Source organism: Sturnus vulgaris, chromosome 23 (assembly GCF_052056855.1).
Source record: "Sturnus vulgaris isolate bStuVul1 chromosome 23, bStuVul1.hap1, whole genome shotgun sequence".
Classification (NCBI taxonomy): Eukaryota; Metazoa; Chordata; class Aves; order Passeriformes; family Sturnidae; genus Sturnus; species Sturnus vulgaris.
The window spans coordinates 5,630,444-5,772,646 of NC_142265.1; the positions used below are offsets into that span (position 1 = coordinate 5,630,444).

The window sequence follows — 142,203 nt, forward strand, 5'->3', positions numbered from 1 at the left end:
GTCCAAGGTTCTGGATCAGCTGATTCCACCTGCTTGGCTTCCTCTGGGGCTGAGTCAGAGGCCAAAGAGTTTCAGTCCAGTTTCTATTTTAAGTTGCTACACGCTGTTGGTTCCTCCTGAGAGGGGCTGGATCTCGTAGCTGATATCACTGACATCTCCAGGAATAATCTGTGGGGTGTCAGCAGAGTCAAAATCCCCAGCTTGGGCTGCAGCAAATGGGTAAAGGCTGAGCAGTGCCCAGTTCCTGGGGGTCAGTGACTCCATTTCCCCCATTCCCATCTTTTTTTGGGGGTGTTCACATACTGCACTCCTGACATAATTTCTCTTTTTCAATTTCTAGACTGTTTAACGTTTTTCACCTGGAATAGAAATCACAGGCAGGTTCTGTGACCCTACAAATGCTGCTGTGAGTTCAGAGATGCATTTGCAGCCATGGCAAGCCTGAATATGGATTTAACTTTGTGCATTTTCCCTGGATTTTTGCTCCAGCAAAAGCCTGGCTGTGGCACTGGGTGTGCTGTGCAGGAGAGGGAGCTTTCACTTTTGGATGTCACATCCCTGGTTGTGATGGATTCCTTTGGTTTTGTGAGTGTGTGGGGTTTGTTGCATTGCAGAGCTTGTTTAGGGAGATAATCCACTTATCAGGCCAAGAACACCTTCTCTCCCTACCAGACAACAAATTAGTTCTTCCCTTTCAGAGGGAGAGAAAGAGGGATATCCTAACCCAGAGGAACAGGGCCATGGCATGGGGCTGGGAGGATCAGAAACAAAAAGGGGGAGAAGGAAAAAGAAAACACATTTGCTGAAGAATGGCTGCAAAATCTGAGTGATTTACTGCAGCAACTCATTCATCAGGGGAATTTGGCCTTGCCTCACTCTAATCTAAATTGAATCTAATTTAGATTCCAAGCAAGGGATGGGAATCCTTTCCTGAACCAAAACAAGCCTTGCCACCTCCTACCTTTTCATTACTCATTCCTTAATTTGTTTGGGTTTGTTATGTAGGACATTCAGGAAGAATAGCTTAAAGCTGTGAGTGCTGGGCTGGATCTGGTGTTATAATCTCTGCTTTGCTGCACACGGGGTTGATTTTTGATTCGGTTTTGATGCAGGGTTGGTTCCTTGCCTCTGCCTGAGGCCCCCAGGAAGCGAGGTGTGAACATCTTCCCTTTTTTTCCTGAGTGCTGAACTGCCTGGGGGAGAACACTGCAGCCTGGGGCTCAAACAATTTCTGGTTTTTCATTAAAAATCAGCTCTGCTCATGCAGAACCATCAATCAGAACCATCAGCAGAACCCTGCTGGAAGGAGGGACTGGGGGATGGTTCTCTCCACCTTTGGGGTGTCCTGTCCTCTGACCTACTTTGAGTTCTTGCTTTCTAACAGCAAATCCTGGCCTCCCAGCCCGTGCAGGTCTGGGAATGGCATCATCCCTTCCCTGCAGCTTGCCAGGGCTGCCAGCACCTGCACGGGGCTCAGGGCAGTGAACAGTCCTGGTCCAGGACTCCCTTGCTGGTTAAAATGTGTGCCACCATTTTTTCTGAGCCTGTTTCTTGGGGAAAGATGAGATTTGGGCATTTTTTGGGCTTTGATTCCAGCAGAAGCTTCTGTAACCTGGAGAGTGTCAGGGCTGTCTTGGAGCATGGCCCAAACCATGGTGCTGCCTCCTGATTTTTGAATTCCATGCTTGATTCTTTGCTTCTCTGTGCTTTCCCTGCCTCCTTCCTGGAAATCCATCTCAGTTCTGAGGTGTTTGCCTCCCTGGGAATTCTCTGCTGCCTGCAGGGATCTCCTGTGACCCCGTGGGGATTTGCTCCATGGTCTGGTCACTGTCTCAGTGCCATAAATCCTGTCACACCCACAGACATCATTCCCATTAGACTAATTTGTCTCCTCCTGGCTCTGAACAAAACCTTGGGCTGTGCAGGTTGTTAAAGCCCAAGGATAAAGGGGTGGATTGCAAATTCAAGACTTGGGAAAAACCCTGCCTGCAAGCAGTGAGGGAAGAATGGAAAAATGAGAATGGGAAAAACGAGCAGTGGCTTGGATTTGGGGGTATCAGGATACTTCTGGAGAATTTGCTGGAAGAAAAAGCAAATTATCAATTTCCCTGCAGAAATTGATAGAAAGGCTTGGACATCCCCACTGGACCAGAGCATGCAGGTTCTGTTTTGGAGCCCTGACTGGCTGGCAGTGGGGTTTGTGCCATCTCTGCCCTGCTGCTCCTCTCTGTGCCCTATTTCTGAGCTCTTTGCCAGCTGCCTCCTCATGGAAAGAATTCCCAGCCACGTGAGGCAGGTGGGTGATAAAGCCTGGCCAGCCGGTGATGGAGCAGGGATTGTGGGGATGCTGCTTCCTGCAGCTGCACTGAAAACAAGAACCCCCAGCACATGTGAGCATCTCCAGGCAAGGCTGGGGAGCTTTGCTGGGGTTGCAGGAGGAAATTCCGGTGGAATCGAGGCTGGCTTGACCTCATTAGAGGCTCCCAAACAGCTCCTTTAAAACCCAAACATCTCCTTTGCCAGGAAGCTTTTCTTGTTGCCGAGGTGAGTGTTGGGGTCTGCTGTTCCACGCCTCCAGGCACTTCTGAGCAGGAATTCTCTCTTCTCCCACAGCCTGCTTTAGTCACGCCTCTCTCTCCTGCTTTTTTCCCTTCTGAAGTCTCCTCTCAGCAGCTGCTCAGCTCTTGGATGCAGTTTGGCACATCCAATCTGGTGGCACTGTCATTTGGAGCTGAAAGGAATTTGCATTTTGGTGTTCAGAGAGATCTTTTAGGAATTTAGAGCCATCCCATGAAATATGAGTTGGTGGAATTGAAACTGAATTATGTTTTTCAAATTTTTAATAATGACATTGAAGGGATCAGCATAATTTTTTTTTTAAGAAAGTGGTTTTAAATTAGCTCGAAAACTGCTGGAAATGAGGAATGAAATGAAAAAATGAACTGGCCATGTTATCCTGCATCTGGGGAGTTCTCCTGCTCTGATTTCTGCAGGTACTTTCTGTGGTTCAGTCTAAGATCTACTGGGCCAGACAGGACTGGGGTTTGGGTTGGACCTTTCTAAGTGAGCTGAGCTCTGGTTTTTGTTTTTTTTTTATCTGGGGCAGAGTTTCCATGGGATCAGGAAATGCTGCCACTGCCAGAGTGAGCAGATCCCTTTGGTGACAATGTCAATACTTGGAACAAAACCAGGACAAGACAAGGAGGCAGCTCCTCCTCACAGCTTTGTCTGTCCTGTGTGAACCTCCTGAGGCAGCATTTTGGCTTTGAGACTAAAATAACCCACAGGAGGATCTATATTCTGCTGGAAATGCTCCTGGCTGCAGTAGGTCTTCCTGAAAAACCCCCAGCCCGTGTTTGGGATCATGCCATGGATTCCCAGACTTGGGGTCAGCCTTGCTCCATTCCATGCTGAGTGTGAGTCATGGGAGGTGTATCAAGCTGCCTGATGAGCTTTTATTTTTTTTTTTTTTCTTCCTGGAAAATACTAAATTAGCAGGACGTGGAGTCAGCTTCTAGAGAATTGTGGATATTTGCATATTCAATAACTTGCAAATCATGAAATGCAGGTGATTTGATGCCTCAAGAAGGAAAAACACACGGGAAGAGGACAAAAACCACAATGAGCCATAGTGCCAAGAGGAAAGTTGATTTCAGTGCTGGAACCCAGATGGTCGAGGACTCTCTGAAGTTAAAAAGACAAAAGTTTTCAGTTGTCTAAAGCACTAAAGTGCTCCCTGCTGTGTGCTGTCTGCTCCAGGAGTGTGTTACTGGGTGGGGAAGAGCCCGTAAAGCTCTGCCTAGAAAGGGAAATGAGGTGAGGAGGTTTTGCTGAGCAAGAAGAACGAGGGAAGGGGAAGGACTGCCATTGCTGCAGCAGCCCTGGCGTGGTCATGGGGCAGCACTGGAGGAATGGGGTCAGTGTGGGGGTGGAGGTGCCATAAACTGGTCATTAGAGCAGGAAACGGGAAGTGCAGGGCCCCCACCCCAAGCCCAGGTTTAATGTGTGGCCTTGAGCAAATCACCTCGCCTTGATTTACCCCTGCTCCCACTCTTCCTCTGTGGCTTCAGCAGAAAAAGGATTTGATTATTTTATGGATGGATGTGCACCCAGTGCCCACAGAAGGAGGGGCAGCACTGACCCTCCTTGTCTGTGCTGTCCCTATATCTCAAATTCAATATTTATTGACCCTCCTTGTCTGTGCTGTCCCTATATCTCAAATTCAGTGTTTATTGACCCTCCTTGTCTGTGTTGTCCCTCTATCTCAAATTCAATATTTATAGACCCCAGAGTAGCTGGGAAAGGAAAATCATCCTTAATACTCTTAATACTTAATACTCTTTATTCCAGCTGAGGAGCTCTCTAGCACTTCAGATTTCTCTGTAAACTGAGATGAGCTTCCAGCTTTTCTTGAGGATGTGTGAAAAGTTTTTTTGCTGCTTCCTCAAAAATGGCTCCATCCTCATGCCTTCAGAGCGTGCACTAATGTGCTTTATTGTCTCAGCTCTCACAGAAACCTCCAGTGTTGATATTTACTTTCGTGCTGTTGCCCTGAGATGCTGGGAAAGGGTGGTGATGCCTGTGGTACTTGAAAAAAAAAAACAAACACTTTTTATAGAACACTTCACTGCTTGGAAGGTGCCATTCCTTGTCTGATTTGCACCAGGATGGGAGGAGGAGGAAGAGGAGGAAGGGTTTTTGTGCAGGGGCAGGGAGTTCCCTGTGCTGGAGCACCTGGACAAGGGTTCCATGCAGGAGATGAGAACCTGGTCCTTGCCACACAAACAGATCACACTCAGTGCAGCTGCCTGAGCTCTCTGTGAGGGCTCTGCTCTCTGCTCATTGCCTGGCTCTTTTGGGGATGACATTTCTGCCATAAAGCTTAGGTGTTTTAGAGAAAAAACACCCATTTTTTTCCTCTCCTCCCCAAAGGCTTTGTTCACACACATTTGTGACAAGCAGTGGACACCCCCCAAGGTTTTCTCACCATCCCTGAGGGTTCTGAGCTCTGCCTCCCTCAGCCTCCCAGCATTGCTCTGCTGACCCTGTGCAGAAAAGCCCAATAATATAAAATATCTGGGGTTTTCCAGTGAAAACTGTTCTTCCAGAAATCTTTGTAACCTTTGCAAGGAAATCTTTGTAAGGACTGTTTGCACTGCATGAAGAAAGTCAGAATTAGGAGCTGCAGATGTGCTGTGAGCATCCTGAGTGCAGGAATGATCAGAATTCAATAACTGCTGTCCTGCTGGGGCTGGTGCCTGTGTGTAGTGCCATTGGAATGGGAATGGCTGTGCTCAGTGGGTCACACCATGACCCTTCACCTCCTTCGTCCTGGGCACTTGTGACCCTGTGGATGCTCCCAAGATCTCCACTTTTCTAGAAAAGCTTTTATCAGTGTGAATGTATTTCATTGTGCTGTGACATCATCTGGGCCCCCTGTGGAAGCTCAGCTGTTTTCACTGGCTGATTGTACCTGCACAAGGATCCTCTGGTGCTGAATCTACACAAATAGGGAAGGAAAAAGAGATCAGAGCCCAAATGGTTTCCATTTTGATAATTCAAATGCATGCATTAGAATAAAGAAAATGTTATGAAAGTAGCAGAGAAAATTAATTCTTTCAGGAGAGCACAAACAAAAACTTTTTTCCCCCATTAGTAGGAATTTTTGCTCATAATAAATCTTTCTGGGAGTGTGGAGCTGATATTCTGCATTTCTCTGTGTGTGGGGGTGATCAGGACTGACCCTCACACTGTCCCTTTGTCCTGGAGCATCTCCAACACCAGAAGGAAACTTTGTTTTTCCAAAGTACCACCCAAAAAGTCCTTTTGGTGCTGTTAATTTCGGGGCAGGGCAGGCAATCACGGCACCATTAGGGCCAGGAACGCTCCTGGATCCTTCCATTCATCCCCCACACCTCGCTGGCACCAATTGTTAGTCCTGGCCCAAAGAGAGGCTGGAGCTGCCGAGCTGGTTCCGTGTGCCCTTGGATCCTCAGCCTGGTGACCTGCGGGAGCTCCTGGCTGCTGGCTCTGCCCTGGGGATGCTCTGCTGGGGGAATTGAGCTGTTCCCAAAAAAAAAAACATTCCTGTGGGAGGGAGAGGGGGAGCAGGAGCGAGCAGAGGACAACGAGGCAAACTCTCAGGGTGGGGCAGGGTTGGTGTTGGATGCCAGGGTTCAGCGGGAGAGGAATTTCTGCATCCCTCCTGCTTTTATTGTGCCGTGGAAATCTGCTCCTGAAGGTTGCTCAGAGATGATGATGATGCATCACTTAAGTCCTTTATGGCCAGATGCTTTTAAAATGTGTCAGAGCCCTTCTGTTGCAGACATTTCTTGTCTTTGCTAAACCAAGAAGCTCAAATCTTCAGCCTGAAAGGGGACAATTTGCATTTGCTGGCCACATATTAATTACTGCAGCTCATTAGTTGCCATGTGACACTCGAATGTGGATTTGCACCCCCAATTTGGTTTTTTGTTTAAAGAGAATTGATGCATTACAGCAGCTGGGGAAAAGGTGTGATGCAGCTCAGCTGTTTGTAGATAAATTAAAGAGAGTTTTCCTATAGAAATGGTTTCCAGCTCCTGCTTTGCACCAGGATGGGAGGGAGGAGGAGGAGGAGGAAGAGGAGGAAGGGTTTTTGTGCAGGGGCAGGCAGTTCCCTGTGCTGGAGCACCTGGACAAGGGTTCCATGCAGGAGATGAGAACCTGGTCCTTGCCACACAAACAGATCACACTCAGTGCAGCTGCCTGAGCTCTCTGTGAGGGCTCTGCTCTCTGCTCATTGCCTGGCTCTTTTGGGGATGACATTTCTGCCATAAAGCTTAGGTGTTTTAGAGAAAAAACACCCATTTTTTTCCTCTCCTCCCCAAAGGCTTTGTTCACACACATTTGTGACAAGCAGTGGACACCCCCCAAGGTTTCCTCACCATCCCTGAGGGTTCTGAGCTCTGCCTCCCTCAGCCTCCCAGCATTGCTCGGCTACTCTGTGCAGAAAAGCCCAATAATATAAAATATCTGGGGGGGGGTTTCCAGTGAAAACTGTTCTTCCAGAAATGTTTGCCACTGAGATCTCAGTCACTAAATGCTGGGCGAGCATTCATTCCGGGGTTTATAGGGGTTTTTTGTGGGGTGAGTGATGAGCAGCAGTGACCCCAGGAGGGGACAGGGACAGCTCAGGTGTGTCGGGCCAGGCTGGCCCCGGGGGCACAGCGCTATCTGCCGGGAATGGGGGAATGCTGCCGGCCTCTGCCAGCTCCAGAACTCCTTCCCTGGGTCTGGAACACCCGCATGGATGCACAAACACACACGCGTGCTCCTTCCCTTCCACAAGCCCCACGCAGGCATTTCTCCAGCAAATCTCTTCCCGAAGAGTATTTAGGAATGGAAACATTCGATGGCTCTAAATTCCATCTTTTTTAAATATGTTTTTCCCCTGTTTCCTTATTTAAAGTTAGTAAAACAACCACTAAAATAAATAAGCTGTAGCAGATACCCAGCCAGGAGGAGGTGCTAAAGTGCCAGCAAGGAATTCCCTTTGGAAAATTGGTGTTTTGGGGAGAGAAAATGATATTTTACAGATTCAAAGCTCTGGGTAGCTTCTACTCTTTTACACAGCACCTTTAAATATGACCAGGGAGATGTTTCTCACTGGCAGAAAACAAAAGACCTTTCAATTCAGTCATATTTAAGCTGGAAAACTGTTCCTCCTTCCTCCTCCTTCCTTCCTCTTCCTCTTCCTCCTTCCTCCTTCCTCCTCCTCCTTCCTCCTTCTCTTCTGTGGTGTCTAATTTATTACAAATGTGTTTGTCATTTTAGGTGAAAGATGCTGGCCATGTGCTACAAGGAGGACAAAGCTGGGAACCCACAGATGGAGGGTGCAAAACACAGCCAAAACCCCAAAAAGTTTCTGTTTCACAATGGGGGACTTGATTGTGCAAAGCAATAAGGGGCAATCAACCACAAATCTCTATTTTCGAAGTCTCTCGGTCTTTTAAGGGATGTGGGAATGATTTATGGCCACGTTTACTGACAGCTGGGAGTAGATTCAGCTTTATTTCTTTTATTCATGTTTAAGGACAAGCAGCAGCCAAGGTAAGACAGCAGCATTTGCTGAACGAGCTTTCCTCCACAAAAACACAATCCTCACACGGAGCTGAAATCATTGATGCACTTGTGTGTTTTACAAGCAGTGAGAATCCCGAAATTAAATGGGCAGCTGTGAATGAAGACGTGTGGCAACCTGACACGCTAATGGGTTTTATCCAGCACTGAGGTGAAGGAGCTGGGGAGAGGCCTGAAAGCAAATGTGTGGAAGTGCCACCTCATTAGGCTGGGATGGGTAAAGCAGCCCTTCAGTTCCAGCACACAAAGGCTTCCCTCTGTGCACAGACACTGTCTGATTTTTCTTGGCATCCAGTCCCAGGAAACAATGCCCAAAAGCACCTGGAGTGGCACCAGGGCTTAGAATTTCCAGGATGTTTACAGTAACACACCTCTAAATACAACCTGGATTAAAGGTCTAGGGGAGTAAAAAAAATAACTGTTTTTTTTTTTTTTTAATTGCTGACCACAGAGTGTTACCAACGTGCAGGAATGTGCTCCTTGCTTTTCTTGGACATGGAAGGGGGAAATTTCAGCCCAGCCTTCAGCGTGGCTGCTGCTCCAAGGAATCCCTGACCCTGCCATGGTTCTGTGCATGCGCAGGCTCTGCCTGATGTGAGGCTGCTCCTGATGTGAGGAAGCATTTCCCTGGCTCTGGAAGGCAGGGAATGAATGCTCTGGGAATGCTCACACACAGGGCAGGCTGCTCTGGAAGGCAGGGAATGAATGCTCACACACAGGGCAGGCTGCTCACAGCCACTTCTTGCTCACAGAGGGGAGGGCTCGCTGAAATCCAGCCCCTCTGGTTCTCAGTCATGATGGAAAAACAAGGCTCAGAGCCAAGGGTAAATAGAGGAGGATGGACACGCCTGGGTTTTGTCTGGGAGAGGAGAATGGCAAAGGAACTGTGACTTGTGGGCCCTCGGGGGAGGCAGGAAGGGACAGCAGTGAATCAAGAACAAGCTCCATCTCTGTCTAACAGAGAGAGGTCCTGTAGGCTGTGTGTGACAGAAATCACCGAGGCTGCTCAGGATGGAGCAGAGCTTTTGGGGAGTCGTGGGGATATTCACATTTACACTCCATGGGGATGTAGACTGGGGAAAAAAAGGAAGGTGCAACACAAATGCAGGAGAGATTTTTGTATGAGGAGAGCACATTGGGCAGCAGAGGCACTCTGGGGACCTGCATCTTAAGGCTTTAATGAGATTCTACCCTCTGGAATATTGGGTGGGAAGGGGCTGGGAACTGCAGATCCAATCCCCAGCACCAGCTCTGTGCAGCATCTGGAAAGGAAGGTGCAAAGCTGTGTGAAGAGCAAAGCTGGAGTTGCCTCCAGTTTAGAACATTCAGAGTATCCAGGTGCTGGCAGGTACATGGAGAACTCATTTTAAACCTCGAGTGTGAAAAGAGAAAACTGAATGAGCCTTTCTAACCCCCCAGGCACCGCGTGAAAGCAACCAGAGCAGCCCTCCCTTGCCACGGAATTGTCACATGGATGTTGGAGTGAGTGGGAAGGGTGCCTACATCTATTAAATCCAACATCTCTAAATTGGCATTCTCTATCCTGCAGGGCTCCTCTGCAAAGCCCTGCTCGTTCCATCCTGGCTGGAGGCTGCTCGTGGGGAGCAGAGCAGGGTGAGGAGCACAAAGGGGTCTCTCACTTTTGGGGCTGGGGGGTTGCAGGGCTGGCTGTCACAGCCCCGAGGGCTGGGCTGGCGGTCTGGGAGCAGCTGGTGGTGGCAGTGGCTCTGCTCTGGCCCCCGGCAGCCAGGAGGGGCCGGGCTGATGTGATGGGGATGGCAGAGGAAGGTGCCGTGCCAGGGAGCCCAGACACGCAGGGCTCTGTCCCCACTGCCCTGTCCCAGCCCCAGGGACCATGACAGTGAGGGATTAGTGGGGGCAGGGTGCTGAAATTATTTTTATCTCCTCGTCTTGTTGTGCCTATGCACAAGTGCCAGCCTTTTCAGCCTTTTTTTTTTTTTCTCCTTTTTTTTTTTCCTCCTGTGAAGCATTAACTGGGTGGGTTGCCATAGCAACCCCCGCATGATAAGTTGGGCTGCTTCTTGCAGAGATTCCTCCCTCGACAGTCAAGATTTCTCTCTCTCTCTCTCAGCATTGCATCCCCTTCCCCATTTCCCCTGCAGTGCCAGTGCCCTAAAGGCCACCCTGGCCTGCAGCCAGCTCCCTGCAGGGCTGGGTCAGGGCAGGGAGGAGCAGCCTGTGCATCACCCTGGTGTGGGATGGGGATGGGAGAATCCCTGCTCTCCATCCCTTGTGCAGGGCTCAAAATTGGAACAGGTTCCCAGTGTGACATCTCGGTTATTTGCAAATATTCCTGAAGAGGGCAGGGAGGTGTTTGTTGCTTGTCCTGAGCAGGCACGGGGTGACATTGGAGTGGTTCCCAGCTAAGCCCAGATTTGTAGCAAGAGTGAAACGATCTTATCTTTTCATTCAGTCTGAGTGAGCCCAGAGTAGTTTGCTTTGAAAACAAAACTCAACACAGCTTGTGGCAGGTTAAGAAACTGGAATGGACTAGAGGTATTTATTCCCAATCACCTTGGATCATGTCTGTGGTACACGAGGCAGGCTCGAGGTGAAGAATCACAGGTGAAGAATAAATTTACCCAGAGCTGGGGAAGAGGGTGTGCCCTCCCTTACCTGTAAATTTTCGTTTCAAAATCCACTCAGTTTCACCAGAGGTTTCCTTCACCTCAGGGCCCCATTTCCCTTCTTTAAATAGCAGCTACAACCCTGGTCTGGAATGAAGTAATTGAGGTTGGTACATGAGTAATTCTGAGGGAAAACTCATTACTTTTTCAGGATGTTTGTTTGCCACAGTAATTTGAATTGTTGGGCAGGCAGGTTCTGGGGTGCCTGGGGTTAGAGGAGAAAAGGTTTCTGCTTCTGCCTGGGGAGCAGCAGGGGCTGGGGGTCACTCAGTGGCTCAGACTGAGTCAGTGTGGTGGAGCTGCTGCTTCCTCTTAATCCTGTTGGCCCCTGAGTCTCATCCCTGGCAGGATTGTCTGTAATAGATGTAATTAGAGCAGCAGCAGCACAAACAGTGCAGCCCTGCTGATCCCTGCTCCGTGTTCTGGCAGGGCACCTGGCTGCCTGGGAATAGCTCTGATTTCCATGGTGCTTTGTGGAACAGGTGGTTGTCAAAGAGCCAGGGATGTTGTACAGCAGCTCCTTTGGCTATAAAAAACTCACCCCAGCACTCGTCTGCCGTGCATGGGATGGATTGTTCCAGAAGGGTCGGGAGCAAATCCTTGTGGCTTAACCTGCCCTTCCCTTTGTGCTGCTGTGATGATAACAAGGGGCAATGGGACAAAAGAAATGGCTCAGTGTCCTTCATGCAGCTCTGGGTATCATGTTTGCTGTTCTGTCTTCCCAGGGAGAAAATCAGATTTCAAGATTTCTATATCCATGATGGATGACTTCTAAGGGGGGAATTGGAATTGCGGTGCTGGCATCAGCATCCTGCAAGCTGTTGGTCTCCCTGCTCACACCTGGCTCCTGCAGGTACATTAAATAGGTTTATTTTCTTTTGGTGTGTTGCTGGAAGAGTGCACAGGAGCCCTGAGAAGCCTGGGAGCAGAGGGGACAGAGAGGACAACCTGACAGCCAGCACGTGGCTTTGGCCAGTCCCTGCTGGAACACTTCAGGCTGCAAAGGTTTTGGGATTGCCAGTCATCTGTGGGCTGCAGCAGGGCAGAGCAGCCAGCACAGTGAGGCAGGAGGAGGCACCAGGAGGATGCCTTAGCTGGGAATGACTTGGAGCAGTCACTGGAGCAGGGTGATGTGCAGGCAGCTGCTGCGTGTGGCCGCTGGCAGATGATGGATGCAGCCTGCTGACACAAACACAATTAGGTGATGTCTAGGAAAAGTGTTGGCTTTGTTCTGTGCCTGCTTCACTCCAGCAGTGCAGGGACCTGATCTCACGTGTGTGCCCCTGTGCCCACCCCTGGGAGGCCACAGAGCTGTGGCAGTGGCCACCACCAGCCGTGTGTGCCAGCTGAGAGCCCGAGTACTGCTGAAGCTGATTTTTCTGCTGGCTGCAAACATCTCTGGGTGGGTCTGGCCACCTGCACGCTGAGTTTTGGCACTGCCAGTCACTCCTGTGTGATTCTCTGGTGGGGCTGGTCAGGTTTAACCCAATAGGTTGTGCTGTGTGTGGAGCTGCAGGTGCTTTAAAAGGAGCACCTGTAACAAACGCTTCATTTCCCCCTCTCTGTCCACTGTGACCTTCAAAGCTGGAGGAGCCCTCCAGGGCATGGTGGCCCCTGTCCAAGGAGAGAAAGCCCAGCCTGCTGCTGGCATTAAATTCCCTGGAATCAGGCAGGAACATGAGGCAAGAGGATTTCCCAGTATTTCCAACTGTGACCTTCAGAGCCGTGCAAATGTTAGCATTAAACTTATTAGCAGCAGAGGCCTTTCTGTGACCCTGCAGGGATAACTCCCCCCATCTCCCCCCCGCCCCTTGGCTTTTTTTGGAGGCAGGACAGTGATGCTGATCTGTGGTGTTGATCTTTAGAGACAGGACGAGGAGTGAGGGGTACAAATGGAAAGAGGGGGAATTCAAATTTTGGGAAGGAATGCTTTGCTGTGAGGGCGGCGACAGCGCTTCCAGGGAGGCTTTGGCTGTCCTGGATATGCTCAAAGGTTGGATGTGGCTTGGTGGGAGTTGTCCCCGCACATGGCAGGGGGTGGGACTGGCTGAGCTTTAAGGTCCATTCCAACGCCTTAACACTCCCTGCTTATGTGATATCCTCTGTGTGATGTCTCCAGCCAAGCTGGGCGCTGCCCGCGGGACCACCGGAGCCCCAGGCTGCTTGCGCTGAGCCGGGAGGAGCCCGGCGCGCCCGGGGCCGGGGGAGGCGGCCGCGCATGTGCCGGCCGTGCCCCCCGCCCGGGCTCCTCCAGCATCCTCGGCACCCTCCCCGGCATCATCCCCGGCATCATCCCCGCCATCCTCCCCAGCATCCTCCCTGCCGGGCTCTGCGCTCCGCAGCCCGCGCAACAAAAGCGCCGCGGCCGCGCCCCGCGGAGCCGCTCCCGGCGCGGGGCACCTGCTGCTGCTGCTGCTGCTGCTGCTGCTGCTGCTGCTGCTGCTGATCCAGCTGATCCAGCGCTGCTCCCGCTCCGCTCCGCCCGCGCCCTGCGCAGCGCCGGCCGCGCCCGCGGAGCCCCGGAGCCGGCGGAGGCGGCGGAGCTGTCCGGTCTGGGGCTGTGTCCGGTCTGGGGCTGTGTCCGGGCTGGGGCTGTGTCCGGGCTCGGGCTCTGTCCGTGGTGCTGCCGCCCCCGCGGCCGAGCGCAGCCCCCGGACCGCGCCCGCCCCGGCCGCTGCTCGCCCGGCATCCTGTTGCGCCGGGAGCGCGGCGAGAGGGGGAAGAACATCCGAGCATCTCAACATCCGAGCATCCGAGCATCCGAGCATCCCAGCATCCTGCCGAGGATCCCGAGCGCCGGCCCGGCTCGGAACAATGGCTGCGCTGCCGCGGCTGCTCTGCGCGTCCGCGCTCGCCCTGCTGCTCTGGGGTAGGTGCTGCCATCCCCTCTCCCACCCTCCGGGACTTGCCGCTGGCAGGATGCTGCCGGGAATAAGGGAGGATGCTCCATTCGCGCCTGCCCTCCGAAGGGGTTTTTTTTTTGTTGTCGGGAGAAGGGAATTACGCTCATGCGGAGTTGGTGTGAGTGTGAGGGAGTGAATGCGAGCGGAGGAAACACCTCAGTGCTCAGCACAAAGCATGTGCTGGTCCCTTACTGTTTGCTGTTGGTCTGGGGTTTGCAGTGTAATTTAACATCGAGTTGCCTCGGGGAGGGTGTGCAGCCCATTAAGCGGTGTTTTAGTGCCGGTTTTCCGTGCAGTCTGCGTAAACTGGAGTTAATCAATCGATTGCAACTGCAGTTTGATTCCTGCCACGAGAAGAGGTTGGGTGGTTTTGCCACATCTGATGTGCGTGTGCCTTCAGCCCTGTGTGCGGGTGCCTGTCCGTGTGCACAGATCTCAGAGCAAAGCAGGATCCAGCAGCTTTTCCTTATTTCTCCCTGAAAGCTGCTGCTGTCCATGGAGCTGGTAGTACGGGAGAATTGGAGCCAGGCTGCTTCCAGGAACAGTCCCGGCATAAAATGTTGCTTGAGAGAGTGGGTTAATGGTGCCTCAGAGGCTGGGGAGGAGGGAGCAGCCAGCAAAGTCAGCGTCTGGGCTCTGGAGACAGCCTCGCACAGACAGAGCCCGGGATTGTTTAGCCCAGGGGACAAATGTCAGCAGGGATTTGGTCGGAGATGTCGTGCTGAAACGATCCCTTTCTGCTCGAGCATGTGGCTTCACATGCAACCATTTCTGCCCTCTTTGCAAGAGCAGTATTTGAGAGTTGCCAGCCTTAGCACAGCTCTGATTGGAAGCGTTTTGAGCAGGAATTTCTGGGAAATCAATAACTCCTCCTGCTGCCAAATTCATTCCTGTCCAAGCCCCTTGGCTCCCAGCAGTGCCCACAGAGCCCAGAGACAGGAAGGGCGCTGGACCCTCCCAGTTTTGCTGAATTAAAGCATCCAGACCTTCCAACTTAGCACAAAGAGCGAGCTGTTCCTCCACTCTGGGATTCTGGGCTTCCCCTCATCCCAGACTAATTGCTGCTCTAACAGGAGCATACCCAGCACGCATGGAAGGGAATGAACAATGCCTTTAAAGTGGCATTAATTACCAGGAAAAGACGAAAGCTGTGGCAAAGCAGATGCTGGAGAGGTGAATCTGTGTGAAGTGATCACCCTGTTAATTATTATGAATTATTAATATCTCAGGAGAAGGAAGCTTGGTAAAATTCGACATTTGACACTTAATCTGTTATCAGACAGCGCTAGTAATAAATCAAACCATTTTCCATTGGGGACATTAATGCCAAGATAGGTATAACTGATTTTTCTCTAATTCTGTCTTAATGCTTCTTTCTCTGCTGCTCCTCTCCCCCAGCTGGACTTTGTTCCTCCGTGTGTGTGGAAGTCCCATCTGAGACAGAGGCTGTCCAAGGGACCGACATGAAGCTGCTCTGCATCTCCTGCATGAAGAGGGAGGAGGTGACGGCCACCACGGTGGTGGAATGGTTCTACAAGCCCGAGGGGGGAAAGGATGAGCCTGTATGTATGTCTGGGACCTGAGTCCTTTCCATTTCTTCCCTTGCTTATCCCATTTCCACACCTGGGCACAGCACGAACTCCTGGCAGGAAAAGCTGGGATCAGACATTTGGGTTGTAGATGAATCAATGCCAATTTCCAGTCCCATTCCCTCAAGCCCAGTATCTAAGGATGTCAAATACGACTGACACTTGGTGCCCTGGTCTGAATCAGTTCTGAATCCCAAAGCTGTTCTTTCAGAGGTGAAATCGGTCTCCAATAAATCTGCAAGGCAGGATTTACTTCTTTTTGCCTCAGAGAAAGCCATGTTATCCCGACTGTGGGAGGATCTCTGAGAGTTGCTTTGGATCCCTGTTAAGAAAAGGTAAAATTGATTTTCAGAGTGAATCAAAATGGAAATTGGACAGATGAGAGGCAGCTGGAATTCAAGAGAGAATGGTGAAATGGAGAACAAGATAAAGACTGAGTGCACATTTCTTTCTAGCTATTTTATCTGAATCTGAAGCATTAAATCAGTGGCTGTGGTTGAGCAGGGCCAGGCAGGATGACAAATATTCTCCTTCTGTCTGAGAACTAAAGGGACCAGGCTAAGGAATGAGATGGGAATTCACTTCCAGTGCCCTGGGGGATCCATTTGTGGCAACCCAAAGAACACCAACCAAAGTGAGCTGGGGCAGGCAGGGTCGTGATGGGGGCTCAGCCAGAATGTCACACTGCCAGATTTGTCCTGCAGCACTTCCATCTCAGCTGAATATCCCAGGGCTTCCCGAAAAGGGCTGTTTGTCTCCACTGTGGATATTCTGTGGTTCATTCCTCAGGTGATCTCACACGCACTGACTGACAGGAGCATTGCCAGGCATGAAGAATCCCAGTTTTCTGTTCCATTGCTGATTTTTTTGTGTCCACGAGCATCTGTGTTTTGCTGTGCCTTAGTTTTTCTCCGCCTCTGATGGAGATATTGGATTCCTGATCACTCATTTTCCTGTCTTTTGTAAAGTCACCTGATACTTTGAGGCAAAGGATGATAGAATATGAATAGCTGTTGTTACCAAGGGAGCTCAGAACATCCCTGAGTGTAGCTGGAGGGGGATGCTGTCCTGGCTCGTGTCGTGGTGCTGTCCGAGGCAGAGACTGACCAGCACATCCCTTTACGTTTCCTCACAGATCTACGAGCACAGGAAATCAATCCACGAGTTTCCAAGCCGCTTCAGTGGGCGGATCCAGTGGAATGGGAGCAAAGACATGCAGGACGTGTCCATCACCGTGCTGAACGTGACCCTGAACGACTCGGGCGTCTACACCTGCAACATCACCCGCGAGTTCGAGTTCGAGATCCACCGACCCCTCTTCCAGAGCACCAGGAAGATCCACCTCACCGTGGTGGAGGAGGGTAGGAGGGGCTGCCAGAGGCTCTTTTGTGCTGTCACTGCCCGTGGGTGTTGGAGTTTGTCACGGAAAGAGTGATAAAGCACTGGAATGGTCTGCCCGGGGAGGTGGTGGAGTCACCATCCCTGGATGTGCTTAAAAAAAGACTGGAGGTGACACTCAGTGCCATGGTTTAGTTGAGGTGTTGGGGCATGGGTTGGACTCGATGATCCTGGAAGTCTCTTCCAACCTTGTGATTCTGCAATTCTGTGAATTCTGTGAATTCTGTGAGTTTGTCACTGCACCGCAGGAGAGGGCTCTGAGTTTGTCAGTGACAAACACGGCTCAGGAGGAAAAGCCTGTGCCTCGTTTGATGGCTGGAGGCTCTTTTTAGGCACAGTCAGGTTGTGTGTGAGTGTGGGAAGGCAGGATGAGCCGGGCACAGCTGGGCACATCTGGGCACAGCTGGGCAGGTGTGGGAAGGCAGGATGAGCCGGGCACAGCCAGGCACATCTGGGCAGGTGTGGGAAGGCAGGATGAGCCGGGCAGAGCCGGGCACATCTGGGCACAGCTGGGCAGGTGTGGGAAGGCAGGATGAGCCGGGCACAGCTGGGCAGAGCCAGCAGAGGCTTCCAGCTCCTCCCGTGGTGGCGCTGGGATGTGACAGCGATGGAGCCGCAGCCTTTCCTTGCTGCCGCCCCCTCCCTCCTGGAACAACGACTCGTTCTCCATTTTGACACCACTCTCCTGCTTCTCCTCCTCCCCTCTGTGCTGCTCCTGAGTCTTTCTGTTCCTCTTGGCGTTGCTGGGTTCAGTGCTGGAATCGCGGCATTACAGAGCAGGGGGGATTCTGTTGCTCTCTCCGGAGAGGGCCGGGAGCTCTCAGCCCTTTTGTCTGCCCCTTCCCCTCCCTCTCTCCCACACAAACATCTCCGTGTTCTGATCCTTTACAAATCACTGGCGGCACAACAGAGCCGAGTAACACCAGCGAGTGGGACACGGGGAGGAATCAGAGCGTGAAGATGAGGATGTGGGGGTGGCACAGACGGGGCTGTGCGTGTTGGATCCCACTGAGATCCCTGCCTGTTGCAGGTCCTTCTCTTTTCCCCCTGGAGATTCTGGCAAGGCGGGTTAGGAAGGATGACACAAGGGTGGAAAATGTCCATGGAGCTGAATGGAAATGATCGGAGGTTATTTCATTTTATTCACAGCTGGGGAAGACTTCACCTCTGTCATCTCAGAAATTATGATGTATATTCTGCTGGTCTTCCTCACGCTCTGGCTGCTGATTGAAATGGTCTATTGCTACAGGAAGGTCTCCAAGGCAGAGGAGGCAGCCCAGGAAAACGCGTAAGTGTGGAACCCCTGGAGATGAGATCTGTTCTGCAAGAGCTCTTCACGTGTCCCAGAGCAGGCTGCAGGAGTGTGAACTTTGCTGTGGCATGGGCTGGTTGGTGTTTGCTGTGCCCAAAGTGTTTGCAGTGTTTAGGAGCACCAAGATTCACCACACAGCACGCAGGGAGTGAGCAGCTTTCCAGGGTGGTCGCTTTGGACCGTGTGGAGATGCTCTCCTGGAAGGTCTGGTTTCATCCTGGCCCATTCCCATCTTTCCACACACTTGGCTTGGGTTAGAGCACTCTTTGAACACAGGAAGGCTGGGTGTGTAGGATTTTAGAGCAGGGAAGACTCCGTGTTTGCTCCAAGGAGTTTCCTACTCATCATCTACAGGTGTTTGTTACCTCAGAGATGTTTCCAGGCATTCAGCAGAGGCGAGTTTACTCAAACTGGGCTTTACACTGTGTGCTTTCCTCCCTCCCTCCAACTCCAGGACAGACTATCTTGCGATTCCGTCGGAAAACAAGGAGAACTGTGCTGTGCCTGTGGAGGAGTAGCAGAGGGGAGGCAGCAGAGGCACCAAGGTGGGTGATGAAGAAGTGGTCACTCCTTGTGTCTGGCCACCCCTCAGCTTCCTTGTGCTGGGGCTGGAGACTCCTGGAGTGTGGCTGTGCTCCTCTGGAGCTTCCCCAGTGACCTTAGAAGCCATACAGGTGTTTTTGGGTCTGGGGTGTGCTTGTATGGCTTGAACCCCCAAACCATGCTGTATTTATGCCTCCTTTACATGATGCTGTGGAGTTGGGAATCTTCACTTTCCCCTGCACAAGGGCAGCTGTGCCATGAGGACTGTAAGGGCTCCATCTCCAAAGGAAGCACGTTCTAGGAAGGAGTCTGTGTGCTAAAGATTAAAATCTGGATCTTTTACTCTCTCATCAGTTCCTGTGCTAACTCTGTTGCCACCCTCACTCCGGTGAGGTCCCAGAGGAATTGTCTCCCTTGCAGGGGCTCTGAATTCAGAAGGACCATGCCACACCAGCCAGGTTTGAGGGGGAGCTCTGCGCCGTCGGGAGGAACACGGAGAAGTGTAAATCCTCTTCCATTTGCCTTGGACTCTGTACAGCCTTGACTTTGGTCCTGTGACCCCATCTGAGCTGCCAGCCCAGTGCTGAAGGACTCTTCTGTGGAAGCATGCTGAGCAAAAGGCACAGGGGCGTGGGCAGCACGGCTCCTTCTCGAGTTTCAGTTCCATCATCACCTCAATGGCTTTGTAAATGTTACCTGTCACGTCTTAGCTGCTCTCACCACCACCTTTATTTGCTAAATATGCTACTTGTCCATTGCAGAGGTAAGAGGTATGTATGGCACACTGCTCTGAGCTGCAGGACTGTGAACAAAGTTCTCTTAGGGGGTTATTCCACCACATGCTGTGGCCAAAGCAGTTTTCTTGGTGTTAAAACAGGAAGAATTAATTAGTTAATGAAGTCACTCGGAATTTTAGGCTGTCCATGCACAAGCTGAGTAGGGTGAGGACTGTAATGCACTAAAATTGGAAATGTATAGTAAGAAGGACAGGTCCCTGTGCCATGTTCACACTTTCTTCTGGAGGGAATTGAGAATGAAGTATTCCTGCTTTGGGAAGCAGGATGATATAAGAATCCCCTGTGTCCCTCTCATTTATCAAGTGTCAAAACCCTCATCCCCTTCCACCTGCCTGGCACAGCAGGTTTGCTCCTGGAGTACACAGTGGGAGGAGGAACCTGCAGAGACACGTCCTGCAACAGCTGGCAAGGCAGCAGGACAAGGCACGGGATCCACCTTTTCCTGGGAAACCCCAAAAATGGAGGCAGCCTCATGCTGGTAGGCAGGAGAAATAAATAGGATGGAAAGCCCTCTCAGGATGGCAGCTCAGTAAAATGGTTGGAGTTTTATAACTGGGATGGTTCTCTGGTGCTGTAGCAGCACCATCTAGAGGGATAGACAGAAAACACCCACTTTTCCCAGTTAATCCTAATTCTCTCTTGAGGTAATTAATCACCAGTATAAATAGTCTGAATTCACCCTAAATGATCCTCTGTTGCCCAGGAATCACCTTGGAAATTTCACCTTTCTTATGCAAACTTACCTTTTCTGAGGGTTAAGCTGAGTAAAAATTGTTTTCTGTCCTTCGGTGCAGATCAACAGCTCAACAAGCTGGGATTGGAAGGGGGAGGAAAGGCAGAAACATTGGCCAGGGTGGAATTGTGCTGTGGTGGGGAAGGTTTGGGTTTGTTGTATGGCAGAGTTGTGACATCCCTGCTGCAATGGAGCCTGTGCTGCTTTGCCAGAGCTGACAAATTCTGCTCCACTGACCTCTTTGTAAGTAGTTCCCAAGTGCTCGTGACTCCAGGCATGCTCCCACCCACGGAATCCCCTCTGCTTTGTTCTGCTGCTTTTTATGTGCTCGCTAAAATCACGGAAATTAGCCCATTTGTAAGTCAGGCCCAGGCCACATTTCCAACTGGCACTTGTTCAAAACCCTTTTTTTTTAGAGTGGGTGTCAACTTTAGGAAACTACTCCAGTGCAGGCTTGGTAGTAGGATTGCTCCCAAATCCAGAGCCAAGCCTGGCAAGGGGAGCACATTTTCCAGATGAAGCACACTCATAGTCTGGGCACCAGCTCCCAAAATCCTGATATCCAAAAGGGATATCCAAAAGAATATCCAAGCAGTTCCTTTTGAATTCAGCTGGATGTCATCTTTTTCCCTATCCCACTTTGCCTGGCAGAATCCTGAACTCAACACAGGAGGGACTGGGTTGTAACTCTGGAGTTTCCAGCACTGCCCACGGCATTGAGCCCATGGTGAATTTTAGGACACCTCTCTCCCACTCCAGCTCTGCTCCTCAGTCCCTGTGAACCACGGATAACCCTCTGGTGTCATACTGTTAAATCCAAAAAGGACTGAACCCTTGAAGAACTTCTTGAGAGCTACCTCAGGTGGTAATGAAGGGCCATCCCCTTGTCCTGCACCTCTCTGTGTCCCACAGGCATCTTCTGCAGATGTTCCTTTTTTTGGACAAATCTTTTACTTTTCCAGTTCCTGCAGACAGAGGTGACCATTGCCACGTGGTGTTCCAAGCAGGAGGAAATGGGGTGAAAAGTTCTGCTCAAGAATCTCACAGGGAAAAAAAAAAGAGTAATAATTTAAAAATTGGTGATTTTTCAAGACCTGGAAGAAATGGTCCTGGCAAAGACTCTGTGTGTGTTTGGAATGAGAGAGGAGACTCTGGAATAGGCAGGATAATAAAAAGAACAAAGAGCCAGGCTGGTTGTTGGATAGATTTTTTAATTGATACCGTACTTCCATGGTACTAACTACTTACACGGAGTTTGGCTGCAGAGCCTGTACAATTCCTACATTCCAGCACGTTCCAGTATCGTTTTTTAACCGCAGGTTGGTTTGTTTTTTTTGTGTGTGGTTTTTTTGTTTGTTTTGTTTTGTTTTTTTTTTTGCGCACAGCGCAAAGTTTCTGACAGTCGGGACAACTCCTAAAACAAACCCACAATCCTTCCCCCACCCACCCCAGAGTCACCTCAGCCATCAGTCCCCTGCCTCCCGGGCTCTGGAGGGGATTCCAGGTGCTTGTAGGAGCTGCTGCTGTGCCGTGCTGAGGAGAGCAGAGCCTCGTTCACCATCAGCTGCGCACAGGAATTGCAGGGTGCAGGTGGGGAGAACACACCCCAGGGGTTTAGCAGCTTTCTCCAGCCCTGCAGCACGTGGTGGGAGATGAAATCCCACTGGAATGGTGATGTCCCAGAGGTGCCAGGGCCATGCCAGGCTGCTCATGGGAGGTTGTGACGCTGCCACTGCTCTGCTGCTCTTCCCTCCCTCCGTGTCCAGCCCAAGCCAGGTGGGTGCTCCCATCCCTGCACTCCAAGGGCCAATTCCCAGGAGGTGGGCATGTGGAGATGGGGGTGACAGGCTCCACCTCCCTGCTGGATGGAGCTGTAAGAGCTGCTCTCCCAAATCCTAATGGATCAGTGGCTCCAGAACCTGAGCTGCACGTCGGGGTTTGTTCCCTCCCTACTCTCGGGGTTTGGGTCAGGGAAGGTGGCCTTTAACATTAGCAATGGAATTGGCCTAAATGAGTGAGGTAACAGAAACGGCCAGAGGAGGAACCTCCCCGAGCCATGTGCAAATATAATTCCTTCAGCAGAAGGAAGTCCTTTTCCCTACTGAAAAAAAAAATTAAAATAAAATAAAATAAAACACATTCACTTGAAGAGCATACAGACTGCAGGAGGGGAAGGCAGGCAGGGACAGCACCAGGTCAGACCATCTATGACACAGGTAATGATTGTCCAGCAGCAGAGGTGGGAGGGGACAGGGAAAAGCCATAGCCAGCACTGCAAAACATGTGGGAGAGGAGGAGGGCATGGCATGCCATGGATCCATGCTAAGAGAAGCCCATGCTGTCTGCCTAGATCAGGGAATGGCCTTGATCAGCAGTCACCCAAGACACGAGATTATTTGGCCAATGTGCACATCTAGAAGAAGAGAGGTTTTATGGCACAGAGAGACTCGTGCTGGAGAGACTGCAAAGCACAGAGATCAGAGCGTGTCTGGTGGGGAACAGGCTGGAAAATCAGCACAGAACCACCCTGGCACAGGTAACCTGTGAGCCACAGAGATCAGAGCTCATCCAGTGAGGAACAGGCTGGAAAATCAGCACAGAACCACCCTGGCACAGGTAACCTGTGAGCCACAGAGATCAGAGCTCATCCAGTGAGGAACAGGCTGGAAAATCAGCACAGAACCACCCTGGCACAGGTAACCTGTGAGCCACAGAGATCAGAGCTCATCCAGTGAGGAACAGGCTGGAAAATCAGCACAGAACCACCCTGGCACAGCTGTTCTGTGAGCCACTTCCCTCAGGGACTTTGGTTCCAGAGTCTCTGTTCTGAGCTGTGTTTTAGGTGAGCCCCTGACAGGTATTTTAAGTGGTGCTGAGACTGAAAAGACAAAGCAGGGTCCAGGTGGCTGTGCCATGGACCGTGTCAGTGGCAGCCTGGCAGAGACCCATGGGAGAGCCCCTTGGAGCAGAGCAGGCAGTGCAGAAAGCCCTGATCTGTCAGAGCTGGGGGTGCAGCAGCTGCCTGGGCAGACAGCACAGAGCTGCCTCCCCTGAGCCAGGAGCTGTTGCTTTAAACAGTGATTTTAAGAATGATTTTCTGTGTCATGTGGAACCAGACAGTTCCAGCTGTAAATCAGGAGTTTGTTTCTGTGCTCCTGGGGAGGAGCAGGTGTTGCCTGACTGCTCCTGGCGAGAACAGCTGCTGCAGCACTCCAGAGCAAATCCAAGAGGTCTCAAGTACCCAGACCAAAAGTGTCTCCAGCCACTCTCTGGAAAAGAAATTCTACCTTCTTGCACAAAGGTAAGAAAAGGGTCCTATGTGGGTATCAGGGTGGTGCTGAGAAGCCAAGGAGGGTGAAAAGTCTGTCCTTATCTACACCCAGGTGAGCTGCTGAAACTGTCTGATAAGGACATGGATCAGCATTCCAGGATTAGCATTCCTAAAGGGGATCTCCCAACACATGCCCTGTTATTTCAGAGGCACTTTTGTGCCTTCAGGGCTCCAAATCCAGCTAAACCTTGTGCTTTGAAACCTTTCCTCTTCCAATCCAGGGTCACACTACACTAAAGTCATTTCCTATCCCGAAGGTTTCTGTTCTTAAGATCAGAAGCATCCAAGCAGGGTCAGGTGTCACCCAGCAGGCAGGGACAGCAGCCAGAGCTGTAAATGCAGCACATGTCACAGCAGATCAGTCATGTGCCCTTCTTCTCTTCTCCCAAAGGACTTGAGGGAGCCAGGAAGGATTTAGGCAGAAGTTGGTATCAGTCAGCATGATTTAATAGCAGTTTTCTGACTGAAGAGTGCCTGAAGTGCAGAGCACCCAAAAAAGATCATCCTGTTAACCCACAGCAAGTGCCTTTCTAGCTTTTATTTCCCCAAATTTATTATCTGGAACGTGCATGCCCAGCAGTGGGCAGCTCATCACCTGCAATAATCTGGTTTTTGGTCCTTCCTAGACTTCACAGGCAGCTGCTGCTGCAGAAACCTCTGGTATCTACCCTGGGAATGCCTGGTTGCACAGCAGTTATCCAGGACTCAAACCCACTCAGCCCAGCTGCCAGAACTCTCCGAGATAAGCACTGGAAGGTGTGTATTTATCAGAGGTGAGGTTGTGCCAAGATCAGATCAGTGAGGATGTCACAAACTGGTGGATCAGAGCCTCCTGCTCCCCTTTCTCCTTCCTCCCAATAGGAAGCATTTTCCTTGGCAGGAATTAGGCTACAAGATGTTGGCATTACTTTTGCATGCTTGGCTGGAGAAATGCCTTTTAAAAAATTAAAAAAAAAACAAACAAAACACTATTTCGTGGTTGTTCAGATCCTGCAAATCAAACCCCAGCAGATGTGCAGGTGGAAGGGTCAGCCTGGGAGGGGAAATGCACCTGCTGAGAAAAGAATCCAGGGGGATTTCTGGCACAGGTGAGCAAGGGGAGAAGCAAAGCCCTGATGGTGGAAGCCAGGCTTGGCTGAGAGTGCTGAGGGAAGCATCACCCTCTGTAACCTTATTCAGGCCACTCACTCCTAGAAAGTGCTACTGATCCCTCCAGGAAATGTAATCCAAAATTGTCTCTGGCTCCAGAAGGAATTAACCTGTCAGCTGGGACGGGTCAGGGGCAGCTGATTCCTATCCCAGCCCTCCAGAGGAAGTGAAAACACTCCAAGCTTTTGTTTAAACCCTCACTGTTAGTGCCTTAAGACCTTGCTTTTTTCCTTTTTATTACTATTGTGAGAGATTAAGAGGCAAAAAAGAAGATTGTGGATCCCATCCAACTCCCAGCTAGATTGGCTGCCAAGTGGGAAAAAGAAATAACTCAAAAAACCTCAAAAGCTCCCTCAGTGTGAAGGACACTGCAGCACCAGGTTCTGCTTGGTCCCCACCACCCTTGTGCTCTTCCTGAAGGATTTCACATTGCTGAGTGCCAGGATAGGTGTCAAACAGGTTCAAAACCCACTTTAATGTGCAGGTAGGACAAATATTAGAGATTGAGATTACTACAGCAGCCTGGCCTGATTGATTTAACAGAGCTTGTGCAGTTCTGTCACAGGGACCCAGCCTGAGGCTGCAGCTGGAAATCTGCACAGGAGAAAGGATGCAGGAGGAGAAAAAGGGTTCCTTGCCTCCCTAACAGAGGGAATGTGATATTGGTGAGCAACAAATACTGATCAGCAGCATTTATCTGTGACCCTCTCTGATTTCTCTGTCTCCAGGTGGAGACATTCCACATCCCAGGTTCCTCTTTCACACTGTGTTCTTTCTCTCTCCTGGCATGGGTGGGGTGAATCCCAGAGCTTCCTCTGTGTCGCCCTGTTTGGTGCTTGAAATTAAATTCTAGAAGAGGGAAATTCCAGCAGCAGAGGAAATCTGTGTGCTTAGTAATAGTGGGAGTGATTATGAGGGGAAAGGGGACTCTGGTTCAGTCTGCCAAGTCACAGTGGGGGAAAATGAGCCCCAGAAAGCCCTTCCCAGGCCCTAGCACCTCAATTTCATGGTACAGCAGCCATTTCAGCAGCCTCCCTGGGAAAAAATCAGGGAGCAGTACAGTAGTCAGCAGCATTAAATTAAATAAATAGTCATAAATACACATTACTCTCTGGTTTCCCCCAACTGGACCTTGCTTTCACAGTCTAAAATGTCCTTTTGATAGCCTGGCTTCATCCATGCTCCTGCACATGTGAGTTGTGTGGGGATTGCAGGCAGGCTGGGAGAAATCAGCAGGTTATTCCTGCATCCATTGCCTTTGGAATGGATGCCTTTGGAATTGGAAAGTGAGAGCTTGAGAGGGTTTTCCTCAGACTGCACTGGGGATATTCTGTGCTACAGAATGGTGAGAGACCAATTATTCATCCTGGAGGCAATGGAACAGCTACAACTGCACCATTTCCAAACTGGGAATGTGCAGCTGCCTCCCTCCTGCCGCTCAGAAGGTGGAAAAATCCCAGTGTTGGACAAAGTGGGACTCACATTCCCCTAATCTACCTGGCTGGGGAAGAGGCCAAAGCATTTATTAAACACTTGAAGAAGCAGCCTGCATCCCCACGAGTCCCTGTGGAGTTTGTGCATTGCACAGCACAGCCAAGCTGCCCCTCTTCCTCATCTGGCTGCTAATGGAGTCTGGAATTATCCCCCAGAACAACTGAAAGTGCACACTGGCTGTTTGTAGTGCAGCTCTACACCTGGCTGAGTCCCAGGGCTGCACCCCCCAGCTGATGGGGACACCCCTGAGGTGCCTCACACCCAGCTCTGTCCTGCCACCCTCTGATGGGCCCTTCTTCCTTTCCTCCCTTGGTCCCTTCCTGACCTCTCCTGGATTTTTGGAAGCCTTGCTGCTCTCCAGATGCAGTCACATAAATATCCACAGTGATGGCTGTTGCTGCATAGATACAATTATGTCAATTTTTGCCAGGCAAGGAAAGGAAGCTGCTGTTTTTCCCCTCCCTGTTTTCCCACACCTTTTACAAGACAAGAGCTGGGTGAACAAACAGCAGAGAGATTTGCTGAGCTGGGTAGTGGGAGTGGTTGCAAATCAATCCTAATTTTGGTTTTCTGCTTAAATGTGGGTCCTCCCAGCGTGGTGATTCCAGCACCAATGCAGACCTGCAGCACAGGGACGGCTCAGTGGCAGGGGCCCAAGCACAGAGAAAGCAGAGAACACCTAAAGGGGACACTGGCACTGGAGTGGCTCTGCCCTCCCACACCCCTTGGAGGCAGACACTGCCCTGGCTCTCACTGCAGCATCCACACAGGAGGCAGCAAATCCAAACTGGGGCTCGTGGGAGGGACTGCAGCTCAGTCACGCTCTGTGCTTTGCTCTCTGAGCCAGCCTGGCCACCCTGACAGCAAATCTGTGCTCCCAGGAGGGGCCTGCCAGGGGGATCTGCCCTCCACACACCCACAGCAACTCGCTCTCCTCTCCAGAGCAGTTTAGCAAGGGATTGACTGCGATTGCCAAAACCTCTGTGCCCTGAAGCCAGCAAGGTCAGGGAGGTGACAGTGTCCCCAAAACCTCTGTGCCCTGAAGCCAGCAAGGTCAGGGAGGTGACAGTGTCCCCTTTAGAGATAAATAGAGTGAAGCAGGGACCTCCATGCGCAGGGAGGGGATGGGGAAGGGCAGGGGGGCCACTCACACTGATGCTTCCCTTTGAGACAACAAAACCAGAACAGACAGACAGACAGACAGACAGGAATATTACAGAGGAGCAGTGCACAGGCCCAGGGAGCAGAGCTGGGCACGGCCCTAAGCACACCCCAGTGCTGGGAGAGCACAGCCCTCCCATACACACACACACCCCCCACGCTCCCAGGGACACTCCAGTTCAGCCAGTGTTGGAGGTCACTCCTTCCCCTCTTTAGGCTTTTTTTTTTTTTTTTTTTTTTGCTTTTTTTTCTCTTTTTTTTTTCTCTTAAAATCTGTATATAATATATATATTTATATCTGTATATATATATATATTTATATATATATTTATATATCCTATTTACACATATTGCACACCGTCCTCTGGCCTCCTGCATTCCTGCCTGTCAATGGAAACGTTTCCGTTTCTCCTCTGGATCTGACCCGAAGTCCCGGGACCCGATGCCATTCTGGAGATTTATTAGAGAATCCTTCATCTGCAAGACAAGAGATTTCTCCATTGTGGTGTTACACCAGAGGAGAGAACTTGGGGGTTTCCTTTTCCCCTGTAAAGTGTTGATGGCAGAATTGTGGTTTTGGGAGCAGGGATGTACAAATGGGGACTGGGAATGTGGGGCAGCATTCTGCAAGAGAAGGGCTGAGCAGAGCACAGGGAGTTCTCTCTCCTTAGGGGAAAGCAGCTCACATTTAGGGACTTATGAGGAAGCAGCTCTCATTTCTGGGCTGTGCTCTCAGCAGCCCTGTGTGCTTTTTAGGGAGCACCCCCTGAAATTCCTGACTTTGTGCTGTGAGAGCGTGTCCCCTTCCTCCCTGAAAGCTCTATGTAAATCCAGGGTTCAGCTACAGCCAGTTTGCTCTCCAAGCTGGGATGACAGACATTAGATCCCAAATACGACAGACATTAGATCCCAAATGTGCCAATAGGAGATTTTTGGCCCTGTAGGGTTCTGTCCTTGATGTGCACGGATCCCTCTGATGGGAGAGAGGCACCCTGTGACAGCCCTTGTGGCACCCACCAGCAGCAGGAGATGGATCTAAAGGAGCTGGCACACCTGAGGGGCTGTGCTGGAAGCAGGAGATGCTGAAGGATGGGGAACAGGACTGGGAGGACACAGTGACCCCCTGGTCACCCCCCCTGCCTGGAGCTGTGCAGCCTCACCTGGTCCAGAAGCATCACGGAGGATTTGATGATCTCACGCCATTTCTGCAGCTCTGAGTCGTGGTACTTCTGCTGGGACTCCAGCAGCTGGGCCCATTCTGTCTGAGACTGGGGTAACCTGCCACAAAACACAGGCAAGAGTCATAAAAACCACATTGTTTGTACACAGATTTCTCTTTATTGTGAGGAATAGCTGCACTGGCTCTTTTCCCCAAGCCTTTCTCTTCAGGCCCATTTAAACCCCAAAGCAGAACTGAGGGGAGTGGAGTGAGGACAGATGGAAGCACTCCAGGTGCTTGGATGGATTCAGATGCTTCCACAGCAATCGTGGCTGCAACATAAAAATTACTCATGTGGAGCCACCCACATAATTCCAGTACTTGCACATCACACTGTGCAACCAGGATGCAAGTTCTGTACTTAAATACTATTACATTAGTCTAAAAAAACCACCAAGAGCACTAATGAAATATAAAGTCACTTAAAATATCTATAATAATTCAAAGTTTCTATCTGTGGAGAAGCAGCAGGGCTGGTATGGGGAAGGTAATAATTCCCTTTCCTAATGAGGGGAAATGACACAAATAGGGCAAAAAATTCCAACACAGTGGTAGCACATAGCTATGAATGCTCGGAGTTAAACCCAGTGTAGCAAGGGAGCAACTGGGACTCCAAAAAAAGGACACTAGGGGACAAAAACACCTCAGAAAAGTGGATGCAGGATGTTCTCAGCCTCTAAAAATAGAGCAGAGACCATTCAGGCAGGACACATTGCTGAAATCCAGATCCACACCTTCCAAAGCACAAACCTAACAGACCCAGTGCTGTGTGTCCCAGGCCCAAATTCTCCTCTGAGTACAAAGGGATCATTCTAAGATGCTGCTCTCCACACAGAGGGGAGTTTGGCCATCAAAGGAGGGGAAGTGACCACCTCAGCCCAAAACTGCTGAACATTTATTCACAGAGCATCCTCTGCAGGGGGAACGCACACAGCCCTTCCACCCTGTTCTACACACAAGTGAGAGCCCAGAGCCGTGGTGTGACAGGAAAAGCCTCTGGCATCCACAAGGAGCAAGCAGAGAGGCAGCAGTGGGGCTGTGTGTACCTCTCCTGCAGCCTCAGGCCCTGCCACGCCGTCAGTGTCTGTGTGGTGTACTCCAACATCCAGAGCTTGTAGAACAGCATCATGTTGAGAATGACCAGCAGCACCAGACTGCAGAGAAAGCAAGAGAACAGCCAGGTTAGGAGCATTTCACAGCTCACTGCTCGCCAGCAGCACCTGGGACAACACCCAGGCCTTTAGGAAGGTGTCTGTGGCCAGTCCATGCTGTGAGTGGGGATTTAATCTGAGTGAGAAACCAAAACTTCACCTCGTGGAAGAAATGTGTGAGCCAGGAGGACAGACAGACAGACAGGGGTGACAGCTCAGACAGAACAGGCTGGGTGAGTGGATGTGCTGAATGCAGAGAAAGGGAGGGAAATGGAAAGAGTAAAGAGGTAAAAAAAGAGAGAGACAGTACCTGAAACAGATCCTAATGGGAGCAGGGAAGAGAAAAGACGGAGTAGCTGCAGGTTAGAAACGGACTGACACAAGCTGGGCTGAGAGGAGGAGGCTCAGACAGTGCAGGAGGTGCAGGGGCAGGAAGAAAGGAGCAGAGGGAAGAGAGGCAGGAAGGACAGACAGGGATCCGTGTGCCTGCACTGGTGGTGAGCTCCTGGGGACAGCAGGTGGCCGTGTCTGACACACACATCCTGCCTTCCCCACGGCCACCCTGGCACTGGGAACAACCCCAGCCATGCCCTGCCCAGCTCCTCTCACCCCCCACCACACAGGGGCATTCCTGCTCCTCCCCAGGAAGAGATTCCAAAATGCCAGGCTGGTGCCTGGCTCTGAATAGTGCAGTTATTTTGCTGGAAGAATGGCCCACTATGACCAGTTCAGTCAGGCAGATGGCAACTGGCCAGAGGAATATTCTGGAAACATCACAGAGGGCTCAGTGACCCAAGTGGAGCTGTCAGGAGACGCTGGCACAAAGCTTTGGTACCTTTGTGCTGTGTTCTCATCATGACAGCACCTTTCACCACCTCATTTATCACTGGCTGGGTGCTGCTGCAAATCTCTGCATCCGTGTCCCCTCTGGGACCAGGAAACACAGAAAAGAGCTCAACCTGAGCTGTCATTTCAGTCCTGAAATCCCAGCTTCTCCACACCTCTCTAAAAGCTGGGTGGAGCTTAAGGAAAAGCTGAGCCCAAGTCAGAAGAGCCTGGATCACTGCTTTGGACTGTTCAGCTCCACAGCACCTGCCCAGCAAGCACTGCTGAGCCTGCTGCCAGAGGAACAGTAAAAACACTGAGTTTGGGTATTAAACTGAGCCACAGGGATGTGAGGGGCCCATTCCCAGCTCACTTGGAGAGCTGGGACCACCAATCCTGAAAGGTGTGGCAGGAAAGACACCCAAACCCAAGAGTTGCTGCTGCTGAGCTGATGAAATCACTCCAGTCTCTGGTGCTTCAGGTGTTTCTTTACTCATTGTGCAGAAATAATCTCTAAAGAGTTCAGCTCCTTTCTGGCTGCACCTCTCATGAAAATCACTGCCCAGGACCAGACATTAAAAGGTTTTGCCAGACCAGAGGGAAGATGTGACAGAATCCTCACAGACACTGAGCCCTGTTGTGGCAGCTCAGTGACTCCCAGAGAACTTTGCAGTTATGATCCATGATAGCAGCTTGTGTGTCAGTAATTAAATCACTGTTTTAAATTACAGACACACACAGTTTCTATGAGTCATTAAAAAACTGTAAACTGCGTCCCTGAAGTAAAAACAAAATTAAAAATAAAATGCTTATACTTGTTGGATTTCTTCTCTTGTAGGTATTGGCTCCTCTCCTCTTGCACAGCTGCCTCTGTCACTGTCCCAGACAGGTCCCAGACCTGCCTGTAGGACTCCCAGAACAGATCTGCAAAGCCCATGTTTGGCTAAACAAGGGGAAAGGAGAGAAGGGAGCACAGAACTCCAGGAACACAACTAAACCAAAGGTGTTTAACACTGACTGGGAAGGAAAGCAGAAAAAAATCCTCACTTACACAAAGCTGATGACAAGGAGCAGCTTGGAGACACTCTGCAGGTGGAAGCCACTGGGGCTCTCCTCAGGGATGTGCCGTGTCTGAGTGGAACCTGAGGAGAGGGGATGCATTTGGGATGGGAAACAGGGAAGGATCCTCTACCCACCCCTGCACCTCACCCAAACAACCCCAACACATCCTTGTGGATGTGGTAAATGTCACTGGGACTGACAGTGCTGTAGATTTAATCAGCATATGCAGCTTGATAACCAGGAGGCCTTGGCAAGAGCAAACAGAGCTCTGGGGATTGCAAGGAGATTGGATCAAGCCTGGGTGATGGGAAATAAGATTTTACTAAGTAGAAATGTAAAGTTTGTCTGTGTGATGTTTAAATGACTGTAGTAAAATATTACCAGTGTTCTTACAACAGTATATAAACACATGGAGCTCTCAGTAAAAACTGAATTCTGATCCCCATTCAGTAGTCCCTGTCATGGACACATCCTCCCCACCCTGCTGTGACAAAACCCCTGTTAGTGCCCATCCCCAAGGCTGTGGGGTGTGCAGCTGCTCACCTGCCACGTGCTTGATCCGATGGGCAACGTCCTCATCCGTGGGGGTGGTGACAGGGCTGAGCACCTCCTCCAGGTGTGGCACCCGCAGGTGGGCGTGGGTGCGTTTCCTCCGCCGCACCGTGGATTGCTTGCTCACCTTCTCTTTGGGGGATTGTCTGTGCACCTCAGCCAGGTATGTGCTCTCTGTTTTGGTCAGCTCGCTCTCTGCAGCAACAAGGGGGAGCATTAATTTGTAGGGAGAGAGAGGTTAAACCCCTCTGCTTAGGATTTTAGCTTTTATATTTTTCATCCGTTTGTAACCCTGCAGTTCTTTAGTGTAGAACTCTAAACTCCATATCCAGTGTGAGCTGCTGCTCTCCCTTTTTGGGCAGACACAACAAAACAGCTTTTTTAATGAGTCCTGGGAGTTGCAGTGCTGTCACACAGAGTTCACTGGGGGTGCTGGCAGGGACTCTGATGGCTTGGAGATCCACCTGCACGGAGCCTTTCATCTGAGCTGTGCTTCCAGCACGGAATCCCTGCCAGCTTTGCAGCCACAGTGATGTCATGCTGGCACCTGGCTCCATTCACCTAAAAGCCAGCTGTGAACCTGTGCCAACAGTCCAAACAACCCAGTTCCAGATGCTTCCAAAGCACAAACAGGGACAGCTTTAGCAGCAGAACCAGAGAGAGCAGCTACCAGGAGCAGCTTCCCTCCTGCAGGTGCAGGTCCTGCACTGACCTTGATGCCTTAGGATTTTTATTTTTTTTATATATTTTTCATCCATTTGTAACCCTGCAATTCTTTAGTGCAGAACTCTAAACTCCATATCCAGTGTGAGCTGCTGCTCTCCCATTTGGGGCACACACAACAATTCCTCTCCAGGCCTGGCAATCAAGGACACCTCACTGCCTCAGGCCTGAGAGATGGAAACAAAAGGGAGTTGGGGGCAGCAAACTTGGGGTAAATGACTTCATTACCTGGAGCTGGAATTGGAAGATGAACCCCCAAAATGCAAATGGCCCAAACTTATCAAAGTGTGCAAACCCGTGACCCATTGTCCATTTTGGTTTGTCTGCCCTAAATGCACCTGAATAATTCAATAAATAGAACTGCTTTTTATTCTCTTAATTTTGTCTGACCTCTGTTTTTAGGTAAGCCCCAAAAAAGGCAACAGCTGGGCCAAAGAATCTGGCAGAGTTTGAGAGATTTGTGCTCCACATTCCTCACACCTTTTACCAAAATTTGACCCCAAACTGCCTGACAGGGAGCAGGATTTGATGCTCTGATTAATTCCAGCAGGAAATTTATTCCAGCTGTGGCCATATAAGCCACCTCCAAGGCTGGATCGTGCTGCCCACTCCCACTCAGGAGTGCCACTGTCATTGCCACTCTTACCCAAATGACGGAAATAATCTTCCAGGCCACTCCAAAAATTCTTCTCAATGAAGGATTTCACCAGCCCCCAGGGCTGTTTCCTGTAGCGCAGTTCTGTGGAAACCCTGTGAGGAGAAGAAGGTCAGTCATTCCCTGCTTCTGCTTCCTGGGGGTGATGTCAGTTCACAATCTTTGTCAGTGAAAATCCAGGAAATTATCATGTACACTGTTATTTCTGGAATGGTCTCAGCCCTTCAGGTTTCCAGAGAAGAAGCACTGCTGGAAAAGTCCTTGCAAAGGCAGGAAGAGCTTCTCCCAGGAGTGCTCCACGGCCATTTGACAGACATTTAGATTATCATTACTGAAGTCACACAGATACAGCTTTGCCCAGTACCCAATTCCTCTGCTTCTCCTCCCAAAAACAGCCCCAGGACGTTCATCCCGTTGCTCATCACAGTCTGCAGTGATAACAGGCTCTGCAAACCCCTGCCTCCAGGAGAGAGGCAAGAAAAATCTGTAAATCCTCTCCTTGATGCACTGATATCAACCCAGCACCTACCCTTCGTGACAGGAATGTCCCAGCAAAGAAATAACCCCCTCAACCCCTCCTAACACACCCAAACAGCAAAACTCCCTCCCAAAGGTGCCTTTTGTTCATCATTCCCCGTCCAGGAGAGGTACCTGAGTCGGCTTTTGTTCCTGGCGACACGAGTCAACGTGTAGCGGTTAATGGTGTAGAAATAATCGTGGTAGGGGACGTCGTGAGTTAGCACCTCTGCATCTATGACATAGCACTCGCTCTCCTGGCTGGCTTTGTACATTGTCTGCAGGAAAAAAACAGCGTGCAAGGCAACTCTGAGTGTGGCTGGGGCACGGCTGGCACCTTCAGCAGCACAGGAGACACCCCCAGAGCCCTGCCCTGCCCCTGCAGCTCTGCTGTGAGCAGCTCAGCCTGAAGGGAAGGCAGAGGAGAACAAGGGTTTCACCCAGATGCTGCCCGTGGGCACATTTTACAAAGGAATTTGGTTGCAGCCTCCAGGATTTTGTAACAGAGGTGATGCACACAGTGCCATGTGAGACCTTTCCCTTGTGTCTGGCTTGTCAGGGACCCACCTGAGCTAAAACCAGAGGTTTCAGCATAAATTCTAGCTACTGAGTTTTCTAGCATAAATTATTCTGTGATTCTAAACACCATAAAAACACACCACTGCCTTCTTTTAAGCTGTTCTGGTGTGATTTTCCCTTTGCTCCAGAGCAAGCCTCACCCAGAGGACACACAGACACAGTTCAGCACAGACCCCTGCACAAAGCATGGCTTTTCCTGCAGGTTATTCCCACTCAGGACACTCATTCCCACTGAGGACACACAGGGGGTGCCTTGGTGGTTGAGCCAAATTCAGAATTAAATAAGCCATGGCTTGTTTATCTGAGAGTGTGCTGTTCCTTTTGCTCATCCCTTTGCTCTCCCTTTTCTTTTTCTTCTTTCCTTCTCCCCAGCATTTTCCTCACACCCTCACAAGTCTCACCTTGCTGCTGGCATCCTCCTCTCTGAAATGTGGTGCTCAGATCCCTTTTCCTGGCTCCCTCTTAACAATCCCTGAAGCTCACTCTCAGTATTTACCCTTGGCCACTTGAACACATCTCTGGACATGGAAAGAGGCTTTTCCTCCCTTTCCATGGCAGGCCCTGCTAGATCCAGCCAGCCTAGCTCCTCCCAGTGCAGATTTTCCCCTTTTTACCTTTTAAAGCAGATCATCTCACTGTCCTCACCACAATAAAAAATCCACAACACCCTTTAGAGCTGTGAGAAGGACTGGTCAGGCAGTATCTGATTTCTTTGAGTAATGTCTGCTGGGCTGAGCACAGCTCAAAAAACACCAGTTTGGGTGAGAAAAATAATTATTAAGATGTGCTGTCTTGTTCACAAACTCATCTGCTTTTGCTGGGGAATTTGTGGTGCTTTCATTGCAAGCCAGTGGAGGATTAACTATTCATGGCTGCAGAGACACTGGGCAGCAAGTTAAAGCAGGGAAATGTGAAGAGGAAAATGGGCAGGGACAACGAAAACACGCTCAGGACAAGAAAATAATTCTCAGAAAAGTTTCTAGCAAACATCCCAGCCCTGCTCCACTGTCCCTTACCTGAGTCTCAGTGACTGTGGCAGTTTTGGGGGCCAGAGGGTTGGTGAGGGTGATGGTGTACAGGATCACTCTGGTCTGATTGCCATTTTCCTCCTTCTTCCAGGGGTGAAAGATTATATCTGAGAGGACAAAACAACATTCCAGTCATTATTCGGGGAGGGATCTCTGGTCAGTCCCCTGGGGAAAGGCATAACCATATAACCAAGCTGGGATGGGATTTCCTTCCCCTCAGGGAGCCTGGCTGCTCTAGAGCTCAGCTGAGTGTGAAACAAAGGGCTCCTGTGCTAAATGTGAATATTTTCCCCTCTTTCAAGTGCAGGGAAAGGGGGAGAGGCTGGGGATTGACCCCCTTCAGCAAGCCTACAGGGAAAGGAGGAGTGTGACATGCCAAGGGATTCTCTCTGCAGCTCTGTCCATGTCAGCTGTGGAGCTGGAAGAGCTTTTCCCTCTCACTCTTAAGACTTGAACAGAGGATCAGGCCTTAGGTGATGATAAAAATATAAGAAAATCTGCTTTTCCCATTAGAAAACTGTTAGAAAATGAAACCAGATGAGCACACAGGTCCTGCCTGTGCTTTTGCTTACTGCCAGCACGGGCTATGCTGTCCCAAAATCTGCTGAGATAAAAGCAGATAAAAGCGTAGCCCCAGGGCACAGCCCTTGCCCTGCAGCAGCAGCAGCAGCTCCTCACCAGAGAAGCGGCGCTGCTCCATGAAATCCCTCTGGAACTGGGAGTCAGTGAAGAGCAGGTCGTAGAGTTTGTCCACGCTGAAGTTGAACACCTCGTTCACGTACTGGCGCCCGTTCAGGTCCTCGTAAAACGCCTGCACCTCCCCTGTGGGGATGAAACACTCGTCTTAGGAAAATTAGGATTTTAGTCCCAAGTTAGTTATTTACTAGAATTCATTAAAAAGCAAATGGATAGATAGGCCTTGTTGAAAATAATTAAAAGTAAACCAGGCTTGAGATGGTTACCTGAAACTTAAATAATGGATTGCCTGTCATTTTAGGTTTGCTCAGCTGTGCTTGCAATGGGAAAAGATGGAACAAGTAAGTGGATCCAAAGAAACACAAACAATGCAAGCAGAAACTTATTCTTCCAAAAACTGGGCTTTCCCAGAAGCCATTTGAATTGTCATCGATAAAAAACGTCAAGAGTTCAGGGTGAGGAAGACTCGCCTTACTTCCTCTTTTTAAGACCTCTCCCCACAAAAACGACCCCAGATTTAATTCAAAAAGCCAACCACGCATGCTTAATAGCCATTCAAGCTAATTACCACAGGAAGAGGAGAATGGGAGGTGCTATTATTATGAATATGTATTTGTTTGAAGCTTTTGTCAATAAATAGACTCTGTGATCACTTGGAATTTTGCAGTGCAATTGGAGGGTTACCAGCTTCCCAGCACTGAATAAACACACACTTTCTAACTTTAAATTGTTACAGAGTCTTTTGTCCATCACAGTTGAGTATCAGTATTAGACCAATACTCATATTTTGGTAAATCAGGGAAAGAGACCCTCAAAGTCCAGCCATGACCCTCCAGCATGATGAAAAAGGTGTTTCCACAGCATCAGGAGCTCAATATTCCAGAAGGAACCTAAAGGAGGGACTTCAGCCCTTTTCCTGCACTGATCCCAGGGCAAGAGCTGGGACATGAGAATGGCTAATTAATTACATAGCTTATTTTAGGGACATCCTAAAATTGAAACACATTCACTTTCTGCAGCCCACAATGGGAATTCTTTGCATCTTCAGGGTGCAGAAAAGGATTTCAGTAGTCACCACTCCATCCCCTCCTGGGAAAGGATGGGCTAAGGCTGGAAAAACCTCCGATGACCTTTCCCCAGGTAAATACCTTCATCATGGGTGTCTGAGGAGTCACTGAGCTCAGTGGGAATGTCTTCATTGTCATTGAAATCCAGGGAGGGGGAGCTCACAGGGCCAATGATGTCGATCTTCTCTCCCATGATGTTGGCAATGCCAAGATCTTTCTCCACTGGGCTCTCTGCCACTGCCTCCTCCTCTTCTGGGAGCACTCCATCGAACTGCAGCAAGGACAGGCCACAACAAGGGCAAGATCAGCACCTCGAAATGGGCTTTATATCAAAAAACCCCACATCTGTGAGACAATTTCTGAATATTTGGCCTTGATATAACCAGAAATTAAATAGAGAGAGGAGGATTGCCAATACAGCATTTATAAATACAATTGCCATACAGTGTTTGTAAAACCTCCTCTCAAAAAATCAGTGTTCAAGCTTTGGACACCACCAGTTCGTTTTGGTTTTTGTTTTTTTTTTAGACAAGCACAATATTGTCCAATCCTGGTTTTGCTCCAGAACAAGCTAAAAGAACCCGAGGTGATATCTAAACAAGGTCTGCTCTGCCATAATACCAGGAGGGTACAGGCTGTTTTCCAGGGAATAACTGAAGGCAGGGAAGAAATTACAACATTTCTATATCCAAGACTTTTCCTCCAGAAGCACAGAAAGGAAAATGCTCTTGCTGCTGAGAGTCCCAGTGACAAAATCACTGAATCCAAGAATCACTGAGCCCAAGGACTGAAATCAGCAGCAGTAGGAGAGGAGCTGGAGGATGAACAAACCTCCTCAGATCCATGGGGTGCTGGATTTCAGGAAAAAACAAAATTCCTGCTGCCAGGGGAGGAGAAAACTCACCGAGGCTGGGGCTTCACTGCTGCCTGTGGAGGTCAGGGTGCTGGCAGTGACAGATTTCTTTGGCAGCTGAGGGCTGGCTTCTGGCTTGGCCTCCATGCTGCTCTTGGAGGAGCTGTCGTTGACTTCATTCTCCTCCACGGGGATTTCTTCACAGTAGCTGGGACGCCACAGAGAACACAGGTTTTTATGGTTACCCCTCTCACAACAGCTACAGCTGCACACACAGAGCAAGTGAGAATGTTTCTGTGAAGTTTCCACACTGTCCAGAAGCAGGAATGGGCTCAGTGCAGGGGAGAGCAAGCCCCAGTTTTTTGGGTATTTATACAGGGACTGACAAGCATCAGCGTTTTCTGGCCATGCAGCCCTGCCTGGCCTTGTGACTGGGAAGCTTTGGCATTTCTAGAATTGCTCAGCTGGCTCAGCAGCCATTCCAGCCCCTCCCAGCTTCCAAGAGGAAATGCTACACTTCCAGCTTTGTAGGCACCACACACTCAGCAGCAACCAGAGCCCAGAATGTGTCAGGACTGTCACTGTCAGGTTGGATGTCACACACACACACACACACACTTGAACAGAATAACAGCAGCATCCCCTTTATTCTGAGTGTTCTGCAGTTCATATATTCTTAAAAAAGCATGATCTTAAGTTATTGACTGCAATAAGTTATTATATTCATTGGTGCAAAGCAAATAGCATGAATATATTTGGCAAAAGCTTTGCAGAAAGTCAATAAAGCACATACACACGTTAACTACAAAAATCCTTCATGGATCTTTTTTAATCAGGCTCCACACTAACAGCCTTGTCTTCTTCCTGGCTATGGATACATTGGGAATTCATTAATTGCTGTTTTTTCTGCTAGCTCAGTTTGGTTTACAGGCCAGCTGTCAAGCCCCTCCTGGCTGGACAAGCAGAATTTGGAGGAATGCAGCACATGCTGCTCTGCTGGGCCAGCTCTGCTCCCTGGCACACAGAGCTGAGCCCTCCCCACTCACCCCATGGTGTTGAAGTCATCATCAGGAGGCACATAGTCTTCATCATCACTGGTGAGCCCCAGCTCGTTCCCATAACACTGGTGGACAAAGTGCCAGAGCTCCTTTGGACACAGAGGCTGAGACAGGGGATACACAACATCACTTATTTGCAGCCAAAAATGCCAAAATACACTCAAAGTTTGGAATTACCATTGCCAGGAGCACATTCCTTGCCCTGAAAGGAGAAGTAAGAGATTCTGACACTTGAGGTGAGAGCCTTTCTGTGGGCCCAGCTCTGTGAAATTCCATTTTATGGAGTTTATTATTATTTATTTCTATATTACATATTTATATTTTTCAATCATATTTTATTTATACTAATTATCTTTTATTTATCTATATTTATATGCATACATATATATTTATATGTACATATACATATGTATATTTATATTAATATATCATGTTCTATATATAATACAGAGTTCTATATATAATATAAAATATGTATATATGTATGTATATGAACATACACATATATGTATGAATATGTGTATCTAATATAGAATTTTATCTAAAATATAGAATATGTAATATAAAATATTTTATAGATGATCATATATAGGAATGTATAATATATGTAATTATATGCAATGTTTTATATTATTATTTTTATTTTATTTTATTTTATTTTATTTAATCTCTGGCATAGATGTTGCCCCCACTGAGCACAAGCAGGCCCTGTCACCAATATTCCTCCACCATCAGCCCAGGTTCTGCCCCAAAATCTGACACTGGGATTTTACCATGCCACAACCTCCTGTTAGTTAAAAATATCAGAAAGTTCCACCCAGAGCAGCACATGGGTGAGATTTTCACTCAAGAGTGCAGGAATGAACTAATGGAAGCACCAAACCTGCATTTCCCTCCACAGATGCTTTTCCCACCTTTTCTGCTGTGCCTCCCTTTAATGTTTGCTGCTCCTCCAAATCCCAAGACCTTATGAGTTTTTTTTTTTCCCCCCCCTTTCAACTTTGTTTGAATTAAAGCTGCCTGAAGAATCCCAGCTGCAGGGACAATGATCTAAAACAGCAACAGAGAAAAACATTTCCTGCTGCAGCTTGGAATCAAAAGGAGTTTGTGTCACCAGACACCCCTGTGAAAAGTTAAAAATGTAACAAAGAGAAAATTAATTATCCAGCCCATTGAAAAAAGCCCAGATTTTAGGGATGCAGGTCAGTGATCACCACATGACTGTGACATGAGATTCTGAAAAATGGGGCAGGAAAACTTGTGATTTCAAGATGTGGCACAGGGATGAAAGGCGATTTTTACCCATAAGAAACTTATGACCAACAACAAAGAATTCTTGGTAATGAGGAGAAACGAATCCAGTGAACTTTTTCTGAGTTGTTGGCTTGAATTTCTTCCCATAGTAACTGCATGGGATAAGGCAGGAATTTTTTAATCTAGCTCCCCACAGCAGCAACCAAAAGCATGGGAAAAAAAAAAATCCTCTAATGAGGAACTTTCATCCAGAAAAATGGGACTGTTCCACCTCCTTCCCACACACATTAACTCACATCCATGTCTTATCAGGAAAATTGGACTCAGCTCTTTCTCCTCTCTTCCTGCCAGCCACGGATCCCACATTTGGAAAAAAAAAAAAAAAAAGCTCTGGAATTGCTTCCTGTGTTTATCACTCTGTGTCTCAGTTCCCATTAGGCTCGACCTTGAGCCCAAGGGCACTGAATTTCCTTGGGAGCTTCCAAAGGCTGCTCAGGTTACAGCCCCTGGGGCAGCACAGACAAGGTGATCCTCTCTGCTCCTAAATCCTACCCCCGAATTTTGGGACAGGGTATTCCTGCTGCCTCATTCCCCCAGCGTGGGGTGAATTCCAGCCAGGACACCCCGAGATGCTGGGAGCACTGGAACATCAGCTTAGCTTATTTCTGGGAGGCCAGAAATACCCTCCCCACAGCGGAACACATCAAATACAGGATTTACAGGCACAGCAGGAGCAGGTTTATTTTAAAATCCAGCCCACTCAACTTCACCCAGTGCACCCTGCACCCACAACTGCTCTCACTTGCATTTGGCATGTCCTGAACACTCATTTTCTGGATTTCCACACTTCTGGAGCACTGAGAGCTCTGCCTGCACAGTGAGTTATTCCTGCTGCTTTTTCAGCTGCTTTCTTGAGGGCTGCTCCACAGTGGAATTGCAGACTTCCAAAAAAAAACCAAAAAAAAACTTCCCTCCTGAGACCCTGATTCCTCAGCAGAGGCAGAGTGGCACCTACTGTGTGTGATTTACCCCAGAAAATGGGTGATTTACTCCAGAAAATGGGTGATTAACCTCAGCAAATAGGTGATTTATCCCAGAAAATGGGTGATTAAAAAAAATTCCAGCAAAAAATTCCCTGCAAAAAGAGGGAATTGCATATGAAATCATGAGCCTGCTCTGCCTAAACACTTGTATTTAATGTCCCTACTGCCTGAACACTCGTGTTTGCTGCCCATGGGTGTTTTTTTCAGTCAGAAGTGATGCTCCTGCCCTTGCCCATCACCACCACCACCCTTCCATCCCACCCCAGCTCCCAGGTTTCTCTCTGTACCTTGTCAAGCAGAGCATTCTGCCAGAGTCTGAACATCATCATGTACGTCCTGTCTCGAGCCCCAAAGGAGGTAAAAAAGTGCTGGATGGGGAGAGATGGAGAGAAAAATCAGTTCAGAAAAAGCCAAAAAACCAGGGGAAGAACACAACAACTTCCCAGCTGGAGTGAGCCATCCATCCAGACAGAGTGAAGCTCATGGAGAGGCCGGTGGCTCTCACCAGGGAGTGAGCACTGAAACAGCTCAGTTAGAGACGTGCTGCTGTAAAACCCGAATATTTTACTGGTCCCACACCCCACATGTGAGCTCCAGCCTCAGCACAGACCCCAGCCCTTTTCCCAGTTTGGAAAAAAAACCCCACACACACCCTCAGAGCCCTGGCAGGCACACAGGGTGGCCCCAGCAGTGTGGGATGTACCTTTTCAGTGTCAGTGCAAACTTGGATGGCATTGGGAATGAGCCGTGCTGTCTTCTCCTTGGTCATGGAGCAGATGTCCTTCAAGCGAACTGTCAGCTGCACCAGGCAGGGAAAAAACACCACAGGAGGGAGAAACTGGTGAGAAGAGCCCTGCCAAAGGACAGGTGAGCACAACCCCAGGGCTGGGAGCAGGGGCACAGCCTCACCAGGGTCTCCCAGCGGAAGATGTTGCTGTAGAAGCAGATCCAGTTCTCGGAGAGGTAGAGGCGGCCCTGCAGGAGAATGTCTCGCTGGAGAGCACATGAGTAATCTGGGGGAGGACAGCACATGGTCAGCGAGGGGCACAAAAGCCACAAGATGTGGCTGATGCCTTTGTGTTTTAGCCTTTGGATTTTTCAAATCCTGCGCTGCATTAATGCATAACTCTATATAAAGTGTCATCTGCCGACTTCACACCTTGGTCAGACAAAACAATTCCTCTGGGCCTGAAACTCAAGGATACCCTACAGCCTCAGGCTCTGGAAACTATAAACAGAAGTGAACTGGGGAGCAGAGAAAACTGGGAGAATATGGCTTCATTACTGATGCTGTAATTGGAGGATTAACCCCTGGTATGCAAACGGACCAAACTTATAATTGTGTGAAAAACTCGTGACCATCATCCATTCTGGGTGTAACCCCTTGAGGAGCCTTCATCTGCCCTTATAATGTACCTGAAGGCCCCTCATTAAATATATCCAATTAACAAATAGATGCTTTTAACTTCTGTTTCTAAGTAAGCAAAGGCATCAGGGCAGCCTAAAGGTGAGGATGAGCAGCAGCACCAAGAGAAGCCACTGAGCACAGCAAGGCAAAGGCAGGGCCAGCAGGAGCTCAGTCACCCCACCAGGCTGTTTCCTCCCAGGACTTGTCACAGACAATCTCTGTCTCCCTGACTGATGATCCTCTGCAGCATCCCATTAAATCTATTTCCAGATTTAATCTCTCTTTTCCTTTCTGTTTCCCGGTGTCATTGTGCCTTTCCCCCCCAGTTTAAGCATCCCTAATGATTTCCATCCCTCTGCCAGCACAGGCAGCTCTCACCAGTGTGGGGCACAGGAGGGGATCACCAGTTATGTGAGATACAGGATTTGGGAAGGGCAGTTGTGTGTGAGCAGGGATGTTGGGGAAAAGGGAGGGAAAAGGGAGGAAAAAAGGGAGGAAAAAATGACATCATCCCCCATCAAATGAGGAAAATCCATCAGAAAATGCAAAACCCATTGGAAATGGGGCTCTGCCTGTGCTCCAGGCAGACAAAACAAGCTTGTTGTCAGTGGCAATGTCTGGAGAATGAAAGGAATGAGGGATTTGTCTTTACAAACTGACTGTGGGTCTGCTGGTAGATAAAACCAGCACTGAGAGATGAAAGAAACAATGGGAAGGATCCCAATGATTGATGAAAGGAATGAGAGATTTGTCTTTGCAAACAAACTGAGTCTGCTGATAAATAAAATTGGATACTGAGAGATGAAAGAAACAATGGGAAGAACAATAAATTTCGGAGGAATTTACTGAGTGACACAAGAAAAAAGGGGGGTACACATAGTAGGTGTGGTTTTGGGAAGTCTGGACCTCTCAAGTACCTCAGCCAGTGGGATAGAGGGAGGGAAATATGGCAGGGAGATTGGGATAAAAAAGGAGGCTGCATCCTCTAAAAATGTGAGACATTTTTAGAGGAAATATACCATGGCCTCTCCCATTATTCAAATAAAGCTACAGGACTCCTCTATCTCCTTTTGGACACAAACCTGTGCTGTTTGTGGATTAATTTTCCTGCCAAGGACTAAAATCTGGATGGATATGTGGAAAGCACAGCTCTGGGGCTTCCTTACCCACGATGAGGCGCTCGGTGTCCGGGAGCTGCTTGAAGAGTTTCCTGAAATCCTCATTTCTCTGCTTGTACGTGGGACTCAACACCTGCAAAGAAAAAGGGTCTGGTGAAGAGAGGGACAGCCAGGGGACAGGGGAATGGAGTGGGAAAAAACACCTCGGGTGCAGGAGGAGAAAGGGACAGAGGCACTTGGAGAGGGTGAGGCCAGGATCCCATCACAGCCCAGCCATGGGAGGGTTTGGGTTTTGGTGCAGGGAGTGAGAGGAAGAGGAGAACCTGACTGGGAAGAGCAAATCCAGGCTGCAAAGGCTGCAGCCCTGCCTGCAGAGGAATTCTCCCTGCCTGCAGTCAAACACTGTCCGAGGTACAGAGTGTGCTCTGCTTGCATCAGTCCCCAGGAATGGCACAGCTACCCCAGGAAATGGGGATTCACCAAGAAAAGGGGGATTTATCCCAGAAAATGGGGAATTCAGCACACAAAATGGGGGATTTACCCCAGAAAATGGGGATTCATCCAGAAAAGGTGGGATTCACCCAGAAAAGGTGGGATTCAGCACAGAAAATGGGGATTCACCAAGAAAAAGGGGGATTCACCCAAGAAAATGAGGATTCACCAAGAAAAGGGGGGGATCTACCCCAGAAAATGGGTGATTCGGAACAAAAAACTGGAGAGTTACCCCACAAAATGGGTGATTCAGCACAGAAAATGGGGGATTCACCCCTGAAAAGGGGGGATTTGGCCCTTCTAGAGGACCTTGAGCAGGCTGGAGAGCTCAGGATTCCCCATGCCCACCCCTCTCCCCCACCAAACAAACCCAGCTAGGTGCTGGGATGGTGAGAACACATCAGAGGGGCTCCAAAAGGGCTCTCCCAGGGACTGAGCCGTGTCCTGCACTTGATTTGTGTCCTGGCCCCAGAGAAGGGCTCGGGGAACTCGGGGCAGCTGCTGGAGGGACACCAGGCTCCTCCCTGGGGTTTATGGTGAGTGCCCACACCTCCTGCACCCTGTGCCAGCTGCTCCCCACAGCCACCACACCTTCTGAAGGCTTCAGAACAGGGGCAGGTGCAAATTCACAGCTCCCAGGGAATCTGCAATGTTCCTTCTCCCACTAATGTAGGGAAGAAGCCACCTGGGGTACAACCTTTTCCCTCTTGATCCAAAAATCCCCCTCCAGAGGCACTGATCTCTCAGAGAAGAAATGTGAGAGTCTTCCAGCAAGAGCCCCAAAAATCTGAGATTAGAGAAGGCAGTTTCTGCTTAAGAATGGTGGTGGAGTCACAGGGGTGGGAGGAATAGAGAGTTTATTTAGAATTAGCCTCACAGTGCTGCCAAATGCTGTCAGATCACAGCAGATTTGATGTTGGTTGTCAAATCACAGACAAACCCTCACCCCCAAAAGCATTCCCTGCTCCTCACAGTGACTCACTGGACTAGAAAAAGAATATTCCAACACTTGCTCCAGCCCTGTGGGCCCAGAGGAAGGGATCTCACTCTGAGTAAACCCTGCCAACCAGCAGATGACAGAAACATGAATTTTACTTACCAAACTCCCAGCCTGAACATCTGGAAAAGATCTTGGTCTGAGATGGGCTCCAGCAAGAGCCCAAGCCCAAGATTTCTAGGAACAAGCAGACGGGAGTGGGGAAAAGGGATCATAATCCCTGCAGGGCTGAGCTTTGGGCTCAGTGCAGCCCAACTCAGCAGGAACTAAAACCTGTCCTAGCAGAGGCTCTGCTCAGCCCCAGCAGCCCTGCCAGGGTGCAAACAGCTCCGTTCAGAGACACTCACAGCTGGGATTTCATCAGATCCAGGGCTGGCATTTCCTTGAGAGAAGTCCACAAGTCCCTCCAGGTCCCACTGCAGCCACGGCAGCTCTTGATCCAGGAAAAGATCCCAGAGGGAGCCACACTCCAGCAGGGAATCCATCTCCTTCCCTCAGCACAGCTCCCCGTGTCCAAACTCTGCTTTTCCTGCTCCCACTGCTCCTTGTTTATGTCCAAAGTCGAGAGAGCTGCAGCAGCTTGGCAGGGCTTTAGGTGCCTTCCCCTGCTCTCCTGCCCACATCCAGCCCGTGTGAGGCAGCCCCTGAGGATCTGAGCGAGGATTTGCCCTCCAGAGGACTTTTCCCAGAGAGGCTCATCGGGGTGACCGTGCTGGCAGGCACCCTGTGTGCTCTGCTGCTGCCGTGGGCATCCCCTGGCACTGCCCTGCCCCCGGGCACAGGTAATGGCCAGCAGCGCCAGATCCAGCCCCAAACAGCTCCAGCTGAGACTCACGCAGCTTCCAGGACCCGGCAGGAAGGCAAAGAGCTGGAGCTCAGCTTTTCCCCCCTTCTCTGGAAGCAGAAAAGCAGCGGTTCTGAGTCCTCAGAGCCTGCCTCGGGCTCTCCCTGCAGTCCCTCTCTGCTCTCAAAGGCAGCCTCAGTCTCTCTGGGTGTTTCTCATGGAAGGGGCGGGTGGGGAAGATCCCAAAATGACTCGCACATGCTTGGAGTGACTGGAGCTGGGGAATTCTGCCGGCCAATGCCCTGCAGTAACCCAGCCCTGCCTCCCAGCAGATGTTTCCTGTAATGGAAAGTTGCTGGACAGAGTGTGCTGGGGGAGGCAGGCGTGAGGAGACACTGGGATCTGGGCCCCTGTCCCACTCCCTGCAACCCTCAGGGCAGGCTTTGCTCTGCCAAACACAGGTGGGCTCCTCTGATCTGCCCAGACTCACTGGGACAGCAAGTATTTCTAGTATTCTAATACTATTTCTAGTATTCTAATATTTAGGAACACCTGAAAGAGGCAGTGGTGTCTTTTCACTGCTCAGGTCAGTTAAAGGAACAAGAAAAATATTCAAGCGTGTGATAGATAAAAATAAAGGATGTGGCTGGGAGGAACCAGCCATGGGAGACACACACAGGCAGAAATCTGAGGGGCTGCACCACCCCTGGGTGCCTCTCTGAGCCCACTCTTCTCCTCCCCACCAAAAATGGGGCTTTCCAGGCTGCATTCATTAGTCAGGTCACTTTGGAAATGAAGGGAATGAACTCCCTGCAGGGCCAGGACACTGCTGGGGGTGCTGGCACTCCCTGTGTCCCTCTGCCCCGAGTCCCAGCCTCCCCCTGTCCCTGCTCAGGTGTAGAAGTGCCCAGGTAAATTTGCCCACAGCAGGACACCAGATCTGCTTAGCTGTGAGCAAACACTGAGGCAAACTCCTTGTTCTTCCAGAACTGGGCACACAGATCTCAAAAAAGCACCAAGCAACCAAGCCAGCCCCTGCAGAGGCACAGCTCCAGGCCAGGGGTGCAGTTTCCTCACTGACAAGCTCTGCCTGCATCCATCTGCACCCCAAGGTGAAGGAATGATTCAAAAAAAGGCATTCTGTAGCCTTGAAGGACAAAGAATTGGCATTACAGCCACTGCACTGCTTTACTGAATGGCCCTCTTGGCTGGAAATTCCAAATGGGGTTGAATTAAAATAAAAAACCATCCCCAGCCACCTGCCTTTGCAGAGGGGAGTGCCAGCAGTGATGGGAAGAGCTGACCTGGAGCTGGAGGCAGCAAACATTAACTCCACTGCAAACAGAGGGACAGCACAGGATGGCACTGCCAAGGTGAGGGAAATGGGGACACAAGGGTCACTCCCCGTGGTGGCATCTCCCTGTTACACACAAAAAAATTCCCCCAAATACTCAAATACCTCAGAGCAAATACTGCTGGGGGATGGGACAGGACAGGGAAATGTGAGAACACAAAACCTGAGGAATGCTGAGCCTTGGACAGCACAGAAGACAGGGAGCAGAGATGGCAGGAGGGGGACAGGGGGAAGGAAAACCTCATCCAATCTTCATGGCTGAGGGACTTCTGTGATTTACACAGAAAACTACTGCAATAAACAGAACACGTTCCCTGCTTGTGGGGGAGAGTTTAGACCCCACTGAGAGCCTGGCTGATATAAAAAGCCAGCAAAGAAAGTGGCCACCTGTCCCACAGCATCTCCTCTAAAGCCATTCTGGCTGCTCTGATTTTCCATCCTTTTCCCTTTTCTCCCTTTAAAAGTGAATTAAAAGCAGAGGAAGATGCTTCAAAGTAACCACTGGCCATCTGGGCTGGAAAATGGGTCTGAGTTCATCATCACATGAGTTTGCACCAAAAGTTCACTCCTAATTTAGCTCCTCTACAACCCAGGAATTCAGCCAGGCTGGTAATCCACATGCTGAAATCAAGGAAAATCTGACAGGATGAAAAGTACCTGAAAGGCAGGGAGTTGACCCAGAAATAATTTGATGAAATGGTTACTGGGAGTTAAAAGATGATTGTGCTGATTTACAGAGCAAAGGGCTCTTCAGCACCTTGCTCACCCCTCAGGCCAGGATTTTTGAATTCAACTCCATTCCCCTGATTGCTGCTGCTGAGGGAGGCTCAGCCTGCCAGCCCTGGGAAAGGTGTTCCTGATGTTCTCCCTAAAATGAAGCACAATTCCCCTTTGCCTTTATAGGGAACATTTTATTTCCAGCAGCTGAGTTTCCCCTCCACTGTGGTATCCACAAGAAAAAAACCAGCACTCTGAGACCAGCCAGGGCTGATTTCTTATCAGCCTTGTGATGTCTGGTTATTCTTCAGAAGCTCAAGAGCAGCTCAGAGTTCCCCACAAAGGCCTTTGCAGCATCACAATCCACGACAGATCCTCAGCCAGCTCCTCCTGCAGGAGTTTTCCCTGCACTTTTCCCAAAGGAAAACTCTGGGCTCTCCCCTTGACCTACCTCCCCACTGGCATTTTGGGTTTATTTTTGAGACTCTGAGCCCCTGCCAGGCTGAGGGTTGCCCTGTGTGCACAGATTTGTTTGCAGAGCTGTAGGAGCTGGGTTCCTGTCCCACTCCCTGCAATCCTCAGCTCAGACTTTGCTCTCCCAAACACAGATGGGAAGGGCTGGGCTCCTATTGATCTGCCCAGCAAATATTTCTAATATTCTAATATTTAGGAACACCTGAAAGAGACAATTGGTGTCTTTTCACTGCTCAGGTCAGTTACAGGAAGAAGAAAAATATTCAGGCGTGTGATGGATAAAAATAAAGGAATACAGAGCAAGGCAGACCTTGGGATGTAAATGCTAAAGTGAAAACCTCATCGATTTAAATCTCACCTCTTCCTTGTGTCAGCTGTGTTTTCTCTAACTATTCAAGATCATCTAATTCATTCTCTTTTCCAGAGCACCCTCTGGATTCTCCTGATGCCTGGTGCTGAATTTAAGAGACAAGCCTTGCTATAGAGCAGCAGAAATGCTGCAGGATATTGAGACACACACCCTAATTTAGGAACAGGGAGGTAGAAGGATCCACAGCCCAAGTGGGACAGAATGAGGCAGGAAAACCATGGCAGATTTGCCTCAGTGGTGACACAGAAATGGGAGCTTTCCCTGCTCAGAAATGGGGCCCTTTGCCCAAAACCCAGAGGAAGGAAAGAAGGAGAGAAAAGGAGAGATTTTATCCCTGGCAGCAAAGTATCTCCAGTTTGTCTCTCACTTTGATGACATCTGCTGGGTGATAAATGCCTTCTCCCACGTGTGGAGTTCCTGACACCCCACAGACAGAGCAGCTCTTCCTTGGTGTCCTCAGGGAAACAAAACACAAATTTCCACCTCTCTGAGCACCTCAGGGGTACAGAGTAAGGCACATCAGCAAACAAAACTACAAAGGAAGTTTAGCTTTAAGGTCTGAGGTCTACTTTTATAAATTATTTTAAAATAATTAATTAACAATAATTCACCATGCAGACACACAACCCAAAGCAAACACAATTGATGGTTAAACCACAAATGACCAAGAGATTTTTTTCCCTTAAAAACCACAGTATTTCCAAACCCAAGTCTCCATGTACACAATTCCTCACTAAAGGCATGAGAAGCACCTCAGGAACTTTTCCTTTCCACTTTCTGCTCTTCCACCACGAGGACAAGGACACAAAGCAAACCCCCAAAAGTCTTGAGTGCATTTATTCCCAAACTGGGGTTCTCTCCTCAGTCTCACAGTGCACCTGCACCAGTTTGCATTTGTCCTCTGCAGAGCCAAGCAGAGAAAGCACAACCAGAGAGAGGGGCAGATGTGCCAAACCAATCCATGACCTCACTTCACCCCTTTCCTCCCTCTGCTCCACGGGACAGGGATGGCAATCCCAAAAAAGCACTGGTGGGATCCAAAGGAGAACACACAAGGCAGGAGAAGTTGGTGGCATCTTAAGGAAGGAAAAAAAAAAAAAAAAAGGGAATCCAGGAGAGGGGAAAGGGAGGGTTCCAACTGGCAAAGAGGAATGCAGTGCTCCAGAGACAAAAAACCAGTTAAAAGCAGCAGAAAAATGAAGAAAACTGGTGATGCTCTGTGGATCTTTGAGGCCCATTCTGCTCTTTGAGGCAAGGCTCATTGTTTGGGTTGGGTTTGCACAGTGCCTGGCACTGCCAGGGCTGCTGAGCTGGCACACAGAACCATGTGGAGGGTGTTTGGGCACGGTGGGGTCTGTGTAAAATGAGACTGGGGGAAAGTGAGCAAAGGAAATTGTGAGGTTTCATGAAGAGGCAGATTCCACAGATCCATTTCTAGAGCTGCTCTCAGAGGGGAGAGGAATGGAGGAATCACAATGGACCAAATGGCAGAAAAATCCTGCCTGGAAGGAGCTGGCAAAGAAGGGAAGCTATCGAGGAGATGCATTAGCAAATTTTTAATGGAAATTACACTGCCAAATAGGACTGACTGACTTCCTGGAGTCTGTGGCTCATCCGTATTTTCACACTGCTGCTTTTATCTGGCCAGAATGTCTCTGCTAACTAGAAAATGGGTTTGTTTTGTTTTGTTTTGTTTTGTTTACAAAGGAAAATAATGGGGTGGGGTGGGGAAAACCACAAAAAAATGCAGCCAGTGCTTACTCTCCGGATGTACTGTCTCTCATGCTGAAAATATATGGAGGAAAAACAAGAGAACAGAAAGATAAGATAGAGAGGACATGAAAACACAAGAGACCCACAGAAGCAGAGCACAGCAAAGCATCATGCAGCAGGGAATGGAGCTCAGCAGCTACAGGCAGAAGCAGTAAAGAGCCAAAGGCACCTCTAGGCTGGTGACAGAGCCAGGGTTTGGCAGCAGCCAGGTCAGGCTGGGGCATCTGCTCACAGCCCTTATCTGCCACAGCTGGGCCCACCTTGGTTTGTATTTTATTCTTAAAGCCACTGCCTCTGTCCCAAGATCTGTTCCTGCCCGTGCTACACCCGATGCTGCTCACACCCAGCACGTTCCTGCCTCTGCCTCTCCCCTCTGTCAAACCTCACCTCGCTGTTCCAGCCACAGTCACACATTCTGCTGGCCCCCATTCTGATATTAATGGCTGCAGCAGGGCAGGAATGGTGACAGGAATGGTGGCAGGAATGGTGGCAGGAATGCTGTCTGCCTGTGGCTGGCTGCTGCATTTGCCTACGGCTACCTCAGAGCCACCGTGCAAAGGTGACATCAATTTGTGCCTGGAGCAGGGCCACTGGTGCTGGCACAACAAAAAAAAAAAAAAAAAAAAAACACCAAGGCAGAAGCAAAGGGTGGTTGGTGTTTCTCTGGGGTTGGCAGGAAACGATTCCTGAGAATGAGAGATGCAAAGGGCTTGCAGGGTGGCAGCTCTGTTTGTCACCGGTGTCACCACATCCCAGCCCCCCTGCGAGAAACCAGAGGTGCAGGATGTGGGGAGCATCACGACAGTGACCAAAAGGACAAAGCTTCTGCTCTCTGTCTCTGGCATCCCTCTGCTCAGGATGTCAGCCCTCCTTTGCCAGTGCTGAGCCATTTCCACCACCTCCTCCTCCTGGAAATGGTCAGAGTGCCCCAGTGCCACTGCAAAGCCCCTTGGCACCTTCCCCCCACCCAGCCCACAGCCACCCAGGGACAAGAGAAACAGGAGTACTTACATTATACCAACTCTGGCTTTTCTGTAAGGACAAAATAAAAGAGAAGCATTAGTTAGCACAGAGATCTTAGGATCAAAAAGAAAGAGGGACAGAGAAAAGCAGGTCCAATCTGGTTTGGATCATTAGTGAAGTGAAAGTGGGATTAAACAGAAGATTTCAATGGATTTCACCGTGTGGTCTAACACAGTTATCCCCAGTTCCAGGAGCAAGGGACAAATCCAGCAGCAGGAGTCTGGAACAGGAAACAGTTCAGGCCACGGTGTGCATGTCCACATGCACACACACACAGACATGCTGCCACCTTCTGCAGACCAGCAGTGCCACCAACAACAGAGGAGCTCATCATCATCATCACCACCATCATCACCATCATCATCAACAGCCACCTCTTTAGGGGCTTCATTCTTCCAACTCACATTGCCCTGAACAGCCCTTAAAGCACAGCTAAGGGCAGGGACACAGCTTTGCTCACAAAAGGCAAATGTTCCAAGGGTATTTTGAATTTTAAAAGGGAGACACACACACAGAGTCAGGAGAAGTGTAGAAAAATCGCTAGAGAAGCTAAGCAAGGAAAAAAAAAAAAAAAGGCTGGGATTTTTTTTTTCAGCATTTCAGTGCACAGTGTTTTGCATCATCTGCACATGTGATGGTTTTTTTTTTTTTTTTTTGTCCTTATCATGGCATTTCAGATGGTTGGAGAGGACAGGCCACACGTCACACTGGAGCACACAAAAGAGCTGGCTCAGCTTGGGAAGTCACGCTTGGCAATTTTCAGCTGGAGGTGAGATTTGTCTGCACGGGGAGAGGAAGAAATGAGCTCCCAGTGCACCAGGCTGGCTTTCACACACAGGACACTGGGCAGAGCTGCCAGGAGACACAAGAATCCCCTTTTTTGGGGGGATTTGCCTCAGGGCAGTGAAGCCTGGGGCCACTGGAGCTCCAGCTGTGCTGCCCCCCTCTCCCAAACCCATCCATTCGTGGGAGCTGAGGATAACACACAAGGACAGCAGCAATACTTCACTGCCTTCCCTCCTTTGAAGCCATCTTGCACCTGACCTTGGAGAATTTTCCAGGCTTTGCAGCCAATTTGGAACAGGAAGGGAAACATTGTGTGCTGTGGGAGTTTCACTGGGAATTCCCTGGAATATTCACAGGGCCACAGAAACTGCCTGCCCACCAAGGACACACAGGCTGCTCTGCCACGGCAAAGGAGAAATGTTCACGAGGTCACATTGGACCAGAGATTGCTGTGAAGATGCAGGGGATGCTCTGTTCCCACCCCTGGATCTTCCTGCTTGAAGTCCCCTGTGTGTCACTCCAGCCACAAAACCTCCCTGGATCCCATTTTTGGAGCCAGCATTTCTGCAGGATCCATTGCAGAGCTCCCAGTCTCTAATGAAAAGCCCCACAGTACTACAGTGCACAGGCTAAAACACAAAAATTTGACATTAAAAAGAGAAACATTCCTTTTTCCCCCCAAACCCTGGGGAAAGGAGATGAGCTGAGGGACTGAACACAGAGTATGGCTCATAGCTCACACTCATTCCTCCAACCAAAGGAATTTCCTCTTTCTTCCCACTCTTTTCCATACTTGGCCATACCTGATCCATTCATAAAGGATCTGGTTGAAGTCATCCCTCTCTGCAAGTAGGACATGGAAAAAAGCCTTATGCAACCCAGTCTACACTAAAAAAAGCAGCAGGGTAATTAATCTGAACTGTGCACACAGCACCTTGTCCTCAGGAGCACAGGGCCTGAGATGAAGTGATTTTCCTGCAGATTTGTTTTGCCATCTGTCTGCCTTAATGAGCAAAAGGCGTAACTCAGAAATTCCTGGGGGGGAAAAAAAAAACCCCCTCATAATCAAACTATAATTGGCACACACACAACAGAGGCACTGCTGTCACTGTGCCTGCTAAATCAGGGTGCCCAGGCTGTGGTGTCAGCACAGCCCAACAGGATTTCAGTCCCCTCTGCTGCATTCATTGCAGGAATTTTTTTTTTTTTTTCTCTCCTCACATTTGAATTTCCCCAAATCAAGGGTCCTCTATGAAGGAGTTCTACAGGTTCTTCTTTAAGGTCTTCCATACAAAAAAATTATACTGACATCCATAATTACACTGATAGATGTAATTTTACCAATATCCTTAATTATACCAACACTCAAACCTCATCTTTTCCACCAAGTTCAACAGACTTGTCCAAAATCCAAACAACTCAGCTTTTAAATCTCTCTTCTATTTTATCTTTTATTTTTAACTCACTGAGATGTGAACTGTGAAAATCAAGAGACAGTAAAATGGAGAGGGGAGAGGAAAAGAAAGAAAAAGGAAAAACATATTCTTACTTTGAGCAGGTTAAGTCTGTCATACTGGAAAAAGAAACCAAAAGCATTAGAACTGAAAAGAGAAAATAAATAGGTAACAGAAGGAGAGGGTTGCACACAGACAGGGAGAAGATGGGACTGGTTTGCAGAGATGATGCTACAGGAGCACAGAGCAGAGCTCGTGGTTACAAGGGGGCTGTGACCAGGAAGAGCTTTGGAGGAACACGAGAAATGGAATATTTTCTCTAAGCTTTTAATTGTTGCCTCTAAACAGTCATGATTTAGAGAGCTCCCATCTGTGTGCATCGCTAGGGAAGGTTACAGCTCTGCAGGGCTCTCAGGTCACACAAAACTTCATCCTCATAACTCCACCCAAAGTGAGTTTCTACCTCTCAGCATCACTGGCAGCAGCATCACAACTCACCCCTTGCTGCTCCCAGGGGAACAGAAACCTTTTTCCAGGTGAATGGCATCCACAGAGCTCTAGGAGCACCCCTAAATCCCTTTCACACCTGGGGCAGCAGAGGCACAAGAAGCAGAGCTCAGAACAGATTCCAGAGCTCTCTCTCCTGATCTGTGCACTCACAAAAGCTGCACTGCTTCTAAATGGCCATAACTCAAGGGAATTGATGGAATTTATTCCCCAAACCCTCACCCCCAGCCCCAAATCATCAGAATTTCATTACCTACTACCTAAAGGGGGTTTCTCCCACCCAGTGGGAGGGGTGAATGAGAAGACACAGCCAAACTCTTCCCATCGTGGCACACTGGAAGGACAAGGTGCAACAGCCATGAGCTGCAGTAGGGGAAATTCTATTTGGGGAGGGGGAAAAAGCCTCTTCACAAGAGTGGTTAAGCACTGGAGCAGGGGCCTGGCCAGGCTGTGGGATTGCAGCCTCGCAGGGCTGCAAAATGTGGCTGGACAAGGGTTTAGATCAAGCTGATTTAACCCTGCTTTGAGCAAGGGCTTGGGTGAGACCTCCTGAGACCCCTCCCGACCTAAACTGCTCCACAACCCCCAGGACCTGCACCAAAATTCGTATTTTCCCCTTAACTTATTATTCATCCTCAGCATTCACCATTAGCTACAGGCATTGGGAAGAATCTCAAGGAAACAACTTTTATCATTGGGCAAGGGCAAAATAGTTAAAAAAATAGATATTTCATCATTGGCTACTAGCAAAGAGATGGGGTTTTGCTGAGTTTGGAAAGCTGCCCCAGAAAAGCCTAAGGCTGACTCAGACCTTGGCACAGCGGTGGGGTCAGGGTGGCAAAGAGAGCTCCGGACAAGATTCCCTCGGGATGCAATTCCAGTGCTTAAAAACTCCTGGTGGAGCACTCCCTCTGACGGCAGAGCTGCAGCACGACAGAACACCACAGACAAAAGAGGGCAGGGAACTCAAGCAGATCTGTCAGCAATTGTACCAACACAGCAGCAAACTCATGGGCTCAAGCTGTTCCACCTCATTAGCCAGACAGGTTGGGAAACCAAATCATTCTTCCTGCAGGAGATGGGTGGGGAGAGGAGAAGAGGCTGAGAAAGGAGAGTTTAAAATCTTTGCCCTCGAGTTTTTTTTTTGTTCCTAACCTCTCCCTGTATGAGCAGACAACAGAATCGTCTGCGTGGGGAGAAGCAGGGGGGGTTCAATGCCTGAAAATTCTTCATTTGTGTCAGAGGAAGCAGCTTGTGGAGCACAGAACAGAGCTCCAGGCTGCACACTCGATGATCCTCGTGGATCCAGCTCAGAACATTCTGTGAGCAGGGCAGGAGGCCCTGACAGGCGGTCCTGCCTGGGATCCCCTTCCCTCTGAACTCATTTGGGTCCACTTCCCTCCAGTTTCCTCAGCTGCCTCACAGTGGTTGGGTTTTTCCCTCTCAGAGAAGGAAAAAGTGGTGCAGGACCTCCCAGCACCACTGCACACACATTTTACACACACATGCCTCTGTTCCAGGCTTCTTCCCACCAATCCCTCTCCTCAAACCCTCTGACATCCAGCCTGTCCTGGCCCACACACCACTCACCAGCAATCCTGTCAGGACTCTGCTACTCCAGACCTTCCACAGCACTTCTTTCACACCTCACCTTGAGACTTTAGTCCCACAGTGCTCCTCTGCAGTTATCCCAGCTACAGATACCAAGCACAAGACAATCTGTCTAAAAAAAAGACGTCAAGAAGCTTCCAGCAGACACCAGCAAACCATGCAAGGTCAGGCTGGTCACAGGGACCATGACCAAGGGAGGACAGTGAGCCAGCACTGCTCTCTGAGAACTTGCCTACAAGGAAACCTGAGGCATCCACTGGGGAAAGGCCAAGACAAGGATTTTGTGGATTTTTGTGAAGCCATCCAAGCCATTCTGCTTTCATAAAGTGGAAATGCCAACAGCCTGGCACTTTCTCCAACAACATCCCACCTGTGTTTCTGATTTTTCCACTCTTCTGAGGGTAGCACAGAGATGTGAGATCAAATCCCAAACGATCTTATCTCCAATTCAAGCACCCAGAGCGGGATCTTCCACTTATCACCTCTCAGAGCGAGCCCATGAATTCTCACAATTCATTTGGGACAGGTCTGTTCTACCACGTTCAAGCTGGGTCCATTTGAAATCACTGATCTTTAATATTTGCATCACACAGGAGAGGGTGCAAGGGCAGTAAGCTGAGATCACTGGCCACAAAAATGCTATTCATCATGAAAAGCAGGGAAGAAGTCATGGAGAACAACTCTTGTTTCTGAAATCATGGAGGAAGAAGACAAGAAAGAGAAGGGATCATGGTTCTGCTCAACTCCAGAGGATTTCTCCCTGGCAAAGACAGCAGCTCACTTCAAGGGAGAGGGGAAAGCAGAACTTAAAGGCTGAAATGATTTGGGAGCAGCTGAAGGGGTTTGATGAACAGGCCAGCTCTCAGTCTGTGTGAGCAAATATCAGTGAGATCCCAGTGATGTCAGTGAAGCCAGCTTCCAGCTACAGGCACGGGGCTGAGCTCTTGCTGACATTCTCACAGCCACAGCAGGAGAATGCCTGACTGGGGTCAGCACTCAGCACCACGGGGAGGGTTCCTGAGTGATGAGGCAGCTCTACAGTGGGGGACAGGAGAGAAAAAAGAAGGCTTACTTTGGAGAGGCGCTTGTGTGACTTAAATCGGAGAGAAAGCATGCAGGAATGAAAAGAGAGAAATTAGGGAAAGAAGAAAAATTACCTCATAGATCAAGAGAAGGAAAACCCACACACCCAACAGAGAGCATTGGACCCCCTCTTCCTTGTGGAAAGCACCAGGAATTAAAGTTAAGCTTTAGTAGTCACTGTGTTGGTAAAAATCTCACTCCCATGACCTTAATTCACAGCGTTTTGAGGGCCAGGGAGATGCAGCTCCTTCCTCTCTGTGGTTCCTCCTTCCCAAGGAGCCCATTACCCTGAGAGCATCCCCAGCGTGGCTCCGAGCACAGCGTGCCCTGCATCCTGCCTGCCTCCCATCCCACTGCTCCCTTTTGGGAACACAGTGCTGGCAACCCCGTGCTGAGGGTGTCACCCAGCCCTGGGACGGGGTTTGTAGGTCACTGTGTGCACAGGAAGCCAGGCTGACCTCAAGGGCAACTCAGAACGCCAATGATTCAGCTTGAAAAACCCTTTCCCCCCCTCTTTTGAGCTCAAAGACTCCCCCTGTAGTGGTGAGAGATCAGAATGTGGGCCACCGAGTCCTGCTCCCTCTGCTGAGTGGCCACAAAGGGGAGGGGGTGAAGATTTCTTGTCTGTGACACAATCCAGCAATAAAGATCTAACATTCATTTTATACAAGTCATCAGAGTTCAGCCTGTGAAATTACTCAGGCTGAAACATCTCACTTTTAAACTCTGGGCAAACACAAGTGCTCCTGACAGCTAACACATCACTGATACCAGGGCTGTCACCAAAGGTTTGTTTGGTACCTAGGGCTCTACGTGTGCGTTTTACCAGGTCCCACTGCTCACATAAAATCCTAGACCCAAACCTGAAACCCTCTTCCCCTGCACAGCAAAGACAAGTCTCTAGTATGATCCATGATCCAAAGACACCAAACCTTCCTGGGGAAAATATCAGCTACCCTGGGCAAACCATGGAAAGAATGGGCAGAGGGTTGGAAAACTGATTCTGTGCAACTTGAACTGATCTCAGAGGGCTTGGATAGGACTGGGGAAATGCATAGGGAAGGGGAAACTTTATTTATTTGATGCCCCTTCATGATCCAGATGATAAAAAGTAATTGCAGCTGATTTTCAAGGTCTTTCACAAAACCACAGAGCCTCCCAAGGAACAGAACCTCGACTACAGAAAGTTGTAGACTCAGAACTGTGCTCAAGTCTCACCCAGGCAAAGGACTCTGAGTTCAGAGAACCTTGAGGATCACAATGGGTGAAGAGGGAGGGAGAGGAGCCAGAGAAGAGGAAGGCAGAGGACAAAGGCAGTGCAGCGAGCCCAGCACCGCACACGCCGTGCCCAGAGCCCTCTGCTCGCCCTCACCTTGGAGTTCTTGGCCCCGCTGCGGCCGGACTGGGAGGAGCAGCTCCTCTGGACTCCCTGCTCCGGCGTGGACGGGGACTTGTCCGAGGAGTGGTCGGAGCCCTTCTCCACCATGGCGTCCCCGGGCGCGTCCTGCGGCGTGGGCGAGCGCGAGCGTTTGCGCAGGATGGGCGAGCAGGCGGGCGTGCTGCGGTTGGAGTTACTGGCGGTACTGCAGGGAGAACACAGCACGGTCAGGACACCCCAGAATGGCACAGCTGCACCCCCAGAGCTCCCACAGCACCCCCAGGGCTCCCCACAGCACCCCCAGGGCTCCCCACAATGACAGAGGTATTGGCAGTACTGCAGGGAGAACACAGAAGAGTCAGAGGGTCCCAGAGTGGTACAGCTGTACCCCAAGCTGGGCAGCACCCCAGAGTACCCCACAGCACCCCCAGAGCTCCCCACAGCATCCCCAGAGCTCCCCACAGCACCCCACAATGACAGAGGTACTGGCAGTACTGCAGGGAGAACACAGAAGAGTCAGAGGGTCCCAGAGTGGCACAGCTGCACCCCCAGAGCCCCCACAGTGACAGAGGTACTGGCAATACTGCAGGGAGAACACAGAGGGTCAGAGGGTCCCAGAGTGGCATAGCTGCACCCCCAGGGCTCCTCACAGCACCCCCAGAGCCCCCACAGCACCCCCAGAGCTCCTCACAGCAGGCAGGGCTGCTTCCTGAACTAACGAAGCCCAGGGCATGCAGGCAGTTCTCATTTCCCAGAGGCAGAGGAACTGCTGGCAGTGCCTTTCTCCACCCACCCTTCCATCCCTCACACCACAGAGCAATGCCCGACAACGAGCTCCTCGACTCCTGTGGCTGCCTGGAGTTTAAATGATGGCCTGAGAAAAATCCAACGTGCACTCAAGGGCCAGAGAGGTGTCAGTGTGTTCTCAACACGCTCTGTCCCTCCTTTATCACTGCAGCTCCTCCCCACAGGATGCACGAAAATGGGGTCACACCTTTCAGAAAACACCCCATCAAAGAGATCAGAAACGCTGGGGCTCTGGGAAGGGAGTCATGATGACATTCAATGCAGCATTTCCTGTACAGAACCATCGTTTCCCACACCAGTTAGACCTGGGCATGAACATGGTTTGCTGTAACCTAAAAGCCTTTGTGATTAAAAAAAAAAAAATGTTCCTCTTTCACAATGGGAAAAGCAAGGCCCATCAGTTTTACAGAAATTATGAGGGGAATGGAACTTCTCATCCTCTTTCCTCAGCAAATGCCTCAGCACCCAGATCAGCAAGCCAATAACATACATAATAATACAGAACAGGAAAACTCAGATTTCCTCACTGCTCCTTCTCTTTTGATGCCTCTCCTTCCTGCTAGACTCTTCAAAATACCACACACTACACCCATTTTTCCTTCCATCACTCATTTCCTTCGGGAGTCAAATCTATTTCTGACAGTCCACACATCCTCAAGGCTTTTCCACCTGGTCCTGCTCAAGTCAGCAGGTTACAGAGCAGGCTGATCCAAGGATTGGATCTGTGCTAACTTCTTCAGGACCCTGCTATCTCCTGAGCAGCACCAAACAGGCCACAAGTGACAGCAGAGGCAGCAGGAGAAGGATGGAGGAGCTACAACTGCAAGGGACTGAAATAAAGAAGTTATCACAATCAGACTCTTAAGGGCTGTGATTTAAGGCAGGTTGCATACAGCAATCACAATGATGCACAGCGAGGTGCTCCAAATGGATCATTTCCTCCTGAAAATCTAGGAGCTGAACACGTGCCTGAGGTTCCATTAATTCCCAGATAAAAACCATATCCATCTCCTCTTACCTCTGAAGATGCCAAAACCATTTTACAAGCATTAGTTAGATATGAGCAGCCAGTGTCACACACTCCTCCAGCAGTCACCAGGTTTGGGTTGGTTTGGTTTTGGATGAACTGGTCTTGTAAATTATCCTTTATTTGCTGACTGCTTGTGTCAACACACAAGTGATGAAACTTTGCCTGCACAGCCTGCAGGAAGCACACAGCCAAGCTGCTTATGCAAACAGGGCCAGAATCAGATTTCCTAGGAGCTGGCACGGGGCAGGAACAGCAGCATGGAGCTTCACAGGAGCCCCTGAAGATGCTTTCACTGCTATAAAGTGTGGAATTTCATGCAGATAATGAACAGGCTTGGGAAAGTGGGTTTGCAAAATGTTCTGTAGGCAGGAAGGTGGATAAAGTCAAACTCTGTTCTGTTACCTATTTCTACTCAGTAGGATGAGAAATATAAACATAGACCAACAAAAACCTGTTCAAATATCACCTAAACCCCAAGGCAGCTCCAGTACAAAGACAGGCAGAGCAATTCCCCCCCCTTGGCTTGGGGTTCTTCACAAGGAGCAATGGCACACCCCCAAGTGAAATATTGTCACATCATCTTGTCCTGTGCCCTCCCTTTCCCTGGACAAGGCACAGGAATACTGAATGCTAAACCAGTGCAGTAATAACTGTAGCAATATTCAAAACTTAATCCCCTCAAGTAACAGTTGAAGCAAAAGACAAATCATAAAATGCTGGACCATTCTCCCAGCAGCACTGCCTGCAGCAGTTTAGGTATAACGTGAAGCAAAATTATCAGGGATTTCTTAGTTTATTGAAGTATTAAAAAGCATCAGGTTCCTTCACAGATTTTCATCTGATCCAGTAAAAATGAGTGTTTCACCTTGTCTGTGCTCCTGCTAAACTCAATTTTAGCAGCCCAGCAGAGCTGTATTAGTGACTCCAAGTTCATCAGCAGTGCTCTCAGAGATGGACACGGTTCTGAATTGCCATTTTTTATGAACTGTAGAAAAAGCAGACTTCTAGTGAAAATCTCTGAATTCTGAGCCTGTCCCCAGCGTGCTTGAGGCAACATAAGCTGGTTTATGTGAGAGGCCCCCAAAAATACAAGGCAAGAATTTGAATGCATTGTCCCTGACTAGCACATCACTGGGTTAAACCTGCCTGAACAGATGTATTAATTTTCCCTCTACAGCTCTATAAAACCTGAGTTTAGCACAACCTCCATCTCATTTTCGGTTCGTGCGAGTTCACAGTTTCACTTTGAGCTTGAGTTTAGAGCAGTTCTGCACAGACCAAGCCTAATTCAGTCCAGGCTCTGTTTGCTTTCAGTTTGCAGTTTTGAGATTTTGCTGCTGCCCAATTAAAGCTCAGAATGAGCAGCTCAAAACCAGGGTACAGCTGCCATCACATGCAGGTGAAACTCGAGATGAAAAATGCTGGAAAGTTTGGTGCTATTTTAGTCTTTTTATGGTCTTACAAAGGTCCTCAAGGTGGGTTTTTCAGTCACAGCCCAGCAAGTCCCAGCTGCACAGGAGTAGCATCAGCACTGACTTGCTTAGAGCTGGCAATTTTATTTTTGCCCAGCTCCCACTGCCATAGCCACAGCTTTTAGTGCCAGCTCTGCCAAGCACAACCTTGGGCAGATTCTGTCTTCTGTTTTAGTTTAAACAATTAATCCATCCACATAAATCATGTTAGGTGTGTGTGGATTCTCACCTTTGCAGAAATACGGGGGAAAAAAAAATAACATCAAGGGCTCCTTCTTTGGCTCTCCCTGAAGTCAGCAGCACGAATATCAAACCCCGGAGGGCTGAATTCCCCTCCTCTCTCTGATGACTCGGAAAAGCTGAATATTTCTCCCATGAAGGACTCCACAGACAGAGAAAATGACGAGTCTGTGAAGTGAGGATGGGCACGGAAAGCACAGGGCTGCCCCTGGCCCGAGCCCCTCCAAAGCCTCCCTGCTCCTGCTCATTCCCTGCACTTTGAATCCAGCCCAAGGCACAGCCATGACGAACGCTTTCTGCAGTTGCCATGGCTACCAAGGCTCGCAATTGAACCAGGAATCAACGCCTGAAATGCCAAAACGGCTTGACCCACTTTGAAAAAAAAATAATTGTAATAAATAACGCTTTAGAGACCTAATTGCCCAGAGTGCATTCAGGACCTCACATCCCCCTGCAGAGTAGCCTTCAGTGGATGAGACACATTAAGTGAGGGACAGAACACAAACAAGCCCACCTAAGCAGCAGCCCCTTTGCTCTGAGGTGAAAACCCCTGCACAGAGCATTTGAAAGCACAGAAGGCTGAGTTTGTCTCCTTGGTTTATGCCCTTGCTGTCCCTAAAGGAAAAACCTCATGGAAAAACCAGCAGCAAGAGTGGTGTGGATGGGAAGGGGCCAAACTCTGCTCAGACGTGGAGGAAAAGCATCAATATCTGCAGCAGTGTACTAAAGATTCTGTAGCCTGCCAGTTTCTTGAAGCTGGAGAGGGTTTTTAGCAGAAATTGTAGGGATAGGACGAGATTCAGAATAGATTCAGACTGAAAGAAGGGGAATTTAGGTTGGATAAATGGGAGAAATTCTTCCCTGTGAGGGTGGGGAGGTACTGGCAGAGAGTGCCCAGAGAAGCTGGGGCTGCTCCACGCCTGGAATTCCAAGGATGGGGCTTGGAACAACCTGGGACAGTGGAAGATGTCCCTGCCCATGGCACAGGGGATGTTTAAGGGCCTTTCCAAACCACTCTGGGATTCTACAAGCTTTCCTTCAGCTGGTGAAAAAGAACATTTGGCAAGGCAGGGATCAGCCCCTGGTCATACCCTGCCCTCAGACAGCAGGGAAAGCTCAGAAAGGCCAAATTTCCTCCTCCAACAGAGCATTTCCTGTAAGGATCTGAACCAGGTGATGGACAGAGCTTCACCAAGCAGCACTCCACAAGTTAAGCTTGGTGTCCTTAAAACAATAAAGGAACTCTTGACAATGATTTCATGGAGAACTCAACAAGAAACGTGATTTTGCTGCAGTCTGTTCAATGAATTCTGCATGAATGACACCCAGGCAGTGCTGAAGTGACACAACAGCCTGTCCATCCCACCAGATCTGAACCACAGACATCCCTGGGATTGACACAAGCACCCTGCAGCAGTTCTTCCCCAAATCCCAGGTGCCCCAAGAGCCAGCAGCCACCTCCAGAAGGGCATTGTCACAGCACCTGTGACACAGATTAACACAGCAAATCCCTTTGGGTCTGCCACTTGCAGGATATGAATTAGGATTGAGCCAGAAGGAGGAAAAAGACCAAAGAATTTTGCAACTGGAGCAGCTCAGCTAAACAAGCAGCAGGTACACAGCACTCACCACCTTCACTGTGACCACCAGCAGCTTCTCAGGGGGCAAAAAAATCAGGGACACCATTCCCTGCAGTGCATTTCCCAACCCCTTGGATTTCCTCAAAGAAGTCCCGATCTGGAAAGCTTAAAGGCCTCCAAATCTTCCCCCAGTTCTCAAAAGAATTTGCTTTCCAAGAGTCATCCTGCAATTACTCACTTCTCCCTGCAGCCCCGACCTGCTAACGAGCTCCTCCAGGCCCAGAATTGGGGTTTGCTCTGCAATTTGAGCTGAATTCTGCAAGTGCTGAGCAATATGTCCCCAAAGCAGCAAAGATGCACATATTGGAGCACAGACTGAACTCCCTCTGTCTGAAATCTCTGGGCTGTGCAAAGTCAAGCCTGTGCCTGAACAAGAGCAGAGGAGATCCTCGAGGACAACACAGAACTGTGCTGATAGTCTGGAAAAGAGCAGAAAGGTCAAGAAGGCACCTCAGGCCTGGCTGCAGCACTGAAAAGAGTTAATTCTCCTCAGAAACAGCTATTAGAGGGGTTCATTAGACGCCTACAAAGATACTTTTCTGCCATCCAGTCTGACATCAGTGGAAAACCAGGAGATTCAGAAGCTCATTATGCAGTCTCCCAAACAGCAAGCAGATGGTAACAACTTTTGATCACCAACCTACACTCTCTTCAAATTGATAATCCAAGAATGAAAACCTGCACAGATCCTGGAGCAATTCCCTGGGCTCACTAGTGCTCTACAAGCAATAACAAAATGTTATATTTCTATTACATCTCCCAGCAAGAGAGACAAAAGAGAAAGCAATAAGTCAAAAAAGCAATGACACCTGCAGGGCTCTGCAGAAACCAAGGAGTGTTTCATGACAAGTGCTTTGGAAAGAACCATAAAAAATCTGCCTTCTGCATGTTTTTTTGGCAGAAAAGCCCAGCCTTATTTAAGATTTGCTCTATTTTGACGTTTCGCAGAATGCTGTCCTCCCATGACATCCAATCACATGTTTACATATTCATGAAATAAAATTAATGCAATTATTATGCCTCAGAGGATTAGCAAATCACTGCAAGCATTAGGAAGGAATTTGCCTTCTGCCCACAGCCAGCAGCGTGAGGATGGGCAGATGCATTATTAACCATGTCATTGTCCCCGTGGATCACCCGATCCTGGTTACCACTGGAGACAGACCCATGGACAAACGGCCTCATCTCTCACACAAACTCCCCCTCAGCTGGCTCTCCCTTCCTGCTTGGAGTGACTGCAAAAATCCTGAGGAAAAGTTGGAAAATGTTTCTGAAATACAACAAGACAGATTTTAATAATAAAGTCCAGTAAGGCACCACTCACAGCTCGGAAAGGGTCATTAATGTGCAGGGAACCACCATGGGTTATAAATCACACCCTCAACCCCTCCCTCAGTCACAAATGATTATCATTCCATTTGCTCCAAAGGAAGGCGAGCCACAGAAAACAAAGTATGATGGATAATACAAAGAAATCTGGGAAGCAGTAAAGGGGAAGCAGCACAAAGTAAGAATTTCACATCCCTCGGAAGGTGACAGACACAGTTAGCTGCAGGTCACCCACTCTACAGCTGCACTTCCCAAGGAAGAACAGATCCAGGCTTTGTTTTCCTCCCCTCCCCACCACAAAGTCAACAGCTCTGGTAATTAACAGCAGGAACTGCAATGTCTGATGCTTCCATCAACATCTCCAAGCCTGGAACTTGGGGCACAACAGAGCTCTCAAGCCTTGTTTAAAAAATAAACAAAACAACAACAGGCACTGCTAAACCATCTTTGATGTGAGGAAAGTTTTGAAAACCTGACAGCTCAAAGGATAAAAATAAAAATTAAAATAAATCCAAGCCTGTCTATTTTAATCCTCATCGTTTCCAAGCTAACATCAGAATCTTCCAGTGTTTTGGGGATGCAATGCTGCTGTCATATGTGCTTTATTTCAAGGAAGAGTGAGATAAAGCAACAAAGCTGGTGATAAATACCCACTTTTGGGTGGGGACGTAGGTGTGATACAACTCCCAGATTCCCTTCAGAAGAGCTCAGGCACTTCTCCCTGCTGCCCATCTCCTGCTGGAACTCCAGCAAGGCCTTATGGCCTTTATCCCTGGCACAGCATTGTCCCCCTGAGCACATCCCAGCCTTGGCAGGGGTTTCACCAACCCCAGCTGAACGTGGCAGGGGTTTCATGAACCCCAGATGAACGTGGCAGGGGTTTCATGAACCCCAGATGAGCATGGCAGGGGTTTCATGAACCCCAGATGAGCATGGCAGGGGTTTCACCCTCCCCAGCTGAACGTGGCACGGTTTTACCAACCTCAGATGAGAATGGCAGGGGTTTCATGAGCCCCAGCTGAACGTGGCAGGGTTTCACCCTCCCCAGCTGAACGTGTGCCTGAGGAAGGCTCTGAGCACGCCTCGCAGCCAGCGTGGGTGGACAGGGATATTGTGCAGCAGGAGACAAAGCTGGAGCTCTGCATCTTCCCACTCACTCCCCCAGCTCGTCAGCAGCAGCCGTCACAAGTTAATGGAAGATGTTGTGATCTTCAAAGCTGGGATCAAAGCGATTTCCCTTTGTTCAGCCCTTGATGTTTCCTCCCTTTACCTTTCTGAAAATAACAACGCAACAATTTCTGATTGATATCCTGTGTGCATTGCCCCTGCTTTCCTCCAGCCATGCAGCAGCACTGGCCAGCTCCAAGTTAAAAACAGACAGGGCCAGACCCCCTCAGTGCAAGAGTCACAAACTGCCCTTTGTCCCTGGCTCAGCCTTGTCCCCACCTTTAACAGATTCTCTCTTGCTTCATCCAGCTCTTTATCAGTTGAGGGCTTCTCCAAGAGAATTCTGGGGATTCCAAGTTATTGCACTGCTGTAAAATACATCCTGAAGATTTGACCTGAAGTTTCCATCCTACTGAGTCAAAATCACAAACTCCAGTCTAAATCTACCAGCTTCTCCTGCACATGCATGTGATTTAATGGAGCAAGGGAACAGGAATATATTCTCTCTTCTGAAGCAGCATTTCCATGATGCACAGGACAATGCCAGCCACCAGTAATCTAAGAAAAAGCAATTTTTTAGGGCGTTCAGCAGATTCTCCCTGTCTATGAACACACACAGTGCAATGAATCCTCACTTCCTACTGCTCTCCCTTGCCAAAAAATATTTAAAAAAAAAAGCCACCTGTATAGACTCTGGAGCACAGCCTGAAAGAGCAGCACAAACCAAATCCTGCCTCTCCCCATCAGTGCAAATACACAAACGCCGGGAGAGAGAGGAAGGCAGAGCGGAACCACGAGCCCTTGTAGAGACAAGGGAGCACATGGGCAAACAAATCCAACCATATTCCTGCAGCAGCTCCGTGACGCATCCAACCTCGACCCCCTCTCCTGCCTCTGGCTTTGCCTGGACCCAGATGTTAGGGCAGGAATAACTGTCCCCGTGGGAATGGGGGATGGAGGACACAGCAGGGCGTGAAGGGGAAACGAGGAGGGGTGAGGGGAATGAAAGCTGAAAAAAAAAAAAAAAAAGGGAAAGAAAGAAAAAAAAAAAAGGACCCAAACAATCAGATTTGCCCATTGTTTTGAACAATCGAAAAGGCTGTTTTAGCAATTCCGCCCTGCAGGAGAGGCAGGGCACGTGCGTGGGGGAGAGAACAAGGAGAGAGAGAGAAAAAAAATATATAAAATAAAACAACAACAAAAAAAGGGATCAGCCCGCGGAAAGGAAGAAAACCGAAGCATCTCTGCACCATGATGTCACACCGCCTGCTTCCCAGCCCCCCGAACGGAGAGGAGCGGCAGCGGCAGCACAACCAACATGGACTCCAGCTTTAATCTGCCTGGAGAGCGATGGAGGAGCCCTGCGAGTGCCACACGTGTGGCAGCGAGCGGGGACAGCGACAGCACTAACCTGGCAGCCATTCGGGAGCGTGGAGCGGCGCGCAGCAGCAGCGGCAGCGGCGGCTAGGAGGAATTCACTGGGGATCGCTCGGCATTCATGGGGGTTCATTCATTCATGCACTCGGGAGCGGCGAGCCGGGAGGGTACTCACCTCCTGCAGCATGGCACGGCCCTTCCCGGGGCTCTCAGGCCGGACACGCTGCCCCGGCCCCGGCCGTGCCCATGCCCGTCCCCCCGCTGATGCTGCCCGGAGCGGCTCGCACGGCTCCGCGCACACGCGTGCGCAGCGCTTTACATAATGCACCCACCCCTGCCCGCCCCGCTGGCGTCTGCCCAGCCAGAGAGACCCCCTAAAGCTTTGCAGGATCCAAACATCCCTAAAAGTGACAATCCGACAGGTTGGAATAGCTGTGTTTGTCTTTGCGTGCGCAGCGCTTTATATAATGCAACCACCCCTGCCCGCCCCGCTCGCATCTCCCCAGCTAGAGAGATCCCCAAAAAGCTTTTCAGGATTTAAACATCCCTAAGAGCTGAAATCCGACAGGTTGGAATAGCTGTGTTTGTCCTCCCTGCGCAGCGCTTTACACCGTGCTCCCGCCCCGCTCGCATGTCCCCAGCCAGAGAGACCCCCAAAGCTTTTCATCATTTAAACAGCACTAGGAATTAAATCCCCACAGGTTGGAAGAGCTGTGTTTGTCCTCCCTGCGCAGCGCTTTACACAGTGCGGGCCCTCCCCGCCCGCCCCGCTCGCATCCCCCCAGCCAGAGAGACCCCCAAAGCTTTTCATGATTTAAACAGCATTAGGAGTTAAATCCCCACAGGTTGGAGGCACTCTGTCCTTGAGTGCGCAGCCTTTACACAATGCGCCCACCCCTGCCCGCCCCGCTCACTTCTCCCCTCCAAACCCCCAAAAGCTTTCCGTGATTTAAACACTAAGAGTTACAATCCGACAGGTTGGAATAGTTGTGTTTGTCCTCCCTGCGCAGCCCTTTACATATTGCAACCACCCTGCTCGCATCTCCCCAGCCAGAGAGACCCCTAAAGCTTTTCATGATTTAAACAGCACTAGGAGCTAAAATCCGACACGTTAGAAACTCTTTGTCCTCCCTGCGTGCGCAACCCTTTAAATAATTCACCCACCCCTGCCCGTCCCGCTCGCATCTCCCCTCCAAAGAGACCTCCAAAAGCTTTTCGTGATTTAAACAACACTATTAATTAAAATCTGACAGGCTGGAATAGTTATGTTTGTCCTCCTTGCGTGTGCAGCCATCCCTGCCCGCTCCGCTCGCATGTCCCCCGAAGAATCCCCAAAAAAAACCCGAAAAAAAAAAAAAAACCCTAAATGCTTTCCAAAGACTTCAACAACGCCCAGGAGTTAAAATCCGACAGGTTGGAAACATTGTGTTTTGTGCTCCCCGCCGTACACGCGCTGCTGGGAGAAAGTTTCAAAGCGTGCAAGCAAGAACAGCCAGGAAAATTAAACTCTAATTAAGCGGCCGCGTGGATTATCTGAGCTGAATTAAACAACGCTCATTCAGAGTTAAGGTGACCTCAAGTCAATTTAGCCAGCTCCGTCTTAGGAAGCTAATTTAGTTTCTTTCTTTTTTTTTTTTTTTTTTTCTTTCTTCTGCCGTGCTTATCCATGTGTAAACAGGCCTGGGATTTTTAAAGAAACATTATCAAGCAAAGTTTACAGATTTTCAGCATTAGGACCTGGTGTTTCTTTTGAGAACACTATATCCCTCCAAACCTGCTTGGGGACATCTTTATTCCAGAATAAGGAGGTGGACTTCAGTCCCTCTCAATACAATAAGGGACAAGAGGTCTCTCTTAGTACAATAAAAATTACGATGAAGGATTATAAGAGAGCAAAACAATCACCCAGCTTGCATTTTGCCTCCCAGTCTATGAAATCAGGCCTGGTGTGTGCAAGGAAACAGTGCAAAACTAAACTGAATCTGTACTAACACCCCTGACTTGAGCAAAGTGCCCATGTGTGGAATTACACTGAATTATTGGGCTCAGGATGCTGTGAGTGACCCCCTCAGGACCACACTGCTCTCCACTGCCAGCACAAGGAGTGTTCCTTGGATGCTGTAAATACTGATCACTCTGCCCTTTGCCTGCTTTTGTTGCATTTTGCCCCTTCCATACCCAGGGTTGAGCATTTTCTCTTCTCTTTACAATCAGTCCCAGCTTTGAGTGCTAATTCCCAGAAGAGCATCTTCCCAAAATGCTGATTATCCATCATGTCACTATAATCAAAATCAGTGGGAGGAGCAGGTGCTCCAGCAGGCTCAGACCAGTGCAATTCAAAGGCTGATTAAAACAGGATTTTAAACTCAAAACACCACCTTTGCCTGGATACAACAGTACCACCACCTTCATGTCACTCAGAGATTACCTAAGTGCTCATGAATTCACAGTTTATGTGCCACTGTTCTAATAAATTCACTGTATCCATCAGCCTGATGTCAATTTTGTTGTTTCAAATGCTTCTCAAAGTTTGCTGGCTGGAGACTTAGAAATTTATTTCAAGGAAATGACATTTTACATTCAAATTTTCCCCACTCCTTGTGCCCAAGGGAGAAGCAAGGATGGTGTGAAACACCGTGCCTAGGGATGTATCCAGGTTCAGTGAGTGGATAATCTGGATAAACCCAGAGAAAAGCAACCAGCTCCAGAGGAAGCAGCACTGAATCCTTTCAACACAGCCTGGAGGCCAAGGAATGGCAAGATTTAAATGCTCACCTGGAATCCAGGTTTGATCCCACTGGGTACCAGCTGGAAGTGCTGAAAGTTGAAGCTGGATGAATCCTGACTAGACAAGAGAAACCTATTTTGGGAAGCAAACAAAACTAACTACTGTAACTAATTCAAGGCTCAATTCCCCATCTGTGGCAAACATTATTATGCAAGGGTTTGTGTTCTCCCAAACACTGCTCTGTACCTCGAACCAGAATCCATTCAAGCCTCACACTTTGCATTCAACAGGACTTGGAATGAGATATCTGAATGGTCCCATTTTGTTTTACAGCCTATGGATCTTTCACTGTTTTGTTTTGTTTTTTTTTCCTCTTGCAGAAAGTGAGAAAATAGTTTAAAACATAATTCTTAGCCTCCACAAATTTTGATACATTCAGTCTGGATGATTATTAAGGTTTGAACAGATGCTATTTTTCAATAGTCACATGAGTTACACTGACCCAAATGCTGTGATAAATTCAACATAATGGCTACTTCAGATCTGGAGCACATCAAGGCTCAAAGAAGGTCATGGAGTGGCAGGATAGAGATGAGGTCAGGAGAGAAGATGAATCAAACAGAAGTCCTGCTTCCAAAAGCAGTGCAAGAGCAGGAGTAGAAATGCAAGATTTACTTAGAGAAAAGCTTCTTAGGCTTATCTGACATGGTGTGCAAGGGGCAAAGTCATGGGGAACTTGGAAAACCACACAGCACCTCGAAAGCTTTACAAACTCTGTTAGATCTGCAAAGTTTCACCCAAAACTCTTGGAAGGACAAACGGTTTTTACATTTCTGCAGCACCACCCGTGGCACTGCAGACAGCTCATTTCATGGTGATAAAAGTTAGAAAATGCTGCTCTGAGAGAGGAGCTTTAGGAGCCTTTAAGGAAGCTCTTCTGGACATAAAGCTGCAAGTTCCTGTCTTGTTCAAGAGCTGCAAGAATGCATTTTGTGTCAGCTGGGTTTGCTTGCACGAGTCTGGTGTTCAAGACTCAAGACAAGGACTTTATTTCACGTGTGCAGGACAATGTGAGTGTCTGCCTGCTGAGCATGACATGGTCACAGCCCTCAGCCTGGACACCACGGCTCTACCAAGCCCTGCAGGAGGACCAGAGTCACATCTGGGCATCCCTCCCTCCCTCCGAGGATGCTCCAATTTCGGGCACTCCTGTGCCAGGCACTGCAGCACCTTCTCCTTCCCCAAACTGCCCCTCCAGTGCCTGCAGGGCTGCAGGGCTGCCTGTAACACAAGCACTCTCATGCATATTGCATCTCGCAGCCCCGAGGAAACGAGGCACTGTCCGAGTAATTAAAGCCCGGGGCTGATGACAGATCCGTGGGACACAGCAGGGCCTGGATGTCCAGGCCTGCAGAGCATCAGGTGGGGCTGGGATCAGCTCTCCAGGCACCCGGAGCAATCCTACCCTCCCTGTAAGCCACACCAGCGGTGCACAACAAAAAGAAGCCTGTAAAAAAGTCTGTCTGCAGAATGTCAGGCAACAATGAGCACCCGGACTGGTAAACATGTAGGGTTTCTCATTTCCCCCCATAATTCTTTGCCCACCTTTAATATGATCTGGTTTGAAAACTTAAAGCCACTGGCAGCTGCTCCCCAACATCTCTGCTTGTCAGCTGAGTTCAGAACAGAACCAGGGGGACACACCTTCATTTTATTTCCAGCCTTGTCTTTGAAAAAGACTCATCAGAAACGTGAAACCGTGTCCTGAGGGAAAACTCAGTGCTACAACCTCGAGATGTGCAAGCAGGATTAGCACTAGTGGGTAACTGGTGGTAATTAGCATTTTGCACATGTTTAATTTGCTTTTTGCTCGTTCCACAGCTGCTCTTCTGCTATAGGAATGAATGGGTGGACTCCTGACAGCACAGCACGGGACAGGGCGAATTCTCTGGCTGGGATATTGGTCCTGTTTGATCACTCCTGCTCAGCCCACGGGTGCTACTCCTCAAACCCCACAGGATTCCCACCCTGTCAAGCAACAAGAAGCACTCTCCCTTTTCCCTCGTGCAAAACGGGCTCCTAGACAGGTGCCAGACCAAGCAGAAATCTTTCTGAGCTGGCAGTGGCATTTTCACAGAGTCCATGGATTCCTCCAGCAGTGGGGGCTGGAGGAGGCAGGGAATCATGTGCTCACAGGCATGGGGAGGAAGAGGGGGAGGAGGAGAACAAGGGGAGAGAGAGAACAAAGTGTCAACATCTTAACTGGGACACACAAAGAGCCAGTTCTTAGTAAGAACTTAATCCAGGATTAACAAGAGGTCAGCTACCTCTGCAAGGAGGCTGCACTTAAAGGAGCTAATTAGCTCTCCTTAATTGCACAAGAGGAACCACATAGAATTAAAGGCATTCACCAGCAGCAGGTCCCACCTCAGCCAGGAAGCACAGCCCTACCTGTTGTCCCCAACACCACGCTCAGACAATCAGCACGAGGAGAGCAGGAGCAGGAGAGGTGCAGGGATGGATGGGAGGGAAAAGGGCCGTGGGGAGGTTCAGCATCAACAAAGGCTGAGAGTGGGACACAGGAGTGAGGGCTGGAGCCTCCACAGGCAGGACAAGCATTTGTAGCATGGCCAGAATCTGTCTAGACAGTTTCCTCATCAGCCAATGCCTGGACTGCCCCAAAATCCCTGAGGAAACCACAGCCATCAGTTCACAAACAGTGATGTCCATGAGGATGTTTAATGCAGCTCTGCCCTTCTTTAAATCAATGTGATCCCTGAAAATGAGGAGGAAGACTACCACAAAGTGAATCAGATTTTCCCTGTAGGTTGAGGCCAAGAGAATCCCATGCCAACGTGGATGGGCACTGCAGGATGCATGGCAGGATAAATGGAGAGCACACAGCATCAAGGACAGGTAGCAAATCCCACCTGGAAGCCACCACTTTGGAATGATGCAGTGGGAAAGGCTGGCTGAGCTGCCCACCCACGAATCCCCTGTCTGGGAATTTCTAACCATGTATTTTAAAGACACTCACACACCTTAAGTTCCCTGTCAGCCTCTGCTTGGTACTAAATCCAACTGTTTGTTTGTTTTTTTTTTTCCTGTGGAGCCATTGCACGTTCTGTTCTCCTGCACTGGGGCATATTTCACCCCAGAAACCCTTGCTCTGCACTGACAGATAATGGATCCAGCAGTCAGTGCGCTTGAAAATGAAGATTAACAGGCACATCAATAACGCCAACAGATGTCTCTGAGATGGAGCACTAATAAAAGGAACTCCTGCATGTATTGGGGTTATAGCACCGTGCTGAGGGCTGGGGAGATCAGGCAGACACAGGCCTGAGTGCATCTCAGCAGGATCAGCTCCCAGTTTCAGGAAGGATGAAGGGAAAAAAGCAAAACAGGTCGACCAGGGAAGGCTGCCCTTACACACAAAGAAAAATAACAGAAACAGCAGCTCACACTAATTACAGGTCCTTGTGAAAACATCACAGCAGTGCCTCCATTATTTATCTTTCTTTTCTTCCCTCAGGACAGAGTTGAATGTTATGCCACTGTACTTCCAGTGACAATGCAGGGCAGCCAGAAGGGACCAAAATTTCGCCTCAAACCCAACACAAACAAACGAGTTCTTGGGATGCCACTGGGAATACGAGACAGCCACCCCCTCTCTGCTCCCAGGAGCTGAGCAGCAACCCTCGGTTGTGCTGCTCCTATGCAGGCTCAGCACAAAGGGAGAGTTCCCTGACATCTGCCTAAAGCTTCAATAGCTGCCATTGGGGAGAGCAGAATGAACACCAACGGAGCTGTGCCAGGGGCTGGGCTGCAGCAGCCTCCTGGTACAGACAGGTCCCATCCACCACCCACCCCTCTGCTCCCTATTCCCTGCTGCACTGAGCTGGAATAGCTCACAGCTCGTTCAGAAAGAGAAGGAAAATTGTCCTAATTGTCCTAAAACACTCCACGGTCCAATCTCTTTCTCCAGCACTGGCTGGTGCAGTGTGTGCTTCTGCACTGTGTTATTCTGTGATGGCTATTCCAGCTTCTCCATTCCTCCCAACTGCTCCAATCCGTTTATCCAAACAGATGCCAGCCTCCCGCAGGCTTCTACAAAGCACTGCCCCAGTCTCTGCCTTCAGATTTGCCCTGTGCCACCTCTGATTTCCAATCTCAATCCAACTGGATTCATCCCTGCTCCCACCGACTTCTTTCATTTTGCTCGGCCTCTTCTTCCAGATTCCTGCAATCTGCGGGAAAACTCACAAAAAAAGACTTCAGAGCTACTCAGCGCAGCCCCTGCTCCCGTGATGACAGAGTATTTTCCCACCTTAACTTCCCCAGCTTTTCCCTCCACATCCCTTCCACCCCGACTGAGATTCCCCCAATCCGGCTGCATCTCCATCCCTGAGGAGCTGCCTGACCTCCCATCACGCACAAAGGAAGGAGTCCCCGCCTGCCTGGGCGCTGGAAAACGAGGATTTCAGGGATCTCACGGGCACCTGTCAGCGCATCGCCCTTCCCGGGAGGCTCCTCCCGGCTCCTCTGCGCGCTCCCCGCATCCCGCAGCGCTTCTGCCGGGGGGGACCCCATGGAACCAGCCCGGAGCCTCGCTGCTGCTGCTGCTGCTGCTGCTGCTGCTGCTCCGAGGCATCGCAGGGCCGCCAAAGAAGTTGACAGAAAGATTCCCCGCTCTGATAACAGCCTGGCATGGCTGGAACAAAGCCGCCTTTGCAAGGCGCTGCCCGGCTCTGGCATCCGAGCTGCCCACTGCGCAGAAAAGCTCCCGTTGTCGCTTTAAGGATGTCCCGCATCACCCGGTTAACCCTGGCTGCTCCCGGCTGCCGTCGCCGAGGAGAAATTCCAGGATTTCTGCTCTTCTCCTGCCCTTACCCATCTGCTGTGCCGCCCTGGTAGAGCCTCCCTGCGCTGCTGCACGGCCCTGGCATCCCAGCAGAGCTCCATTAAATATTCGGTGCTGCTGCACAGCCCTGGCATCCCAGCAGAGCCCCATTAAATATCCCCGTCCTCCCCGCGGTGCAAACCACCAGGGAGCACTTCTGTGACGGCAAAGGAGCAGAGCAGCCAGCGTGGACATAAACATCCCAAATTACCTCGAAATTCCACTTCCTGGCTCCCACAAAGCTCTGGCTTTTCACCCTGAGGGGCTGCACACCCTCCTAAACCTTATCAGGCAGCACAAACCATCGATTTCCCTGCTAGAACAGCAGGCAGCAACAGGAAATATTTAGAATAAACAGAAATATTTGCCTTCGACACTCGGGCATTTCCAAACACAAATTCTGGCAAAGGCCATCTTCTGCATGGAGGTTCTACAGTGCAGAAGGTAACAATGTGACTCATCTTGGAAGTGTATATAAACACACTTAAAAAACCTGTCTGGGCAAAAATAAACAGAGGCTGTGCCTGATTCCCATCTTGGAAAAGCAGGAACACAACCCTGCTGCTGTCCCTGGGTTTGTACCTACTCCAGGCAGGTGCAACAGAGGAAACAAAGCCATGGCCAGCAATTTAAAGAATTTAGAAAGCATGAAAGCAACACAGATGGGCAGGGGAAGAGCAGAAAGCAAATGAAAAATGTTCCTGTGACGTGATATTGGAGCAGGAAGGACTAATGTGGCTCGGAGCTGATCAATCACACCTCATGGAATGATGAAATATTTGCTCTGTATGATCAGTTAATCCCAACCAGGAACACGTTAGAAGGGTGGCAAACAAGCAGAGAGATTTTCTTACAGAGCAATGAGTTCAAAGGAAAGCAACAAAAACATCAGGGCACTCATGAGGCTCGTTTGTGAAAACAAACTTGAAGGGTAAACAAAGTGGAGTGGCCAACAAATATTTGAAGAATGTAAATATTGAAGAGAAAGAGAAGCTGTATTAAAGGGTTTGGGGGTTTTGTTTGTTTGGGTTTGTTTTTTTTTTTCCTTGTTTAGAACAATGAGCAATAGGATTATATGAAATTGTGGGAAAGAAACAAGGCTGAAGTCAAATCCTCACAGCCAGGAGCAGGAGAGAAGTGACATAAACTCGTTCACTTGTCACGTTCATAAACAGCAACAGGTAACTGTTAATAAAGACAAAACAGAACCATCATTTCCATTTTTTTAAAGAGGCAGCAGCAATGCAGGACTCTAAAGGTTTGCAATGATCGGTGTTAGGGCTGGTTGAGTTTTACAATTTCAAGGATTGTTTTGACTCGCTGCATTTTTGTCCCCAAAACTTCCAAGACACGCACAGACATCCATGTGATTTGAAGTTCCATGTGGGAAATCTTGCAAAGTGACATCCAAATCATCCCAAGTTCCTAATCTGGGCTGTGATCCTTGAAAGAACAGATGTCCTCAGGATAATTATAGTATCTCCAAATACAAGCAAGGCACAGGTTGTTTTGGGACAATTATAAGGATTCAGTTTGTGGCTTTGGGCAAGTCCCCTGTGAGAAGTGCAGGGGATAGGGATGGATGTTTGCATTTCTCATCCTGGCTCTTACTTCAGTAGAGTTTGCTCTCTTCAGAGAATTGTTTAAGCTACAACAATTTTTTGCTCTCTTAAGCCAAGCTTCCAGTAGGGAATTAATACACAGCTATTAATAAACACATTAAAAAGAAAAACACTTTTAGTCTCCATGTGCCTCATCTGCAAATCAGGCCTAATTCCACTTCCTTTCTTCTACCCTTTCTCCATCTTGACTATTTAGGATGGAATTTCTTCCTTCAAACTGGAGGTGGGGCATAAAAATCTCCCAGCACAGCAAATCTCAGTTTTCAAGAGCCTCTTTTGCTGTAAAACAACACCATTTTAGAAACAGTTCTATTTCCCAGACCAGTTGTGCTATCAGCTGCCTTAAAAAGAACCCATGGGGAACTTGTTCTTCCTGCTGGAAAAATAATACAGCAGGTATTTGAAGGAATGATGCAGCTTTAGTGCCCTGGAGCAGCCACTGAATATTGTTCAGGTTCTGAGCCCTGGCCCCCAGACACATCCTTCTTTCATGGCCTGCAGCTAAGCACGGGTTTGCCTCCCAAACCTCATTCCCAAAATGAGCATCAGGTTGTGCATCACATTTCTCTGCCAGCTGACAGCTCTGAAAAAAGCCAAATTCCAGCTCTGAGGGCTGCCCAGCCACAAGGCAATCTCCTCACGAGCAAAGGGCACTTCTCTCACATCTCCAGAGCTGCTTTATTTCTGCTCCTACGGGGTCAGAAATACACCAAAATTACAGCTCTGCCTCTCCAGCAGCTCTCTAAAAACTCCTCTGTCTCCAGTGCAAACCTTTTAATTCACAGCATCTCGTGTGTCCTCACTGCACCAGGGCTGAGACCTTGCAAATGATCTCTGCAGTGCTCAGGCCTGGCCACCTCCTTCTCCTGCCATTTATTGCATTAAGGGAATGACTCTAATTAGAGGGAGCTGTTCTAGAACTAAACAAGTTGTGTGTTCCCCCTCCAGCTAATTTGTTCTAATTTTATTTGCATATCTGGACATTCCTTCTGTTACCAAATCTTTGCTACCTCCCTTTTCCCCCCAAAGTCTTTTTTATTCCACTCATTTTCTCTTCCATTTTTCTCCTCCAATTCCAAGGCCTGAAATTAGCTGTGGTCCAAACCACATTCTACCAAACCTGGTATTCTGAGTGGTTTGAAAATTATTCAAAATATATACCCCAAATATATGAATCTCAAAAAAAAAAAAAATCCACAAATTCCTCTTTCTCTGCTCCTCTGCCACATGCATGGAGTGGCTGTGACATTGCCAAAGGAGAGTGGCAGCATTTTGCATCTTTTTTTAGTTGGGAAAAAAGCAGAGCATCTGCCCCCAGATCACTTGGCTGTGACCACAGAGAGCATTCTGTCCTGGAAAAATGGTTACAGGGGAAAAAAAAACACTGGAAAATGTAAAATATAATCATCAGCACAGGCCTAAATCTGGCCAAAAGGAAAACTTTAGGAAAGGAGAAGCTCAGAGAACATTCCAGCATCCTGTATTCAGCACGTGGCTCTGCAAGGGCACCCAGAGGGAAAATGAATTCTGAGCAGCATTTTGGGTTTGGTGTCTCCATTTCCTGAGCTTGGATATTCTATCCTTGGATATATTATTGCTGCTATATTGCAACTTCTATAATTTACTTCAAACAGGCTCAAAATCCTGAAATTAATAGTTACAAGTCATAATAAGCATCAATTAAAATAAAAATGGCATTAAGATGCACTTTCCAACCAAGCCTGAACTCAGAGGCATTCAGGGGAAGGTTCAAGCAAAAACACAGCAGCTGCTCAATCAACCAAAGGAATGCCATGAATTGGTTAAAATAGAGAGAAATTTGAAATTTTAGCTGGAAAAAGCAGAAGAGGCCTTGACCAGGACACAGTGATTCTGTCAAGAAGTGCCACAAGGGTTTTGATGGCAATTTTTGCCTCTTCCAGGCCTTGCCCCTGCCCAATTGCTGAGCAGAAATGAAACAGAAATTCCAGCTATGTGAGTGCTTCTCTTCAGTTCAACACAACTTTCAACACACACGGGGTGAATCAGACACTTAAAAACGTGGGACACTGTCCAACATCTCCTTCACTTGTCCCCTGAAAATCCCTGATCCAGACAGAGGGAGAAGGAAGGGAGAGTGATTTCTGTCCAATATCTCCTTCCAGCACTTGTCCCATGGAAATCTCTGCTCCAGGCAGAGGGAGAAGGAAGGGGAGACTGGTTTGCCTCATTTTGCAGGCAGGGAAAGTGGAGCAGAGGCAACATCAGGATAAAAATGGTCAGTGACAGATCCAGGACCTCTCGTGACTCCCAGCTCCCACAGCCAGCACCTTCCCTCCCTTTGGAAGGGGCAGAGCAGTCAAACAGCCCCCAGCAGCCCCAGCTCCACATTTCATCTTTTTTTTGACTGAATTTCACAGGCTTTCAGGCTTTTTAGTGAGGAAAAGAATCTCTGGAACAGCCCCTCTGCTGCCTCATTCTCCTCAACTCCTGAGTGAGCAGAGGCTGCAGAATTCCAGAGCCATTCCAAGCAGTTTGCCCTTCACTTGACATTTCTGAGGCTGCCCAAGGACTGGAGACAGAGAGCAAGGTGATCTTGCCATCTGATAAGAGGAAAAGGCAATTTCCCAGCAAAACAAACGATTAGGATTCAATTAACTAAAATAATCTGCAGCCCAAGGAGAGATCTGGGGGAGAGATTCTGGGTGCTGGCAGGAAACTCTGCAAAGTGCAGCTTCTTCATGGCCTGAGTCAGAGCTGCTCTGTCTGGATGTCCTCAGAGAGGTTTCAATATGCACATATATATTAGAGAACAAAATTACAGATGTTTATCCAAATTTAAATCAAAACTTGATGCCAAAAGCCAACCACATAAGAAACAAAAATATTAAAGGGATGCTTTTGCCAGTCTATTATCACATAGCAAGCCCAGTCTCAGATCAAGGGCTTCAGATGCCTTGGTTTTATTTCAGCTGATCTCCTTCCACTGTAATTTCATACTTTAACTAAAATAAAAGTTGTGTTTCACAGCCTGTTGCCACTGCAGGTATTAATGCAGCGTGGCACTGTGCAGCCCAGGACAAAAACTGCTCCTATTTCTGCTTCTCTTGGTGCCCACAAGCTTGGCCAAGGAAATTACATGCAAAGCTTTCCCTTGACTTTAGTCCACTCAGATCAGGCTCCTCACTTCTTCCTAGGGCTTCCCACTATGGAGAAGAGAAGAAAAAATAGCACCAAGGGCAGAGAAATCAGACAAAACCTGCTAATAACCCCTTAGTGACTGCATGCCATGGAACCATCTACAGAATAAACCTGCCAGTGCTGCTCCAAGTTGTTCTTCCAGGCACCTGGCACGACATCTTCTTGCTGGAAAAAGATAAAAACTGCACTTTATGGACAGCCAGAACGTTCAGGATGTATGGCCAGGTCAGAATGTTCTGGATGCAGGGGAAGACGAGAGCCCTGTTAATGAGGTTTGCTCTTCCCACCCCGCTGCCAGCCAACGGGAACGTTCTGATTCCTCAATCCATTTGCAGAATTCATAAGGAGCTAAGGGCTCTCCTTTCCCAAATTCCATATTTATATGTATGTGGGTCAGCTCTAGCGGTTTTTAGCCCAGGATTATCAGCACCTATTTCTTCCCCCTGAATAAAAGGCACAAAGGAAAATGTAGCAGCAGAAGAATCAATGAAGACAGGAAAGACTGAAAATGCAACATTTGAACCTGTGACATGAAGGTCAAACAGCACAGCAGCACAATTACGTAACTTTGACAGAACTATTTTACGAAGCTTCTCCAAAAATTGAGGAAGAATTGATTTGGAAATCCAATTTAATTCGGGATCATTTGCAATGCCACAGGATGAAGTTCGCTGTTGCTGCACGCAGCAGTTCTTTAAGGCTCTGCAGCCTCAATAAGAAATTGAAAGTGATTTAAGCAGCTTCATCATTTCCCTGGGTAATTAAAGAGCCACGAATCCCAAGCACCCACGTTTGTCACCCCTGTGTGTCACAGGAGGACTCATGCCTGGAGGTGAGGACAGAACCCTCCTGTCCCCGTCTCACCAACCTGTTATTTTACATCTCAAGGAAGTGGCAATGCTGGAGGAGCAGAGCTGGGTGGGATGAGTGTGACAGCTCAGGAACCCCTCCCTCCCCTCTGGCACAGCCTGACACACGGATTTCCAGAGCCAGGGAAGGGCAGGGGGCAGCCTGGTGGAGGCACAAAGCGCCCCTGCAGCCACAGCCTCCAGAATGCAGAACTGAAACTGCCTCAAGTCAATCTTCACTGCTCCCTGACATCAAACAACTTCTAATTTTAGCTCTGCTGTTCTGTAACCCTACCTAGTTCCCATCCCACCCCCACAACTACATAATAGATCCTTCCCTCAGATAAGTAGGGTGTTGGAACATTGAGAAGTTGTTGGTTTTTCTTTTTTTTTTTCTCCTCACCCACAGGCACTAGCAGAAAAATGAATTACAGATTTATTTTTAGTGGAGCCTTTGGCCCTTATTTTCTCTGTAGGTTCCAGATCACAGATTCTGCAGCTCAGAACTATCCCAACCAACACAGCAGCACAAGCAATGCAGAAGGAACCACAAAAGAAGGAAAATCAGATGTGCAGAGTTTTATTCAGTGTCCCATTTATGGGACATCAAGTTCAGCTACCAGCTTGTTTTTGTCCCTGCAACGCTCTTCTGGCATTAGATTCTCATTTTTCATCAAAGATCTAAATTAGTTTTCATCTCTGCTGGATCATGAACTCCCCAAAACTCCTAAGAAGGAAGAGCAGGGCAAGCAGCACAGCCTGAGATGGAAGGGAGGGAAAAGGCTGCCACGGTTTTTGGCTTTCTGAGATTAAAAGCTCGAGGCCTGGCTGATTGCAGTCCCTGAGGAGCTGTGAGATAACAGTGATGTCAGCCTGGAGGCAAAAGCTCTCTCTCACAATACCAGGTCACAATATAGAGACGCAAACAGCATTAAAACACAAAAAATGACTGATCAACCCATGGCACCAGACTCTGATGAGGCAAATCGCTGCTGTCCTCTGTCCTAGCAGCGTCCTCGGGGGCTGCAGCATCATTCCTGCCACCAGGACAGCAGAGTGACGGCACAGCAGGTCCTTGCATCGTGCCACTGCCACCCTGTGATGTCACCCAGCCCCTCTGGCTGTCCCCTGGTGCGCTGCAGAGCCCCGGGGCTGGGCCAGATGGGGATGAGATCATTTTGGGCAGGATGCTGCAAGAAATGCAGGGCATGGTGTGGAGGGAGCAGCCATGCCCGGGCCAGGACAGGTCCAGCGGTTCCCTGATATCACACACAGAGGGATTTGCTGCGATCACACAGCACAGGATGGATGTGGGGCCTGAAAACCGGGAAAAGCAAACCCTGTTCCTAAGGGTCAGAGCAGCTGCTCCTGCTGACAGCTCTCTGTCCCTCCCTGGTACAGGCAGAAATCATGTGTCTGTCTGAGCACGGCTCCGTGAGGAAATCCGGGTTAACCCCAGCAGTGCCTGCACCAAGGACCAGAGCATTTGTTTCCATCCCATGCACTGAATGGTTTTTTCTTAATATAAATACTAACCCTATAAACTCATTTCGTGTCAAGGCTCTCCAGCCCACATTAAATAATCCAAGCAAGTTCAGAAAACCCTGCGTTCATTCTGTCATTAAATCTGTGCCTCTCCAATCAATCCAGCAGGGACAAAAACGCAGATTTGGGCAAAGCAGGACCTGAAATAACATCCCAAACTCACCCTCCTGTGCGTGGATGTTGCAGCACAACCAAATAAACAAAACTGCCTGTAAATATCCTAGGGGGAGCAGAGTGACAGCTGCAGAGATCCAGAATGCTGTATAATTAAATAAGGGAAGCAATCAGAATGTTTAATTTTGGGATGGGGATGAAGGGGGATGGTGAAGAGGAAGCAGGGTTTGGGTAGCGCTTGTCAAATGATTCCAGGAGAGCCAGGAGAGCCAGGAGAGCCCATCGGGATCTTGATGGAGAACAAAGGGGCCCAGGACTGGCCAGAGCCCCCGGGGCCCTGCCTGGAGCCCGAGGAACGCAGAGGGAAGAGCGTCACCTGCTGAAGAGCAGCCAGCACTTCCTCCAGCTCTGTAATCTGCTTATGTCCCCAGGAATCCTCCAGCTCAGCTCCCAGCCCGCACAATCCCCGGGATGCTCCAACGTGAGCTGTCACACGGGCTGGGATGAACTGGGAACGCCAGGACTGCCCAGTTCCGCAGGGAGCGGGGTTTGTGGGGAGGCAGGGATGGGGATGCAGTGGGGGCCATGGCACTGCAGAGCTGCTCCATCCCAGCGTTCCCAGCATTTCCAGCACATGCTTTGCTCTCCTGGTACTACACTGAGCTATTATGCAACTCCTCAGCCCAACTGCACAGCACAGAAGGCAGCAGATCACTGCAAGAGAGAGGGTTTTTTTCACTAAAAAAAAAAAAAAAAAAAAAAAAAAAAAAAGTGTAATATTTTCAAATGCTAATATCCGTATCATTTGTACAGCCTGTGTGAGACAGAGCCATGTATACACAGGGAAAATTCAAAGGCTCTCAATGTAATTAAATAAAAGACAGAATTAGAGAAATTAGAAAAAGAGATGACCTATTGAGTCATCCCTGGCTCGGGTCTGTCCCCTGGGGCCCAGTACAAGATGCATCCCAGTGCTACACTGTAGTGCTTTTATTTTTTACACAGAAAAAAAACCCGATAAAATTAAAATAGCAGCAATAAGTAAAATAACAAATGCAAAATAACTCTGCTGTTTTCTCACACTTTACAGGCGAGGACCTCAAAGCACCACATTCATCCTGATGCAAACCAGCGCACTTGAGAGGGAGGCTGTTATTTCTAGGATTACTTCCTTTTTCATTCCAGAAAAAAAAGGATTAAGGAAAAGAAACAGGCCTTCCCATTGCCCTTGTCATCCAATTCAACCCAAATTACGAAGTGACATTCCACTGTTAGCTCTGGAACCGTTCCCATCTGATAAAGTTCTGGTTAAATCAATTTCATCATCATAATTCAAAGGCTATTTATTCCAACTAAGTGGTTTTGACTTATTGGAAATTTAAAATAGTTTTGATATACTCGGGACTCTACATAAGCCTTTGGTAGTCAAGTTTATATTATATTCTATGTATAGATATATATAATTGCATCCTCTCTTACATATATATATATATTTACCTTCCCCTGTAAAATACAAACTCGACCAACAAAACATCTACGTGCGAACATCGCAGACACACACACAGAGCTTTGTCAATTGCCTTTCACCCACACAATGTTTTCTTTCACTGCCCACTTAGCCAAACCTGGTGAGTTTCTCCCCAAAACACCCAGGAACGATGAAAGAATTAACGAGCCCTCGGTACCTCGCTGGCAGCTCTCGGTTCCCTGAAACTCTGCTGTGTTCTTACAGCACCACGCCAGCGAGGAGCATCCCCAAAAGCCGCTATTTAAAGGACGAGCCGAGCAGGAGCCATTCCACGCACGCAGCATCCAAAACACTTTTTTATCCCCCCACCTTTCTTCGGCAAAAGCTGCCCGTGCTTCTTTTCCCGTGTGACCAAGCAGCCGCCGAGCCCGGGTGATGCGGATCGTGAACAACCCGGAGCGGAGCAGGGCAGGGAGATGAAGGGCAGGGAGATGAAGGGCAGGGAGATGCAGGGCAGGGAGATGAAGGGAAGGGAGGTGAAGGGCAGGGAGATGCTGGGCAGGGAGATGCAGCCGGAGCGCAGGGAGGGAGGCTCAGGGCATCGCAGCGCGGCCGCGGAGCTGCCCGGGCAGAGCGGCCCAGCCCCGCATCCACCGCCGGAGCCTCTGCCGGTGCCTCCCTCTCCGCCGCATCCCGCACCCACATCCCCTCTCCCGCACCCACATCCCCTCTCCCGCTGCCTCCCTCTCCGCCGCATCCCTCACCCGCATCCCCCCGGCCGTGCCGCAGCGCTGACTTGGCGAGCGCATCCCCTTTTTTCCCCCCCCATTTCGGGGAGGGGGCCGCAGCATCCCTCACCCCCTTCCCCGCACCGCGCTCTTACCAGGCGAGCTTGAACCCTTTCATTAGTACAGCCACGATAATCCGCTGCCCGTGTCCTTGTCTGCCCGCTGACAGCTCCAGAGGTCCCAGCACATAGTGGAGCAGCCCCGGCCGGCGAGCGTCCCGCGGGGAGCGCCGAGCCCCATGCGCCGAGCCCCCCGCGCCGGGGCACGGCCGCCCCCCGCGCCCCCGGAGCCGCGGCGAGGCGCGCAGGGCTCCCCGCAGCAGCAGCAGCAGCGCCGGGGGCTGGGGCTGAGCCGCCCCGCTCTCTGCTGAGCATGTGCAGCAGCGGCGGGACCGCAGCATGCCATGGCACCCGAGCCCACAGCGCCGCTCGCCACGCCAGCGCCCGGCCCCGCTCTGCCAGCCCCGCTCCGCCAGAGCGGCTAAACCGGCCCCGCTCCGCTCCCCCGACCCCGCTCTGCTCCCCTGGTCCCGCTCCGCTCCCCCGGCCCCGCTCTGCCACGGCAGCTAAATCGGCCCCGCTCCTCTCCCCGGCCCCGCTCCGCTCCCCCGACCCCGCTCTGCTCCCCTGGTCCCGCTCCGCTCCCCCGGCCCCGCTCTGCCACGGCAGCTAAATCGGCCCCGCTCCTCTCCCCGGCCCCGCTCCGCTCCCCCGACCCCGCTCTGCTCCCCTGGTCCCGCTCCGCTCCCCCGGCCCCGCTCTGCCACGGCAGCTAAATCGGCCCCGCTCCGCTCCTTCAGTCCCGCTCCGTTCCCCCGGCCCCGCTCCTCCAACCCCGCTCTCCCGGCCCCGCTCCTCTCCTCCAGCCCCGCTCCCCCAGTCCCGCTCCTCTCCCCCAGCCCCGCTCTCCCGGCCCCGCTCCTCTCCTCCAGTCCCGCTCCTCTCCTCCAGCCCAGCTCTCCCGGCCCCCTGCACCTCCCGGCCCCTGCCTGCTCACGGATGGACAGCAAGGGTCGGCTCATCCCAGTCCCCCGCACCAAGGGCAGGGACAGAACCTGCCAGACCGTTCTGTCCAGCCCTGGACACTTCCAGGGATGGGGCATCCACAGCCCCACTCTGGGCCAGGGTCTTGCCTCCCTCACAGTAAAGAATATTTCCTATTACCCAATCTAACCCTCCTCTCTGTCAGCGTGAAGCCATCACCCCTTGCTCTGTCACTCCATGCTCCCATAAAAGCCCCTCTCCATCTCTCCTCAGTCCTGGCCATGCTTCCTCACTTGTGAAATCAGTTTCTGGGGCCAGCAAGAACAGGTGGGAGTTTTGAAGGCCCCTCACACACATGGGTTGTGCTCCCTTGGCCTTTTCCTGCAGGAAGAGATTTCTCTGCTTTTCCCTTCCAGCACAAGGTGCTGTCCATGTAGGGGAGCTGGAGGAAGGGGCAGAGTGAGCCCCAGTCCTTTCCTCCCTCTGTCACAGCTGCAATATTTGGTAGCTGATGCTCGTGGGGGGATTTGCCAAAGCACCTCTCCAATTCCCTGACTGTCCCAGAGCAGGGATGAGCTGATTGTTCAAGCCAAAAAAAGAGAACTCCATCCCTGGTGATGCTCCAGCAGCTGGGACACATAACCTGAATTTCCCCTCTTTCAATTTGCACCCATTTCTCCTTGTCCTATCACCACAGCTCCTGACAAAGATCCCCTCTACAGCTTCCTGAAGGAAAGAGAGTCAGCCCCTCCACGCTCACCTGAGGGCTGTGAAAACTAATGGAAAACAGAATTTCTTGATGGAAAACTGAATTTCCTAATGGAAACCTGAATTTCCTAATGGAAACCAAAATCCTCAGCAAGGCAGGGGCCAAGTGCCTGTTGATCTGTCAGCTCTGGCACTCGGGGAACAGCAGAGCTGTTGTTGCCCCATCCCTTACGAGAGCAGAACCAGAGCTCTGTCCCCACAGCAGCACCAGGGAGCCCCTGCACCCCACAGCCACAGGGCAAGGCCTGGCCTCAAGGGAAAAGTGCCAATGATTGCATTGCCAGCCTCATTTCCTGCAATACACGCTGCTTTTCCCTGGAATTCTTCTATTCACCTCCCAGGACCGAGCACAGGCTGCTGCTCCTGCATGCAGCTTGGTAGGGAGTGGAGCAGGATATTTCAAGTAACTTATAATGTCATTATTTCTTTGTAAAGTGCTTCCAAAAGTGAAGCCTGGGAGTGTCCAGGGACGGACATCCACACTTTTATTCCACACAGAGAGTTCTGAAGGGGTTTGGTCCTGGGATAGGAACAGTCTGGATTATAAATCCTGCAGGAATTGCTCAGTTTTAGGGGTGGTAGAGGAAAGAGAGCAGGCAGCTGTGAGTAAATTAAGATCCTACTTTCTTGAAGGGCTTTAAATGGTATTTTGTTAAATTTTTTTTCACTCCTACCCCCATACCCATAGCTGCAGATAATTATGAGTGGACTGACACAAAAACCTTCATCTGTAAAATCACCACCTTTGTTCAGGGGGTGCTTGGGGCGGTCCACAGCTCTGTCCTGGTTTTCAAAGCTTTCAGAGACATTTTCCTGAGGAAACACTGGGATTCTGATGCCCACTCCCCCTTTGGAAGGTAACAAATGTGGTTCTTTGCTTTCCTACTGTGCCTAATAACAAGAAAGATATTTTTTTCTGATTCTCCCAAACCCTGAAGAGATGAAGAACAGCAAAGTTCCAGTTCTGAATTGAGCAGAAAATCACTTTTGGAGGGCTTGGACCATTCATTCCAGGAAAGGTGAAATGAAACAGCACCTTGGGCTGAGGTTTGAGAAATTGGGGAACTAACGCTGGAATGGGGAGTTCTGCAGGACAGCCCAGGGTAGGTGGGGAAATCCCAAATCCCTGCTTTGGGAATTTGCTCCAACAACAACTTTGCAATGCATTTTCTGTTTAATTCTAGACAAAGAGCAGTCACTTAACCATAAAGTCGGGCACAGACCTTTCCTCACAACAAACAGCGTGGAAAAAACACCTTCAACTCTCACCCCACATAATCCCAGACTCAGCCCTTCTTAGGTCCCACCCACACCAGCTTGGGCCAGGCTTTGGGCTGGGCTTTTCTTTAGGAGAAGCTTTGCAGCTGTGGCCTGCAGGTTGTCAAGGAGGGAGGCAAATCCCAAATGCTGTAAAATGGGTCAGGAGACCTGCAAGCTTGGCAAATCTAGGACAGACTAATGCTGCAGAGTCACATGTTTGGAAATCAAAGCTCAGGCAAGAAAGGTATTAAGAGATAAGCAGTCATGCATTTTTTCTTTTTTTTTTCCTTTTTTTTTTTAAATCTAAATGATGTGAGGAGTGGGGTAATTATGAAAGGAAGCAGATGGCTGGGAAGGTGTTTGTTGAAATGTCTGGCTGGCCACCTCTGGAATGTGCTGTCCAAAATCCTCCCAGCAGGAGCCTTGGAGGGGCTATGGGTCACCCCCACTCAGATATTCCCAATCCCAGATTCCCAACCTCAGATTCTGGCTGATCCAGCTGTGCCAGCTGCATGGACAAGCTTTCATTCCACCCCCCCTCCTCCATCCTCTGCACTTAACTATTCCAGTAGGGAAAAAGGAAAAAAAAAAAAGGTATTAAAATTGAGATTAGGCAACCCAAAAGCAGCTGTAGGTATCAGGAGGGATGGGCTATGCACTGCCACCTCCTCAGAGCTAAGAATACCTGTCAGCCACATGCAAGATGAATTCCAGATTTAATTATCTACCTACTCCATCCCACTAAAGGGAAAAATGGAAAAAAAACCCAAAAAAACCAGAGCTGTGGCTGGAGGGGTCCAAAGCCATTTCTGGCCTCTGCTCTGGAAAGGGAAGCTCTATAAATCCCTGGCTTCTCACTGCTCTGTGCAACTGCAGGTTGTAATTCAGAAAATGGTTGTAAAAAGTATCATTGATATATTGTCCTCATCTGTATAAGTGTCAATTTAAGTGGCAAATATATTTCATTACCATGTTTTGCATTCAAAAAAAGCTTTCCCAAGCCATTGGTATTTTGGTAAAAATTCTTTTTACATACAAAAAATTAAAAATAGGCATAAAAGGGTAAACACTGAGTATCCTTAGAGTTTGTTTTGACGTTTTTTGAAAATAAACGTAATAGCTGAGCTGAACAGCAGCTCTGAAATGTGTGCAGGTGCCCTCACAGAGCCATAAATACACATTTTCTCCACTTTCATCCTTCATACAGGATGTTAGACCAAAGGTTCATTTTCCCCTCCAACCATAAAAGTTGTAAATCCAATGATTTTATTGGAATGCCATTTGGATTGTTTGGGGGACGGAATCTCATTTTTTAATTAGATGCATCATTTGCTCAGCACAAACAATAAATAATAATAAAACGAGTTCATGTGGTTGTGTTATCCTGCCTCATCCCTGTCCTTTCTCCCAGGAAAAAATTCTCATAAACTTCAAAAAGAATTAAGATAATTTGGATCCTGGGCTTGTGCCAGTGACATTTTGAATATTCCTGGTCCAGATCAAGAATTCCATTAATAAAACCTCCCTTGGGGCTCCTGGTTGCTTCCAGCACCAGTCAGGAGGAGGAAGTCAAGCAGCAGCAGCACACACACAAACACTAAAAACAGCAACAAAGCCAAAACCAGGCAGAACTTTCTCAAACTGAAGAAAAACTTGGGAGATCAGGAGCAGCAGACAAAAAAAAAAAAAAAACAAAAAAAAAAAAAAAAAAAAAAAAAAAAAAAAACAAGGGTTGGAAAAAAAAAAAGACCGGATGTTTTTCCTGACCTGTACGTACAAACTGTCAAGGCTCATGAATTTTAAAAGTCAGGTCTGGAATACAAAAAAACTGTTTGTTTTTTTTTTCCTGGCCCCCTACTTGGATGAAAGAAATACTGGGTGGTGCTGTCCAGATAAAACAGGGCTGTGCAGAGGCAGGAACATCTGCACAAAGGGACAGGCAGGCAGGAATTAGGGCTTGGTGCTGCAGGAAAAAAAAAAGGCAATTTTTGAACAGAATTTTACCACCACCCCAGTCAGGGCCTGGGGAAAAGCTGGAGGCACAGAGGCAACCACAGAAAGTAAAAGTCAGGCAATAATGTTTAATATGAGCACTATTTTATCCACACACAGCTGGTTTGTCCTTGTCCCCTCACAGACACTTCTCCAAGCAATCCCAGGCAAGTGCTACCTGCTAAAAGCCAAGGAAATCCTCTCTAAAAATCCCTGAGATGCTGTAAAAAGGCACCTTGGCTGCCTTCACTCATCACCCCCTTCCAGCTCAGCTGAGGAACACATTTCCCTCAGGATGGAACAAGTAAATCAGTTTAAACATCTCTCACGACATCCTAAAATTCTGAGATTTCCATGGGTGTGTTTGCAGGGCAGAGAAGCAGAACCCTGCAGTGTCAGGGGGGGGAAAGGAGCTCACTCATTTTGCAATCTTCATTTCACCCCAGAAATGACCCCTGGCTTTCTCAAGAAGCTCCACATTCCCATCATTTTTCCTCCCTTCTCCAAGAGTTGAATTTGCTTTTCCCCTGGCACTCAGCAAGGAGCAGGGATGGAACAATCTGGGGGTTCCTTTTAGCAGGAGGTGACACAGCCCCATGTCCCTGTCCCAGAGCAGCTCTCCAAGCCCCAGCAGTTCTGAAAAGCTCCAAGATGAGGACGAATGATGGATTAAAACTGCACTTCTTTTTTTTGTTTGTTTTTTTGGGTTTTTTTTGGGGGGTGGAGAACATTCTCTGGCATGGCAGGAAATGCCAGTCCTTGAGACAGCCTGGAAGGAGCCTCAGCAGGAAAAGAAGCAAACAGGGTGACACAATGGAGAGCAACTGTGACAGAGCACCCTGCCATCCCAGCCCTTCTGGAACATTCCACATGAGGAGACAAATCTCTTCAACCCCCTCAGAAAATCTTCCAGACTCATCCCAGCAGAAATTAAGCAAAATTAACAACGTGCCTTTAATGCTCCAAACTCCTTACAGGGGTAGCTGGCTCAAAGTCAGCAAAGCAAACAGAATTTTTGGGGTTTTAAATAAAGAATTGGGGACTAAACAGCAGCACTCGCCAAGGTTAAGTCCAAATAAACCTGTGCACATTCCAGGAATGTCTACATAACTAATTCTCAACTTGTATCTGTTTTAGAAGGTTCCAACTCAACTCAGTTTTCCATTTCTCCGAAAAGATAATTAGATTTGTTTTCAGTACATTCACGCTAAGATGGTGCTTTAACACTGTAGGTCACATTTCCCTTTAATTAAAACAAAAAATAGGTACAGAGAAAAACAATTTTCAAGTGACTCTGTTGTTTCTGTCATGAAAAATGTCTGTTTTTCAACTCAGAGATAAAAGTGAGTTCCCCAAAACGCCACCACAACTCTAACTGAAATGCCACAGACCCTTCAGCATCCTCAGTGGGATTTTTTTTTCAAGCCCTGCAGCTTGGAGAGGGTTTTCAGCAGCTGGGTGAGGGTTTTCAGCAGCTGAGTTTTCAGCAAATATGACAGTGAGGATGAGTTCACCCTTATAAAGCAACATTTATCCAGAAGCACATCATACAATTTATTGATAAACACTTAAAAAACTCCAAACCTGCATCAAGGAGCAACCCCAGTCCCAGGGCAAAACCTTCCCCAGACCTGTGGGAAGTGGAATTGGAAAGGATGGGATCAAAGGATGGAATTACAGCTGGAATCAATGTGACAGGGAAAACTCAGCTGAGACATGAGCCCTTCAACCTTTAACAGCATCACATGGAGAACAGTGCAGGGGTTTGGCCACGGAATTCTATGGCCAGGAGGAGTTTCTCCCTGGAATAACTGCAGGCCACGATGCCTGAGCATCCAGCCAGAGCAGGCTCAAAAGCAGGGATTTATATCTGTTAATGCCTTGCCCCACTCTTTGCAAGCCATGGCTCTCTCCAGGCACTCTGAGCTCCATCACTTTGTGACACAAAGCCACAAACACGTCCTGCAGACACATCCCCTGCACTTCAACCCTGCTCGGACCACAAGGAGAGTCCTTTTGGTGGTCAGGAGAGCAAACCCTGGCTCTGAAGGCACCGTGCCATGGTGTTCAGCCACTCAGTGGTGCCAGCCTGGTGCTTCCCAGGCCTCCCAGCCATTCCCACCTCTGGATCCACCCAGTTCCACTCCCAGATTTCCAGGCTGCCAGCCCACAGGAAACCAGAACGCACAGCCCAGTCAAAGCAAAGCACAGGCAACAGAGAAGCCTCACAGAAAAGGGTGGATGCATCCATAAGCTCGAATTACTTTCTCACTTGACACTCCCCCGAGATCCTTTCCAAAAAAAAAAATAAATATATAAAGTAGAAAAGAGGCTGCCAGAAGAAATTTCTCCTCACACAACCATCCCTGGGAGTGGAAAGCTGCCCCTAAAGCACCATCTAGTGTCACTGCCTCACTCAGCAGCCAGCATCCCTGTTCCCACCTCAGATGCCACGGAGGGACCACAAGCTCCCCAAACTCCCTCCCTCCATCCCAGCCCTGACCTCCACCTCCAGCACTCCAGCATTTCCTGCAGCCTCAGGACTGCAACATCCTCCCAGGTTTAGACCCCATCCTCAGCCCAGCACTGGCTGTCCCAGCAGCAGGGAGGGAGGGCGAGGGGCAGTGAAAAGCTCGGGGACAGAGTAAGAAGGTGCCAAGCGAAACCACTTACGCACAGTGAGGCCGGCAGCATTTCCATCCTACCTTTGCTGTCGCCATATCAGACGTCTCCATGCTTTCTGCTTGGCCTGGCAGTGAACAAGAGCACCAGGGGAGAAGGGAGGGAGGGAGGAAGGGAGGGGAGAGAAAGGGAAAGTCAAAAGAGGATGAAGAACAACAGGGAAACAACGTGACGGGAGGATGAGAACAGTGAGAGTCACTTGGGGTTAGCTCCAAGATTCTGCCGCCCACAGAAGGGCAGGAAAAGCATCTCAAGCAGATGGCCCTGGGTTAGGAACTTGCCTGGAGCCTGCCACAAGACCTGAGTCACTGCCATGCCCCCAACTCCTCCTCCCTGCCACCACCCAAGGGTTGAGCAGGATGCTGAGGGACAGAGAGGACCCTGCTCCTCTTCCTCCTGCTCTTCCTCCTCCTCCTGCTCCCAGCTTCTTTTCCAGGCTGAGCTCCTGCAGGGACCAGGGCAACAACCCAGCTTCCAGTGACAGGAGAACCCAGCTCCCAGTGACAGGAGAACCCAGCTCCCAGGGAGCAGGAGAACAGCCTGGGAGCAGGGGAGCTTCCAGTGAGCAGGGAATAACCCAGCTCCCAGGGAGAGGAATAGCCCAGCTCTCAGTGAGCAGGGAATAACCCAGCTCCCAGGGAGAGGAATAGCCCAGCTTCCAGTGAGCAGGGAATAACCCAGCTCCCAGGGAGAAGAACAGCCCAGCTCTCAGTGAGCAGGGAATAACCCAGCTCCCAGCCAGCTGCTCATCCTCTGCAGGAAGGGACAGTCACACACCCACCCACCCCACCCACCCCTGAGTGGGCATTTCAGGAGCCAGGAGGAAAGGAAGAAAGCAGGTGGGTTCTGGGCAGTGCACAGGTACAGGAGGAGTGCTCAGACACCAGGGGGACTGATGTGGGGAGGAAAGAGAAGAGAAGAGTGAGGGGGGGACAGGCAGGCGGGTGAAGCAGCGATGGTGCAGAACAGCCATACCGGAGAGCACGCACAGGGACACTGAAAGGTGCGGAGCAGAACGCGGGGTGCAGGCTCCTCAGCTGCATCCCCCTGAGCACACTCACCTCACAGAGCACTCACAAACGATTGGGCCTGACCTAGTAACTCTTTGCTGCACGCTCAGCTCGGGCTGGAGGCATCAAACCTCCCCCAAAAGGTGCGCTCGGTGCCAGCATCAAGAGGCATCCGTAGCTGCGTGGCCCTGCCTGCATTGGCGGAGCACGGTGACTTCATTCATCCCCCAGCTTCTCCCTGCCGGTGCTCCTGGCCTACTTTGCTCCAGTAAATCAGCCTGGCGCCTGTGAAACAGCCCAGGCAGCCCCAGGAACGCTGCTCGCAGCTCCCCAGAGCGCCCTGGCAGGGCTGGGCTGCGGGGGAGGCAGGGAAAGCACTGCAGAGCTCAGGCAGAGCAGGAGCCTCAGAGGGCGAGGAGCATCCCTGCCTCAAAGTGCTTATTCATCCCCTGGTGCTCAGAGCACGCAGCAGGAGCAGCAGAGACCTGCAGATGGATTGATGGCAGGGTCTGAGCACACTGAAAGGTTTGAACACACCAAAGGGCAGCTCAGCCTCTGCAAACCAGAGCACTGCTGCTCCCCTGGGCACAGGCAGTGTCACACACTCACCCCCAGGGAGCAAACCCACAGGGATTTAATATTCAATATTTTACAGCCCTGCCAGACCCATGGGGTTTTACTAAATTCAATATTTTACAGCCCTGGTAGACCCATGGGGGTTTAGTGTATTCAATATTTTACAGCCCTGCCAGACCCATGGGGGTTTAGTGTATTCAATATTTTACAGCCGTGCCAGACCCATGGGGCTTCAGAATATTCAATATTTTACAGCCCTGGTAGACATACAGGGGTTTAGTATATTCAATATTTTACAGCCCTGGTAGACATACAGGAGTTTAGTATATTCAATATTTTACAGTCTGTGCTGGAGGGAAGTGGGACAGATGTCACCCTCCTGCAGATGTGCAGAGGGTCCAGCAGGTTTGGAACAGGGAACAATCTTCAGCACCCAGCCCACCCTCTGAAGGGCCATCAGCACAGAACACTGCAGGCCTGGCACACAGGAAATGTGCATTTTGCCATGTGTTTGTGCTGTGATGCATTCATGCATGCACAAACCCAAGCTGGCACACCGAGCCTTTGTGCTCAGAATACACAAATTCTCTGGAAGGGAGGAGGGTTAGATGGGATATTGGGAAGGAATCCTGCCCTGGGAGGGTGGGCAGGGCTGGCACAGGGTGCCCAGAGCAGCTGTGGCTTCCCCTGGATCCCTGGCAGTGCCCAAGGCCAGGCTGGAGCAGCCTGGGACAGTGGGAGGTGTCCCTGGCCATGGCAGGGGTGGCTCTGGACGGGTTTAAGGTCCCTTCCATCCCAAACCACTCCATGATTCCATGAAATACAGCCTTATCAGGGACATAAAGCCCCTCTTCTGAACACTTATTTCTACCTCCTAAAGCATCCAGTGCAGACACAGAGATCCACAAACAGCAAATCCGTACAGAGTGGACAATCTGCTCCCCAATCCCTCTGTCATGAAGCCACTGATGTCCCTTAATCAACATTTCTATTTCCAAGTTCACAGCAGCATGGGAAGGGAGAAAAAAAAATCATAACAGCCTTCATGAAGGACTTTCAGTAAACTCTGAGCTAAAGAATGATCATTTTGCAATTGAGAAAAAGTCAGATTTCCACGTTTCAGCCTCTTTACAGCAGAGGTTCCCCGTGGTTGCAGCAGCTCCTGAACTTAAAAGCAAACAGGAAACATCTCCCGAGGAAGTCCAGTGTTCGGAAGGGAACAGCCCACTGTGAAATGCCTGAGCTCTGGGTAGGAATTCCAGGCTCTATAAATAGCCACAGCCATGGTCGTGTTAGCCCAGGGTTTGAGCTCAAAATTGCCTCCAAAAGGATATCTTAACAATTAGAAAACATGGCTTTTTGTAAGTATTACCCTTCAGATAGTCACAACTCACAGCCAGCAGGGCATCCTCTGTATGGCTTCACATTCCCCAGAGCAGCCTCACCTCTCAAAGACTCCCATGGACTGAAAAATTCCCTTCTTCAAGTGCCCACGCAGTGCAAACAAAGGGCTGAGGAGGCTCAGACAGATTAATTTGCCAGGAAAGGTGCATGACCTGCAGGCAGAGAATTCAGTGCTGCCTGTGAGGCACCACTTCAGCCACACTGTGATTCTCCCATATGGTAAAAAAAAGAAAAGGCTGCAGGAGTTAGGGAAGCACCAAAAAAACCCCTCTGTGGGTCTGTGAAATGCATGCAAAACAAATCCTGTTAGTGACAGAACCAGTGGGAGGGGAAATTAGAAACAAATCAGGAAATGTTACGGGGAGAGAGGAAGAACTGCTACAGAGAATGTCAGAATGTAAGGAGGAGAGAGTTTAATTGGTTGGCACCTTGGTTACAGGTGACAGATCCCCAGGACAATGTGGCAGGTGGGCACAATCCCGAGTCCTTCCCGAAGTCAGCAGTGAGCAGCAGCTCAGATGCCATCACAGCATCTGCCAGCTAGGGCACACCTCCATTTCCCTGGGAAAAAAAACCTCAGCAGGGACTCCCTCTGTGCTGCAGCAGCTGGGAAGTCACATGAGGCTTCATTTCCAGAAAAAAAAAAAAAAAAAAAAAAAAAGCATTTCTCTCTGTGGGCATGATGGGAGCTGTAGTTCCATGGCCAGAGCAGAGAGTGCCTGAGAGCCATTTCTGAGCTGTGGCTGCAGCCTCTGTCCTGAGCTTGGGCTCCTGGGAGGGAGAAAAAAGTGCAACAGCAGCACAGAACCTTCAGCTACTTGGAATTAGAGAGTGGAGAAAAAACGTCCCTCCATCAAAAAGAGAAAAAGAATTCCCCAGAGAGACTTGGGAATAGGAAGGGTATTTGTGTCAGGAGAATGAGAGGCAGCACCAGGAAGATAGAGAAACTGGGATGATTCAGACTCTAACTGCTGCTTTCTTGAGCAATATTAGAATAAAATATCCTGCTCTCACACTGGCTCTTGGCTCTTTCCCTCCCCTCATTGTCCTGCCTGTTTGAACTCAGCCTTCCCTTTGCCTGAGGTGGTGCAATGCCCTCTCCCAGCCCGGAAAGGCTCAGTCACTCTGCAAAGCTGGGTAACAGAGAACTGCAGGACTCATGGCACACCTCAGACAGAAATCCCCTTCTCATGTTCTGGTGAATTCACAGCAAAGCCATTTCCTAATTTTTGCCTTCACTGCCAGGAACTTGCAGGCACGGTGAGAAGGCAGCAGGACGTCACTGCCTTAGGTGGAAATGTTGTGGCCTGATCAGTTTTGCACTTAGAGACAAAGAGGTTCTGAATTATCTCATAGCCTGAAATAATTCCCATCACACCACAGCCCAACACCTGAACAGGACAAGGTTTTCACTCAGTATAATGCTGAACACACAGACTCCCCAAATCAGAGTGTTCTTAAATGCCTGAAGCCTTTAGACCTGTTGGAACTGAAGTCTTTCCAGTCCATCAAGCCAAATCTTGATATGCAGCCCAACAGCCTGGAGCCCCTGGGCTGGCCCTGCCTGAGGGATCATCCATGGAGACACTGGAGAAACCAAACCTTCTGTTCCCATCTGGATCTGTGGGGATCATGCAATATCCTATAAAAAATAACCTCCAGTTTCAGATAAAGTGGTGAAGAAGGCACACTGTGATATTTTTCTGGCTTTAAGAATAAAAGCCACTAGAGGGATGACTGCAGAGAAAGAGAAAGATCCTGAATCCTTCCTTTCTGAAACCTGAGACAGAAGAAAGCAGCTAAAGAACACAACTGGAGGCTGCAGAGAGGAATTTCAGAGCAGCACTGAAAGCCTCCCCCAGCCCCTCCTGCACTTTTAGGGGCTCTCCCAGTGACAGTGGCATCAACAACAGGGCAGAACAAAAGCTGGAAAGAGGAACAGAGTGCAGGGGATGCTCCTTCCCCCTAAAGCCACCCTCCCTTGGGGAGCCCAGCATCAATCCTGGTTTCTCAGGGCACTGATGGGTGGCAGGGGCTGCACAAATCCTGAACTCACGTAAAGAAGTCTAAGGCTGGAGCAAAGATCCTTTTCCAGAGTAAAGAAATAATGAAATTTCACAGTGTTGGAAGCTTTGCCAGACCCCCAAACAAGCTCATATTCCCATGGCCTGGCATTGAAAGAGCAGGAAGGGGTCAGGAGAGCCAGCACTCAGCAGCCAAAGGTTTGGGGCAGCGCTCATCAAGGGAAAGGAAAGCAGGCAGCAGGGAAAGCTTAAGGAAAAGTATTAGGTTAAAGTTGGAGGAGAAGAGGGAAAAAAAGCAGAGGGGCTCAAGGACAGAGCTTGGCTGGTGCCATCCCAGTGCCTGAGCTTGCTCCAGACACACCACCACCTTACCACCAAAATGCACAACAACCACTCTGCACAGGCAGGGAGGGGCGGATGGGGAGGCAGAGAAGCAGAAGAAGAAAGGCAGAGGCCAGCGAGCACTCACACGGTTACAGTCATCGGCAGGAAGGGGGGAGTCTGTCCCAGGCCAGCTCCCAGCAACCTGAGGGAGTCCCTTCAGCAGCAGGGGAGGAAAACACCGCTGGATTCAAGGAGGATAAAATCCCAGCTGGGTTACACACGCACAGTGGGGCAGGGGGAAAAGCAGCACAGAGCCGTGACCTCAGAATCCAGCGTGGAAGGATGCAGTGCTGCCATGGGGGCAGCCCTGGGATGGCTTTTTGGGGTGGCTGTGGGCACTGCAGCCTGGCCCCAGAGGCAGCAGCAGCAGTGACGAGGCTGATGAGAGGGCAGAGCTGTGCACAGAGCTCCAGAGCTGCGCAGGAGGCGCCCGGCTCTGCTCTGCTCTGCTCTCAGATTTCTCCCATCACAGGCAATTCGGTTTTAAAGGAGCAGCTGCCTTGAAGCCTTTTGCACTGCTGCTGTGGGGTAGGATGCAGAAAGCCGAGAGGATGAATTCTCTGGTGAAACGAAGAGGATTGGAGGGGAATGATTGCTGGAATGGAATTCTCTAGGGTAGGATTTACCAACCAGACTGCCCACTACCACTAGCCCAGCTTTTCCCAAACCTCCTGATACACCTGGTGAAAAGTGTGGATGCTCAGCTCAGAAGGAAGCCAGGGGATGCCTTGCAGAGATAAATTCCATTAAAGGATGTTCCAAGCTCCTTTGGAACGGTTGGTACCTCTCCTTTTTGACTGCTGACTATGAAATATGAAGATGCACATATTTCCCAAGGTAATCATTGCAAACTTTTTCACATTCCAAAGATTTACAGCACTGAAAGCACAGACCAGGCCATGATGAAGTGAAGCTGATTCGTTCAGGGACTCACACTGACAGCAATTTCTACAACACAAGAACAGGAGGATCCTTCACCAAACCAGTGCAAAACACCTCGAATTCCCAGTTCAGACCAGCAGAATTTTTCTGTTCCCACAGAGAATTAAGAAGCAATGCCCTGCAGTGAGCAGCTGCATTTCAGAAACAGCTGATGGCTGTAAGATCCAAAGGTCTCTGTAAGGACAGGAGCACATTCCAGCTGAAGGAAGCAATTCCCAGATCCCCTTCCAGAACTCACAACCTGCCCCAGTCCCAGGGGAAGCTGAGGCAGCACCAATGTGGCTCAAGAGCAATTTCTCCTCCAGCTGCTTATGCAGAAGGATCAGCATCCCCCTGTGCCTTCTGCTTCCCTCAGCCAGGGCTGTGACCAGTGAAAATCCAGTTTATTGTGGGCTCAGATTCTCCAAAAGTTAAAGGGGGAGAGCAAAAGGAAATAGGCCATAAAAAAATAAACCTTCTGTACCTGCCCTCCAATTTACTGGCTCCACAAGTGGGTTTTATCTCACCTATCCCTGCATTATTTCTCCTCAGCTGTGCATTTATCCTTTCTCTGCCCACTGCACTCTAAATTCAGAGGTTTTGCCCCATTTCACCCCCAAGATTTAAATCTTTGAGATTTTATTAAAAGCATAAACAGATTAAAGTTGTAGCAATCCAAGGGGCTGCTACCTTGAGACACCCTTCTCACCCCAATGCTTTGAGTTAAAAATCTCTGTAAAAAGGGTGGGGAAAGATGGCATTTACTCCTCACAGACACCAGCAGCAGCAGCTCCATCTGCTAATTCCACTCTCCAGCACATGAAGAGACACTCTGTGGCCCAGCTGGGATGTCTGACATCATATTTTAGAGGGTTTTTTTAGTGGATACATATTTCCACCTCCCAGGAAGTCTTCTGAAACGGGAAACTCCCCTTTTAAACTGGATTTTGGCTGCAAAGAAGCCAAGGGACGTGGTCTATTTGGTGCATTCTCACATATTATTTGTCTTCTCTTTTGGTTAAACCCACAGACAGAGTTCTGGGCATCTAAGATCACTTTTTACTTCCCCTTAAACAGCACACCAGGTCCCAGAACATCCCCCAGGAAATTCTACACGCAAATAGCATTAACAAAATATTTTCGTCACGACAGCAAACCGGATTTACAATGATTCACAAGGAAAAGCTGTTAGGAAAAAAAAAAAAAAAAAAAAAAAAGAGTTCCTGAAGAGCTGCACCCCATCCCACCCCGTTTCACTTGAGCACCACCTTTGTGTCACTGCACTCAGCACTCACCCCACACGGGGTGGAAGCAAGGGACAAATGCACTCCCTGAGATTTTATTTGATTTTTTTTTGTGCAGCAGGCACACTCATGGCATGACTCACATCTTGCTTTCTGATGGCAGCCCAGCTGAAATGTTCCCAGCTGAAGGAAGGTGGGTTTCTGTGACAGGCAGACAAAGAGGTCTTGCCCACACTCTGCTTTTTTTTTCTCAGGGAACTCTGCACTCAATTGCAGCATCCATTATCATGACTAGTACAGCCAAAATTCCCAAATCCTTTGGGTTTGGGCACATGCAGTAAGGTTGGAAGGACAGTTTATTATAAACCCTTGGATGTATCCCACACACCCCAGCTCAAAAAGGCATCCCCGTGGGATGAGGTGGGCAACTCTGACCTCCAGATTTACAGACAAGCCCCAAAGCAGAGACCTGGTCACACAAACAGAATTAACATCAGGCTGCCCAAAAAACCCTTCAGTGCATCTCTGCAAGCCCCAGCTCTGGCTGGGAGAGGCTGGAACCAGTTCAGTTCTCACTGATGGTTAATTTTATGGCAGAACTGAAGTTTCAGTGCTGCAACAGGAGCCCACAATGGCCTTGTCTCTCTTTCCTGGTCTTGCCTTTGATTAGGCCAACAATTGGACCCTTTTCAGACAATCTCAGAGAGCCCCAAACAGGCTGAGTGGCCACACATCCCCTCTCAGAAAGGGCTCCACACATCCCCTCTCAGAAAGGGCTCCACACATCCCCTCTCAGAATGGGCTCCCTCTCTCTGCTCAGTACTGGCCGGATGGAGGAACGAGCAGAACAAATCTGAATTAATCCCCTCCACAAGCAGCCCTGCTCTCCACAGCCAGTTGGCACCTGACAGCAAGGGCTGCCTGGGAAACAAGCCCTGGGACCCATCCTGTGCCATGGGCACTGCAGGGCTCAGGTGTGGGCAAAACCTGGGGACTGACAAGCAGCTGAGCTACACCTGGAGACTCAGAGGGCACAGGGAAACACCTTTGGGTCGCTCACACCAAGCTGCAGACCCCAGAAAGCATCTCAGCCTCTCCTCTGCCACTTCTCCACCATAACATCCTGAGAATCCCAGCGTTCCCAGGACACAGGGTTGATGGGGTGACCATTACTTCCAGCCTGAAGTAACAACAAACTCTGCTCTTGGGAACAGCAAGGGAGGGTGAGGAGCCTGCCCATTGGCTCCGAGGAGGGAAAAGAGGGGCATTAAAGGCCCTGTGTGCACCTCCTCCTCCTCGTGTTGGTGAGCATCACGAGAGAGTGACAGAGCCCAGCCAGGTCTGTCACCTCCCCTGCACTCAGTGACAGGCAAAGCACAGCAGGGCTGATCTCATCTTGGCTAAACCAGTCCAGCAGAGACTGAACTTTTAATAAAAAAACCAAAAATGAACAGTGATGGCATCTGAGGAACAGAGGGCACATGGTGTTTTCACTCACTGACTGCCACTGGCCAGGCTGGCAACCCAAGGGGGACAGAGATGAGCTGCCCTTGTCAGCCAGGGGTGAGAGGGGCAAAAAAAAGGGACACAATCTAAATATTAACCATCTTGCTTACAAAAAAACCCCAATTTGTATCATTCTGCTTAAACTCCTATTTAATATTAAGTCAAACTGACTCAGTTTGGATCTAGATCCAAATCCAAATTCACTTCCAAGTTATTGCAAAAGCATCAGGGTTCTGATCAGGGACCCTGTGAGAGCTCAGCAGCCTCCAAGTCCTGTCCAGAACAGTTTTAAAAACCCCTGAAGATGATCCATCTGTGAGGGATAAAAGTTCCTCAGGGATCTGAGTGGGTCAGGATCTTTCCTACCAAGGATCTGTGCTGGATCTTTGCAGCAAAGGGGGCTCAGAATGTTGGGGGTGACTCCTATGAGCCAAAGAGAAAAGGACACAGGCAGGAACAAGCAGCACAAGCAAGCCTTAAAGACATCAAAAATATGGAATTTATCCTTTTTCAAACTTCGACCTCTTTTCTGCTCTCCCACAACTTCCTGGGAAAATTCGAGCAGCCAACAGAATTTCTTCAACTTGTCTCTGTCTCAAGCTTTTCCCCAATTCCCCTGAAAGCTGCCTTGTGAATTTTGATCCATTATTTCAGAAATCTTTGTTAGATTGCTCAGAGCAACAGCAAGCCCTGGAACTGCAGAATTAGGAGCTGCACAGATTAAGGAACAAAGATGAGATGCAGGATATATCAAAGACAGAGATTTTGAAGTTAACTGTGCTTCCCCATTTCCTCCATTAGATATGATCTCTATGTAAATCATTGGGATTTACAGCAGTGTAAATGTAAATAATTCTGATTTATTTGGTTTTTTGTGTAAATATTTTTTTTTATTATCTCTTGTAAACTGCCACTCATTTCCCTGTCCTCCATTTCCAGCCTTGCTTTCCATGATCTCCTCTCTTCAACAGTTTGTCTCCTCTTTAAGCTGAGCCTAAGGACTGATTTTTCCTCTGGTTCAGTAGCTTAACTTTTAATTAAAACAACTTTGCACCCTTAAACTTGATGGGAGCCTTGGTGACAAAGAACAAGTCCTTGGATCTAGCAGAGCCAGGCTCATTAATTTGGAGTTAATTGGTGGAAATTCAAGTTAATTCATGCATAACTTTGTCTCCTTTCAGTGATTATGGGGTCTCTTATGTGCACATATATCTCAAATCTATGTCATCATCCCAGCCTTACCCACCCCTGGAATTATTTCAAGTCAATTATTTGTGCTCTAGCTCAGCTCTGCCTGAATTTGTACTTAGGCAGAAGTGGTGTTTCAGCATCTGAGCAACTCAGACTTAATTCACCACCTCTGTTTTCCTGTGAGGTAAAAAAGGAATTCTCCCGATTTCATAAATAGCGACATGAAGTGACTCACCCAGGCAATGAGCAAGCAAAGACCCGATCCTAAATTCCCACAAAACCTCTTTCCAGCACATCCCACTCAATTCTTCCCTCCAAAAACACCCAGAAATGACATTGGTACCCCAAGATGAAGCGTGGCTCCCCCTCAGCATAACCCAGGCACGGCAGAGACAGCAGAACTTACATGGATTTGCAGAGGGAAAGTTTTTTCCTCAGGGAGGTGACACAGGGGTGGCAGACCTGCCTGGCCACTGTGCCACAGGGTGCTGTGCCAGGACACGGCTTCTGGACCATGGCAGCACTTCCCAACCCTCCAGCCTTCAGCAGCACTCACAGCTCTGGAGAAAGGAGTGCCAGAGAGCCCCAAAAACATCCAGAGAGGGCAAAATGTTCAACCTCGGAAAAGCTGCAGGAGCTGCAGCACGGCCCTTGCAGAGAAGGGAGCTCCAGCAGCAGTGCCCTGGGTGAAGATCCAGCCTGGGAGGATTCCAGCCATCCTCAGCTGTGTGCTCTTCATTTTTTTTTTTTTTTTTTTTTCATCTCAGGATGAACTGAGCAGCTCAGCAGCCCTTTGTTTTGGGCTGGGGCAGCTTGTTTCAGCACTTTCCCAGCTGTCCTGAGGTGGGTGCAGCTCGTTCCCTGCTCCCTCTGCTCCTGCCCTGCTCTGGGATGCCAGGGCAGTGTGCCAAGGCAAGGGGGCACCTTCCATGGCACAGCTCCCTGCCCTCCTTTCTGCTCACATCCTACAGCTCTGAGGAAATCCTGGGTGGCTGTGGGGTTTTTAGGGGATTTTTGAAGAGCTGATGTGTAATAGTCAATGGATAAGTTACCAGAACTGCCTTGGAGCTCTTCAGAGCTTCAGATCTGTGCTTGGGGGACTCTTTGTTACTGGTCCAAAAAATATCACCTAAAAGCAGCAAAAATAAAACCTCCTCCTTCAGTTTCTGTGGGGTCTAAAAGATTCAAGATGCAAAAGATTCAGAAACACCTTCACCTTTATAATAGCAGACAGCAAGGTCTCAAAGGCTCTGCCAGCCTTCTCACGAATTCCTGTCCAGCTTACATTAAAAGGTGTGTTTGAGTTGTTTTTTGGTGAAGTTTCATGAGCACAAACCACCAATATCCAAAGGAAGGCTGTACCAATGGAAGCTGAGGGAATTACACCAGCAAATGAGACCAAAAAAACTATAGAAAAGGTAATTTACTATCCCTCACATGGGTAATTTTAGGATCCATGAAAAGAGAAGTTAATTCTAATTCAATTTAGGCAGCAGGAATGTTGCTGGTCCTAAATATAAGAGGTCAGTAGCTCAGCAATGCTCTGGCTTTGCATAAATAGTTTTGAGATCTGCCTGTGCTGCTGAAATCTGCCCCTTCCAGCCAGGAAAATATTGTTATCACCAACATAAATGCTCCCTTTCAAATCCATCTGAAACAGGCAGCACTTCCAAATGATCCCCTGCTGCTTCACCCAGAAATTCATTAACAAATCCTAACCCTGTTTTAGCTGTGGAATTCCAGCTGAAATGGAATAACAGCACCTCCCACTGAGGTGATGCCCTCAGAACCCCCCTGCTTTGCTGTCCCACTCTTTATTTCCTGGCTGCAAACAGTCACCTATCACTCAATTAGAGGTGTTTTGTTAATTAGTCCAGGCTCCACAGCCATGGGGAGATGGATAATTGGAGTGAAACATGGAGGAAAAGGTGAGCTGCAATTCCCAAGTGCTGATTCTGAGCCAAAACCCCCATGGGATATTCACTGGCTCCTGATTCACTCTCAAGTGAATCAATTCCTGCTGTTTCAGGGCCTGGATGATTTTCCCACTTTCAAGCTGATGAAAAATGCAGCTTTTTAAACATTGCTAAAACCAACATAAATCCCATTTCTCTCTGAGAAGTGCAAGGAAAATCAATCAGTGATAACTCAGAGCTCACAGTTCATGCCCAGTGCAAGAAAACTCAGCAGGCTCAGGCTCAAAAGTTGAGCCACAAGATGCAGCAAAACTCCTCATCATGTGGCTCTGAGCAAAGCAACATTCATAAATCATGCACCAAAATAAACAACAAAAATCCGTTTTCAACAGCTTTTCTGCCAATGCTGCAATTTGAAACAAGTCATTAATCAACCCAAATTAAAGTTTCTTCTGGAACTTCCCAGCAGTTCTCACCCAGGTGCTGCACAGAAGTTTTAAACTGCCACGAAACATCAAAAGTGAATGAAACAACCTTTGCTGAGGACATGATCCACCCAGGAAATGCCATTTGTGTGTTTTTAAAGATCAGAGGTGCTCATTGCACACTGATGCAGTTTGGGGAAGGAGCCTCAAAAGAAAATTCTGGCTATTTCAGGGGCTGGATGCATTGTCTCGCTTCCAAGGTGATGAAAAATGCAGCTTTTTAGGCACTGATAAAAGCAATTTGCACACATTTTTTTAAACAACTCCGATAAATACAAAGGGAATAAATCAGGAGCTCAGCAGTGTGGTTTCAGGGAGTGGTCCCAGGTACAGACTCACCTGTCCTCACGTGTGAAGGGGCTCAGGAACCGGGCAGAGTCATCGTCGTGGCTGCTCTGCTGGCTGCTCTGCTGGCTGCTGCAACACGAGACAGGCACAGTTAGAGCTGGGGAACCTCCTCTGGAACACTCAGCTTAAATCCAGATCACAGAAAACAGATCTGACCTCCTCTGGAACACTCAGGCTAAATCCAGATCACAGAAAACAGATCTGACCTCCTCTGGCACACCCAGCTTAAATCCAGATCACAAAAAACAGATCTGACCTCCCCTGGAACACTCAGCTTAAATCCAGATCACAGAAAACAGATCTGACCTCCCCTGGAACACTCAGCTTAAATCCAGATTACAAAAAACAGATCTGACCTCCCCTGGAACACTCAGCTTAAATCCAGATCACAGAAAACAGATCTGACCTCCTCTGGAACACTCAGCTTAAATCCAGATCACAGAAAACAGATCTGACCTCCTCTGGAACACCCAGCTTTAAATCCAGATGGAGGAAAACATCTTTGTGACCTCTGGAACGCTCAGATTAAATTAAGATTGAGGAAAAAGAGATAGAGCTGGGGAACCTCCTGTAAAAGACTCATCTTTAAATCCAGATTGAGGAAAACAGATCTGACCTCCTCTGGAACACTCATCTTAAATCCAGACAGAGAAAAACAGATCTTTGTGACCTCTGGAGCACTGATCTTTAAATCTTGGTCAGGGAAAACACAGACAGAGCTGGGCAACCTCCTCTAGAACACTCATCTTGAAATCCAGATTGAGGAAAATAGATTTGTCTCACCTCCTCTGGAACACTCAGTTTAAATCCAGATGGAGAAAAACAGAGATAGAGCTGGGGAGCCACCTCTAAAATATTCATCTTAAATCCAGGTTACAGAAAATAGATCTGACCTCCTCTGGAATACTCAGGTTAAATTCAGATGGAGGAAAACATCTTTGTGACCTCTGGAACACCCAGCTTTAAATCCTGGTCAGGGAAAAAGCTGGGTAATCTCTGGGTAATCATAAATTCACATTGAGAAAAACACAGACAGAGCTTGGGAACCTCCTCTAAAACATCAGCCTTAAATCCAGATTACAGAAAACAGATCTGTCTGACCTCCTCTGCAACAAGGGGAACATGAAGAGAAAACCAGATCTTTGTGACCTCTGGAACACTCAGCTTTAAATCCAGATGTAAAAAAACATATCTTTGTGACCTCTGGAACACTCAGCTTTAAATCTAGGTCAAAGAAAACACAGACAGAGCAGGGAAACCTCTTCTGGAACACTCTTCTTTAAACCCAGATGACAAAAAACATCTTTGTGACCTCTGGAACACTAAGTTTTAAATCCACGTTACAGAAAACAGACTTCTGTGACCTCTGGAACACTCAGCTTTAAATCCAGATTACAGGCAACAGATCTTTGTGACCTCTGGAACACTCAAATTTCAATTCAGATGGAGGAAAACACAGCCAGAGCTGAGAACTCCTCTGGAACACTCAGCTTTCAATCCAGATGGATGAAAACACAAGGTTCACACTGCACATCTGGGGTTGAAAAGAGGAAACAACAGGAGACTTTAAGTTTATATCTGGTTCACAGCTAGCAGGAGGGTTTGGAGTTAATCTCACTTTGTGACACTTTCCTGAGAACTTTCTGAAATACAAAAGTGACCTTGCCCATCACCCGGACAGCATCCCATCATTTCTTACAGCCAGACATTGCAGCACCAAACTGCTGGGTGTTTATACCCACCCCAGTCCCAGGCAGAAAAGAGCAATAAAAACCAACTTTTGAAGTGGCCAGCACTGAATTTCTGGTGAGACTTGCAAGCTGAGCCCACAAGATGTCACTGTGCCCCCTGAAATGGGTGATAATTTTATTTCCTGCACATTCTTCCTGTGGAATTGGCCTCAATCCCCCTCTGGCAGCCCCAGGGGCTGCTCAGGATTTCTGCTCCAGTTTCATTTCCCTGCTGGAGCTCTCCTGCTGAGCAGGGGGAGAGATGATTCTGCCTCCAGGTGAGGCTGGAGGGGCTCCCTGGCCAGGTTTAATCTGCTCTGCTGGGTACCATGGCTCTGAAATCGTGGAAACCAGAGCACAGACTTGTCTGGGAACTCAGACTGGGATAAATTTCTCTGTTGGTAAAATCTAAATCATGAAACCAGACTAGCTGAAGTATGTAACACCTGCTACACTGCACATCACATTGTGCAGAGGCACAGAAATACAAATATGGCATAAAAAAACCCCAAAATTCATCTTTTCATTCTAAAGAGCAGTTTTTATCCAGTAATATCTATTTTGGGGGAAACAGTACAAAACTGCAAATAGCATATTTCCATGAAATGTACTTGGTAATTAAAACTAATACAGGGATGGGTTTTCTCCCTTCTCTAGTAAGTTTTTTTTGCCAAAGAATTTGCAGTTTTCTGCAAAGAAGAAAAAGCCAGTGAATCTTAATTTCATTCAATATTTTCCTCAACCACCTTCATTTTGACCTTTCTGAGAGCACAGCCCCTGGCTCGGGGACACATTTATCATTTTTGAGACATCACCTGGCATTATCCACTATTTGTGCCTCTCCAGAGCACGAGACAGAACATTGTTACTGTCATGAGAGAGAGGAGAGCAGGCTGAAGCTTCCAGAAAATGCAATTAGTGATCAATAGCCATAAAAATCCTTTGAAAAACCAACACAGAAATCAGCCTCTGAGGCTGGGCATAGGAAACCACAAAACTCCTGCAATAAGAAAAGAAGAATTCTGTGCTGCCTCCAAGCTGTAAATCAACACCTGGGTAAGAACAATACATTCCTAAAAGCAAATAAATTTTTTTTCTTGCACTTCTGAGCTTCGTTGTAGCCCAGAGTGCTGGGAAAGAGCAGAGGGAACCACATTTACCCTCCTGTGCCAAAGGAATCCCCCCCTTCTGATCACAGCAAGCACTGCAGGATTATTTCTAGAATTTCTTGTCCTTGCACAGAAAACCCTCCCACTAAAATTTCCCATTTCAGTTCAGATGGAACCAAACTTACCCCAGGAGAATTCCCAGTCTGTCCCAGCCCAGCAATGCTGGGAATACCATGTGAAACCTCCCTTTGGGACAGCTAAAATGAACCTTAGACCTCTTCCTGCTCATCCACCCCATAAAGTTCACATTCCAAATGAAGGTTTAAAATTTAACAGGACTCAGGTATTGCAGCTCATTGAAATACAACACCTCAGCTCGTGATTGTGAGCAATAAAAACTCCGAGAAAAATCACTTTTTACCCACTTGTCCCTTCAGCATGAGCTGTTCACCACAGGAGTGCTTTGTATAAAACTTTGGGAGCTTTTCACTCAACATAAAATTATTTCATGCTTCTGGTTATTAGGCAGGGAAGCTGTTAAATTCACTAAAATGCTCAGAGTGGTTGAAATGCAGAGCCTGTTGTGTTCTGATGTTTTTCAGTCCATTTGAGGATAACCTGCTATTAAATGTTCCTTTGGAATCGTGGAATGAACAATTTAAAATATGGGATAATGAAAGGAGCTAGAGAAAAGTGGGATTTGTACTGAGGAATAACACAGCATGAAGTATTCAGACAGAATTTTGCATCCACAGAGAAGGTCAAAACTGGAAAAAACCTCTCAGGAAATCATCAAAAACAAACTTGTGTCATTCCAAAGCCCAGCAGTGATAAACTTGAATTTGGACAAGGTTTAAATCTTCAGGTGCACAAGCCCAGGGTGTCCCTTTTGTTCCTATAATTTCTAAAACAATAAAAGTATTTTAAGCTTTGTGCCCTGCGGTTTTTCCCTAATTCTCATGCAAACTCATTCGTATTTTTACTTCAGAAAATGAAGAAAAATCTTCAACACAGATTAACCAGGCCATTTAAAAATTAAATCTTTGAGGATTCTGCTTCCAGCACTCCTCCACTAAGCAATTTATTTAGGTAATCCAAGTACAAAAAAAAAACCATTTTTCTACTGACTAAACCCAGGTGTTCTGATCCCACACACTTTGTTTGAAGCAAATCTGAATTTGCTGTTGTTGCCTTAAATATTTCAATACTCCTCTTGCACTTGGGAAGTTATGAGCTATAAACTAGATTTCATACTATTATTATTTATTAAAAAAGGCAGAGAAGTCTGATTTTATTCAGTGATTTCAGTCCCTGAAGGAAAAGGCAGAGCCAGGATCTCTGATTTTATGCATGAACAGGCTTTGAGAGCTGAGCAGGTTTCCCAGCAGAAGATATTTATCACAATTTCACAAAGTTCAGGCACTCAAGTCAATGTTTGCACACCAAGAACCTTCTGGAACTCCTGTGCCCTCCAGGTGTGGGTGATAAACCCACTGTGCTTTCACATCTCCAGGTGGATTTTTCTGTATTATTCTCCAGATAGAATTTTAATCCAAGGATTTTTTAATTTTTTTCCCCACAGTGAAGGATGAATGGGATAAGGGAAGAGCTGTGTCCTGGAAAATGGGATCAGTTAAAGAGTTTGGAACATTATCCCAAAAAATCATAGATATTAGTGAGAATTCCAGGCCTGAACCCAGATGAGTATTTTGTATTCACTTTGTTTAATTAACCCCTTTATTCATAAGGTTTGGGGTTTAGTATTACCAGTTTAAAAAAAATAAATTAATAACTGACAATTGGCAATCAGGGATATAAATTCTTCAGTTGCTTTCAATAACTTTGGCAACAGTTTTAAACTAAAATCTACAAAAACGTGTGAATATTTTCACCACCAGATTTGGGAACTGAAAGATAAGCAGGTTTTAAATCAAACACATCAAGGTTTCACTTAAAACTTATAAATAAAGGCTTCTTTTTATACTCACAGCTGCAAGCACAAAGACTCGACTCTACCTGCCTTAAAATAAATAATAAAATAATTAAGGTGCCTGAAAAAACAGCCAGCAGAAAGAGGATGGCAGTGCCATGCCTGGTGTGAGTTTTGGCTACTTCCAAACCGGCAAAGAAGTTCTCATCATGGTTTTAAAAGGATTTTTACACTGTCAAAATCCATGTCATTTTAAGCCAGAGCTCGCTTTTAATTAAGTCTAAAAGATTTGTAATGACAATGGAATATTTTAGAGGGTCTTCATTTGAAAATTCTCCTGGTCAAATCTTCTGGAGATTTTCTTCTGGGAAATTCTTCTTCTCAGCCATCTTTCCCTGATAACAAAAGCAGGGCAATAAAAGGAGATGGGACCCCAAGGCTCAGGGGTGGCAGAAGCCAAGTGTTTTCCCACAGGGGGCTTTAGGAGCTTCTCAAAGACAATTTTATCTTTCAATCCCCCACTTTTGCTCTGCTCCTCCTTGCCAGAGTGCAGCCCCCACCTCGTATTTCCCATGGAGCAGCAGGAAGAGCCCTCCCATCCCCGCTGCCTCGTTGTCCCTGGAAAATCCAATCCCTGTGCCCCAAAGCCGTGGTGCAGGTGAGCCAGGACAAACGCCAGGGAACTCCTGGTGCAGGAGGAAAACGAGGATGGAGGGACCTGAAGGGGAAATCCCTGAGCCCAGTTCCAGGGTCCCAGTCCAGGAGAGTTTCCTTTGGCAGCCCTAAAGCTTTCAGCCTGAAAATTCAAATCCAAAGCAGCTTCAGAGCTGGATTCCCACAGGTGCTGCAGATTCCCAGCCTTGGAGAACATGAGCAAAGTCCCAGAACTGGCATGGAAGGGACCTTAAAGCTCATCCCGTTCCCACCCCTGCCATGGGGCACCTTGCACTGTCCCAGGCTGATCCAAATTCCATCCAGCCTGGCCTTGGGCACTGCCAGGGATCCCGGGACAGCCACAGCTGCCCTGGGCACCCTGTGCCAGAGCACAGAATTCCTTCCCCAACCCCATCTCTGAACCTGCCCTCCTTCAGTTTAAGGCCATTCCCCCTTGTCCCATCACCCCAGTCCCTGTGAAATCTCCCTCTCCAGCCTTGTAACCTCCTTTAGGTGCTGCAAAGGCTCTGAGGTGTTCAGGAGATTCCTGAGAACCAAACAGGCACTTCCTGCTCCAAACCTTCCCATCCTAACTCAGTTTCATGAGTGGGGAGGGAATAAAGCCACGTTTGCAGTCCAAACCCATTGGAAATGATTTTAAAAAGCTAAGGCACAGCTGAAAATGTCACCTGGACCCCATAAGGAGTGTCACACTCAGGGCTGGAGAGACGGGCTGTGACTAAAACCATCACCTCTCCTTGCTGCAAAGGGTTAAAAGGGGCAGCACGGCCACGTCCTCTCCTCTCACCTCATTCATTTCACAAAGGAAAACATCAACACCAACCTCCCCCCTGTCCAGACAAGCCCTTTCACCAACATCTTATTCACCAGCCAACAGCAGACTGGGACTGGAAGCAGAACCCAAAACCACTGAGATAAGGAACACGGGAATTCATTGTTCAGTTCCATCGGGAATTCGTTGTTCAATTCCATTGGCACGGATCTCAGATGGCCCAATGGCAAATATTTGCTGACCAGATAAGATAAGAGCATTTCAGTCCCAGGCTGTTTGTAAATCACTCCGTTTTAATACTCTTGGGTGACTGGTTGCCCTAAGCCACACAAATACTGGAAGGTAAATATTTTAAAAGAAAACCACAAACTACTGCACAAAGGCGGTGAGGTTCAGCCAAAAAAAAAAAAAAAAAAAAAAAAAAAAAAAAAAAAAAAAAATCAGGACTTGTGGAATTCACAGTCACTTGGCACAGACTACCAGAAACAAATGACAAAAAATCTGCAGTCACTGCAAAGAGCACATCAGTACTCCCAGAAGAAGGCATGCAGCAGCTGAAAAAGAAAAAAATAAATTTTTGGGAGCACTTTAGGCCTCATTTGAACCTGCAGGTTCAAAAGGGAAAAAGTTACATTAATACTGAGTTGCTACCAAGCCATCATTTGTGTGGTTTCGAATTTGAGATTAGAAGAGACACCACATAGAGGGAAGTTTGTGCTCATGGGATTTCCAAAGCCACCAAAAGCAGAGAAGAGAAGCTGCTTCCCTCAGAGACCAACAACTTTCCCTATCTGACACCTGTCTACCCAAAACCCTCAATTAACCAGCTCCAACTGCAAGCAAAAATGGGGGGGGGGAAAAAGCATTTTCTTCTTCCATGATGAAACCCCACGGGAGCCATCAGTTCCTCACACAAATGAGATTTTAACAAGAATTTTAGCAGAAATGAGCAAGCCCAGTACAAACCCACTTCCCAATTCTTGCTCAGAGAGGAGCAGCCCCATTTCCTCCGAGCCACAGCTGGAATGTGGAAGTTCAGCAAAAACTGAAAAACTGAGAACTGCAAAATTTGGAGCAGCTCATTCTCAGAACAGAGAGACCAAAACCTCACCAGGGCTGCCCAGAGCTCCCCAACCACCCCAGGGCTGCAGCAGCAAACACCTCCATGACATTCCTAAAGATTTGCATCCATTTCCCATAATAGAAGAGGCTCTGTAACCTTAATTTTGAAGCTTTTTGGTTTTTTACTTTTCACGATCAGCAGTTTCTTAGGGGGTAAAAAAAAATTAAAAAAAATAAAAATCACACCACTTAGGTTTTCTCATCTAGAAAATACCACGATAATTTTCACACATTGAAGTCAGAAAAAGGGGAATGATCATTAATTTCTTCCCAGAAAGGCTCAGAGTGAATTTCAATTTAATTAAGGAAAGCAAAAGCATTATGGGCTACTTGATATTAAGGGCTCATTTACCTTTCTAAGGTAAAATATCTAAGCCACCAATTTGTAAATAATCATTTTAGCTCAAGTTCCAACAAATCAGCAACTCACTGCTAATTGGTTTCCATCACCAGAGGGATCAAGAGAAAGTTTTTTAAGGAAAAAAAGGAGAATTTTTACCTTAGAATGTGAAGGGAAGCAGCCTCAGAGCCCAGTGCTGAGCAGTGCTGGATTCTCCCTCATTTGTTGCACACTTTGAGATAAGTTATCAGGATTTCATCTGAAAAACCTCCACATTTACATAGCTGGCAGCTCAAGAAACATCCAGCTGCTCAACAGACAATTTTCTGAGCTGGGATGGAATTCTCCTCATAATACACTTTATTTTTAATGTGTTAGAGGCATTTTAGGACTTAGACAAGTCTTTCCTTTTGGATGAATCTACAGTGAGTGTCAAGAGTTTCCAGCAGAAAACCAACCTGAGTAAATTCATCCACAGAAATGTCAAAAGCTGCTGCACAAGCTGCTGCCCACTGATCCAACAAAATCCACAAGTTTTGCATCTTTTGCAGCACCAACATTTCATCCTCAACCAGCCCTGATCTTAGGCCAAAGGGAGAGCTGTCCTTAAATTTAAGCCTGAATTATCTACTCAGCAGTTCTCGCCCCAAAATCACATGCAGGTCCTGAGATTACAAGCAAGGGTGGCTTGAAGAGGTAAATAATAAATTAAAGCTGATCAACTGCCTTATGCCCACATCTATAATGCATGCAGGTTGCATGCACAGCAAAATGCCACCAGATTGCCCCTAAAGAAAGAAACATCATCATGTCCTAATAAAAAATTAAAAAAAAAAAAAATCGCCCACCCGTGTGCAGGGTTCATAGTTTATAAAGGTAAATAACTTCATTACCTGGCTGGCAAATGATGGGTGAGGGGTAGAGGAGCTGTCTGCATCCCTCACAAAAACCATCCTGTTTATCATCTGTACAGCAGCCTTGAGGTTTGGATGGGCACTCTTTGAACAAGGACACGTCCCAGGGACAGTCCCACCCCCAGGGATTTGCCCTCCTGCTCTCTCACCTTGAACAAAGCAGCGTCAGGGGCAGGGAAGGCTCTCACAGCCCTCCCTGGGCTTTAATGGAAGGAAAAGAACAATCTGCCTCCTGCTCTAGCAGCTTTTAGAGAACCAGCAGGTAAACAAACATCACAATTATCCAGGCTGTTAAAAACTAAGCAGCACGCTGGAGTTTCCGGATGAGAAAAGCAGAGCTGGAGCTTTAGGGACAGGTTTGGAGTGCTGAAAGCCTTTGTTTATTCACTTGGATGCTCGCTGTATGCTAATGGTCACAGAGCTCTTGCTCGGGGCCATGAGAGCAGAGCAAGGAGCAGCTCAGCTGGAGCACAGCCTGCTCTCTGCCAGCTTTCCTGCCTAAACCCTGCCACCAAACAGCTACCTGGCCACAGAACACGGATAAAAGTTACCAGGCTCCAAAAAACGAAACTCCAGCAACTCAGAGAAACTCAGTGATGGGGAGCAAACTGAGTTTATTTCTCCGGTGGGAGCCACAGCCTGATGGCTGCTCCTTTAGCCAGGTGAAATTTGGGAATGTGCACACCTCACGGGATACCTGCACTCCCAGCACTTGTTGGGAATCCCCGTGGCACCTGGGCAGGCCAAGCAGTGTCTGAATGCCAGGTGAATGAATGAAATGGAAGCTTGCTGAATGAACTGCTGCTCCAAAGCCTTCAGCACAGCTGTCCCTGCTGCCCTCAAGCAAAGGGATGGCACAGGGGTGACACTGGGAGCATCTGTCAGGAACAGCAGCAGGACACAGCAGGGGCTCTCTCTGACCCTGTGAAAGCAGGGGGAGCCAACAGGCAATTTCTGTTTTATGGGAAAACGGCTTCTTGCCCAGAAAATGTTACATTTCACTCAGTGCACAGCAAAGCTTACCCCACGTCTCTTTCAAATTAATGCCACCAAACCCCTGGGGGTTTATCACCCTTTCCATGGCCAGCTCCTCACAGATCCCGTTTCCTCTGTGCTGTTTGCTTTTCTGCTGAGGTGTGAGAGCCCAGGGATGATCTCTGTGACCACCAAACCCAGCTTTTCCATCGGGGCTAGGGAGGGGAAAATCCCCTTTGAAAACACCGTGTTTGCCATGGCAGGAGGGGTAGAGCTGGAGCCTGCTGCAGTGAGGGAAGGAGGTGCCACCCTGGCTTTGGCATGCTAATGCCACCTGAGCCACTTCACCCTTCTTCCAGTCACTGCTTGGGAAATATCACAAAAAAAAAATCCCTTGGAGATGAATAAGCAGGAAGTTGTCAGCATGGCTGTGTAAATAACATGTACAAGGAAATTTAGTTATTTCTTACATCTTCACACCAAAATAAACATGTATTGGCCTGCCTGAAACTCATTTACCATCAATAAATCCAGATTAAGTCCTTCAGTTGAAAGACTGGATCCTTCATCCTCTGAACTTCAGACCATAACTTCAATATTCTGACACTTCAGCACGTGTCTCATGCATTGTCTTTCCCATTTTTTGAGCCGTGCCTGAATCCCTATTTGCACCACCACTGCTATGGGAAAATCAGAAATATTTCCTAAACCAAGAGATGTTTTTCAATGTTTACTTGCTGAGAGGGATTATCAGATCCTCAATGGCATGCATTCATTGATGAAAGTTCTTTAAAAATTAATAAGCTGACAGGCTGACCTTGCTAAAGGGCCCTGATGCAAGAAAAATTATCACATAATCAGAGTGGGTATTAAAAGCTCTGCCCTGTAAACACTCAAGCAGCACAGCAGGCAGTGAGTCTGTGTGGTTGGGTGGGTGCAGAAATTCTCAAGGTTTCTCTTTTTCTGGAAGTGCAGCACATCCTTTAAACACAACCCCACAGATCAGCTGCAAACAGTGGAACAAAACGTGGCCCACACTAAGCCAGCCTAAGGATTTATAAAGCAGTAACTTCATGGAGAAATCTTTAACGTGAATTTGGGGCCTTCAGGAAAGGCAGATTGTCAAAGGAAGAGTTAATTCCACTGCATGTGGGTGCCCTGCAGAGGGTTACATAAGGTGCAGCTTTATCTCCATGTGGCCACACAATACAATGCCTGGGCATTCATTCCCTGTGTTGACAGGCTCTTGGAGGTCTTTGGGAATGATTTGTGTCCTTTTCAGCCAAAGGACTGTGTGACTTTCAGGTCTGGAAAACAGCCAAGGACTAAGCTCGGATACCTTGACACACAGACCCACTGGGCTGCTTGGTTTCTCTCTCTCTTCTCCTCTGTTTGTCCCAGTACTGAAATATGGATATCAAGGGAAGTCTCAGTGGTAGGAATGAGCATCACCTAAAAACCCTGCCAGAGGTTTGGCATCACCACTCCTGTTACAGGTAACAGCAGCAGAGAGCTCACTCCTCTCTCAGGGTCTCCTCAGGACACCTTAGTGAAGTTAAATCTTCTCACTCGCTGGCTGTGTGTCACCTGCAGGGCCAGCAGCAAGGACACAGCCATTCCCAGAGAATTCCCAGGCCTTTTTCTGTGGCATGTGTCACCTGGAGAACCAGGAACAAGGACAGAGCCATTCCCAGAGAGTTCCCAGGTGTTTTGCTGTGGCATCTGTGTCACCTGCAGGACCAGGAGCAAGGACAGAGCCTTGCCCTGCTGTTCCCAGAGAGTTCCCAAGTGTTTTGCTCTGGACCAGCTCATCCAACCGACACCACGCCACATTCCAGACAAAGTCCGGGGAACAACAGACCCTTCCTGCCTATTTGGGACAGCATCACCTCGGAGCAGGGGAGGGGAGCAGCCAGAGGACCTACCTGCTCTCACTGCACTCCTTCTTCTCTCGGACGCGCAGCCACTTCCGAAGGAGGAAGCGCTTGCGGCGCGGGGAGGCACTGGGAGTGGAGCAGTTGGACCAGGGGGTGTCCTCATCACTGGAGGGGGTGATCTCAATGGATGGCAGCTGCAGGAATTCCTTGCTGGAGGAAGGAGAATCCTGGTACCTGCCGGCCTCCAGGCTCTGCTCCTGCACGTTCTTCATCCTCCTCATCTTGAAGCGCCTCCTGCGCAGGGTCGGGGTGGACGAGCTGGACCAGGCGCAGCCGCCCTCCAGCACCTGCTGCTCGGGGACCCGCAGCGCCGGGAGCTGCAGCGTTTCTGTCATGTTGGCAGCTGGCATCAGACGCCCTTTCTCCTTCTGCTCCCACCCCCAAGCACTTGTGGCTCCGATCTGGGTGTCAAGAACACCGCAAAGCCACAGCTCGCCTTCTTCCTGCCCGTGTGCCCGGCGCTGCCCTGCCTCTCAAGCAGGAAACCTCATGTTCTTCACGTGCTCTCATTTAACAACCAGCGGGGTGGGAGGGCATGGCTGGGACACACACACGCACACACACACACACACACACATGCCACAAGGGAAGCCAGTTTCAAGTTTCTTTTCTCCTCTGCACAAAGTCCCTCCCCTGCCCGGTCTCTCACTGACACAAGGGTTGGCAGCCAGGGCTTGGCCGGGCTCCAGCTCCCCCTCCCCAGCCCCGCTTTGCCTTCTGCTGGCTCAGCAAAGGAAAAGTCTGCCGGGGCTGCTCTAGGAAAACTCGGCTGTGCTTCTTCTCGAGAGACGAGGCAAGCATGGAGCGGAGCGGCGTGGAGCTGTGGGGAGGGCAGAGAGAGAGAGAGAGAAACAGAGGGAGGGGAGGAACAAGGCTCCGTAAAAATCGGGAAGGAGAGCGGCGGGAGCAGCGCGTTGTGTTTGTGCAGAGGGCGAGACACACGCGGGCAGCTGGAGCAAGTGTGACCGCGCTCCTAAATCCCCGGAGACAGGGCTTGTGTTACCGGGAATGCTGCTGCTGCACATCCACCGCATTTCTGCAAAAGGGGCAAGAGCCTCCCGGAGGAGCCGGGCTCTGCCTTTTGTCCCTTTTGTCCCTTTTGTCCCTTTTATCCCACCCTCCTGCTCAGCCAGCCCACCCCGAGAAGGAGGCAGAGAGAGAGAACTTGTACTTCCAGCCTTCTTGCACAATAATTTCTTATTTTTCCTTTTTTGTTTGTTTGTTTGTTTGTTTTATTTTTTTTAGGTCCCCATTGACTGCTCATGGAGAAGCCAAAGGAGGAAGGAGATTGAGTTGAGGAACGGCCAAAAAAGCAGAAAATGCAGCAGCAGCAGCAGAACTGGTCACCCAGTTCTGAGCTTTTAGCTCAGTTTCACGCCAGTGAAAGCTGATTTAAAAGAGTTCTCGTGGGGCGATGCTGCTTCCAAAATGCCTGTAGGGGATGATGGAGGTGTGAGGTGCAGGGACACCACAAAGGACAGCGACAAGTGCAGAACAGGTTTCACACCGGGACAAAGGCAATGCAGGGACAATTCTCAGGCATCCACACGCCAAGGGAGCTCCACCAAGGGTGGGACACACCACAGGACACGGCTGGCAAAAATTCTGGTGATGAAATCAAATCAGGGAAAAATGTTGTGACAGATTCTCCAGAAGTATCCTCTGAATTTCGCTGACTGATCCTGCATGAGGCCCTATTTTCATGTGAAAAAAAAAAGGGATATAAAATTAAAATCCTCCAAAGCAGTGACTACAATTCAGCTGTGTGAATTTTGACTGTGCTCTCTCTCAAAAAAAAAAACCAAAAACACAAAAAACATCTCCAAATCAACCTGACACAGCTTTAGTTTTCATTGTTCAACAGCCTGAACCTTTAAAAATATTAGCTTCAGGTTAGAAAATATTTGTCAACCCAAATGAAAATAGTTATTCTTGCATGGACTGCCTCGGTTTTGTTTGAAAATAAACTTCACAGGAACTCTGAACATCAGAAACTTCCATCTAGGACAGAGATAATGTGTCAGGAAAGGAAGATTTATAGCAGCAGGAACAAGGGGGAAGGAAACATTTCAATCAAGTGACAGAGCAGTTTAAATGCTCAAGTGCTATATTTAATTTCTGCACTGTCCTTTTTGCTCTGCTCATTCTGTAAGTTAATAGCCTGACAGCTCTTCAGATGGATTTCTGGAGAATCTGTCACCTTGGTATCCATGCACCAGGTGCACACACAAACAGAATGCCTTCCACAAGCACCCACTTAAAAAGAGAAACTCAAATAAACGTGCTTTGTTGTTTTCTTTTTAAGTCCAAGAAACAAAAATCTACAGTTCAGACAAATTGCCAATATTTCAAAAGGTGGCTTGGGGAGCTTTGCATCTTCTCTGCCTCGGGGGAAGATCCCTTTTCTCCCACATCTTGCCATGATTTCTACCTTGTCACCACACAGTCAGAAGCATTCCTGGCTACCTCATAATCCCAAAAATTACATTTCACCTTCTTCCCAGAGCAGCTGGGAATCAAACCCCCATAGCATCGCTCCTGAATTTTAACCAAGGCAATGTGAACCTTCACACACTCCACCTCCCTGCTCGGGGAAGGCACGAGCAGCCCTTTGGAGATCACCATGAAGGTTTGTTCCGTGCATTAATGAGTTTGATCTCCCGTGGAATCTTTCATTAGCTGCACAAGAGCCTCATTTAATTGCAGCAACAAGTACAAATGAGGGTCAAAGCTCGTGCTCTGTGCTTTAGCACAGTGGGCATTGCAAACCCTCAGAATGCCCACAGCAATTATCTAATTAATCCACAAGGGACTCATCCACGCTGCTCTGGGCCAGAGATGATTTTTCTCTGATTTTTCACCCTGATCCCCACTAAACTCACTTGGAGAAAAGACATTTTCCCACCTCTTTTATACACAACGATGAAATAATTCTCTGTAATCTGGGAGTGTTCCTCCTCCTCTGGAGTGAGGCAGCAGCACAGTGAGTGCCCCTTTAACTCCGAGCACTCCAGGGATTAGTGACCAACCCCTCACTGGCACTCTGGCATTCCTGGCACATTTTTATCCTGCAGAGGGGATGCTGCAGAGGGCACCTGCCTGATGCTCTGGGAAAAGAGAGAAGCTCTGCCACGAGAGCCAGCTCCAACACCTGACCCAGAGTGAGAGATTCCAGCCTGAGCAGGGACTATTTCTGTCCCAGCCTCGCTTAATGACTATTCCTGTTTAATGATGCAGCTAATGACGGATTTATTCCAGCAACAGCAAATGGTTGTCGATGCTTCAGGTTGATCAACAGCTTTTCTCCTCCTCAAATATTCTGGGTGCTCCAGTGCCCTCAGAAAAGGGTTTGCAAATGAAGCAATTAGGGAAGAAAAGTCCTATAAAAAAATTAAAATCCCTCCCCTGGAGGAAGAATGTGAACTAATGGCAGCCCAGATTCTTTGGCTTTCCCATGGATTTAAGGGGCAGCAAAATGGGAGATGAATACAGAGTAGTAGCTGGCACTGAGAGTACACAGTAAAAAACTAATTTATGAATTAAAAGCAGTTACTTTTAAGCACAGGAAATGCATTATAAATGCATTAGAAGTTGAACCAAGTCACTCAGATGCACATCTGGCTGCAGCAGCTCTGCCAGGCCAGGCAGGGACATTGCAGCACTCACAGCCTGGGAAGAACTCAAGCAGAATTCCCCTTTTCCCCATAGTTCGGCATAATTTTCAATTTCTTTCCCTCCCTGTGCACACTGCTGAGAGTGGCAGCTTCTTCATGAGGAGCCTGCAACTCAGGCATGACCCTGCTAAGTCAAAATTCTGATTTTCCAAAGTTCAAAAACATGCAAGGAGTTTTTGGGTTTTTGTTTATTTGGTTCACTTTTGGTTTTGTTTGTTTGTTTTTCTTTGGTTTTGTTTGTTTTGTTTCGGTTTTTGTTGGTTTTTTTCCTGGTTTTTGTTTGCTTGATTGGGATTTTTTTGTTGTTGTCGGTGCTGGTGATGGTGGTGGTTGGGGGATGTTTTTGTGAAAATTCTGGAGTAATTTTGTGATTTTTAAATGAAAACCCGATACATTTATCCACATTTACATTCATCCTTCTGCAAGAACACTTTTTCTCTTCGGAGCTGGATCTCAGACAAGGACTTCAGCCATATTTTGCCCTTTGCACATCAAATTTTATTCCATTACAATCTAACAGATGAGAACCAGCTGCAAGCAGCACGTGTTGAGTAAATTCTCATTTCAGTGCCCTCCAGCCCCTTTAGAGGGTGCCCTCCCTGCAGTCTCTGTGCCTTGAGCAGGTTTGCTTTGGGCTGGTGACACCTGATCCCTGCACGTGTTGTTTTCTGGAACCCCAGACAACACAAATTTCACAGGCAAGAAATATCAACAACAGGGAGAAGAAATATCAACAGGGACAAAGAGAGGTTCACACATTCCTCTGGCTCATGCTCACATCAATTTTTCCCTCCTCGGTGCAATATTTCAGTTAAAACTCCAGTCAGTGAGAAAATCAGCTTTTGGATAAATTGTATCAATTCTTTCTGGTATAGAACTTGGATTTGTCTGGGTTTTGGACTCTGAATGAAAATCCCTGTAGTCCCAGTGCCCACGAGTGCCAAGTGCATCACTGGAGGTCACCCATCCCAAAAATTTGGGAGCAGCAACTCTCAGCTCCTACTGAGATCACAGCCTGGTAACAATTTGTGTCCAGTCTCTGCTCTGAGAGCCAGAACTTGATGAATATTTGTTCTATCACAAATTTTAATAGTACTTGAAAAGATGGAAAAAAGGGCTTTCTTAGGGGTTAATCTATACAGATATTCTGTGTTTATAGAATTAGAGATGGATATTTATTTGTGCCTTCCCTTTCACAAGGAACAATTCCCGTGTCAGCAGCAGCCATTGAAGACTCCAGCCCATGAATTGTTGCTAACAGAGCACCCCCTCCACCAGGCATTCCAGCTGTGGCCTCACACACAGCAGCAGCCCCCAGATGTTTCAGATGCCCCCCCAGAATCCCAGGAGCTGTCACATGTGATTCCAGCAGCCCAGCACAAGGGGCATTTTCTCACCATTAGGGCAGCACTTTCACAGTTAATTTCTTTAGGCGCTGTTCTCTCTCCAAATTCAAGGGGACAGTGGAGCCAAAGATAGCAAGCAATACAAATTAAATCAATGCCATGGCTTGGCAGTGATAATCCATCAGGAGACAGCAGCAGGGCACAGGTTTCAGAACCTGTTTGACAATCTGAGTTCTCTTTATGTTTTAGAAGTGAAGGGAATTATTTGGCACTGCCTGTTCATGCTGATCAAGGGATTCTGCTTGAGCACCAGCACGGGAAGATCATTTCTTCTCCTAAATCTAATGAGGGGATCAAGGATTAATTAAATTCAGTCTATCACAGGGTGATTCATTAGGGAGGATTTCCATTGGAGCCTGGGATCTGGCTCCAGAGGAATTCCATGGAATTCCTCTCCCTGCCCAGCACTGACCTCATGGATCACAGCTCACACACACCATTAAGCACAGGAGGACAAGCCTGGGGGTACAAAAAGGCTCTGAACAATGCATTTCCCTTCTCCGGGTAAAATCCCTCCTCCAGGGATTTTAAAAAATAAAAAAAATAAAAGCCCGGCCCAGCCAGGCTGGTTTGACACCAGGCAGGAACAGCCAGCTTGGAGTGTTTGCTTCCATTCAGCACCTGGACAAAACAAACACTTCCAAAATTAAACACAAAAGGAGGTTTTGTTACAGAACACGCTCCAGGCCAGTGACTGGGGATCTCACAAGATCAGTCATTTCTCATTCGAGGGAGATGCAGTGAATTATTTGTACAAAGAACAGCCAGTCTGGGGAGGCCTGCCCTGGTCAGCACAGCTGAGAGGGGAATTTCAGTTCCTGCATCCCATAAACAGGGGTGATGTGGATCTGCTCCCTACAGAGCCTTTGTTCCAGCTCAGAACAAAACCCAGCAGGTGCTTCAGCAATGCTGGATTGTCCTTTGGGATGGCCTGACTCCAATTTACATTCTGGGAATGTGTCTGGTGCAGAGCTGGGACTGTGCCTGCCTGTGCCTTCCCTGCTGCTGCCCTGGCTGATCCAGAAAATGCAGATCCAGGAAACTCAGATCCAGGAAATTCAGATCCAGGAAATTCAGATCTAGGAAACACAGGGCTCTACAAATGAGCCTGAAGAGAATAAAACACTGTTACCTCTAGGTCATGGTTTTCTAGCAGCAGCAGGGTTGGATGTGGAGTGTTCTGGAGTATTTCTGCTTTCTGTCTCATGTTTAAAACAAAAACAATCCTGAAATGAGTGCCAGCATCTTCCTTTGTGGAATTTCAAGAGGAAGAACACACCTTTGTCCTACAGAAGTACCAGAGAAGGGAATGTCTGCCAGGAAAAGGTTTAAGTTTTATTCTGCACAAGGCCAAATGGAAACCACCAAAACTGTCTCTGAACTCTCAAGAGCCACTAAAGACAGAGAGGAACAGAAAAGATTCTTTCCTATGATTTGTAAACTCACTTTATACTATAGATTTATAATTTATAGATATAAATTGATAAATACCATTCCAGTCCACCAGCTCAAACCTCCACAACTGCTGCAAAGCTGCTGGAGCCTGTGCCTCCAATTAGGCAATGCCTGACAACTGTCAGTGCTCCTCCAAGATCCATTTAAAAAAAAACTTCATGGCCAACTGAAAACCCTTCTCCTCCAGCTGCCTGTGCCATTCACATCCCTAATCCTGCACTTGTGGTGTGGAAATGAAGCCATTTGAGGGCAGCTCCCCACCCCCAGCATCCATCCAGTGTTCACATGTCATAGAACACTGACAAATCTCTCTCTTGGTGTGTATTGCATGCCCCAAAACGTGTTTGGTGCATGAAATATGCACAGCAAACTCATCCCCATGGGTTTGGTTTGTATGGAAATATAGATATTTTTATAACAGAATGTGTTATAAAACATAAAACAGTATTTGTAAGGCATTCCTCACCTGCAGCATCAATCTGGAGATAATGAACAATCTCCAGCCAGGCTGAGGTAACCCTAAATGAATGTGGAAAGCTGTGTCACAAAGTAAATCCCACATTTATGGTGTGTACAATCAGAATTCACTGAGCTGAATTCCTGGGGCAGGAATTTTAACCTGAGTGTGCACCTGCAGGTGTAAAACACCAGCTAAACGCAGTGAATGCTGAATATCTTAAAAACAACCAGAGCTATTGCCCAAACAAACACCACCCTCCCGGCTGCATCTTCCCAGCAGCGATTTTCCTTTGTTTTCCTTCGTTTTCCTTTGCCAAGGATGCCCTGGGTGGGCTCCCCTGCCGGCACAGGTTGTAAATAATCTCAATAAACACACAAGGCTCCAGTGCCAGAGCCTCCCACTGACCCAGATCCAGCAGCTGCCGAGGATGTTGTTTAATAGAATGGTCATCATTCCATGGAATAGCTTGGAGCTGTCAGGTTGTGTCACCAGAAATCTGCTTTTTTTTTCTCCTCCAAAAATTATCATTTTTATGTTCCAGTGAGGCTCTTGGGGAAAACAAGGTCAAACTCTGCAGAGGACCTCGCTCAAGGTCAGAGTCAGGAGCTCTGGGGAGCTCACACTGAAGTGAAGCCCAGCAGGACTCAGCTCCAAGTATCCCCAGAGCTACAAACTCCATTAAAAACCATCACCCAAAAGAATTTTGTTTTCCCCTTTTCTTCCTTTTAACGTACAAAGAGCAACAGAAGCCAACAGGTGATGCTTCTGCAGCTGCTTGGGGTTTTAAATCACATTAAACAATCGTAATCCCTGTTTTTATACACCAAGATTTGTACACAGAAATGATGTTTTGTTTGAGCAGCACTAAGAGGTTTTACCTGTCAGCACAGAGGGAACATCACACATCTCCTGAGCTGCCCTGTAAATAATCTCAGCAATTCAGGTTTGCAACCAGTGTAACTTCTAAGGAAAAATACCCCCAAAAATAGCTTTATTTTCCTCAAAGCCAGGCAGATGAGGGATGGTTATACTCCTCCTGAAAGCCTGGATATCAGAGTTTCTGCATTTTACTCCTTTGTCCTTCAGAGAAAGCCATTTCACATCTTGTCTCAATTTCCTTGCAGATATGTTATTGAGATTAAGCACTGCCTGATGTTCTGGAACTGTGCAAGTTTAATTTAAGAAAGAACATGAGGCACGTGGTGATCTCCAGAGTGTCTCAGAATGTACAGTCCAGGAGATTTCCAGAGTTCTGGGAGATGAAAATTCCATGTCCTGTCACCAACGAGAGCAACTTCAGTGCAGAACAAGCACCCATTTCAAGGTGGAAAACAGAAAATAAATAATTCCTGATTGCTTCTCCTTCCTGATCAGAGCTAAGGCAGACACTGGGATCCACCTGCTTGTGAGCTAGAAAATCTGTTTATCTGCAAATGAATAATTCATGTGTCTGACAATCTCAGTGCCCTTTTTTCCTTTATTAAATTTGGGCAAGGGGGTTGCCACCAGTGTTAGCTGAGCTTTAATTCTCAGAATTCTCCAGTTCTGTCAGACACATGATGGCAATTTCTCTCCTACCCTGTCTGAGCCATAACTCAATTTGCAGGCAACAGGAAAATACTCTCAAGCTCAACATAAATCTGGCTACTTCAATATTGCACCTCTGCTGCTTTTGTCTCTGCTTTTTTTTTTTTTTTTTACAGCTCCTACCAAACTTCAGGGCCGCTGCTGTGTGTTTACCACGATTTCCAGGCATGGGTAAGTTCCTAAATGCAAGGACACAAATTTATGTTGAAATTCCATTTTAAACTAAGGGCCATGATGAGTGCAAGGTGATGTTATTTTATGCAACACTGTGTGAAGAGAGGAAAAGCAGATAATCTTAAAAATAATCCAAAACAGCCACATGGCCCAGCACCAAAAGACACCTGGTACAGAGGCTGGGCTTTTTCCTTCATCCACCTGAAAAGGGGTTTTTATTTGTCAAATATTTTTTGAAAAGGGGCATCCCTGGGATTGGCCTAATTGGTCAGAGCTGGGTACTGAAAATACCAAAATTGTGCCCTTTAAGAGCTGGACTCAGTAATCCTTGTGGGTCCCTTCCCACCCAGAGTATTCTGTGATTCCATGATCTGGAATTCACATTACAAATCTGTTTGTTTCTCCATCCAGATGGTGATTGGGGTTCCCATGTGGATCATTTATTCACTCAGGGGTGTGTCCTGAACCCTTCAAAGGAGAAGAATTTTTCACCTGCTCCAGGTTCCCATTCCTGCCTCCCCAGCCTGGAGGGGGAGGACAGAACCCAAAGAGCTCCCAGAGCCCCTGGGGCAGCAGGACCAGCTGGCACAGGGCCACAGCTGGCACAGGGCCACAGCTGGCACCAGTTCCCTTCCAAAATGTTCCTCTTAAACACAGGTATGGCTTTTAAACAAGGTGGTTTTTGCTTTTAACATCTCAAAAGGCTGAGCTGGTGCAGCTGCCACAAAACATTGCCAGGTGCTTTCATGCTGGACAATGCTATTTTCTCCCAAAATTCACCAGCATATACAAAAATCATCTGTGAGACCCCAAGAAACCTCTCAGCCAACTGCCTCAGTCACCTTTGGCTGATCATTCATTCACTGGTTCAGAGCTTCCAAAAGCGGCCACATTTCACATTTATTTGGTCCAGTCTGTTGAATTTGGAAATCAAGGGCTCCTTTCTCAGAGCAGAGATGTTTCTGGGTGTTCCAAATATGAAGCACTGCTCCTCCCAGGGTTGTGCATGGAGCAGGAGGCACAGAGGACTCAGGGAAGGTGTGTGGATGCCTGTGAGGAAGAAGAATCCCTTCAAGACACCCCTAATTTGAACTTGTCTTATTTAAGAGTTTATTGAGTTTGGCTGTTTATTTTTTATCTTCTACATGAAGCTATTTTGAAGTTTGAGCTAATAATTCACAAGCAGAACACCTTTTCAAGCTCAAATTCCAGCTGCAATGAGAAGTGTGGGAGAAAAAGCCAATTGCAAACGATGCCACTCCACTTGGAACAGAGTTGGAAGGCAGGCAGGGACAAAATCTTTGAGCCAGGAATTCAGGTTTTGGAAGTTCTGACTTCAAGTTTATTCAGAATTATTCAGCCCAGAGGCAGATTCTGAGTCAATAACCTCTGCAGGGATGAATGCTGAGCTCCTTGCAGGATCTTTTCATCAGTTATAAATACACCTGCCATTCATTTTTGCCTTCGTGCTCTTTCACTCCCACTTCTTGCCAGCCAGCCACTCTCAGATCTGAGCAAACAATGACATTTACAGGATTATTTTCTAAAAAATCTTCTTCCTGGGCCTCTCATCACTTTGCCTCGGGCTGAGCTGCACAATGACACCTTTGCAAGGATGTAATAAAAAAGCAGATATTAAACAGAAAGAAAAGCCCCAGTCAGTGGAAGCTCAGTGAAGCATCAGACAAATGTCTTTTTTAATACAATGGAATCTGGCAATTACCTGGCACATCAGCATGAATAACATCCAGTAATTAAATCGAAGGCACAGAGCTGATCTAAGTGGCTGATTTGGGTCTAAAATAACCAATGGGATTTATAATTAGCCATAGTTACAGTGGTACTGACAGCAGGGTGACTTCCAATTGCTCAAGGCAGTTCTTAAAGATAAAATTTTTTCTTTAAATATTGATTTGTGTACAAAGAAAGCAGCAAATCCGTTCACTTTGGGGGATCTCTTGATTTTCTTTCTCTTCCACTTCCAAGAGAATAATCCTAAATTTCATCCCTAAGAGATTGGACCTGTTGCATCCTTGATCTTCACATAAAGAAATGAAATTGTCTCTGCAATCACCTCTAAGTGTGTTTATGAGTTATCCCTGGGTTTAACCAGGTTGAAAGCAGCTCAGGAGCTTCAAGCATTTGCTTGGACCATAAAAAGAATTATTATCAGAATCCCAGGGAGAGTCTGGAGATGGTGAATTAAGCTTCCCCCTCCAGTACAGCACAGGTAATTAATAATTCATTAAATGGTAAAAGTAATTATTAATTTTACCAGCTTTTACCTAAAACTGGGGCATGGGGTGGAAAGAGATTTGTGTGTTGTCTGCACAGTCAGGGCTCAGATAATCCTTGAATTTCACAGAACTTTCACCAAATTTCAGTGTAATTTCCACTTCCACACCAAGTTTTTGGGATTGTCCTGGTTTTAGGACACAACTTGGTCCCAGTTGGAGCCAAAACACAGATCAGACTAATTGCTAATTGCTAATTGCTAATTGCTAATTGCTCTTCCAAGGTCCTTGTGCTCAGTGGAATCCAGTGCTGTGCAGGAATTGTTATAGGATTTTTCCAAGCTTAGAAATGGGCAGGTAAATTGAATATACAAAGAGCTGTGTGCCTAAGACATGAAAATTCATCCCCAGGCAGCTCAGATCCCAACAACCTGCCCATTTATTCCCAAATTCCCAGCACCTAATGAGGAGGCAGAAGCACAGACAGATGGATGAGCAGGCTGAGCCTCTCCCCCTGCAGAAATGAGGATTCAACAGCATCTGCTCCAGACATCCAGAGGGTTCCTGTCACACAAATAAAAATAATCATCATCTGTCAGCCTCCAATGTCTGCAGCAGGGATTCATGGAGAGCTGAAATTCTCAGCTCCAGGAAATCCAGCCCTGCTCTGGGGAGTGAGCACACAGCCAGCACTGCCCGGGGAATGGGGATCTGCAGCAATCAGGGAATCTCCATCCCAGTTTTCCCACATCAAACTCAAAGGCAACTGCAGGGATTGGATGCTTATTGCAGGAATTGGATGTTTATTGCAAGGACTGGGTGCTTATTGCAGGGTTTGGATGTTTATTTGAAGGAATTGGATATTTATTGCAGGAATTGGATATTTACTGAAGGCAGCCTGGTAAGATCACCATTTCTCAGCAGGTGCTTCCACAGATCATTTTCTCTAATGATTCTACACCAAAAAATTAAGACCAGAAGAATAGAAAACCACAAATTACTTGTCTCAAAGGACCTTTTAAAAAACAAAACAAAACAAAACACTCTTATATAAGGGCATCAGCAGAGGGGGGAAACAAATGGAGAGGTGGAATTAGAGCACAGCACTGCAGTGTTCCCTCTCAGTGGGGCACAAAAGCCCTGCAAAGGCACTGGAGCTGTCTGTGGGGTAACAGGGACTCAGCCTCTTCCCCACCAGCAGAGCTGACCCCAGAGCTGCCAGGACTCCTGGAAGCAGCCCAGGATCCATTCCAGAGGGATGTGACACTGCTGGGCCCCATTCCCAGGGCACAGGTTGGACAGCTCAAATTCAGGTTATTTATTTATTTATTTATTTATTTATTTATTCGGGTTTGTTACTCAGCTGTGACCTGCTCCTAGGGCCCAATAAGAACCACCCAAAGCACAGGGTTTATGCACAGCTCTGTCTCTGAGGTCTCTAAGCAATGCAGAAAATTACATTTATCTCCCAGGTCAATAACTGCAGAAATGCAGAATAAAACTAAGCCTGAGCGAGATATAATAGAAAGGGACAAAGCTCCATAATTTCACCCTAATAGGTCACTAATGAGCTAAAAGATATGAATATCAATTGGAGCAACAGGCTTAGATGAGCTCACATTCAAGAGATCTCTTCACATTTTTCTAAGCAATTCCATCTGTGACAAGAAGCACTCACTACTGAGCTTATTTCTGAGGATAAAAAAGCTTCTGACATCCTTATAATTCCAATAATTCTACTGGAGACTGGTATTTACAATCTGCACAGCCACATCCATCATTTCCTCTGCACATCCCTGTCTAAGAAGCAATGTTTTACAAAAGTGACCTACACAACACAGCAATTCTCTTTCTGTTTAGCACTGACACTCCAATTACAGCAGCAAACTCCTCCACATTTTTTGCAGTTTCCTTCACAAACACTTTAAGAAAACTGCTGTTGTTCCATATAAAAAAAAACCCTCAATCAACAAGCACCGCTGCACATCCTCGACTCACACTTTCCTCCTTTTTGGCTGGGATTTTGGGGTTTTTTTTAACTAAAATTGCCATGTATACACAATAAACACCCAGTAGAGCACACATCTCTAACAGAAATGGTGAAATGCACGTGCTGGTGCAGCACTTATGGGGTTAAACACCCAGCAGAGAACTTGAACAGTCACCTTTGGGGAAAACCTCTGCCAAAAAACAAAAAAGCACTGGGGTCATTTATCCCAGCCCCTCTGGGAGCTGCAGGGGTGCTGGAGGGGAGGCACACCCAGGATGGACAGAAAAGAGGGATGGGAAATGGGAGCAGATCATGGCAAAAGCTGCTGGATAAAGCAGGAGGAGCAGGCAGGAGATTCCAAGATTCCCTTCCCAGCATCACCCCAGGAGCAGTGGCAGAGCCAGAGGCAGCAAACAAGGCTGTGAGTAACAAAATTCACATTTATAACAACATTTATAACAACATCTATAACAACATCCATAACAGACCTGGCCCTGGTCTGCAGGAAACTCAGGGGCTCGAAATTCACATTTATAACAGCCCTGGCCCTGATCTGCAGGGAATTCAGGGCCTTGCCCTGTTGCAGCATGCTCAGAAAGCAGCTGCAGCACAAACTGCTCCTCCTGCAGCTGCCAGGAGGGACAGAAATGTCCTGGTGCCATCCTGATGTGTCCCCCACACGGTGCTTCCCCTAAGGGGCCACTTGTCTGCAGCAGCTGCTTTTGGGACAGAAGGCAAAGAGACTGAGAGGAGCTCATCTGACACGGAGAACATGAAATACACGATTTTTTTTTTTTTTTTTTGGAGTAAACAGTGATTCCACACATCCTCTCACTGCAGGAGGGATCAGCAGCCTGACTTGATGTGTAAAAACTTGAAGGGGTTTTTTTTTTCCCTCACCTCCAAGGAATTATCAGTGGGGCTGCAGCAGGAATTTGGCTTCTACAGGAAAGGAATGAGAGATTTGTCTGTACAAACAAACTGCTGATAAATAAAATTGGATACTGAGAGAAATAATGAGAAGAACCCATAAATTCCATAGGAATTCACTGAGTGACACAAGGAAAATAAAAAGGGGGGTACACATTAGCAGGGGTCTGTATTAGGTGATTTGGGAAGTCTGGAGCTCTCAAGTACCAATGGGATAGAGAGAGGGAAATGTGGCAGGGAAATTGGGATAAAAAGGAGGCTGCATCCCCTAAAAATCTGAGAGACTCCATAGGAAATGCCCCATGGCCTCTCCCTTTAATTGAGTAAAGTTCCAGGACTGCTCTGTCTCCTTTTGGACACAAACCTCTGGTGTTTGTTTGTGGATTGATTTTCCTGACATCCACAAGTTTCTTCACTTGCTGAAAATGAAAATCCCCACAGAAGTGGATGAAGCTCTGATGTGGAGCAGCAATCCCAGCAGCAGCAGAGACACTCGTGAGTGCTGAGCCCATCCCTTCCAGGGCCACACTCCACGTTTGTCACCTCCAGCTCCAGAAAAACGAGTGACAGGGACACAAAAGAGCTGCAGTTTTCCAGCAGGAGACTCAAGGCTCACATTTTCCAAGGCTCACATCATTTCTTTAATGCAGCAGTTGATGATCCACCTCCAGGCACTCCAACGAATTCAGCACTTCAGCCAAAATCACAAAACTTGACAGAATTTCCCCTCTGTTGATGAGTCATTAGCAGAGCATTTCCATTTTCCTCTCACTTAACTCCACTGGAACACGATCCCAAATCACTGGAGTGACACAGGCAGGACTAATTTCCTTGGGAGGGTTTTTACCCCCTTTTCCTTCTCTAGGATTGTTCAAACGATCTTGCAAGATGAAAAGTCACAGGATGTGATTCAGAAATCCCTGCCAGCATGCAAAGCTGCCGTCCCCTGGATCACAACGAGTGAAACATCCCTGGAATTGTGGAGGATGTGGGAACATGAACGTGGCTGTTCTTGACTCTTTGTCTTTGGTGACACAAATAAGAGGTCAGAAGTTTTTGTTAAATATACAAATTCTTCCCCTGTCAGTACAAATTAAAGTTCAAGCAGCTGGCTGTTGTAAGAAAGAATGTGGCCAACCTCTGTTTCAGGGATTTTAAGACTTGCCCTCAAGTTTTCTCCCAAAAATGTGTAATATCCTTTTATAATCGGCTCCAATACAGATTTTCCACCAGATTTTCCAGATCAACCCCACCACTCTCAGAGGCTCAAATCAGACTCTGGCATTTCAGTTCCAGTCATTTCCTGATCTCTGCTCTGCTTCCAGCACAAACTCACTTCCCTTCCTGCTCCTCCTGAAATTACACAATTCTGTTGGTCCTGGCCTTTGCAGAATTTACAGTGAATATTTTACTTTCTTCCTCCTCCCAAAAATATTGGAAGCTTTTCTTTTAAACTCTTTATCTCTAGATATACAATCACTTTACATATTTTAAACAATTTAAGTTTAATATATTTCTTCCAAAGCTTCTAAAATATTAAAACTCAAAGCTTACCTCAAGGAATCACTGTCCTCCTAGAATATTCACTGCCACTGACTGAAGTTTATGACACCATTCCTTTTCCATCTCAAACATCTTTATGGCCACACAGCTAAGCTTAATCTTGAATTTTATTTTTTTTTTAACTATGACTTTCAGAGTTTGAGCTGTATTAAGCCAAGCAGTCCCTTGGGCTTTTTTTTTTTTTTTTCCCCACCATATTAGACAGGACCCAGAATCCCAGAATAAGTAATAGGGCAGGGAACAGTGCCATCATGTGTGTCAGGAGCACACAGCCACACACAGGGGTACCAGGGATCACTCCAGCCTTGCTGAACACATCACAGCTCATCCCTCCCGAGATGTTGCCATAGAAACCTCAAATTATGTCTATAGGGGAACAGAAAAAAAAAAAAAAAAAGGTTTCCTAAAGGTATGGATGAAGCAGCTCCATGGAAACCAGCCCTGGCTGTCAGAGGAAATGAAGGGAGAGGGTTTGTGTGGGGTGATCATCAGCCAAATATGCCAAGTGCCAGCCCTGGCAGCCAGGAGAGATGGCACCGTGTCACTGCCTGGTGCCAGGCACGGAGGGGCTGGCACAGGAGCCCCTGGCACACTGGGGACCAGCTCTGGCCAATGACTGCAGTGCCCACATGGCCAAAACACCCACAAACACCTAAAATGGCCAAAATACCCCACAAACCCCTGACCACATGGCCAAAACACCCCACAAACACCTAAAAATGCTAAAATATCCCCCACACCACCCCTAAACCTGGGAGCAGCCTGGCACAAATCAAAGGTGATCCAAGATAAAAAGGGTTGGGATTGGGACAAGTCTGTCAGTTCACAGCACAGCCCTGGCTGGTTTCAGCCTTACAAACACACCAGCCTGCCCTGGAAGGAAGTTGAGATATTCCTGGTAAATTTTCATCCCACTTGTCTACAATTATCACCACATCAGCCTCTCTGGAAAAACACAGCATTTATTCTTTAAGGGCATGTTAGAAATGCAGGCTCTGGAACAGGAACCTTCTGGAAATTCCCATTTGCTGCATAAAGCAGAAGATGAAAGCACAGCCACGTGTATTATTGTTGGATTGTGCTAAAGCCACTGAGGCCAAGAGTCAGCCACCCTCAACATGTCAGTGTGATGCTCTTACCCCGAGCTCCCTCAATGGCACTCTGAGGTAAACATATGCTGCTCTCTCATGGTGAAATAAGCATTTAAATAGATCAGGAGCCTCCAGCAAATGAGTCAAATCTAATCCTTAATCAGCACTTGCTAGTTCACTAACCCCAGACAAATTATTTAATGCTGTTTATTGAAACTATCAGAGCAGCTGGTTATCTGCAGCTCCCCTCCCCAGCTGGTCCCCACTTCATTCATGAAGCTTTGATGAGGGTAAGGAAAGCATAGGAAACATCCAAACAGATATGGGAGTGCCTGAAAAATCCTTCCAGAAACAACAACAACAAAAAAAAAAGAGAGCTTTTGCAGCATTTGGCTGCTTTATCACTAAGGAACATTTTGTGTGGTTATAAATGGGACTGAGTTACAGACACGTGTTATAATTCCACTCTTTTCTCCCCATTCTATTTCCTTTTTTTCACTCTTTCTCTCAGGTTATATTTCCCTGAAAAGGATTCTGTATCCAAGCACCGATTTGGGGATTGACACGAGTCCTTCCAGCTGGAGGACACAACCCTGAGCTTGGGGAATATTGTGAAACCACAGGCCCTCAGCTCACAGCCAGCCAGGCTCCACAGGAGCTGCTCCTATTTTTTCATGAAGTTGATGTCAGGCAAAACTCCTCTGTAAGAGGAGCAGAATTCCAGGGCACACAAACTTCCTGCCCTGCCCCCAGCTTTCCAACCCCTGCTATTCCATGGTTTTGCAATCTTACACCACACAGCTCTCAAACCTCTTCCTGCCCAGATTGGTTTCACATTCCCACCCCAGTGCTTGCCAAAACCTCACTCACAGAACACTTACTTTATAAAATTCCCCTCTCTCCAAGGCTCAGGAATAGTTTTACTTGTCCCATCAGCAGAACCAGTTTCTGAGCCCATCTCTCCAGCCAGGTTTGTTATTTACAGCTGGAAAATTCTGCATTCTCCACTGCAAAAAGTTAAAGCAAACATATGGAGAAAAGGCATCACAAACCCAAAAGGCAAATTATCATTTCACTGGAACAGAGCCATCAAAATTTCAGGATTTTTTTAATTGGGCAACTCAGAATCGGTTTTCACCATATGCTTGTGAAGGGAATCAAAGCTGAGCTTTAGATTCAGGATCAGCATTTTTACAGCAAGAACCAGACTCAGGATTTCACGTTTTCCAGGCATTAATTCGTGGAGCATTTGATTTCATTGAGACAAACAGTTTTAATCACCAGGAATAAACTCATCAGACAAATCAATTCCAAGCAAACACCCCCCAGATGCAGCCGTGCTGTGAGCAGCTGCAGGAGGTACCTGAGCCCCTCTCACATCTCCAAAGCACAAACAAGCCTCGCTTATCTTGGCCTGCCAATCACAGCCACAGGAGTTTTTGGATAAACAGGCAGGAGGGATATCAGTGTCCTCCAGAGGAAGCTGGAAAACATTCCCAGCTCTTGAGATATTGTGCTTCTCTCTCCTTGAAACAACTACAGGAGTTAAAGAAACATTTTTCCCTGGTGGGATGTTTCAGATTCTCCAACTCGTCTGAACTTTGCTCACCAAACCCTTTTCCCGTTTTTCCCAGAGCTTGTAAAACTCAAAGCCATGAATTGGCTTTAAACAGGGAAGAACTTAAGCCAGTTAAAGCATTGCTTACTCTGCCCCAATGCTCAGCAGGATATTCCTTTCTAAAATATTTATGCCCATCTACTCCTGAAAATTTAAGATATGTTGTCGACATAAATGTAAATCTCCACAAAGGTGAAATTCAGTGTGTAGGACAAACCCCAGGGCTGAGCACTGGAGGGGACCTCACACAAGGTGCTGGTGTCAGAAAACACCTCCCAATATTTCTTTGGAAAGAAATACAGATTCAAAATCCTTTTTTCCCTCCCACTCGCAAAAGCACAGGATTTGTATTCCACAGCTTCATCTCCCAGCCAGAGCTTTGACAGCTGAGACACACCCAATTCTCCTTAGGGGAAATCCCTGTTTTATTCCAAATTTATCAGTTTGCTGCCCATGTTCCTTGGGCTAGCACTGCAATTCCAAGTATTTGATCATTTAATTGCACAGTTACCATTAAATGCCATTCCCACCGCGGAGGTGGCAGCTCAGAGCCACAAGCAGGGGACATTGTGCACAGGTTTGCAGTGACAATCAGAATTCCAGCCCACGAAGAGCAGCCACCCTCCAGGGCTGCATTTCCAACCCTGAATGACCCTGCCAGACTCTGGGAGTGTTTATTTGTTCTGCTCTAAATCCATCTTCTCCAGCCTGCCACTGTTATCTCCTCATTTCTCTCCTTCAATCACTCCATTATTCCCATTTCTCTCTGATGCTGATACATGAACTTGCATCTTTTGTTGCTCAGTTGTAAAAGCTGAGCTCTCTCCTTTTAATGAGAACCTTTGGCTTTTTTTATAATGGGCTCATTCCTTAATCCAAACACTCAGGGAGGTGTAGGAGTTCCTGACTTCATTTCCTCCTCAGATCAGAGTTCCAGCAAAGCAGAATAATCAGCTGAATTAAACCCCCCCGTAAGAACAATAAAATAAAAAAAAGCCATCTCAGGAATTCTGCTTGGGGTCCAAGGGTGCTGAAGAAAGGAACAACACACAATCATGATTAGCAGGTTCTGCAGAGCTCTCCCAGCAAACACAGATGGCACACAGACAGTCAAATGCTACACACACATTTCGTGACATTTTGGAAGCAGCACATTTGGATTTGAGTACCTCAAGCTGCTACTCAGAGCAGCTTTTTTTTTTTGGTTTTTTTTTTTCCCACCAACAAAACTCTGCCTCGTTTATTTTCATATTTCAACACACCCACAGCACAGATCTTTGAGCATGCTTGTAGTAAAACTATTAACATGGATTTGGATGTTGCTGTGATTATTTTGCTTCTCCTTCTTGTGTTTGGAAGGAGCCAGAAGCCACTGGAAAAAGGAAAGCCATGTGTAAACCCATGAGGAGACCTAAAGGATCAGACCCCTTCAAAATTCTTTTTATTCCTGGAAATGGTCATGAAAGTGACTTTGAGATGCCTCTGCCAAGTGGTTAAAGCTCTGTAAGAACAGATCCAGTCCTGTGCTTCCTTTGCCCAGCACAGAGATGTTTTTTGCCATCCCCATTCTTCCCATGCAGCAAATGAAGATTCCCAATTTCCCTTCTAAAATCAGATTCAAACCCTCCCTGGCAGTTCTGCAGCCAGCTACTCCAGCACCATCCTACCCCATGGCACTAATAGATCAGATTGATGAGTCCTGAAATATGCTTATTAAATAAAAGCCATTTCACAGGTTTTATAAATAGTGGGGTTTTTACTGAGGAAGCAGAGCTGGCAGTCCACCAGCTGCCACAGCAGCAAGGGACAGGACACAGAGATGTGAATTTCTGGATTTGATCAAGCAATTTTTTTTTCCAAAAAAGAACCCAGCAGCATCTGCTCTGAGCCCAGAGTTGTGCAGAATCATCCATTCAGTCACCAACACTCATCTTCAGAAAGGAATAATCCAGGAGATGCTGACTCCCAAAATTCTACTGCAAACCCCAGCTGCACTGAGCTCACCTGAACCCTCCTGCAGGGTTTAGGCCAGAAATCAGACTCAGTTATTCAGTTTATATAAAGTTGTATCACATCTCAAAAAAAGGCAAAAGAAAACACTTCCTCGTGGGCAGGGCTTACGCCAGAAATCAGTGACTCAGTTACTGCAATACCCCAAACTGTCCCTTTAGCCACAAGTCACATTTATAGAAAGTTTTATCACATCTCACAGAAGCAAAAGAAAACACTCGCTCGTGGGCAGGGAAATCTCAGCTCCTGCTCACCCTTCAGGAGGAGGAGATGTCTCCAGAGAGAGCAGAGCATTAGTGAGCAGATCATCTCAGCCATAATTACACTCGGCATTCTAATCATAATTTAAGCCCAGAATAATTTCGTTTAGGCCTTCACTGACTAACAGGAGAAATAAAAAGCATCAATAAACATCACAGAAGAATGACAGGCTGACATCAGAGCAGAGCTGAACTCCTTCCATCCCTGCTCTCCATGAAAGTCTCAGAAATGGGACAAGGGGAGCTGCAAAAACCCTGCCTGGAGAGCTCAGCTGCTTTTTAAACACAACCAACCTCAAGCAGCCACTGCAGGATCTCAGAAACAAACGTGAAAACCAAGATAAATTCAGAAATCAGCAGCTCTGGGGTAAGAATGGGTTTCAAGGGCCTGGAATTCGAGCCGTGGTACTTCAGGACACCAGCTTTAGGAAAAGCCTCTCCAATTTTGTGTTTGAAACATCCAGAAGATTTCTGGCATTGTCCTTGTAATGCTGATCTAAACCCTCTTGTGTTTAAACTGAGTGTTTAAATAGATCTTGAGCCATCTCCCCTTTCACATCCAAATTAAAGAAGCTTTGTTTGCTGTTAGTTGCCATTTCAACAAGTCTAAGATATAATCAGCTTAGGAACAGCACCTAGAACTATTTTTGAATTTTTCCTGCCTTCAGCTGCAACGCCTGCAGACAGCAGAGCAGGGCACAGATCCTTTACACACATCTTGTTCTTCACACCCCATAAAGCAGCTCCAGGAGCCCACCTGGCTGCTGGGCTCCCTCTCAGTTTTGGGAATTGCCAGCCAGAGCAGACAAGGAATGGCAGGATGGGGACACATGAAAGCACAGCCTGGCAGTGACAGACAAGCCCGGGGAGCACATTAGAAAGCAAATTACAAATTACAAATTACTGCCAGTGTGTGCTTGCAGAGCAGCTCCAGCAGAGCTGGCCCAGCTGCTGAGGAGCACTGGGGAGCTCAGCTCTGTGTCCCCAACTGCAATCCCGACAATCCAGACTCTGCCACAAGTGTAAAGCACGACAGTCTGCCATAGAAAGGGCTAATGAGATGAAAAAGCTCGTTTTTATCTCAGATGTGCTGCTCCCCTGGAGCAGAAATTCCTGAAATTCCTCGTGTCCATCCTCCCCCCATCACAAATGCAGGGATGTCACCAGGACAGTGCCGTGGCTGTGACAAGGAGCTCCTGTCCAGGGCAGGGGCTCAACTTTCCAAAGTTAACAACTCCTGAGAGCCTGGCCCTTCCTCACAGACACTCCGGAGATAAAAGGATTATCTACACAAATAGTAAACATGCAGCTGGCCTGAGCTGCTTACCCCAGCCATGGCATTGGAAGGGCTTGGAAAGGGAGCACAGAGTGCCCAGAGCTCTCTGAGAGTTTGGAAAATGAGCACAAAGTCACGCCTGAGATCTCTGAGGGTTTGGAGAGGGAGCACAAAGATCCTGAGATCTCTGAGAGTTTGAAAAAGGAACACAAAGATCCTGAGATCTCTGAGAATTTGGAAAATGAGCACAAAAACCCCTGAGCTCTTGAGGGTGTGGAAAAGAAGCACAAAGTCCCTCCTGAACTCTCTGAGGGTTTGGAAAATGAGCACAAAGTCACACCTGAGCTCTCTGAGGGTTTGGAAAAGGAGCACAAAGTCACACCTGAGCTCTCTGAGGCTCCTTAGCTCGGGGGCAGTGCTTGGGGCAGATGGGGATGGAGCATTTCCAGATCTGGGGAGCCACAGAAGGCTCAAAATCAGACAAAACCCACAGTGGAAGGTGATCTGCCAGGGCAGAGGCTGGAACATTCCCAGGCCAGAGCAGCACTGCCCCACACAAGTTTGGAGCCAAAAGCTTTAGGGACACGGCCTGGATTTGCTCTTGCCCAAATTTGTTAAGTGGGAGATCAGCTCCAGCTCCCTTTGCACCCCAGGGTCTCATTAAAATAAAATTAGAATTTTCTATCAGACTACCAAGGTAGCCCAGAGCCTCTGTACACACCAGGCATTTCCAACTTTCCCTTCCTTGTGGCACAGGAGAGAATTCTCTCAACACTTAGGCTGCTCTAACACTAAATAATTAGATTTTCCCCTTCTCTATCCAGCCTAGATCCCCAAAGCTTTCCCTGGCAAAGGCAAGGAAGAGCAGATGTTCAGCTCAGATGAGATTAAAGGGAAATGTCCCATATTGGTTTCCCTAGCCTGTAAAAGATAAGGTAGAGATTAAATGAAAGCCAAGGGAAAAGATCTCAGATTTGATTACTGGTTCTGCTGCTAAAAGTGACAAGAAACTGGCCAAAATTGCCACCAAGCTGAAAATGTGGCAGGACCAAGGAACTCGGCTTCAAAAATTACCTTGGCCTGAGAAACCTGGCTCCACTCTATTGATTTTACCTTGCCACTCATAAGACTCAGAAACCAAAGTGTGAAATCCTAATTAATTATTGGGTACCCCAGAGGCAGAAAAAAGTTCAATATTAGAAGGGAAAAGACTAATGGCAGAAGAAAGAAAGAAAATTCAGGAAGAGCCAAGGAGAAATTGATAAATTAGGTTAGAATAAAAAGTTTATATGTGTACATCAGGGCTGGGTGACTCATGAGATAAAACATCACCCAGCCAATGGAGTTGTTTGAAGAGGTCTCCAGGGAGAGAAGCAAGGAAAAATGGAATAAAAATGCACCAAGACAATTATGTGGATGTTTCTTTCAGTCACAACACAGCTCAGTGGAGGGTGGGAAGGTAGGCAGGAGCGTGGGCTGAGACACAAACAAGGATTAAAGGCATTTTGTTAAACCTGCATCCAGATAAAAGTTTGCAATTGCCAGCCTGGTGATCTGAAGCAGATTATTCTGTAAGCACTTCCCAGCACAAAGGGTGGAGCTGCTTGTGGAAAGAAGCCATTATTCCCTGATTTTCATTAGGGCTGGATCACTCCTACCACAACCATGGAAAACACAAACACTCACATGGGTGGGATGAACGAGCTGCTGATTTTCTCCATCCTGCTTTCCCAACTTTTCCAGGTGTCCTGTTCCCAGAGCTTTTCCTAGCACAGGCTGCTCCAGTCCTAAGTGTGATCAAAGACCTGCCATGGCCATGACACCAAGTCCTGAAAGCTTCTCCCCAGCAGGGCTGGTGGCAAACCTGCCTGGTTTGGCTTAGGGGTTTTGAGCACGCTGCTGTCACCAAGCTTTTCATTTTTATCTCTGTTAATCTCACTAATCTCTTGCTCTTTAGTTAAATTAGGCCCTGAGTAGTTAGCAGTGTTTATGCTCTGAAGATTCAGAATGGGGTTACAGCAAATCCAATTTCTGTTCCCTCTTGAGTGAAATCTCAGAGCTCTCACTAAAGCAGGTAAGAATTACTAAACTAACTTTTTTGTGAGCTTCTGAAGCACCCCACAAGGGAAATCCCAAGAGAATCTAGAAAAAAGAAGGGCACATACCCCAAAGAGAACAGACTCTGGACACCTTAACATGAAATTACACAAATTAAAAGCTCACTCCACCAATTCCCTCACCTGTTAAAGGGAGAAAGCACCAAAAAGCACCAGGACCATAAGTTCTAGGACAAAGCACCATCACTGCGAGGCAATGCTGATCCAGGCCTAACAGAGCTGACATTTCTCTCTCAGAACTTCAGGTTCCAGGACTAAAACTGGTAACACAAAATGGGTTTGCACCTGGCAGGCAAACGCAGTTCCAAGTGTGAGGGAAGGTGTGCTGGGCTTCAAGGAAGGGCAGGGAGGGGACAGGGACTAAAACTGAGCAGAGGAAGGGAGCAGGCAGGCCAGGGGAATAAAAATAACTTTTTTTGGGGGGTGAGTTTCTTATTTTGTTTGCCATAAACACATTGCTGAAAGCTCTCAGCACCTGAGGAAAAAATCACTTTGGATGAATGTATTTCTTATTCTCCTAGAGCTGCATTCAACAAAAGGAGTTTTCAGAGCAACCCACGGCTCCAGCCTGATTGTTCCTCTGCCTGAAGTATTTTCTGGGCATGGAGTTCTTATTTTTGGCTTCAAAAGTATCCTGAGCATCTCATCTCCAACCCCACAGTGCCAGCTCTGCCTGAACTCTCCCAAAACCACACTTTCAGTTCTCCCAGTCACTGCTCCAAGGCCACAATCCCTGACACAAATTCTCACAAAGCCCAGGCTGTGTCACAAAACCCACCTGGATGCAACTTTGCCAGGCTCCAGGCATGCAGAATGCTGTCCAAACTTGGGGTGCAAGGCTCTGGCATTGACAGAAGCCATCCAAGTGTATCCTTAATGATATCATGGGAGTAAAAAGGGGGATTGTCCCCTTCAACATGGACATGACCACATCAGATTAGAATTAGAGTTGTTTCCATAGATATTTATATCCACAGGAAGAGCATCTGCTCCCTGTGTCTTGAAATTCAGATCCTCTTTTAGAAGCAGCCACTTTTAGACCCGTCACTTAATTGAACTTGAGCCCTCTTGCAATAATTAATTGTGCTGGGGAAGTTTCTGGAAAGTGCAATC

General features: G+C 48.2%; 2 protein-coding genes across 5 annotated transcripts; one reads left to right on the plus strand and one right to left on the minus strand.

Moving 5' to 3' along the window:
- Nucleotides 1–9,625: 9,625 nt before the first annotated feature.
- SCN3B (sodium voltage-gated channel beta subunit 3) lies at nt 9,626–19,587 on the plus strand. 3 transcript variants are annotated; one of them, XM_088177746.1, is made up of 7 exons: nt 9,626–9,735; nt 11,495–11,622; nt 15,071–15,234; nt 16,397–16,622; nt 17,809–17,947; nt 18,426–18,516; nt 18,935–19,587. In XM_088177746.1, the coding sequence occupies exons 3-6, from the start codon at nt 15,136–15,138 to the stop codon at nt 18,487–18,489; spliced, it is 528 nt and encodes a 175-aa protein (XP_088033872.1). In that variant the 5' UTR covers nt 9,626–9,735; nt 11,495–11,622; nt 15,071–15,135; the 3' UTR covers nt 18,490–18,516; nt 18,935–19,587. The 3 variants fall into 3 exon arrangements, 2 of the variants coding, with proteins under 2 accessions (XP_088033872.1, XP_014739067.1); XM_014883581.2 differs by lacking the exons at nt 9,626–9,735; nt 11,495–11,622 and adding an exon at nt 13,423–13,638; XR_015808146.1 differs by lacking the exons at nt 9,626–9,735; nt 11,495–11,622; nt 18,426–18,516; nt 18,935–19,587 and adding an exon at nt 14,758–14,845 and having other exon boundaries at nt 16,397–17,070; nt 17,119–17,947.
- A 1,648-nt stretch (nt 19,588–21,235) lies between these two features.
- Nucleotides 21,236–117,610, minus strand: GRAMD1B (GRAM domain containing 1B). 2 transcript variants are annotated; one of them, XM_014883578.2, is made up of 20 exons: nt 117,234–117,610; nt 105,733–105,810; nt 58,784–58,994; nt 51,959–51,979; nt 44,035–44,119; nt 42,370–42,473; nt 42,164–42,259; nt 41,748–41,828; nt 39,152–39,267; nt 38,157–38,313; nt 37,334–37,523; nt 36,168–36,311; nt 35,478–35,596; nt 34,018–34,160; nt 33,358–33,461; nt 31,980–32,183; nt 31,426–31,516; nt 29,445–29,552; nt 28,340–28,457; nt 21,236–27,656 (listed from the first exon to the last, which is right to left on the minus strand). In XM_014883578.2, the coding sequence occupies exons 1-20, from the start codon at nt 117,593–117,595 to the stop codon at nt 27,567–27,569; spliced, it is 2,622 nt and encodes an 873-aa protein (XP_014739064.2). In that variant the 5' UTR covers nt 117,596–117,610; the 3' UTR covers nt 21,236–27,566. The 2 variants fall into 2 exon arrangements, with proteins under 2 accessions (XP_014739064.2, XP_088033871.1); XM_088177745.1 differs by lacking the exons at nt 105,733–105,810; nt 117,234–117,610 and adding exons at nt 92,756–92,799; nt 98,218–98,510.
- Between the last annotated feature and the right edge of the window lie 24,593 nt (nt 117,611–142,203).

Bases quoted from the DNA above. Each gene is read 5' to 3' on its own strand.
- GRAMD1B (XM_014883578.2), bottom strand. From the start codon at position 117,595: ATGCCAGCTGCCAACATGACAGAAACGCTGCAGCTCCCGGCGCTGCGG. The intron at 35,597-36,167 runs GTGAGGAGCTGC...TTGTCCTCTCAG, and splicing joins GGAGCAGCGCCGCTTCTCTG to ATATAATCTTTCACCCCTGG. The intron at 32,184-33,357 runs GTAAGAGTGGCA...TTGTTGCTGCAG, and splicing joins AGATTATTTCCGTCATTTGG to AGAGCGAGCTGACCAAAACA.
- SCN3B (XM_014883581.2), top strand. From the start codon at position 13,584: ATGGCTGCGCTGCCGCGGCTGCTCTGCGCGTCCGCGCTCGCCCTGCTG. The intron at 13,639-15,070 runs GTAGGTGCTGCC...CCTCTCCCCCAG, and splicing joins GCTCGCCCTGCTGCTCTGGG to CTGGACTTTGTTCCTCCGTG. The intron at 15,235-16,396 runs GTATGTATGTCT...GTTTCCTCACAG, and splicing joins AGGGGGGAAAGGATGAGCCT to ATCTACGAGCACAGGAAATC.